General features: G+C 46.0%; 1 protein-coding gene across 1 annotated transcript; it reads right to left on the minus strand.

The window, feature by feature from the left end:
* Window positions 1-18,373: 18,373 nt before the first annotated feature.
* LOC120916525 (galactoside alpha-(1,2)-fucosyltransferase 2-like) lies at window positions 18,374-101,481 on the minus strand. Its single transcript, XM_040327544.1, has 3 exons — window positions 101,303-101,481; window positions 36,758-36,941; window positions 18,374-20,626 (listed from the first exon to the last, which is right to left on the minus strand). Exons 2-3 carry the CDS (start codon window positions 36,785-36,787, stop codon window positions 19,556-19,558), a joined length of 1,101 nt encoding a protein of 366 aa, XP_040183478.1. The 5' UTR covers window positions 36,788-36,941; window positions 101,303-101,481; the 3' UTR covers window positions 18,374-19,555.
* Between the last annotated feature and the right edge of the window lie 42,698 nt (window positions 101,482-144,179).

Raw genomic sequence — 144,179 nt, forward strand, 5'->3', positions numbered from 1 at the left:
GAGTGACACCCCCCCCCCATTCACACACCAGTCACACTGAAGCAGCACTCCTCACCGTGTGCTGGCAGAACTCAAATTAACTCATCACCTGAGCAAAGTAAAAAATAAAAAAGCTCATTACCTGAGCAAATAAAGAAAACATAAAAAGCTCATTACCTGAGCAAATAAAGAAAACATAAAAAGCTCATCACCTGAGCAAATAAAAAAATCATAAAGCTCATCACCTGAGCAAAAAAAAAAAAAGGCTTTTATTTAGCCTTCCTTTGGCTGCGCCTGGTGGCAGCTGATTGGCTCCTCAGCTGCCTGGGCGGAGCCTGGGGTGGTGGGGGGGTGTTTGATCGGCAGGAGGCTCATCAGCAGGTGGCCCACTCCTGCCAGGTGACGGCTGCCTTGGCGGAGCCTGGGGTGGGGGGGGTGGCAGATCGGGAGGTGGCACATCTGCAGGTGGCCCCACTCCTGCCAGGTGACGGCTGCCTGGCCTCCAAGGCAGCGGCTATCCTGCTGAGGAAGAGGTTTGTCTGGGCCTGCATCCTCAATTGTCTAGTGAGGTTGGCCCTCTCAGTCCGCTGCCTCCGTCTCCCCTCCTCCTGTATGGCAGCATGTACCGCAGTGGTATTTGCCTTTACTGCCTCACAAAGGCAATCCACCTTACAAGGTTGGCCGTGGTGGCCTGCAGGTCTACCATTCAGGTGGCTACTGCCGAGCTGTTACAGCTGACCGCTTCTACAGCCTCCCTCAGATGTCCAGCATCCTCTGAAATCTTACGCAGATCCCCAGCAATATCCCCCATATGCCGGGTCTGCAAGGTTTGATCCTGGGCGATCTGCTCCTGGACATCGCCCACTACACCCCTGGTCTTCTTGGTCGCCTTCCTGGGGCCAGAAGAGGCGACTGAGCGGGTGTATGGGGAGGTCATGGTGGTGGTTGCCCTGCTGGTGGGTAAGGGAGGGGGGCTTCCTATCATGGGGGTGGAGGTGGTAGAGGGCCCAACCATGAACATGGTCTCCTCAATAATCAGCCCGATCTGGCTCAGGTCCACGACTCATCCAACACCACCTCGATTGGCATGGTGTGGACAGTCCCCTCCTGCACAGTATCTTGGGGGTCTTCATAACGCTCCTCGGAAGAGGTGGTGGGACGGCCAACAACCCCAGATGGGCCCGCCCCTTCCTGCACATCTGTGGATGACATAAAGCAGTCACATGTTGGAGGACCCACACACTTGTCACATGTTCCCTTCCCCAAGCCACAAATGCTACACACCAGATAGGAAATATAAAACACACTTACCTGTCATCAAGCCCTCTTGCCGGGAATCAAACCCCTCCATCCCCTCCACCTGCTCCCTGTGCAGACACCAGGCGATCCTCTCCTCCTCCGGGGTCAGCTCCACATTACAGGGTGGTCCACCCCCAGTGCCAGTCCGGTGCTTGTTTATCTTTGCGAGCTTCTCCCGCACCCGAAGCCGCATGACATTGATCTTCTTCAAAATATCCTTAGCAAGGCTGGGGACATTGCCAAGGGCATTGACCCTAGTGGCAATAGTGTTAAGGATCTCCTGCTTCGTGGCACGCGTCGTATTCCTGCTTTCAGAGCCATGGAGGGACTCATGAAACTCCTCCATCCTTGTGATGATAATAGCCCTCTCCTGGGCAGTAAAAATGTTCTTCCTAAGGGTGACAGGAGCAGCCACTGGAGCAGCCGCTGGAGTAGCCACGGGAGCAGCCACGAGAGCAGACATCCTAAATCCAAATTTAGAAGCCAGGGGCAAAATTACCAAGCTCAGGGGGGGAAAACAGGATGTAATTTTGCATCGGTCGGATGCATGTCTGGCCGTACTTATACGCTCGAGGCAAGCCAATAGGCCGGCCTACAACAGGAAGTTCGGCTGACCTAGATGCGCGCATGCGCACAAGAAAGCGCTCCGGCTAAAACATCACTGCGCATGCTCTGTTGAAGTTAGGCCGGGCGTAAGCCACTGCACCACGCTCACACAATCATTTGCATAAGTTCACACCCACTTCCACTTCCACTGGCTTAAGCCTCCAACTTTAGGTTCGGCCGGCGCACATTGGTGCGCAAATGCTTTGTGAATCATCAACTGAATCATCACTGGGAGGCTACGCCAGTGACGTCACCACGCTCGGGAGGAGGGCTCCTGCATGCCGGCCGGCATTTACATTTTAACACACGCTGTTTTATCTTTACTCGCTGTAAGTACATTACTTTTTTTTTTTTTTTTTCTTACCACCTCAGCTTTTACCAAATTCTAGAGACCGGCTCATGGTTTGATGCGTCTTACGTCTCATTTTGTGGTTTGCATCATGTGTGGTATATTTACTATGCTCCTTATGTTTTTTTTTTTTCTTTTTTTTTTTCTTTTTTCCCTTTTTTTTTTAAAAAAAAATATAGGCCAACACTATAATAATGGCGGGAATGGATTATTACAATAGCTTGCCATTGTGGCTCTATATTATTTAACGCCCCCCCCCCCCCCCTCTTGGCTCCCAGGAATCTCCTAACTTTTCCTTCGCAAACTAAAACAGTCTTTAACGTTCATTGATCATGAATAGTATGTGACTCGCTCTAGGGAAAGACCCTAGCCTGGGAAGTGTTATAATTTCCATGTTGCCGACACATGGCTTGTTAGTGGCATGCCCTAACTCTTTCTGCATAACTCCATGTTTTTTTATACTCCCTCCATTTTTCCCATTTTTCCCTATGTCCGCCGCTCGTCTCTAGGTGACTATCCTTTAACTCTTCCAGCCTGTACGTTTCCTCCACTTCGTCTATCCAATTCCAAACGTGTGGACTTTCCGTCTCCTGCCACTTTTTGGGTATAAGTTTCTTAGCGGCGTTTAGAAGATGAGGAATTAAAGACTGCTTATATATTTTTTTCCCCTCTTGGCTACAATGAAAGAGCACGACCCAGGGGTCTTTCTTTAAATCTTTGCCCGTAATAACTTTAATTTGACTCAAAATTATGTCCCAGTAAGTTTGTATTTTTGGGCATAACCACCAAAGGTGGGCCATCGTGCCTCTTTCAGAGCAGCCCCGCCAACACTCTGCGGTCTGATCTGCTTTATATTTATTTGCTTTGTCTGGTGTAATATACCACCCTGAGATACACTTATAATTTGTTTCGGCGGTTCGTACGTCAATTGCGGATGAATGGGTAAGATGCATAATCCTCTTGTAACTGTTTGTCCCTCTTGTGGTTCCTAACTCTCTTTCCCATTTACCTATAAAGGGTGCTTCGCTCCGTGAACCTATCTTTACCAATAATCCATATAATTTAGTGATAGTGCCCTTTGTATTCTTAGATTTACAAATCTTCTCGAGTGGAGTTAGCTCCGCCTCCGTCCGTAATGGACGGGGGAGGTGCCTCACAAAGTGATGCAACTGGGAGTAATGCCACCTATCCAAGTTCCAAAAATCCGTTTTGGATCTCAAATCTTCATAGGTCATTATCTCTCCCTCTTTAATAATATCCCCTAAATATACCGTGTCTACCTTAATCCAATTCCCTCCAATTTTATTTTCCCCTGGTGCAAAATAAGGATTTTCTTTAAGGTTCATTAATGGGGAATTAAATTTACCCTCTATTTGTGTCAGAGTCTTGTCCCACATTCTTAAAGTGTCCCGTGTTAAATCATGTGTTTTGTGGTCTAGTGCTCTGTGTTGTGCGGGAATCCAAATAATATTATTCAAATATTTACTAGTTAGTGCTTTCTCAATTTGCACCCACCTTTTGTCCTTCCTATCCCGTGCCCATTCTACCGCACGTGTTAAAACCGCCGCCTTATAGTAACTTTTAATATCCGGAACTGCCAGACCGCCGAGTGGCTTACCCTGTTTTAGGATAGAGAGGGATATTCTATGCTTCTTATTTTTCCAGACATAGTTTAGTAACAAGGAATTAAGAATTCTCAAAAATTGCTGAGGGAGTGCTATGGGGAGTAATAAAAATTTATAAAGAATTTTTGGGACTACAACCATCTTCAGCATATTAATGCGTCCGATCCATGAAATGGGTTTATTGACCGTTCTTTTTAATTCGCTCTTGATCTCATTTAGTAAGGGAATATAATTTATTTTATACATCTTCTGGGTTGTATTGGCCAGTTTGACTCCTAGATACTTTAATTCTTTGGTCCAGGGGAACACACAGATCTCCTTGACCCGACCCACCTCCTTTTTGTTTAAATTAATATTCAGAATTTCAGATTTAGTTTCGTTAATTTTAAAATTAGAAATAGCACCATATTGTTGCAACACTTTGGAGAGCTTTGGGATAGATTTGGCCGGATTGGTTAGATAAAACAAAATATCATCGGCGAAAGCCGATAATTTATGTTCCTCCCCTTCTACTCTGACTCCATTAATGTCGGGGTCGTTACGAATAGTAGACAACAGAGGCTCTAAAGAAAGAATAAAAAGAAGGGGGGACAGGGGGCATCCCTGCCTTGTCCCATTTTTCATCTCGAAGGGGTCCGATAGTGTCCCATTAATTTTTATTTTTGCTGAAGGGTGATGGTAGAGTGTTTTAATCCAGCGGGACATCCTTTTTCCTATTCCCATGGCATTGAGAGTCTCCATCATGAGCCCCCAGTCTACCCTGTCAAAAGCTTTTTCAGCATCAACTGACAGGAATAGACCTGGGGGCCCATTCTGCCTTATGGTCTGAAGCAGGAGGATAGCCCTGAGACTGTTATCTTTGCCCTCTCTGTTGGGCACAAATCCTACCTGGTCGGGGTGAATCAAAACGTGCATAGCCCCTTTTAATCGCCCCGCCAGAATCTTGGCAAAGAGCTTAGTGTCTGTATTTAACAAAGAGATAGGTCTGTACGCCGAACAGAGAGAGCTATCTTTCCCTTCCTTTAAAATTATTGCGACCATAGCCGTAGTAGCATCCCTGCTGATTTCAAATTCAGACCCTAGCCCGTTGAAGTATTTGCACATCTTTGGGATCAAAATGTTGCTAAATCTCTTATAGTACTGGGGGGAAAACCCATCTGGCCCCGGGCTTTTACCCCCCGTGGTGGAATTTAGAGCTTCTTTTATTTCTTCTTCAGTTATGGGGCGGTCCATATTTAAACTTTCCATCTCCTCTAAACTAGGAAGTCCTGCCCTGTCTAGAAATTCTCGGATCTTCCCCTCCCTTTCCCCTGCCTGCCACCCTGGATTTTTTAGTGTATAAAGTTCCTCGTAATAATTTTTAAAAGTATCCGCTATTTCTCTATTTGCGTAAACCATGTTCCCGTCTTTCCTTTTTATTTTTTCGATATAGTTTCTAGCTTTCTTTTTTTGAGCCATTTTAGCTAGTTGCTTGCTTGGTTTGTTACCCCATACGTATCTCTCTTTAGAGATACAGTTAAGTTTATTTCTCGCTTCCTGTTCCATGGTCTCCTTGAGGGCGTCTCTCTTTATTGTTAAGTTAAGGTATGTTTCTTTTAATCCCTGCGCTTTATGTTCGCGTTCTAAGGTCTCTATCTCTTTAGTCAGGGTGTTTGCTTTACTTTTCAACTCTTTTTTTTTTTTTACGCCCTCCGCAATTAGAATTCCTCTGATGTAGGCTTTGTGTGTCTCCCAAAGGGTTGCGCTGGTTATCCCTTCTGTATCGTTGATGAGGAAGAATTGTTTTAATTCCTCCTCCACCCTGCTTGCCCCTCCTTCATCGCGTATCAGGCTATCATCCAGGCGCCACACCGGCCTCTGTCTCTTTTGTGTGGACAATTTAATTTTCATAGAGATTGGAGCGTGATCTGACACCGTCATAATTCCTATGTCCGTTTCCGTTATAGAGTCCAGAAGCCTGTGGTCCGCCAAGATGTAGTCGATTCTGGAGTACGTTCCGTGGGGGGGGGAGTAAAACGTGTAGTCATGTTCCTTAGGATGAAGAATCCGCCAGGCATCGACTAATTGGTGGTCATGAATCTTTTGTTTAATTCTTTGTAGAAGCCCATTTTTTGTCTCCCTCCCACGGAACGTACTATCCTCTTTCGGATCCAGGACGAAATTTAAGTCCCCCATCAGGATCGTATAACCCTCGGCGAAGTCTTTTAACTTTCCCAGAATTTTCCCTAAATATTGGGTTTGATGAACATTTGGGGCGTAGATATTTGCTAAGGTATAGACCATGTTGTCAATCCTTACCCTAAGGAATATAAATCTCCCTTCTGGGTCTGTCTTCCTTGCCTCTAGGGTAAATCCAAACCCCCTTGAGAACCCAATTGCCACGCCCCTAGCGCGTTTCGAGATAGAATCCCCGTAAAACCAAGTGGGATATGCGGGTGAAAAAAGCTTAATGTTCGCCTCTATGGTTAAGTGGGATTCCTGAATAAACACGACATCCGCTTTAAGTTGTTCAATCTCTGCGAGGACCTTGAGTCTTTTAACGGCTGAATTCAAACCCTTAACATTGTAAGATAGAAATTTTACTTCAGTCATTATTCTATGGCTGGATCATTTCTTAATGAACTGTCCATGAGATTCCTTGGGAGCCAAGTTCCCTTTTCCCTTCCCCATCCCCCACCCCCCACCCTCCTCTCCCCCTCTCCCTCCCCCCCTGCCCAGGCCAATACCTCGCCTCTGAACCGTAGGGATCCTTGGTACCCCCTACCCATCGGCTCTTATGGCTGAGGTGGAGCTCCTCTACGCCCCTCCCACCCTCTTTTCTCCCGAAATTCCGGGGACTTGATCTTTAGTGGGTGGGGTAACAGATCTGCCCTCCCCCCTCCTCCCTCCGCTCATCCCCCCCCCTCACCCCTTCCCCCCAATACCGGATAGTATCCCCCGGGACCAATCCCCCAGGACCACCCTGGGGGTCAAGCATCTTTCCACTAGCTATTCCTCCCATCCGGGCAAGTCCACCACAGGCATATCGAATTTGCGGCAAAATCCCACCAGGTCCTCTGGAAATATTAATTTTGCTGACACCCCTTCCTTATGGCCTATCAAGCAGGCCGGGAATCCCCACTGGTAATTAATATTAAGTGAGCGCATCTGTTCCAATAAGGGTTTTTGGTGTCTTCTTCTGGCCAGGGTCTCCCAGGCCAGGTCCGAGAAGATCTGAATCTCAGTCCCAGCATAGGATAGCGGCGGTTTTTTTCTCAGTTTTCGCCAAATCTCCTCTTTATGTTCAAAATGTCTGAACCTAGCAATAATATCCCTATGCCAATTGCCTCCTCCCTCTCTGGTCTTTCCCACCCTATGGACCCGTTCTAATTTGAGGGGACCCTCAGAGGCTTTATCGAGGAGGGGGAGGAGTAGGTCATTGAGAATTTTTCTCAAGTCTTCGCCCTTCTCCTCCTTAATAGAACGTATTCTTAAGTTCTGCCTTCTGTTACGGTTCTCTTGATCTTCTATTCGATATTGCAGCCACCTCTGGTTTTGTTTCAACGACAGATGTTGTTTTTTTATTTCAATAAGGTCAAGGTCCTGCTTTTCAATCCTTTTCTCGACTTCCTCTACTCGTTCTAACACGTGATGTAAGTCCGTTCTTAATGTGCGGATTTCCTCTCTTATTACATTCTCCAACCTCTTTAACATGGCCTCCATTTCTCCCATAGTGGGAACGTGAGACTCCCGGCTGATGTCATGCATTTGACTGGCTGCTTGTTCTGATTCAATTGAAATGTCAGCAATTGGGGTGGCCACCTCCCCCGCTCCCTTTTTCATTGTCCCTGTTTTTTCCATCTTTTTTATCTGACCTGGGCTCTTGGTACTCCCGTCCGGAGTCATATAATGTCTGATCGTACTTGTGGAGGAAGTCTCTTTAGGGATTTTCGGGGCCGCCCCCCTAGTTGACCTGTTCATATTATATTTTTTTGTCTGTCTGATGCGTTTCCCCAGTTTGATGCAAAAAAAAAAAAAAAAAGAAGCACAGGAAGGATGTTTTGACCCGGCAATTCCGGACGACCTTAAAAGTTGAATATTTCTTTAATTTCCCACATACATTTGGGTAAACTCATAAGGGAGGGGTTGCATACGTTTTACATCAAAGGTGATACTACCCCCGTTTGAACCAGCCTTCTTTAGGGATCGTCTTCAATAGGGATCCAGCAATCTTTCCGCAACAACGCAACAACGGGCCGAGTAGGGGGGCTGTATCTCCTCCTCCCCCTTATATGCCACTTATTTCCTTCTTTTTCTTACCTCTTCTCTCCTCTCTTATAGCACCCCTCCTTTCTCCTTCTGTGATAACCAGAAACCACAAAATCAATTGGGCTGTTACGCCCTGTGCCCTGTTATTTACCTCTGCTCTTAGGTTTCTAAATGTCCCTCGGGCTTTCCAGCGCGTCAGTCCAACATTCCGGGCCTGGCCCGATGGGGGGGTAAAAAAAAAAAATTTCTCTGATTTTGTCTCTAGTATGCCGATCAAGTCCCCCGGTAATTTCGCAGAGGTCTGCGGAGGTAAGTGAGGTATCTCCTGGGTGACTAGTACTTGCCAGCTAACACCTAAGTGGCGGTTCCTACAGGTGCGTGTGGTATGCAAACCTATAGGGCATACATTCTTATGCTCCTCAAGTATAGGAAATTTTTCTTTTCCTTAATCGTATTCTTTTATTTTTGGTAGACAGCCAAGCTTAATCATAAGCATAGTGCATATTTAGTGAATTTAATGTATGCCTCTGATGTTTGCCTACTGTATCCAGTACAAAGCCCCCAGCCCTGATTACCCCACATGTTTTTTTATTTTTTTTTAATATATATAGTTTTTAGCAGAGGTAGGTACGGTGACACCAGGGTGTCTGATATTTAACCGCTAAGTAACCACATTGAAGTCCACGTCTAACAGGGCTATATATATTTTTTAACCGAGGTAGGTACGGTGACACCAGGGTGTCTGGTATTTAACCACTATGTGACCACGTTAAAGTCCACGTCAAACAGGGCTGACATTTTTAAACCATCAGCGTTTAAACTCTTAGGGAATATATTGAGAAAAGGTATATATAAAAAAAAAAAAACAAGTTTGCAAGTCACTTATATGACGTTTGAAGTGTAACACATAAGGTAAATAGCTAGGTTCCACTTTCTCACCCTGTCTCCGCTGCTTGGGCTAGGTCCAGATCCACATGCTGCCTTCCTAAGGTCATATACCAAAGACAAAAGGGTTAATATTACCTCGTTCGCTGGTCTTCTTGCAAAGGAAACTTTGTTTTTACCCTTTCCTTTATTCCTCCTCGTGACAGGGTTTCCAGGGATCTGATCCGAGCAGGAGGGGGGGGGGGGCGGGCGGCCAACCAACGTGCCCCAGCTGGAAGCCTCTCAGCTGTTCCCTCCTGGTGAGCTTCCCCTGCTGCGGGGGGGGGGACGGTGGGGGGGGCGGAGGATGAAAAAAAAGATTTCCGGAGAGCGGAGGAGGTCGGCGTGGGCTGCGGGGTGAACGGACTACCCGCTCGGTGACCACCTTCCCTGCGAGGCATCCGCCGTCGCTGGAACACCGCCGGGTCGAGGTCCCTCCATCCCTCGCAGCCTCTCCTGGGTCAGACCCGTGGCGCTTGCAGCTCCTCCCTCCGACGTGCGTGCTTCACGTGCACCACGCCATCAGTACATTACTTTTTAATAAAATCTGTTACCCAGCGGTATTACGCTATATGCGTCCTTTCTTTTATATTATTCCCTGCATTGGAGCGATCGATTCAGATACGGTCGTGACGCTGGTGATTTTGTCCTGTGACTTCTGGGGAACCTAAAGGCCGTGGCTGGGCTATAGCCAACTGCTCTGGTTACTTGCCATCTGGTAAGAGGCTCATTATTCTCGGTGGAGGGACCTCACGATTTGTTTACATGTCACCGGGTGATTGAAAGATCCATTATTTCTACATTAGCAACTTTTTAAGGAATCATTTTCTTTGAATATCACAACAGTAGCTTTTGCCTATGAGTATAAAGACTCTGCTTGGACTTTCTGCTAATTTCCATTCCTTAAAGGAGAGGTTTATCACTTACATTGGCTTGGCGCGGCTTTTTGTTTGTTTAGGCCCAGTATCCTGGCTGGGGCCTACGCTTAGGAGGTGATCCTGTGCTGTCTGTCCTGCGGATAGAAGCCACTCAATGAAGGAAGCCAGGGGAAGACCTGTCCCAGGAAGGACCAAGCAGAAGACTGGTACTTTGGGAGAGGCCTGGTAACTTCTTGAAGGATGCCCTGCTAATCTACAATACCTTACAGCCTGCCGGATTGGCTTAAAGGCCCTTTGGCAGTAAGGAAAGAAATTCTGGACTATAAATCTTGTTGCAGAGGATTCCTGAATATTAATTTTGTGTACTTAGACAGTCTGTGGCAGAGACTGTTCATGTGCTGTCTGTGCATCATTCTGGCTGCTAGGTCATGTGAGAGGGGTCTATCCGTGTGAGCAATACCCACTCAGGACTGAGTGGCAAGGTTTGGAACTCTGAGAACTATTGTGCATTCTGTACTGCGTACCTGAACCTTCCCCCTCTCTCTCTATACTCTCTACTTCCTTAACAAGTTTATGCAGCGAAAATAAAGCCTACAGTTGAAGGTTTTACATCTTGTGTGAACTTTCCAATTACTACAGACATCTCTACCTAGACAATGAACATAGAGGTAACGTGCAAACCCAAAATTTAAAACATCAGCTCCTAGGGGGGTAGTGCTACATATATTTATAGCGTGCTTGCATCCAGCCGCCACGCCTCTGATGAGGCGGGACATGACCATGCAACGTAAGCACGCCAAATGCTGCTGCCATCTTTAATAAGTGTTTGATCTGCTTGTTTGAATTTTATCTCTTGTGAGTGCAATATTTGAAATAAATTAGTGATTACAGTTTTAGACAGTTTAGTTTTAGACATACTGTACTATTGTTTGTGTAATTTGCATCCCTCAAGGTTATCACAGCTTCCATTGCACACACTGCTGGGAATTACCTGTCTTAGGACCATGAGGAATTTCCATGTGAAGGAGCTATAGTGACGGATCACTCAGTCATCACAAGTTATGAGCTGCTGATTTTTCTAGCCTTATCGCTACACATGCTGTTGTAGACCTCTCTATACTTTGAGGGTCAACATATTCTGGTAAGCAGTTTTGCCCCCTACCTCACAGTTATGACCAGTGCATTTATTTCTTCATCTCACGACAGTTGGTGTGGGGAATCTTTTGCCATCCTCAGTTTTTGGACTTTTTAAGAAAATTTTAAGGACTCTGCTATTTAATTGGCGTTGCACCTCTTGGGTTTTGAACTATGTAACTGTAGTGCTGCCTATTTTGAAGGTTGCTGGTTTAATCAGTACCCCACTGGTTGTCCTAAACCTGCAAGTCCTCTGACACTCTGGGTTCATGCAATTTTCCTTTGATAATAACAATGAAATAGGTACACCAGAATTCATTAAACCAATTGACTTGTTTAGTAAAATGGAAACAATTAGAAAATCAAAGAGGGGGGGCGTGACCGGATGCAGGTGTGTGGAGGTGTGTGGAGAGAGGTGTGCAGCGTGAGGCGGGTATGTGAGATGCGGTGAGATGTGAGAAGCCTCCCTTGCCCTCCCTACCCCAAGCAGCTGAATATGCCGTTTAATCCCCTGCTTGTGCTGTCCGCATGAACCCTTCTGCCTAACGTTGTAGCTGAGGGAGAAAGGCTGGTCGATCGTACCTGTGGCGGGAGGCGTGCTGGACGGGGGTGCCCCCGTATCTCTCCTTGAAGCCCCGGAGATTGTCCTGGAGTTCCCCCTGGAGGTCCGTGGAGGTCCGTTTGCAGACCCGAGGCGAGAGCTTGCGATTGGAGGACGGCAGTCAGCTGTCAGGAACACGTGTCCGGCCCAGCGAATCACTGCGCACTCAAGCCGGGGAGCCGGCGGTGGCGACCACTGAAGGTTACCGAGGGTCTCTCGGTGCTCTCACTATAGACCCCCCATCGCCTCTCTCGCCTTGGCGTGAGTAGAGAGAGCGGATACGGGTGAAGTCAGGGAGGGGTGATTGAGACCCTGTAATACAGGGAGTAGAGGAGCGGAGCAAACAACATTAAGGAATAAATCAAGGAGGACGGCTCTTACAACACTGCGATTCGCTCAACAGCGGCGAACCCGGGATAAGACAACAAGGAAGAGTCAGAGTGAGTAACCACCATAGCATTTGTGCATGGGACTGTTTAAAAGCAATCAGAAAATTGATTAACTTAAAAAAACGCATCATGCTATGCACTTTACTTTCTTTTCCTCACTTTGACTGTAATTTGTCGTGACCCCTAAGATCTCCATATTTATTTATTTTTTTATAAGTTTTCTGCATTTAATCACTCTATTACCAATAACATGCAAACATCCAGTAATAGTCTGCAACCTACATGAGATGAGAGACTTGATGCCAATTACCTGCTTTCAACTATTATGAACTCTTTTTCCTCTCTTTTTTGCTTATTCCCTTTCTGGTCCAAAGAGTGAAAAAAATCTGTAAAGAATCTATTATACCCAAGGCTAAAGAGTGGCTTTGTCTATAGTCGGTTGCATATAGCTGATGTGTAAGGCTTAGCCTTGTCACAAGCTAGCTAGCTGAAGGATTGTTAAAATCGCAATTTTTTCTTTTTTTTATATATATAATATGTTCACCATGTCTAAAAATGCGCCCCAGTCAGAGGGGGGCCCTGTTACAAGATCAGCAAAGGACAAAGAGAACGGCAGCCAGGTAGCCGCAGCTAAATTAGATCGCTTTTTCCATCCCCCCAAGTCCACAACCCATTCCCCTGCTAAAGGGGGGTCATCATCCACTGCAGTGGAACCCAAGGGTTCGTCAGGCTTGTCAGTGGATAGGCGGAGTTTGGGGTCAGCGGCAGCTTCTAAACCATCCAATCCAGCTAACTTAACAGGGCCTAAAACCCAAACTAGTAAGGGACTTGGGGGGGAGAATAACGAGACTGTCGCTACGTCGGCTGCTCTGGCTACACCTGGATCCCCTGTAAAAACCGGCCTTGAGCCAATTCAGGAACCTACATTGAAAGACGTCCTAAGCGCTGTTAATGACTGTAAAACACTAATGGCTGATTTTGACAACCAATTAAGAAGCTTGAAAGACGAACTTGTCATAATACACCAGGATATGAGTAGTACTCTGGGAAGGGTGGTGACCTTGGAAGAGCGAACAAGTGCCCTTGAAGACACTTTGTACCCGATCGAGCAAAAAGTACGAGAGTTACAGGAAAAAAACAACCTCCAATCAGCTAAATTAGATGAAATGGAAAATAGGCTTCGAAGGAGCAATATTCGTGTGATCGGCCTTCCAGAACGGTGCGAAGGCGCCGACACCATAAAATTTATGGAGGGGTGGCTTAAAGAGATTTTTGACAACACTACTTTCTCACCTTTTTTTCATTGAAAGAGCGCATAGGGTCCCCTCAAAACCCCCGCAGCCAGGCGGATGCCCTAGATCCTTACTCTTTAAATTTTTTAATTATGCTGATAAAGTCACCCTGCTCCAAAAAGCCAGGGAGAAGGGGGATATTAGCTATAATGGCTCCAGAGTATCGTTTTACCCGGACTTCTTCCCAGAGCTACAAAAACATAGATCCGAATTTGTGCCAATCAAACACACTCTGCAGCAGCATAAAGTTGTGTATGCTTTGTTATACCCAGCCCGTTTATGGGTAACAGCATTGGGCAAGACTTTTTTCTTCAATACACCAGGAGAAGCGACAAAATGGTTGGAAGACACCCGTAAGGATCTATAGGACTCATCCATAAGACTGTCCATAAGACTGCCGGTTTCCCTTTTTTCTTTTTTCTTTTTTTTCTCCCTTCTTTTTTTTTTTTTTTTCACTCACTCCTTTTCTTTTTCCACTAGTTTGGACATAGCTATGACACAAGCGTCGCTGGTTGAAGGTTTAGCAATTTGGCATAGGAGACTTTTTCTCCTTTGCCTCTCCTCCCTCTCTTTTCTTTTTCCTTGGGTTTTTTTTTTCTTCTCTTTTTTTATTAGGATAAGGAAGGGAGGGATTTTGGGCTTTGAGCCATTATTTTTCACTTAGCAATTAATCACAATGATGTATCCTGTATTAGAGTTGGGGGTTTAATGGTCCGATAGCCCTTCGGGAGCTCTTTGGGCCCTTTTGGGTCACTATTTTTTGTGTATATGGTATACGCTCTGAAATATTTTTTCCCCCTTTTTTGGGGGGGGGGTATTCACCTGTGTTTTTCACGCTACTAATTGTTATGGACTATTAATTGTTATTGATTGTCCCCTTTTGGGGCTTGGAGACATCACTTCTTTTTGCACATTTCAAGATTTCAAGATTTAACACTTTTTAGAAACGGATATGTTGGATATATGAGCATAAGTTTTTCTAGGTTTTACTTTGGGAAAGTGGAGCTTTAAATTTTGCTAAAGGGGAGGCGAGGGAAGACCTTCACTGGGGTAAGAGTGGTAGGAGAGTGGTAGGATGGCAGTTTTGATGAGATTGGGTAAGAGTGGTAAGGTCACAGGAGAGGCCCCCAAGGGGAGCCCCAATGGGCAAGGGGGGACAGGGAGGGAGGGGGTGGATCTAGTGGGGGGAGGGAGGGGGGAGGGGGGGCGAAGGGTAATTTCTGGGAGGGAGATATTTCAGGTACCTTGCATACGTTAAATACTACTAGCAATGGGAGAGGATTTGGTCCGTACAAGCAGTCGTGTGGGAGGGAGAAGTGCTACTTCATGTTTCTGTTTATGTTTGCATATTTCTTACTGTATATCGATTATGGCTTGGAGAATTAGGTCATGGAATATAAGAGGGCTGGGGGATTCTACCAAGAGAGCACTGGTCTTGGCATCTATGGAGGAGAGGGGACCAGGGATACTCTGTCTACAGGAGACACATTTAACCAGAGATAGTATGACCCAACTGGGTATACGTAAGTTTCCGTATCGCTATCACTCGGTACATTCCTCATACTCAAGGGGGGTCAGTATATTGGTGAGTAAGGGGCTGTTGTTCTCCTGCGAACAGAGCTGGATAGATGAACAGGGACGATATATCTTTTTGGCCTGTACAATAGAGAATAAGTCCTACATATTAGCCAATATATATGTCCCCCCCCCTTTAACTTTACTATATAACAGAAATTAGTGGAGTTTATGTTGGATAAACCAGATATCCCCCTGATAGCAGTAGGGGATTATAATGAAGTCCCGGACAGAGTGCACGATAGATTCCCCCCAAAACTCGACCTAAAGACCGAACGAGGGAGTCGGTTGGCTCAGTTTATGGAGGAGGCAGGGCTAAAAGATATCTGGCATATCCATCACCCACAGACCTGTCAGTATTCCTGTCTCTCTAGCTCTTCTGCCACCCTGTCCAGAATCGACTTGGCTATGGGTAATGAAATACTATTGAACAGGGTGAAGGAAATAGAGTATGGCCCGAGAGGGGTCTCAGACCACTCACCATTAGAACTAGTAATCAGGAGAAATGAACGACCAACCCCGCGGGAGTGGAAAATCAGCCTATATTGGCTGGAATTAATCAGGAAATAACAAGAACTATCGGACGGTCTGAGGGAGTATGCTCAAATTAATATAGGTATGGCAGAGGCTGATGTGGTCTGGGACTCCTTGAAGGCATATCTAAGGGGGTTGTTAATACAAAAGGTGGCAAGACTACAACGGGAATCTAGAAAATGGGCAGAAGAGATCAGGAACGAAGTGATGTTAGCTGAGCAGCGTTACATAGAAGACCCCTCCCTAAGTAGACAAGGTGAATGGCTTGAAAAACCACAGGTTTACAAAATGGCAATTAGGAGGAAGGCTGAGAACCGCCAAATTTTCCAAAAACAACTTCAATTTGGTGAACGGGAGAAGGTGGGGCGTGTGCTGTCGCTTTTGGTGCGGACTAACACCCCTTCTTCTAATATCGAGGGGCATCAGGGGTCCCACAGGCGACATTGTAACCGAAGGAAGGGAGATAAGACATGTGTTTCACGATTTTTTACAAATCCCTGTATAAATCCAGAGGCGAGAATGAATATATGGAAGCTTTTTTCCAGGGAATCTCATTTCCAAATTTGCTAGATAGGGAAAAAAAAAACTGGAGTCCCCGATCACGTTGGAGGAACTGCAACGTGCTGTGACAGAGATGGCTAACCAAAGATCACCAGGGCCCGATGGGCTCCCATCAGAAATTTTTAAGCAATATGGGGATATATTGTTACCAGAGCTACTACACACCTTGAACTTCGCCTTCTCCAAAGGACATCTCCCTCCCTCCATGATGGAGGCAACAATTATCATTATTCACAAAGAGGGAAAAGATCAACTAGACCCCTCTTCCTATCGGCCAATTTCACTGCTTTGCACGGACGTAAAAATCCTCGCAAAAGTTCTTGCAACTCGCCTAAAAGGGTGTATTGAGACCCTTATTCACCCTGACCAGTCAGGATTTATCCCAAATAGGGCAACAAGCCTGAATATAAGAAGTGTTTTTTTAAACATACAAGTTCCTACTGATAATGAGGGCCCCATGGCATTGCTGGCATTGGACGCTGCAAAGGCATTCGACAGCCTGGAGTGGACTTACTTATGGAGGGTATTAGAAGGTTTTGGGTTTGGCCTGTCCTTTATTAGGTGGGTCAAGCTCCTATACAACAAACCACGCGCCAAAATCAAGATCAATGGCGTAGCTTCAGACCTATTCGAACTGGAGAGGGGAACGAGACAAGGGTGCCCTCTATCCCCACTCCTATTTGCACTGGCCATGGAACCCTTAGCTATCAAAACCAGGCTTAAGGAAGACATCCAGGGATTCAAAAGGGGCCTAGATGAAGATAGGAGAGCGCTGTTTGCGGACGATATCCTTTTCTTTATAGGTGATGTTAACAATTCATTGGCCCCAGTGATCCAAATGGTTAGGGATTTCGGTAGGTTCTCAGGACTGATCGTTAACTGGGATAAGTCAGCTCTGCTTCCAATAGACACATTACGAGACCGGACGCTAACCGATATGCCCCAGTTAAAAATCCTAACTACATTTAAATATTTGATGAAGTCACGTGACGTAATGCGTAAGGTTAGACATGACCGGAAGTGACGCGATACCCTGACCGTCCACCGGAAGTCCCACTGTTTTGGCGTTTTTATTTGTTTCTTGATGTAAGCACAACTTTTACTTTTATTAAACCTTTAAAGTGCTTACATACTTCACAATGAGAGCCTTTTATTTCCATTTTTGCTCCCGGTAATATTTGTAGCCGTCCTGGTGGGCTGACTTCACTGCGCTTGGACCCCTACTATCATTGCACACAGAGAACGTTCCTGGACTCTATCCCAGCACTTGGAGGATTTCGTGGACACGGATTTCCCATTGATTGGATTCCATCCCAGTAGTTGGAGGATTTCGTTGACACGCATTACCCAGTGACTGGAGGTAAGCGCTCTGTGAGCTCAAGCTTAGTGAAGACTCATCCAGATTCTCTACATTGATGTCTAAAGGGCAGAAGTCTTTTTCACCACTCACACAGCAGATTGATTCATTCAAATTTTGATTTATAGTTTTTTGGACTTTATTCAGATATTTGTTACATCAGTTGCACTAGTTTGAGGGTTTTTCACAATTATTGTTCACAGCCTTGAAATTGTTAAGGTGTTTAATAGATTGTCACCAGTCCTTTGGATTGTCTTGATATTCACTTTTAGATTTTCAGTTTGCGCTCATTGGTACCCGCTGATTGTTATGTACATAGGCAGAACGGTGGTCTGCCTATATAAACAAGGCAGATTGCCGTTCTGTCAGTATGGAAGACATTGATCCTGTATTCCTTCAAAGCAGGTACATGGATCTATGCCTTCCCTTAGTAAAAGAGACCTCCCCCACAGTAAGAAAACACTTGTTAGGCACACATTTAACCCCATGATTGCCCTAGGTGTTATCCCCTTCCCAGCCAGTGTCATTAGTACAGTGACAGTGCATATTTTTAGCACTGATCACTTTATTAGTGTCACTGGTTCCCACAAAGTGTCACTTAGTGTCCGATTTGTCCGCCGCATAATAGTGGTGCAGCTATGAGTCACTAATTGCTGCCATTACTAGTATAAAAAAAATGTCAATGGATTTCATTTAAAAAATCTGGTCACCTTAGCTTAGGTGTTGCAGCCTCTGGAACCTTTCAAAAATGTGTGTATATGTAATGAAAGATCATGTGACACTTATATTGGACACAGATGGACATAATTTCACTAATTATGTGACTTATGAAGGTAATTGGTTGCACCAGAGCTTTTTATGGGCTTCATAACAAAGGGGGTGAATACATGCGCACATGCCAATTATCCGATTTTCATTTCCGAAAAATAGTTTTATTTATATATTTTTCTAATTTTACTTCACCAACTTAGACTATTGTGTTTGGATCCATCACATATAATTGAAATAAAAAAACACATTGAACTAAAGGCTGTAATGTAACAAAATAGGTAAAAAGCCAAAGGGGGTGAATACTTTTGCAAGGCAAGGCACTGTAGGTTTATTTACCCTGCCCTTTTTCTGTCCATATATAGGAAAAGGGCAGCTTCCCTTTCCCTAGAGGCCTAGGAATCATATCCTGTTTTGGGGCCTAACATGTGCTGGAGTGGTTCTAAAGCTGTCCTGCCTAGTCTGGAGGAAGCTATGCTTAAGAGCAGACCCGGGGGAAGGCCCCTTGCTGGAGAGAGCCATGAAGAAAGTTGGTCTTTTAGAAGGGCCTGGTGACTCACTTGGAGGATTCACTGAAATTTGGGAATTTGCTTACAGTGTTGCCAAGTCAGCTTAAAGTTTCTGACACTGGGAAGCTGGACATTGATCTGGATCTAGAGAGTCTGTAAGTTATTTGCTACGGTATCTGGGACCCCTAACCCAAAGGCTGTCTCAGTCCCCACTTCCATTTTACCTATGGAATTAGCCCTGGGGGGGGGGGGAAATGCTAGACTGCCACTGTCATCTGGAGGTGCTGTCCTGCCTTTGGGTTGTCAAGGGGTGCTACAGCATTGAAAGTGTTAACCACCCATCTACACTGACCGTCAGGGCAGTGAAATGGTTAACCTCCATGCTATTGTTGATCACTTACCCATCACAAGCTTCCACGCTGCTCTCTTTCTCCCCCCCCGGGCCAGGACTTTACTTGTACAGTGGTCGCTGTATAGCTATAGCCCACTATATGCTGACGTGGCAGAAGTTGCTCCAGGCTCTGGAATGATACTGACAATATTTTTGGGATCCACCCAACTGCCTGATTGACAGCTGGCTCTACATTTCAATGCGAGGCTGAGCGCTGGAGCCAGCTGCACCCGCCACCTCTTTAGCCCAGCGCTGCAGTGAACGCTGGAGGAGCAAAGCAGAGCAATGACTGACTGTCACTAACCTCTGCTTCATGCAGACTGAGAGCTAAGTGAGCAGTCATGCGATCGCTCAGATCTCAGGCTTAGAGCCAACATGGGACAGCTGCAGCATCACACTGATGCTGCAGCATAGAGGTGAGTATGTACTGTAGGATCTTTACTTTTTATAACCCCAAACTTCTTTAAATGTAATGTTTAGATTATTGCAGTTTGTGACAGGTTTACTTTAATACTACTTCTTCTTTCAGTGAGATATCAATTATATTTTAAAATTGGAGTAAGATCAGCAGGAATCCCTATCCATTCAGGAAGATAAACAGTCTCATATTTTAAACCTGTGCCATGACGGGAATCAAGAAAAGTATAATTTGCAAGATAGATGGTTTCACCTCCGGTCAAATAGGCAGCGTATAAGCCAAATGTACCTATGGTCATAATTGTGTGGTTGCAGTGGACCAAGAGAGCAAAATCACGGCCAGGCGATCCCTCGTTGCCATCCCCAAGAAAGTAAACATCTCCCAAGGAATTATTAATATTCGATTTGCACCAATCTATCCCATTGCTGGTAACCACAAACAACGGGTTTTTATATTTTTTTCTAAAATACTCCATTGCCTTTTGCAAGTAGTCTTTGTCAGCTAGTACACCTTTCTTATTATTCCGCATAATATCAACGTAGTCCCCTCTACGGACATGTATGCCAATGAAGGTAGTATTAGTTTTGTTCCCCCGTATATCAGCAAGATAGGCATTGCTTTCTTCTCTAATAAAGTCATGGAAAGTAAATTCCTTAAGAATTTCATCTTTGATATGATGATAGAAGGTCCATGAAAACGGATAGCCAGAAAGTTTAACAAATTCTCCAGGGATGTATTTAAATTCTTCAGCCATCCAGTTTTTGTATATTCCGAGGTTCTTCCATGGTATGCGGTTTGCAACTTCCTCATTAATAACTGGCAGCTTTATCTTAAATATCTTAGACAGTGCTGAATGCATGCTGGGTAAAATATAAGCTTGATGTCCATGACGTTTTGCAAATGCATACAGCGTTGCATATTGCCCTATGAGGTTTCCCAAACGCCCTGAAGGTTCCACAGTCCACATACCAGTGCGTTCAAAGGCACAGTCATTGATGGATGGCGTCCTATTTTTCAAATTTTTTGTATCAAGGAATTGGTTTGTGCTTGCACATGTGCAAAATGTTGTACTTCTTTCAACATTGTACCAGAAGCTAATAATTGTAATTATTATTAATTTAAAAAAAAAGATCATCTTCCAAATGTTTATGTTTCTCATGTTCGCCCAACTTTTTTTCCATGGGGGTTTCTTTAAAAACAATAAAAAATAATATTATTTTAGACAGTAATCTTTAGTTTTTCATCTATATTCATTTTTATGATGTACTGAAATGCTTAAAATGTAAATCTTTTTTTTTTAATCAAGTAAACAAAATTCTGTATGCAAAGCAACTTCCACAAGGGTGCATGCTTGGTCAGTGATGTCACAAGTGGGTGGGGGTCACTTGCTGACATCATCGGTTGACTCCACCCCTTAACTATTTAAGAAATGTCAGCCAGCGGAGCAGGCAGTCACGGGAGCATTTAACAAGGCTGGAGGTTTGTTTTTCTCTATTTTTGGGTCCAGCGGTGCAGCGGGCATGATTGATGATCTACACCAGGGGACATTTATTTTTTAATAAAGGACTTGTCAAAAACTTGTGTTGTGCCTCTATTATCTTTTTACACTTTTTTGGTGAATGGGTAGGCCACACAGATTCACATGGGGGGGGGGGCCCGAATCTTCCAGATTCCGATAAAACCCCCTGCCCTTGTCCACATCAACATGGAGACAAGGTGCTTTGGGGCAGCCAAAGCACCCCTCTATGTTGAGGGCATGTGGCCTGGTATGGTTCGGGGGGGGGGGGGGGTGCTCTCTCGCCTCCCCATTTCCTGCATACTCGAGTAAGGGTCTGTTATGGATTTTGGCTGTTTTTTTTTTCAGAATTTTCTATTGCCGGCATTCTTTTGTTTACATTTCAGCTCTAGGCAGGGAAGCCCGCTGACAGCTGATGAGTCATCAGTTGTTAAGGAGTGGGCTGGGAAGCAGGCACTGCATCCTTAACAACCAGCATTACTTTTAATAAACCGATTACCTTAAGGTGTTTTTACACTATTGGAGGCTCTGTCTCAATTTCTATCCCCGCATGTGTCTTTATTAATCTGGATGGAGATTGGCATGTAAAAGGGGCTCTTCAATAACATCTAATAAGGTGATATTTGCCAGACACCAGAGCGACTGGCAACAGCACCTGGTGAGCTTTATTCTTAAAGGGTCACTAAAGGAATTTTTTTTTTTAGCTAAATAGCTTCCTTTACCTTACTGCAGTCCTGGTTTCATGTCCTCATTGTTCGTTTTTGCTTTGATGTTGCTGTAAATCCTCTCTGTTCTGGACACTTCCTGGTTGTCTGTTTCCTGATCACCACAGTACTGGGAGATTTTTCACGGTGGTGACTAATCAAGGAGGTGTGATTACTGTGTGTAAAACGAAACTGGATTGGTGCTGAGGAGTTTTAGACAAAGTATCACTGCTCTCTATTGGATGACTGCCCTCTAGTGGCTCTCTGTACATCAGAGAACCAGCAAACAACAGCAAACACGAAACTAAACTGCAGGCACATTATATGATTGTTTTTGATCTATTTTTAATCATTTTTAAAAGGAATCAGTTAACTATTATGTCTCTATACCATGTAAACATTCATTTCAGCTAAAAAAATGTTTTCCTTTAGTGACCCTTTAAGGGAGTGGAATTGGCACACATCACTTTGAAAGATTTTGATGGATCAATGAGATTTTTTTTCATCACTTTAAAGCAGATGGTCCGCCAAATTTTTTGTTTTGAAAAGTCAGCAGCTACAAATACTGCAGCTACTGGCCCAGATTCAAGAAGCACTTGCGCCCGCGCAACCATAGTTGCGCGGCGCAAGTGCTTACTTGCTCCGGTGTAACGAGTGCTCCTGATTCAGGAACCTCGTTACACCGAATGCAGCCTAGGATGTGACAAACATAAGCCTCCTTATGCCTTCACATCCCAGGCTGCATTCTTGCGTTGGCCGCTAGGGGGCGCGGCCTTTGTGATCGGCGTGTAGTATGCAAATTGCATACTACCACCGATTCACAAGAGTTGCGCGGGCCCTGCGTACGCAAGGTACGGAGTTTCCGTACGGCGCCTTTAGCATAAGGTTGCTCCTGCTAATAGCAGGCGCAGCCAATGCTAAAGTATAGCTGCGCCTCCCGCTCGCGACGTTTAAATTTCACGTCGTTTACGTAAGTGAACCGTGAATGGCGCTGGACGCCATTCACGTTCACTTACAAGCAAATGACGTCCTTGCGACGTCATTTGCCGCAATGCACGTCGGGAAAGTTTCCCGACGGAGCATGCGCTGTTCGCTCGGCGCGGGAGCGCGCCTAATTTAAATGATTCCCGCCCCCGGCGGGATCATTTACATTAGGCAGCCTTGCGCCCGGCTGCTTAGCATATTGCCCGCGCAATTTACGGAGCAACTGCTCCGTGAATCGCGGGCAAAGCGCAATATTTGCGTGGGCGCAGAGAAAAAAATTTGCTCTTTGCCCACGCAAATATTGCGCGATTCTACTTGAATCTGGGCCACTGACTTTAAAAATAAGGACACTTATCTGTCCGGCGCGCCCGCAATGTCGGCACCCAAGGTCGACCCATCCCTCGGCCCTCGAATGCTGCCGTCGCCATCTTCGGTAAGGGAATCAGGAAGTGAAGCCTTGCGGCTTCACTTCCTGGTTCCCTACAGCGCATGCGTGACTGGATATGCCACATGGACACTTTTCATTATGTATGGGTGTTTTATGTTAATCATTTCACAATGTTAATATTGAGGAGTTTTATAGATTAATTTAGTGCGCTACTGTGGAATTATTTCTCTCTCTCTCTCTCTCTTTTTTACATTAATAAACTAAAATCACATGAACAAGTCCAAAAAGCATAACAAGTTGAGGCCAGAGTGTCCTGTCTCCATGGTAACCTATTTGCCAAGATGTATCCTCATCTCCCACCTCCCCCATGTGATTTTCTCTTTGCAGACGTGGTGGGCGGGACATGAGTGTGCGATGATGACGCTTCCTTTAGGGATGGTGGGTCACCTGATCGCACGTTCATCTCGTCACGTGATGTGCCGATTGCGCTGCCCCCTGTGACGGGGGCTGTGTATGAAGGCATATCTGCCTGAGATTACTGCCATTGTTCTCTCTGCTGTCTGTATGATGCAGAACCGGGGTGCGGGACCTAATTATGTGGTGTAATGTTTCCTATAGGGACGGAGGGTTATGTGACTGCACTTCCTTCTCGTCATGTGACGTGTTCACTGCGCCACCCCCTGTGAGGGGGCTGTGGAGGACGGCACAGTTTTAGCCTGTGATCACCGCCATTTTACTTAACGTGATGGCGATGGGGGGCGGGTTAGGCATAAGGAAGGTGAGTGCTGGCCAATGATAGGATTCGTCACATTATGGACATGACCTGTTATGTCATTAGCAGCACCTGTGTTGGGGAGTCTCTGGCATTGAGTGGGCTGGACGTTTGTTTGATTGAACCAGGCATTGAGTTTATAAATTGAATATTAACACACCAGCAGGGCTGGACTGGCCTACCGGGATACCGGGAAATATACCGGTAGGCCGCCTGCACTCAGTACCCTGTGGCCGCTATTGGCTCGGAGCTTGTCCGTTGCCTGTCAGTCAGTAAAACAAAGAGCAGCGGTGGCGGCCGCAATGCCTACTCTGATCTGGCGCCGCCCACTGAACTGCCTCCTCTCCTGCTTCCCTCAGTGATATCTCAGTGGAGCAGGTGAACGCCGTGCTGCTGCTTGATTTCTCCTCCTTCCATCTCTCCCGTGCGGCACCAGCTCCGCCCACTGCATGAAGAAGAGCCACGAGTGAGAGCAGCAGGACTGCAGGAGAATAGGAGAAGTGAACGGCCATGGAGATTCTACAATTTGTATAATCTCTCTCAGACTCTCATCATTGCAAGGTGCATCTCTCTCTCTCTCTCAAAGCAAACTAATTATTTTGTTTGCCGATAAATGGTCTGCAGAGGATTTTAATCTCTTTCTCTTTCCCACCATTGAAGCCCCCCTCTCTCTCTCTCCCCCCACCATTGCAGCCCCCCTCTCTCTCTCTCTCCCCCCACCATTGCAGCCCCCCTCTCTTTTCTCTTTCTTCCCAACCATTGCAGCCCCCTCTCTCTCTCTCTCTCTCCCCCACCATTGCAACCCCCCCCTCTCTCTCTCTCTCCCCCCCACCATTGCAGCCCCCTCTCTCTCTCTCACCCCCCACCATTGCAGCCTTCTCTCTTTCTCTCTCCCCCCACCATTGCAGCCCCCCCTCTCTCTCCCCCCACCATTTCAGCCCCCCCTCTCTCTCTCTCCCTCCCACCATTGCAGCCCCCTCTCTCTCCCCCCACCATTGCAGCCCCCCTCTCTCCCCCCACCATTGCAGCTCCCCTCTCTCTCTCTCCCCCACCATTGCAGCCCACCCTCTCATCCCCACCATTGCAGCCACACGTTTTCTCACTCCCACCATTGCAGCCCCCCTCTCTCTCTCCCCCCCCCCACCATTGCAGCTCCCCTCTCTCCCTTCCACCATTGCAGCCCCCTCTCTCTCTCCCCCCACCATTGCAGCCCCCCTCTCTCCCCCACCATTGCAGCCCCCCTCTCTCCCCCACCATTGCAGCCCTCCCTCTCTCTCCCCCATCATTGCAGCCCCCCTCTCTCTCCCCCACCGTTGCAGCCCCTCTCTCTCTCCCCCACCATTGCAGCCCCCCTCTCTCTCCCCCACCATTGCAGCCCCTCTCTCTCTCTCTCTCTCTCTCCCACCATTGCAGCCCCCTCTCTCTCTCCCCCCACCATTGCAGCCCCCTCTCTCTCCCACCATTGCAGGCCCCCTCTCTCACACCATTGCAGGCCCCCTCTCTCCCACCATTGCAGCCCCTCTCTCTCACCATTGCAGCCCCCTCTCTCCCACCATTGCAGACCCCTTTCTCTCTCCCACCATTGCAGCCCCCCTCTCTCTCCCACCATTGCAGCCCCCTCTCTCTCTCCCACTATTGCAGCCCCCTCTCTCCCTCCCACCATTGCAGCCCTCTCTCTCTCCCACCATTGCAGCCCCCCTCTCTCTCTCTCCCACCATTTCAGCCCCCTCTCTCTCCCACCATTGCAGGCCCCCTCTCTCCCACCATTGCAGCCCTTCTCTCTCTCCCTCCCACCATTGCAGCCCATCTCTCTTTCCCTCCCACCATTGCAGCCCCCCTCTCTCTCCCATCACTGCAGCCCCCCTCTCTCTCACTATTGCAGCCCCTTTCTCTCACCATTACCCATCAGCCCTCTCTCTCCCTCTCTCTTACTATTTCAGCCCCTCTCTCTCTCCCACCATTGCAGCCCCCCTCTCTCTCTCGCCCACCAATGCAGCCCCCCCTCTCTCTCCCACCATTAAAGCCCCATCTCTCTCACACACTATGGCAGCACTTCTCTCTCTCTCACCATTGCAGCCTCTCTCTCTCTCTCTCTCTCTCTCTCTCTCTCTCTTGCAGATCCTCTCTCTCACTATTGCAGCCCCCTCTCTCTCTCTCTCTCTACTGCAGGTCCTGTCTCTCACTATTGCAGCCGAGGTCTCTCTCACACACACTATTGCAGCCCCTTTCTCTATGTCTCACTACTGCAGCCCGTCTCTCTCTCACCACTGCAGCCCCTCTATCTCTCATCATTGCAGCCCCTCTCTCTCTCTCTCTCTCTCTCTATTGCAGCTCCTCTCTCTCACTATTGCATCCCCTCTCTCTCTCCCACCATTGCAGCCCCCCTCTCTCTCTCTATTGCAGCTCCTCTCCCTCTCCAACCATTGCAGTCCCTCTCTCTTTCTATTGCAGCTCCTCTCTCTCTCTCTCTCTCTCTCTCTCTCTCTCTCTCTCTCTCTCTCACACTATTGCAGCCCCTTTCTCTCTGTCTCACCACTGCAGCCCCACTCTCTCACCACTGCAGCCCGATATATCTCCTCATTGCAGCCCCTTTCTCCCTCTCTCACCATTGCAGCCCCTCTCTCTCTATTGCAGCCCCCTCTCTCTCTCTCTCTATTGCAGCTCCTCTCTCCCTCCAACCATTGCAGTCCCTCTCTCTTTCTATTGCAGCTCCTCTCTCTCACTATTGCAGCCCCTCTCTCTCTCACTATTGCAGCCCCTTTCTCTCTGTCTCACCACTGCAGCCCCACTCTCTCTCACCACTGCAGCCCCAATATATCTCATCATTTCAGCCCCTTTCTCTCTCTCTCACCATTGTAGCCCCTCTCTCTCTATTGCAGCTCCTATCTCTCACTATTGCAGCCTCTCTCTCTCTCTTTCTCTCTCTCACTATTGCAGCCCCTTTCTCTCTGCCTCACCACTGCAGCCCCACTCTCTCACCACTGCAGCCCCTCTATCTCTCTTCATTGCAGACCCTCTCTCTCTATTGCAGCCCCCCATCTCTCTCTCTCTCTCTCTCTCTCTCTCTCACTATTACAGCCTCTCTCTCTCTCTCTCTCTCTCTCTCTCTCTCTCACACTCACTATTGCAGCCCCTTTCTCTGTCTCACCACTGCAGCCCCCTCTCTCTCTCACCACTGCAGCCCCTTTCTCTTCACCATTATAGCCCCTCTCTCTGACTATTGCAGCCCCTCTCTCCCTCCAACCATTGCAGCCCCTCTCTCTCTCTCTCTATTGCATCTCATCTCTCTCACTATTGCAGCCCCTCTCTCTGTCTCACTATTGCAGCCCCTTTCTCTCTGTCTCGTCACTGCAGCCCCTCTCTCTCACCACTGCAGCCCCTCTCTCTCACCACTGCAGCCGCTCTATCTCTCATCATTGCAGCCCCTTTCTCTCTCTCTCTCTCTCACCATTGCAGCCCCTCTCTCTCTATTGCAGCTCCTCTCTCTCACAATTGCAGCCCCTCTCCCTCTCTCTATTGCAGCTCCTCTCTCTCTCTCTATTGCAGCCCCTCTCTCCCTCCAACCATTGCAGCCCCTCTCTCTCTCTCTCTCTCTCTCTCTCTCTCTATTGCAGCTCCTCTCTCTCACTATTGCAGCCCCTCTCTCTGTCTCACTATTGCAGCCCCTTTCTCTCTGTCTCACCACTGCAGCCCCTCTCTCTCACCACTGCAGCCCCTCTCTCTCACCACTGCAGCCCCTCTATCTCTCATCATTGCAGCCCCTTTCTCTCTCTCTCTCACCATTGCAGCCCCTCTCTCTCTATTGCAGCTCCTCTCTCTCACTATTGCAGCCCCTCTCCCTCTCTCTATTGCAGCTCCTCTCTCTCTATTGCACCCCCTAACTCCCGCCAACCCTTGCAGGCCCCCTCTCTCCCACCATTGCAGCCCCTCTCTCTCACCATTGCAGCCCCCTCTCTCCCACCATTGCAGACCCCTTTCTCTCTCCCACCATTGCAGCCCCCCTCTCTCTCCCACCATTGCAGCCCCCTCTCTCTCTCCCACTATTGCAGCCCCCTCTCTCCCTCCCACCATTGCAGCCCCCTCTCACTCTCCCACCATTGCAGCCCTCTCTCTTTCCCACCATTGCAGCCCCCCTCTCTCTCTCTCCCACCATTTCAGCCCCCTCTCTCTCCCACCATTGCAGGCCCCCTCTCTCCCACCATTGCAGCCCTTCTCTCTCTCCCTCCCACCATTGCAGCCCATCTCTCTTTCCCTCCCACCATTGCAGCCCCCCTCTCTCTCCCATCACTGCAGCCCCCCTCTCTCTCACTATTGCAGCCCCTTTCTCTCACCATTACAGCCCTCTCTCTCCCTCTCTCTTACTATTTCAGCCCCTCTCTCTCTCCCACCATTGCAGCCCCCCTCTCTCTCTCGCCCACCAATGCAGCCCGCCCTCTCTCTCCCACCATTAAAGCCCCATCTCTCTCACACACTATGGCAGCACTTCTCTCTCTCTCACCATTGCAGCCTCTCTCTCTCTCTCTCTCTCTCTCTCTCTATTGCAGCTCCTCTCTCTCACTATTGCAGCCCCTCTCTCTGTCTCACTATTGCAGCCCCTTTCTCTCTGTCTCACCACTGCAGCCCCTCTCTCTCACCACTGCAGCCCCTCTCTCTCACCACTGCAGCCCCTCTATCTCTCATCATTGCAGCCCCTTTCTCTCTCTCTCTCACCATTGCAGCCCCTCTCTCTCTATTGCAGCTCCTCTCTCTCACTATTGCAGCCCCTCTCCCTCTCTCTATTGCAGCTCCTCTCTCTCTATTGCACCCCCTAACTCCCGCCAACCCTTGCAGGCCCCCTCTCTCCCACCATTGCAGCCCCTCTCTCTCACCATTGCAGCCCCCTCTCTCCCACCATTGCAGACCCCTTTCTCTCTCCCACCATTGCAGCCCCCCTCTCTCTCCCACCATTGCAGCCCCCTCTCTCTCTCCCACTATTGCAGCCCCCTCTCTCCCTCCCACCATTGCAGCCCCCTCTCACTCTCCCACCATTGCAGCCCTCTCTCTTTCCCACCATTGCAGCCCCCCTCTCTCTCTCTCTCACCATTGCAGCCTCTCTCTCTCTCTCTCTCTCTCTCTCTCTCTCTCTCTCTCTCTTGCAGATCCTCTCTCTCACTATTGCAGCCCCCTCTCTCTCTCTCTACTGCAGCTCCTGTCTCTCACTATTGCAGCCGAGGTCTCTCTCACACACACTATTGCAGCCCCTTTCTCTATGTCTCACTACTGCAGCCCGTCTCTCTCTCACCACTGCAGCCCCTCTATCTCTCATCATTGCAGCCCCTCTCTCTCTCTCTCTCTCTATTGCAGCTCCTCTCTCTCACTATTGCATCCCCTCTCTCTCTCCCACCATTGCAGCCCCCCTCTCTCTCTCTATTAAAGCTCCTCTCCCTCTCCAACCATTGCAGTCCCTCTCTCTTTCTATTGCAGCTCCTCTCTCTCTCTCTCTCTCTCTCTCTCTCTCTCTCACACTATTGCAGCCCCTTTCTCTCTGTCTCACCACTGCAGCCCCACTCTCTCACCACTGCAGCCCGATATATCTCCTCATTGCAGCCCCTTTCTCCCTCTCTCACCATTGCAGCCCTTCTCTCTCTATTGCAGCCCCCCTCTCTCTCTCTCTCTCTATTGCAGCTCCTCTCTCCCTCCAACCATTGCAGTCCCTCTCTCTTTCTATTGCAGCTCCTCTCTCTCACTATTGCAGCCCCTCTCTCTCTCACTATTGCAGCCCCTTTCTCTCTGTCTCACCACTGCAGCCCCACTCTCTCTCACCACTGCAGCCCCAATATATCTCATCATTGCAGCCCCTTTCTCTCTCTCTCACCATTGTAGCCCCTCTCTCTCTATTGTGCTCCTCTCTCTCACTATTGCAGCCTCTCTCTCTCCCACCATTGCAGCCCCTCTCTCTCTCTCTCTCTCTCTCTCTATCTCTCTCTCTCATGCAGCTCCTCTCTCTCTATTGCAGCCCCTCTCTCCCTCCAACCATTGCAGCCCCTCTCTCTCTCTCTATTGCAGCTCCTCTCTCTCTCACTATTGCAGCCTCTCTCTCTCTCTTTCTCTCTCTCACTATTGCAGCCCCTTTCTCTCTGCCTCACCACTGCAGCCCCTCTCTCTCACCACTGCAGCCCCTCTATCTCTCTTCATTGCAGACCCTCTCTCTCTATTGCAGCCCCCCATCTCTCTCTCTCTCTCTCTCTCTCTCACTATTGTAGCCTCTCTCTCTCTCTCTCTCTCTCTCACTCACTATTGCAGCCCCTTTCTCTGTCTCACCACTGCAGCCCCCTCTCTCTCTCACCACTGCAGCCCCTTTCTCTTCACCATTATAGCCCCTCTCTCTGACTATTGCAGCCCCTCTCTCCCTCCAACCATTGCAGCCCCTCTCTCTCTCTCTCTATTGCATCTCATCTCTCTCACTATTGCAGCCCCTCTCTCTGTCTCACTATTGCAGCCCCTTTCTCTCTGTCTCGTCACTGCAGCCCCTCTCTCTCACCACTGCAGCCGCTCTATCTCTCATCATTGCAGCCCCTTTCTCTCTCTCTCTCTCTCTCTCTCTCTCTCACCATTGCAGCCCCTCTCTCTCTATTGCAGCTCCTCTCTCTCACAATTGCAGCCCCTCTCCCTCTCTCTATTGCAGCTCCTCTCTCTCTCTATTGCAGACCCCCTCTCCCTCCAACCATTGCAGCCCCTCTCTCTCTCTCTCTATTGCAGCTCCTCTCTCTCACTATTGCAGCCCCTCTCTCTGTCTCACTATTGCAGCCCCTTTCTCTCTGTCTCACCACTGCAGCCCCTCTATCTCTCATCATTGCAGCCCCTTTCTCTCTCTCTCTCACCATTGCAGCCCCTATCTCTCTATTGCAGCTCCTCTCTCTCACTATTGCAGCCCCTCTCCCTCTCTCTATTGCAGCTCCTCTCTCTCTCTATTGCAGCCCCTCTCTCCCGCCAACCATTGCAGCCCCTCTCTCTCTCTATTGCAGCTCCTCTCTCTCACCATTGCAGCCCTCTCTCTCTCCCACCATTGCAGCCCCCCTCTCTCTCCCACCATTTCAGCCCCCTCTCTCTCCCACCATTGCAGGCCCCCTCTCCCCAACCATTGTAGCCCTTCTCTCTCTCCCTCCCACCATTGCAGCCCATCTCTCTTTCCCTCCCACCATTGCAGCCCCCCTCTCTCTCCCATCACTGCAGCCCCCCTCTCTCTCACTATTGCAGCCCCTTTCTCTCACCATTACAGCCCTCTCTCTCCCTCTCTCTTACTATTTCAGCTCCCCTCTCTCCCACCATTACAGCCCCTCTCTCTCTCCCATCATTGCAGCCCCCCTCTCTCTCTCGCCCACCAATGCAGCCCCCCTCTCTCGCCCACCAATGCAGCCCCCCCTCTCTCTCCCACCATTAAAGCCCCCTCTCTCTCACACACTATGGCAGCACTTCTCTCTCTCTCACCATTGCAGCCCCTCTCTCTCTCTCTCTCTCTCTCTCTCTCTCTCTCTATTGCAGATCCTCTCTCTCACTATTGCAGCCCCCCTCTCTCTCTCTACTGCAGCTCCTGTCTCTCACTATTGCAGCCGAGGTCTCTCTCACACACACTATTGCAGCCCCTTTCTCTATGTCTCACCACTGCAGCCCCTCTATCTCTCATCATTGCAGCCCCCCCCTCTCTCTCTCTATTGCAGCTCCTCTCTCTCACTATTGCAGCCCCTCTCTCTGTCTCACTATTGCAGCCCCTTTCTCTCTGTCTCACCACTGCAGCCCCTCTCTCTCACCACTGCAGCCCCTCTATCTCTCATCATTGCAGCCCCCCTCTCTCTCTCTCTATTGCAGCTCTTCTCTCTCACTATTGCATCCCCTCTCTCTCCCACCATTGCAGCCCCTCTCTCTCTCTCTCTCTCTCTCTATTGCAGCTCCTCTCCAACCATTGCAGTCCCTCTCTCTTTCTATTGCAGCCTCTCTCTCTCTCTCTCTCTCTCACTATTGCAGCCCCTTTCTCTCTGTCTCACCACTGCAGCCCCACTGTCTCACCACTGCAGCCCCGATATATCTCCTGATTGCAGCCCCTTTCCCCCTCTCTCACCATTGCAGCCCATCTCTCTCTATTGCAGCCCCCCTCTCTCTCTCTCTCTATTGCAGCTCCTCTCTTCCTCCAACCACTGCAGTCCCTCTCTCTTTCTATTGCAGCCCCTCTCTCTCTCACTATTGCAGCCCCTTTCTCTCTGTCTCACCACTGCAGCCCCACTCTCTCACCACTGCAGCCCCAATATATCTCATCATTGCAGCCCCTTTCTCTCTCTCACCATTGTAGCCCCTCTCTCTCTATTGCAGCTCCTTTCTCTCTCACTATTGCAGCCCCTCTCTCTCCCACCATTGCAGTCCCTCTCTCTCTCTCTCTCTCTCTCTCTCTCTCTCTCTCTCTCTCTCTCATGCAGCTCCTCTCTCTCTATTGCAGCCCCTCTCTCCCTCCAACCATTGCAGCCCCTCTCTCTCTCTCTCTATTGCAGCTCCTCTCTCTCTCACTATTGCAGCCTCTCTCTCTCTCTCTCTCTCTTTATCTCTTTCTCTCTCTCTCTCTCTCTCTCTCTCTCTCTCTCTCTCTCTCTCACTATTGCAGCCCCTTTCTCTCTCTCACCACTGCAGCCCCTCTCTCTCACCACTGCAGCCCCTCTCTCTCACCACTGCAGCCCCTCTATCTCTCTTCATTGCAGACCCTCTCTCTCTATTGCAGCCCCTCTCTCTCTCTCTCTCTCTCTCACTATTGCAGCCTCTCTCTCTCTCTCTCTCTCTCTCTCTCACTATTGCAGCCTCTTTCTCTGTCTCACCACTGCAGCCCCTCTCACTCACCACTGCAGCCCCTTTCTCTCTCACCATTATAGCCCCTCTCTCTGACTATTGCAGCCCCTCTCTCCCTCCAACCATTGCAGCCCCTCTCTCTCTCTCTCTATTGCATCTCATCTCTCTCACTATTGCAGACCCTCTCTCTGTCTCACTATTGCAGCCCCTTTCTCTCTGTCTCACCACTGCAGCCCCTCTCTCTCACCACTGCAGCCCCTCTCTCTCACCACTGCAGCCCCTCTATCTCTCATCATTGCAGCCCCTCTCTCTCTCTCTCTCACCATTGCAGCCCCTCTCTCTCTATTGCAGCTCCTCTCTCTCACTATTGCAGCCCCTCTCCCTCTCTCTATTGCAGCTCCTCTCTCTCTCTATTGCAGCCCCTCTCTCCCTCCAACCATTGCAGCCCCTCTCTCTCTATTGCAGCTCCTCTCTCTCACTATTGCAGCCCCTTTCCCTCTCTCTCACCACTGCAGCCACTCTCTCTCACCACTGCAGCCCCTCTCTCTCACCACTGCAGCCCCTCTATCTCTCATCATTGCAGCCCCTCTCTCTCTCTCTCCCTCTCTCTCACTATTGCAGCCCCTTTCTCTCTGTCTCACCACTGCAGCCCCTTTCTCTCACCATTATAGCCCCTCTCTCTCACCATTGCAGCCCCTCTCTCTCTCGCCATTGTAGCCCCCCTCTCTCTCTCTCTCGCTCTCGCCATTGTAGCCCCTCTTTCTCACCATTGCAGCCCTCTTTCTCACCATTGCAGCCCCTCTATCATGGATTTCTTTCTTTTAAAAAAAAAGTTAACTTATGTATTATAATAAAATAATATTCTGTATCGTATTTTCCGGCGTATAAGACGACTTTTTCGATGCAAAAAAATGCATCCAAAGTCGGGGGTCGTCTTATACGCCGGTGACAGTCTCCGTGCTGCGAGCGTCCATGATTTAAAAGCCGCTCCTTCTTCTCAGCATGTCCTGTGATAGGCGGAACACAAATCTTCCCAGCAGCGCCTCTGTTCTGTGTTCCTCCTATCACAGATGCCTTCTCATCCTCGAACGAGAGGACGTCCGTGATAGGCGGAACACAGAACAGAGGCGCTGCTGGAAAAATTGTGTTCCGCCTATCACAGGACACGCTGAGAAGAAGGTGCGGCTTTCAAATCATGGACGCTCGCAGCACGGAGACTGTCACCGGCCTGGAAACAAATCAGCAAAACATGAGTGATGGCACTGTTGGCACAGTGGGGGAAAGTGATGGCACAGTGGGGGCAAGTGATGGCACAGTGGGGGCATGTAATGTAATGGCACAGTGGGGGCATGTAATGAAATGGCACAGTGAGGCATGTAATGTAATGGCACAGTGAGATTTGAAAAAATCCTGTTTCTGTCAGCGGTTCTGGCTACCCCTCAGCTTCCAGAAAGACTAGTAGGAAGGGGGTAGTCTTATATGGCGAGTATATCCCAAAACCAACATTTTTCCTGGAAAATTAGGGGGTCATCTTATACGCCGGCAAATACGGTAAATAATAATAAAATGTGAATGTATTTATTATAATAATAAATAAAAACATTTTTCAGGTAAAAAAAATGTGCATTTATATATATCTTTTTGCCTGTTCTCTCTGCATTCATCTCTTGTATCATGTTTGCAGTCTCTGACCATCTCTTGTATGATGTCTGCAGTCTCTGACCATCTCTTTTATCATGTGGAAAGGAGACTATAGGAAAACCAGAGCCACCAAGCTGGAGCCGACTGACTGATCCCTGCAAGGTGCACCTAAAAGGAGGTCAGTGACAGCGCCGCAAGGCCAGCCTAAGGGGGGGGTCACTGATGTAAGGGGGAGTTAATACAATAATGTAAAGGGACACTGATATAAAGGTTTCCCCCTTATATCAGTAACCCCCCCCTTACCTTAGGCTGCTTTCACATTGAGGCGTTGGGGGTGTCGGCGGTAAAGCGATGCAATTTTTAGCAGGGCTTTACTAACTTTTTTGCAGTGCTTTTCGGGGGGCAGTGGGGCACTTTAAACCCCCGCTAGTGGCCGAAAATTTTTAAAACTATGGGGCTGGTATGACATTTTTTCCAGGGCTGGTTTTTATTCCCAGTCCGGCCCTGCACACCAGCCCCTTATTATATTCGCTGAGGAAGTCCTTTACCCCGGACGATACGTGTGCGGGGGGCTTTTGTGATGTCAGGACAGCCACCCACCTGGTTCTTTTATGTGTGTGTATTTTACATTACTTCAATTTGTGAACTGGGACACAGTGCCGTGCCTGTGAGTAGTTCATCCTTTTAATAAATTAATATTGTTTATGCAAATGGAGAGCACTATGTATTTTCTTTGCATCTTTACATGATCCAATTTATACATATGAGTGAGTTTGGAGGCCATTAATTGAGTGAGGAGTCTGAGTGAAGGACCATATGTTAAGACATTATCTCTCATCTTTACAATCATCCTAGACAAGGGACTGCGTGAATGACCTTCTGTTTGCTCAGAGGTCCATTCGTTCAGGTGAGCGGTTTGTACCTCTGGTGAAGGAGACACTTATATGGAGGCACAGTAATTGTTTCAAGCACCCTGTTCACTGCCTAAGGAGTTCTCCTCTTCTGTTGCCTTTCACTATCAACACCCTCTAGCCTCAACTTGTTATGCTTTTTGGACTTGTTCATGTGATTTTAGTTTATAAATTTTTCTAGCGCTGCACTGCATTTTATATGTGTTTGATCTAAGGACTTTTTATATTGACCTCCAGTGTTCAGCTGCTTCTGTTAGGATTTGGTTTTGAGCTGTCTGATTTTTTCTACTCTTTTTTACATTGACATTTGCATATTCCTCACACAGAATTCGAATTGGTTGATCATTTTTCAACCAATCTAAATTCAAATAGTTTAAAATAAAATGGAATTTCTTTGAAAATGTATAAACTAAACAAATGTTTCCATTTTGCACATGTCTAACAAACATAGATCTACACTCTGACAATTTTTATATATACCGTATTTTCCGGCGTATAAGACGACTGGGCGTATAAGACGACCCCCTAATTTTCCAGGAAAAATTTTGATTTTGGGAAATACTCGCCATATAAGACTACCCCCTTCTTACTGTCTTTCTGGAAGCTGAGGGGGAGCCAGAACCACTGACAGAAACAGGCTTTTTCAAATCTCACTGTGCCATTACATTACTCACTGTGCCATTACATTACTCACTGTGCCATTACATTACATGCCCAGACTGTGCCACTGTGCCATTACATGCCCCCACATTGCCATTGTGCCATTACATGCCCCCACATTGCCACTGTGCCATTACATGCCCCCACATTGCCACTGTGCCATCACATGCCCCCACATTGCCATTGTGCCATTACATGCCCCCACATTGCCATCACTTGCCCCTCACATTGCCATTGTGCCATTACATGCCCCCACATTGCCATCACTTGCCCCCACTGTGGCTGAACTTGTTGCCCCCCCCCCCCCAGTGCAATAACACTCACTTTTTTTCCCCAGCGCTGACAGTCTAACATGCTGCGATCGCAAGCGTGAATGATTTCAAAGCCGCGCCTTCACTGCAGAGTGTTCTGTGATAGGAGGAACAAAAATCTTCCCAGCAGCATCTCTGTTATGTTTTACGCCTATCACGGATGTCTTCTCATCTCGTCCGAGGATGAGAAGGCATCTGTGATAGGAGGAACAAAGAACAGAGGCGCTGCTGGGAAGATTTTTGTTCCTCCTATCACAGAACACTCTGCAGTGAAGGCGCGGCTTTGAAATCATTCACGCTCGCGATCGCAGCATGTTAGACTGTCAGCGCTGGGGGAAAAAAGTGAGTACTGAGACTGTACCCGGCGTATAAGACGACCCCCGACTTTGGATGCATGTTTTTGCATCCAGAAAGTCGTCTTATACGCCGGAAAATACGGTATATATATATATATATATATATACACACAGTATATGCAGAATCAATGAACCATTGTGGAATGAGCTGCGGAAAGTACATCAAATCTTCACAGACCAAGCAAAGTACAAGTCTTTCCTAGAAGTGGGGCACACACTGCAAAAGTTACCTGCTTGTTTATGTCTAAAGCAAAAGCAATTTTACTTACATGATCCCTTTCTCCGCTGGCAAACAGCATTTATTTTTCACAGGCAGTAGACTCTTTCTTGCCGTCCTCAAGTTTAGTGCAGGGCTATGGTTTCTTCACCGGTCTTGATGAAATCAGAAGAATCCAACTGCCGGATTGCAGGGAAGAAGAGGCTGCAGGGAGCAGCCTAGCTACATGGAGGAGCCTGCATGAGCAGAAAATTAGGGTTATAAAACTGCTTTACTCGATCCCGAAGACATAAATGAGCAGTTAATCCTTGCAGCGTGGGAACAGACACATTAATTAACAGCTTTAATTAGAAGTTATGCCAGTAACTTAATAAAACGCCAGCATGTGCAGGATTGTAAAAGGTATACCTTTTAAATGATGGAAAGCCTGTGAGCTACAAGAGAAAAAATATGTTGTTGCAGAACAATTCAGCTGCCTGTACAACAAATGACTCTTGCAATCCTTAAAGGCACAGAGGATTTTCACCCTCAGGCAAAATCTGCACAGCATGCCTGGCTTAGATGTGTAAGACAATATCCTGCAAGCCAGCTGGAGAAAGGGGCTGCCCTAAGAACAGTGATTAGTCCAAAGGCAAGTGGGAGGGAGTTCTGAATGAGTGAGTTGTTGTAAAAAGTGCTTGGTTGCAATTCAGAGGTCTCTATTGTCGTCGATGCAAGGTTGAGTGAAGAGCTCAGCTGGGGAAAGGCCTACAGTTTGTGTTTGGGCCTAGCCATGTGGTCAAGGCCGAGGCCTTTCTCGAGTTAACCAGTGAGGGTCGCAAATAGGAGTGTTAAGTATCTTTCTTTATTATCACCAGTATTGTTTATTAGGCTATAGTTTATTGTGGCAATATGATATTCAAAAAGGGAGGAATATAGCCTCTGTTAAACTAGCTGTAAAGTTAGGTACATGTGCCAGCATCCCATTAAGTTTGTAGAAAGTGAGACCAATTGAATACAAACTAAAGGCTGCTTGAGGCCAATTAGCATAAATACTCATAGGTCAAAAGAGTGTTGGTTGGGACTTTCGAGGCACTGATAGGAAACCATGGATAGGTATAAAACAATTTTTATTTACATACAAAAGTATAAATATAAAACATTAGGGACAAGACCCACAGATCAGAACGGGGAACTCCTTGGCAGTATCCAACCAAAAACTGTCCAAAGGTAGATCAGCAAATCCTAGCTTGAAACCACGATTTTGTCTCAGTTCAGTTAGTTCCTCCTGCTCCTGTAAAGTCATGTCCTTTCCACCAACTGATGCTGAGCTATAAGGGTCTCTAACCCAGTCAAGGCATTCATTGGAGACTGAAGAGAAATAAAATGAAAACTTCTCCTCGAGAGTTTTTAAATGTTTAACTATTATCTCACACAGTGCAGCAGTGTGAACACCTTGCCATTGCTTGGTGAGTGTGAACATTTCAAGATTGCCCCTTTCCACGTGTTGATGCCAGAGTTGCACCTTTGAACGTAATCCATTTATTTCATCTGTACTTGTAAGCAGGTTTTCATTTTGGCCTTGCATTCGTGTGTTCAGTTCATTCAGAAGATGAAAAATATCTGCCAGGTATGTCAGCCTTGCACACCACTCATCACTTGCAAGCAGCTTTGCGTAATCTGACCTCTCATTTGTCAGAAACACTTTAAGTTCCTCCCGCAGCTCATACACACGAACCAAGACCTTGCCACGCGACAATCACCGGACCTCCGTATGAAACAGCAAGGTTTTATGCTTCGCTCCCATCTCCTCACTTAAAGCTGCAAATATGCGACTTTTCACGGGTGGTGACTTTACAAAGTTTACAATGCGCACAACATCATCCAACACAGGAACTAGGTCTGCTGGTAAAGTCTTGGCTAAGAGGGCCTCACGGTGTAAAAAACAATGCGTAACAATCACATCTGGATTTCTTGCCTTCACTCTGCTTACAAAGCCTTTGGTGCGCCCGACCATGGCTGCAGCGCCATCGGTGCAGACACTTGTGCAGTTTTCCCACTTAAGTCCTCCTTGTTCAAGGTATTCTGATGTCACCCGAAAAAATTCTTCTCCTGTTGTTTTTTCTGGCAATGCCTTGCAAAAAAAGAAGTTTTCTCTAATTGCATCACCATCCACAAAACGCACATTGGCCAAGAGTTGAGCATGTCCACTGATATCAGTAGACTCGTCAAGTTGCAATGCAAATTTCTCACTGATACGGATCTTTTCCAAAACCACACTTTCGATGTCTGAAGACATTTCATTAATACGTCTGGAAATTGTGTTGTCTGAGAGAGGGACTTTGGCTATTTCCTTAGCTGCTTCAGGTCCGAGCATCTCCTCTACAATAGCTTTGCAGGCGGGAAGTATTAATGTCTCCGCCACAGTGTGCGATTTTTTTTGACTTGGCTATAAGTTCAGCAACTTGATAGCTAGCTTTAAGAGCTCTTTCATTTACCTTTGTGTTTTTTCTCATGAAAGTTGCCTCTTTCTCCGTGTTTTCACGCAGGCGAACAAAATAGTCCGCATTCTTGTTTTGAAGCGAAGGGTGTTTCGTTTGGAGATGGCGTTTAAGTTTACTTGGGACCATAGCACTGTTAGATAGCTTTTCATCACACACCACGCACAGTGGAGTTGGTTTCTTTGCATCTCCGGTGAAAGTAAATCCAAATGAAATATAGCTTTCGCTATATTGCCTTGTGCCAGAGAATTTGCTTGAGCTAACCATCTTTGCTTTCTTTTGATCCCCACTCATACTTGGGCTCTCATCTGACTCCGAATTTTGTTCAGAGTTCAGTTCTTTCCTTTTCAAAAACTTGTCCATCACTGCAGTATATGCTCCTGTCTCACTGTCACTCAGTACTTACTGCGCTTGGTGGCGTGCTCCCAGAGATGTGCAGACACAGAGTGAGGTTCATGCAGGACGCTTATCTCGGAGGAGTAACCAGAAGGGAGGGATGTATTCAGCACTATATTGGGGGGAATAGGATCCAGTGTAGAGTGGCTCAAGATTTTGTCAACCAGGGTGAGGGGTTGGTAGAGAGTGTGAGATGGTATAGGACAGACATGTCATTGGCTCTGGTGTGCACACAGCGGCAAGCAGAGTTATCGACCACCATCAAGCTAATTGTACAGTCTCTCTATGAGGGGAAGTGGCCTGATGAGTTAGCATCACCGCTCAGTAAGACTTTGCAAAACACGTCGCTTACACTAATCCAAAGTGGTAGTCGAATGCCTGGATGGGCTGTACTGGTTTGGATTGTGAAAGGTGGTGCTGTATGATCCATGTACAGAAGTGCAGACTCGGTCTGTATATTTCGTGGCGTCAATGGGCTTACTGACTGGGCATTCTATCTTGTTGCATCTGTGGCCAAGTGACCCACATGTGGTCAGAGGGTACGGAAGCTGGGGGCAGGTTTATATTTCCCTCTGTCGAAAGCATGACCATGATGTCCTCTGCATACCAGGTCAATACACGATACTCTGTGTTCTGGATGGAGAGATCATTGTTGGGTAGGAAGCACCTGGGTATTATTTAAGACGTAGACAAGTTTTTCCTTGTCCGAAAGGATACCGATGTGACGTCAGTTATGAAACAAGGGTATTTCTTGAACCTAACAGTAGGTAGAGGGATACAGTAGGTGAAGGATACACCCTGGGCATGGTCACTGGAATCCAGTCACAGGGATAGAATTGTGTGTTTTTTTTTGTCATTGTTTGAGATTTATATGTGTTGTTATGCCGCGTACACACCATCACTTTATGTGATGAAAAAAAAACGACATTTTTAAAAACGTCACTTTAAATGACCGTGTGTGGGGGAAAACGTCGTTTTATGTCTTGTGAAAAACGACAAAAAAAAATTGAAGCACGCTTCAATTTTATGTGTCGTTTTTCAAAACGTCGTTTTTTACTTCACAGAAATTGACCGTGTGTAGCAAAAAACGACGTTTAAAACAACGTTTTTACACCCACGCATGCCCAGAAGCTAGTTATGAAGCGAGCTTCAATGGAAAAACGTGAACGTAACCTCGCTTTGCCAGAGCATTGTGAAAAAACGATGGTGTGTAGGCAACATCGTTTTTGAAAATTGAAGTTTCAAAAACTTTGTTTTTTACTTCACAGAGCGGACGCCCGGCGTATCATGAACGGCGCAAGCGCCGTGACGCGGACGTATGGTCAGCACCCCTATGCGCATGCTCACAACTACGCCGGCGCAACTTCCTTAGATACGTCGGCCCACCGGCTTACGCCGAGCGCATAAATACGCCCAGCCATACGCCCGTCCAGCGCAAAAGTACACCAGCTTTCTTGTCTTCCCCCTGGAGCACAGTACTTTTGCGGAGACATGTCTGATGCTGAGATTGACAGGGACAGGAGAAAAAAAAATTCTCTGCAGATGAGAGGGTTATCCTCACCTCAGCCATCTCTAAGTTTGATGTGTACCTCCATGGCGCACAGAGTGCCAGGACCAGCAGGGCCAGGAAGCAAGAGATCCTGGAGAAGATCACCCTGGAGGTCAATGCCCTTGGGCATGAAACCAGGACCTCTGAGGACATTGGCAAGAAAATTAACGACATGCGTCGGCGTGTCCGGGATAAACTGGCCAGCATCAGAATGCACCTCAGGGGCATGGAGGGCGGACCAGCTTCTGCTGTGAAGTTGACACCGGAGGAGGAGGTCATTGCCATGTGCCTAGAGCAGGAGCAGGTGGAGGGCCTGGAGGGTTTTGACTCCAGTGATCAGGACTTGAGGACAGGTAAGTGTGTTTTATCCCCCATCCGGTTTGTAGCATGTGAGGGGGTGGAAAGGAATATGTGACAAGTGTGTGGGTCCACCAACATGTGAATGCTTTGTGTCATCCACAGATGTGCTGGAGGGAGGTGGGCCGTTGTCTGCAGGTGTCTGACCCATGCCGTCCCCGGAACATCTGCCTCAGCCTGACCCCCTTGGAAGCCATGATCCATCGGTGGAGGGGAGTGCCCACACCTCTGCTCTAGAGGTAGTTAAGTAGGAGACGGTGGATCTCCATCTAGAGCAATGCCTCTACTTTGATGAGGCTTCCATTTTCCCCGGACCCTTAGAGACCTCCACCCCATCCAGGGGAACCCCATTCAGGGCTACCCCATCCAGGGCTACCCCCTCCAGGACTTTTCCATCCAGACGGACTCAACCAGCTACTTCCCCTAGGAAGGCTCTGGCCAAGACTAGGGGTGTAGCCGGTTCCCTCCAAGAAGGGCTTGCGAGGGAGCAGGCAAGGCAGACGCGCCAGATGGCTGATATTGCCGACTACCTGCATAGAGTGGCTGACAGCCTGGCCTCTTTTGCTGGGTCCTCAGACATGCAGCAGTGCCTCAGCCAGCAGGCTGCCCATACCCAGGCCATAACGGACTGCCTGCATGACATCAATGCCAACTGTGCAGCCATGGCCACAAGTCACTGTGACCAAAGTCAGACCCTGGATGCCATGCATCAGCATATGTCAGCAGGGGCTCCCTCATCATCTGGGGACATGCAGGCCACCCAGGACCGTCCCACTGCGGCAATTGTGGAGCTGCAGGCCACATCATCTTGGATCCTGGCAGAGGTAAAGAGCCTGGGGGAGGCTGTGCAGGCCAACACTGCTGCCATCCAGGCAGAGGGTCGGCAGAACAGGCGCCTCCAGCGGCAGACCAATGCCCGCCAGCTGCGGATACTAACACTGTTCTCACCCGCATTGCCGTTGGAGGGCATGCAGGCTACATCTGCCATCAGAGCCAGGAGTGACAGACCAGGGGATGAACCTCCTCCTGATGCCCCACCCCCCCCACCCGAGTCTCCCCCCAGACACTTGAGGAGCCGTACCCGTGGCACCAGGCCTGGCCCACAAGAGGGCAAATGACTGTTCTCTGTTTTTTTTTTGCTCAGAGTATGAGCTTTATTTTTTGTTTTTGTTGGACGTGCACAGAAGTATGTGCCGTCCTCCTGTAAGGGCATGGTCCCTATTTTATTTTTATTTTTTGTCACTGCACACGGTGAGGAGTGCAGAAGTGGTGCCTGGACACCCGTTTGCAGGGGCAGGGTTTGCCCGGTGCTGCTACAGTGTGACTGGTGTGTGAGTGTGTGTATGTGTGTGTGAGACATTCCTGCCAGCAAGGCCTGTCACCTTGGATCGTCAGGGAGAGGTTATCCCCACGACCGTGTGAATGTGGTATGAATGGACAGCAACATCATTGGGGCCTTGGCGTGGCGTTGCTGCTCCCAAGTCCTGCACGGTGGACTTGGGCTAAACCAATGTGAGGAGGATGTGGTGTGTGTGACCTAGGGACCACAGTGGTGTGCATGCGTGCATTGTCCATGTGCCATGATGAATGTGTGTGTTTAACCTGCAAAGATGCGTTCCATGAGGCAACTTCTGACTGCTGTTCCTTCAGCAGATGGGGTAGCCTCAGACAGGGGGGGACTGTCTGGTTCGGGGGTCAGGTCATCACATATGTCAATCTCCAGGCCCTTTCTCATGGCGTAGTTGTGCAGCATGCAACATGCACCGATGATCTGGCACACAAAGTTTGGGGAATACAACAGGGTCCCCCCGGACTTATCCAGGCATCGGAAACGGGACTTCAGGATGCCAAATGTGCGCTCCACCACTGCACGGGTGCGTATGTGTGCAGCATTGTATCTTCTCTCTCCTCTGGTTTGGGGATTCCGGTATGGAGTCAGGAGATGGGGCCCAAGTGCATATGCCGAGTCACCTGGAAGGGAAAAGACAGGAGGATGTTAGTCGTGCATGTGCCCCTCGTGATGTCTGCATCATGGGGTCGGACAGTCATGCCTGACACCCATGTCACTCACCAAACAGCCAGCTGTCCCTGTACACGTTCTGTTCGAATTCCGTGTTGCTTTGACAGGATATGTAGCTGTCGTGGCTGGCCCTTGGAGTGTTTGGCACGGACGTGCCATATGAGGCATTGGGCATCGGCTATCACCTGTATGTTGATGGAATGCCACTGCTTACGATTGCGGTATATGTGCTCTGTGGCACGAGGGGGCCGTAGTGCCACATGTGTGCAATCAATGGCCCCGACGGTGCGTGGGAATCCGGCAATACTGTAGAAATCCTGCATTGCCTTCTGCCGCAGGTGCTCATGGGTGGGTTTGATGATGTGGTGGGACATGCGTGTGAGGATTGCGGGGACAACCTGGTGCACGCATCTGCTCATGGTGGATTGTGACATACCAGACACGACTCCACTTGTACGTTGGAAAGATCCACTGGCAAGGAAATGGAGTGTTGCCAGTACCTTGACTAGTGGCTGCACTGCATGTGAGCATTCTGTCTGGCTGGTGATTTCATCATGCAGGGCTGTGGCTAATTCCAGGATGGCATCAGGGCTGAATCTGAAGATGCGGTACACCTCCGATTCCCCCATGCCAAAGACATTCATGCGCGCTCGGTATATCCTCTCCCGTGCCCTCCTCCGTGCCTGTGGACATAGTAGTGCTATGACCATGGCTGCCCCTGGCATGTTGGCATACAGATGTGTTGTCCTGCAAGTGTGGTTGCTCAGCTCGTCCGTAACGGTGATGCTGCAGCTGCTCTCTAGCTGACCTGTGCACGTCTGGTGCTGAGTTACACCTCCTTTATGGGGAATAACTTTAGGCCGGACGTACAACTTACGCGCACCGCGCGTAGCCTGCGCATGTACGTTCGTGAATCGCCGTATCTCCCTCATTTGCATATTTTAATACAAAATCAATGGGAGCGCCACATGCGTCCAGCGTAAATATGCGCCCACGCTACGCCGGCTTAGACAAGTTACGTCGGTGGGATGAAGCCTGTTTTTAGGCGTATCTTAGTTTGTGGGTCAGGCGCATAGATACGACGGCGCATATTTGCACTTACGCGGCGTATCTGGAGATACGTTGGCGCAAGTGCTTTGTGAATCCGGGCCATAGTTATTATTAATTATTGCATGACTGATTTTACATATGTGTAGCGCCCTGCTCCTGTTGGGTAGGCGCAATTTGTAAATTTAAGTCATCTGAGCTGTAGTTTAGCTCAGAATGATTATGTCAAATTATTGGTTTCTGTTCCAGTTCAGCTGTGTTGCACATTTTCCACTTGACTGTAGGTGTCGCTGCCACCACGGGTCAAGGTTGGAAATGCAACGGGCTGGGTGTATTGAGTTTTCTTTTTCTCAGAAGCAGCCCAGTGGGCGTGGTCTCCACTGCTGTGCATTCTGGGAGAGGGTACTTAAGGGACAGACACTGTTCTTGCGGGGTCTTCCGATCCTGACCTGATGGCCCTCCTGGCCTCAGGGATGTGTTAGCAGTTCTGTGGCCTCGGGGCCTGCTGGCCCGAGGCTCCGTTACTGAGAGTATGCCCAGGAGTTTCTGGGGGCCTCCTGGTCCAGGGGTGGTCCTGCAAGAAGAAGCCGAACAATTCGTCACTCAATTGGAGGACGCATCCGGGCCAATCTACCTCACAGTGCTGCTGGCTGGCTGAGAGATCCTGGTACTGTGTAGCTGTGTCTTTGGAACTTTGCAAAGTGTGTGGGGTTACACGGTCCTGTGGCAGAGGACTGTGCAACGACTTCACCGCACTTATCAAGTCTGTGGCAGAGACTTTTGAACGAGCTTCGCATCGGCTGCTAGGTCAGTGAGAGAGACCTATCCGGTTGTTGCTGAATCCAGTGTGGAAAAGTTTTGTCCTCTGGATCCAAGAACATACCCGTGATCCGCACAGCAGGGTACCTGAATCTCCCCTACCCCTCCATCCTTCTGTCCTGAGTTTGTTTAATAAAACCTTTGAAGAAAAGAGACTAAGGGGCTGATTTACTATTATCACTGCGCTGCGCTGGTTCATGGCTTAATTAGTACTCCGGGTGAAGCCTTAATTAGGCGCATGAACCAGCGTAGCAGCCGGCGCATTGCAAGTAATATGTAAAGCCGCCACCAAACTCCTTATAGAAGTCTATGGGAGAAATCAAAAGTGTTAATTTTAAATGTTAATATGCAAGTTTTGTCCTAAAAAGTGTTTGGGGACCTGAGTCCTGCCCCAGGGGACATGTATCAATGCTTTTTTTTTTGTTAAACGGACGTTTTTTTCGGGAGCAGTGAATTTAATAATGCTAAAAGTGAAATATACCTTTAAATTTCGTACCTAGGGGGGGGTGTAAAGTCAGCATGTGAAATAGCGCATTTTTCCTGTACTTAGAACTGTCCCTGCACAAAATGACATTCTGAAAGAAAAAAAGGCATTTAAAATTCACTCGCGGCAATAATGAATTGTCGGCTCCAGGCAATTCTGAGAGGATTCATTCATAAAAAAAAAAAATGCGTGGGGATTCCCCCCAAATTCAATTACCAGGCCCTTTAGGTCTGGTATGGATATTAAGGGGAACCCCGCCGTAAAAAAAAAAAAAAAAATGACGCGGGGGGTCCCCCCAAATATCCATTCCAGACCCTTCAGGTTTGGTATGGATTTTAGGGGGAACTCCACCCCAAATTTTAAAAAAAATGGCGTGGAGTTCCCCCAAAAATCCACACCAGACCCCTTATCCGAGCATGTTAACATGGCCGGCCGCAGAAAAGAGGGGGGGACAGAGTGCGGCCCCCCCCTCTCCTGAACCATACCAGGCCACATGCCCTCAACATGGGGAGGATGTCCCCATGTTGATGGGGACAAGGGCCTCATCCCCACAACCCTTGCCCGGTGGTTGTGGGGGTCTGTGGGCGGGGGGCTTATCGAAATCTGGAAGACCCCTTTAACAAAGGGGACCCCCAGATCCCGCCCCCCCCCCCATGTGAAATGGTAATGGGGTACATTGTACCTCTACCATTTCACCAAAAAAAAGTGTCAAAAATGTTAAAAATGACAGTAGCCTGTTTTTGACAATTCTTTTATTAATATCTTATTTCCGTGCTTCTTCTTCTTCTTTTCAACTTTCATTCGGGTTTCTTCCTCCATCTTCCTCTGCTTCTTTCTTGGGACTTCTCGTCCGCATCTTGCGCGGCGTCTTCTTCCATCTTCTTCTCCTTCCGTCGGCCTTCTCGTCCCCCATCTTCTTCTTCCTCTGCTTTTTTCGTTGGTCTTCTCGTCAGTGTTGTTCATCTTCCTTTAAAAAAGTAATTAGTTACAATTACAAGTTTCTTGTTCGAAAAAGTAATTGAGTTAGTGGCTCAGTTACTTTATTGGCAAAGTAACTAGTTACTCGGCAAAGTAACTGAGATTTTTTTTTTTTACTTTGCCTAATTGTAAAGCTTAAAAGACTCCAATTATATGTCTATAAATATATAACAGGCTTATAGACAGATAATTGGAGTCCTTTAAGCTTTACAATTACAAGCAAGATCAGCAGCAGTCACAGTGTCAGCTCAGCCAGTAGCACAAAGGCCTTGTGTGGCAAAATATGAACTTTGTGCTACTGGCTGAGCTGACAGTGACTGCTGCGTGCTGATATTGCTTGTAATTGTAAAGCTTAAAGGACTCCAATTATCTGTCTATAAGCCTGTTATATATTTATAGACAGATAATTGGAGTTTTTTAAGCTTTACAAGCAAGCAACAATATCAGAACAGCAGCCAGTCGGTCAGCTCAGCCAGCCCAGTAGCACAAAGTTCATTCACCAATCACCACCACCAGACCAGGCAGGCCTTAGACTAGGCCGCTCTCCCCCCCAGTTCCAATGGGCTCCTCACCTGGCTGCGCAGGGGGCAGGGGCCACAGTCGGTCGGTGCTGCTGTCTGCTGGCTTGCAGGGGCAGGGCCACAGTCGGTGTTGGTGAGGTGAGTGTGACTGATGGCATTGGCTGCTGACTTTCTGGCCTCGGGCCGGACCGGTGGTGGTGAAGCGGAGCCTCCGCGGGGGACGGGGGAGATGTCGGCGGCTCCCGACACAGTGACACTGACACCGTCTGTCAGTCACACGACACGAGTCACGCCTGCAGGCGGCCACGGGCGGGAGACTCCAGGGGCGCGTGCATGCGCCGCGCCAGCGCCACCCACCAAGGAGTCAGTCCGACACTCACATGACCCGCCCGCGACCAATCAAGTGAAGAACATGATGTGCAGTGCTGCATCATGTGATGTGACCCACCCAATCACAATGCAATCACAGGCCACTGGCCAGCTCCATCCCGCCGGCCCTGAGAAGTTAGAACAGACATGACCCCGGACTGCCCCCACCCGCGCGCTCAATGTAACTCGGTAACGCCGCCAATGTAATGCGTTGCCGATGGGGTAAAAGTAATCAGGTAGATTACTAGTTACCCCTTGGAGGCCAATCGTTACGAAACGGCGTTTATTTAAACGCCATTACTTACAACACTGCTTCTCGTCCGCATCTTGCCCGGCGTCTTCTCCCATCTTCTTCTCCTTCCGTCAACCTTCTTGTCCGTATCTTCTTTTTCTTCCCCGGACGCTGCGATTGAAATTGAATTCCCTGCCGTGTGCCGCTCCTGGGACCCCGCCCCCTCTGACACCACAGGTAAGCTCATTAGAAAGTCATGTGCGTCAGAGCGGGGCGGGGTCACATGAGCGGCACACGGCGGGGAATTCAATTTAAAGCGCAGCATCCGGAGAAGAAGAAGCCGTGCAAGATGCGGACGAGCTTACATTTGAATTTCCCGCTGTGTGACGCTCTGTGACCCCGCCCCCCTCTGACGCACATATACCACACGCGGACTTTCTTATGAGTTTACCTGTGGCATCAGAGGGGGCGGGGTCCCAGGAGCGGCACACGGCGGGGACTTCAATTTCAAGCGCAGCGTCCAGAAGAACAAGAAGATGCGGGACGAGAAGGCCGACGGAAGGAGAAGAAGATGGAAGAAGACGTCGGTCAAGATGCGGACGAGAAGCCCCAAGCAAGAAGCAGAGAAAGATGGAGGAAGAAACCCGAATGAAAGAAGAAAAGAAGAAGCGCGGAAAAAAGATATTAATAAAGGAATTGTCAAAAACTGACTACTGTAATTTTTTACATTTTTGTCACTTTTTTAGGTGAAATGGTAGAGGTACAATGTACCCCATTACCATTTCACATATGGGGGGGGGCGGGATCTGGGGGTCCCCTTTGTTAAAGGGGTCTTCCAGATTTCGATAAGCCCCCCGCCCGCAGACCCCCACAACCACCGGGCAAGGGTTGTGGGGATGAGGCCCTTGTCCCCATCAACATGGGGACATCTTCCCCATGTTGAGGGCATGTGGCCTGGTACGGTTCAGGAGAGGGGGGCCGCACTCTGTCCCCCCCTCTTTTCTGCAGCCAGCCAGGTTAACGTGCTTGGATAAGCGTCTGGTGTGGATTTTTGGGGGGACTCCACGCCATTTTTTTTATTTGGGGTGGAGTTCCCCTTAAAATCCATACCAGACCTGAAGGGCCTGGTATGGATATTTAGGGGGAACCCCACTTCATTTTTTTTTTTTTGGACGGTGGGGTTCCCCTTAATATCCATACCAGACCTGAAGGGCCTGGTAATTGAATTTGGGGAGACCCCCACGTTTTTTTTTTTTTTTAGTTTTAATGAGCAATGACTGTATTCTTTATAGCCATGAGTACTTTTAAATTACTTTTTTTTACTTCAGAAATTACATCTTGTACAGGGACAGTTCTAAGCACGGAAAACATGCACTACTTCACAGGCATGTTATACCCCCCCTCCCCCCTGTATGAAATTTAAAGGAATATTTCACTTTTATTATTTCACTTTAACCACTTCCATACCGCGCATATTCTGGCACTTCTCTCCTTCATGTAAAAATTATATTTTGTTCCTGGGAAATTACTCGGGACCCCCACACATTATATATATTTTTTTAGCAGACACCCTAGGGAATAAAGTGGCGGTCATTTTTTATTTTATTTCCAACGGTATTTGCGCAATAACTTTTCTAGCGCCTTTTTTTTTGGGCCCAAAAAAAACGGTTTCATGAATTAAAAAATAACAAAGCAGTAAAGTTAGCCCAATTTTTAGGGATAATGTGAAAGATGATGTTACACAGAGTAAATAGATACCTAACTTGTCACGCTTTAATATTGCACACACTCATGGAATGGCGCCAAACTTCAGGACTTAAAAATCTCCATAGGCGATGCTTGATTTTTTATTTACAGGTTACCAGTTCAGCGTTAAAGAGGAGGTCTAGGGCTAGAATTATTGCTCTCGCTCTAACGCACGCGTCAATACCTCATGTGTGGTTTGAACGGTGTTTACATATGTGGGCGGGACTTACATGCTTGTTCATTTCTGAGTGCAAGCTACTAGGGACAGGGGCGTTTACATTTTTTTTTTGGGATCACTTTTATTCCTATTACAAGGAATGTAAACATCCCTTGTAATAGGACTAGTGTGTGACAGGTCCTCTCTATGGAGAGAGGCGGGGTCAATAAGACCCCACATCTATCCTCCAGGCTGGAAAGCATGAGATCGGAAAAAAAACCACTGATCTCATCCTTTCAGCCGCGATCATGTTTGTTCAGCACAGTGGTGTAGTGGATAGTAATTTGACCTAGCAGCAAAAAGGGTCGCTGGTTCGAATCCCGCCCGTGATACCATCTGCCTGGAGTTTGCTTTCCTCCCACAATATAAAAACATGCTGTAAATCGGATCCTGTCTAAATAAGCCCTAATATGCAGTAGTATATTTAGGTTTTGTAATGCCCTAGGCCTCACTACATTTCTGCACCTCCTAATAGAAAAATGACCCACCCTTCCTGTCAAGGCCACACCCTGTTTTTAAGACACGCCCACACACACACTAGTTCTGGGGGGAGGGGGGGCACTGGATTCCCTTAATTTGCATAGTTTTTCTCTCACTTCCTGGCTATGGGGCAGGAAGTGAAGGCAAATCTCCCCAATTGGACAGGGATGGTACAAAATAAACTGACAGGGGCTATAACCCTCCCTCCAAAATGAAACAAAAAAAGTGTTGATTATAGTTCTACTTTAAGCACACATTTCTGATAATTTTATTGAGAGGACTAAGAAAATATAACCATGCCAATAGGCCAGGATACAGCGTTGCTAATATGTATGAATGTGTGTGTTAGGGCCCCCCACAAACACCACCCAATGTTAAATAAAAAAATCTTAATTTGCAAATAAGTATCATCTGCTAATTTTTTGGGATGTCTGCACCCCTGATAGGGTGAAGACACCTCACAAATGTTGTCACTTTCTACTTCAAATTCATTCACTTCCTGTCACATAGCCAAACAGGAAGTTAGGGTAAAACCTTACTAATATCTTTTCTCGGGACACAGAGATCAATCTAAATAGTTTACCATTATGTAAATTGCACTCTAGCATTTTGCTGTGTACACCCCAAATTATTAAGGATCTTGGACTTTGGGGTCCATTTACTAAAGGCAAATCCACTTTGCACTACAAGTGGACAAGCAAGGAAGAAAACAAAACAAACAAAAAAAAAACTTTGCTTCTCTACAGGATTGGATGTTAAAACCATCAGTGCTTCCCCTCTGATTTTCAGCGATTTTCACTACTGCAGAGTGGCTTTGCCTTTCCTAAACCCCAAACTAACTAATCATTTGGGGTGTACAAAGCAGTGCTGGAGTGCAATTTGCTTAATGGGGACACTAGTTAGATTGACCTGTGTTCCCAAGAAAAGACATTGGTAGGGTTTTAACCTCACTTCCTGTTCGGCTGTGTGACAGGAAGTGAAGCCAATTTTAAGAAAAGGGACACAAAGCCCAACCCAAAAAGCACAAGCAGGGGTTCTAACACTCACTTGGCTTCCCTCAAACACCCACAATTTGACTAGGATTGCCTTGCGCTAGATTTAAGCACAGTGCTGTAAATCAGCACTTCAAGCCTGTCCGCCAATACTCCGCCCCCCCCCCCCCCCAACAGGCCATGTTTGCAGGTTTTTCTTCATCTTGCACATGTGCTTTAAAAGACAGTCTGGACAGCAATTCTTGATCAGACAAAATCCACAAAACATGTTCTGTCGGGGGTACTTGAGGACCACTGCATTAAAAAGGAACAAATACTTACCTCTCTGTCTTTTTCATTTACTGTTAAAAAAACATGGCAGCAAACATTTCATGCATACACACCAGGAAAGAAGCTTACAGACAAAAATCACACCTGATTGTTTAGGCCAAAACTATTTCAGCTGCAGCTGTCAAAATCTGTAGCATGAAAAAGTAACAAAAAACAAACAAGCTTCAAAATTTTAAAGTAATTTTATTGGTCAACAAAACAAGGAAAGCAAAAAAAACATAAAAACACAAACAAACATAAATATAAAAACTAAAAATATACATTTGAGACAGTAAACAGCATATGGTTTATGCTTTGGAAATAACAGGATAGACCCACAGACAGGATTGAAACATTAGTCAAAACATCTTGAGAAAAATTTAGCAAAATAATGCACCATAAACAAATAAATCAAAGTGAACATCATTAACCTCTTTACCACCGGGCTTGTTTTTCAGATTCGGTGTTTACGAGACTAAGCCCAGGTTCACACTGGGTACGATTTGGTACGATTTGAGATGCGATTTCACATGTCAAATCGCATCTCAAATCGGCGGCATTTGCCGGCAATTGTCGGCAATGGCACTGTCCTAATTGGTGCGACGCCGCATCTGCGGCGCTGCACCGATTTCAAAAAGTAGTTCCTGTACTACTTTTTTGCGATTTCGGGCCGCGATTTACATTGAACAATGCACAGATGTCTCTTAAATCGCGGCCAAAATCACGGCAAAATCGCAGCCGCGAAATCACGGTAAAATCGCGATTTTACCGCGATTTTGATTTCGCAGCAGTGTGAACCTAGCCTAACAGTTTTTTTTGCTAGAAAATTACTTAAAACCCCCAAACATTATATATTTTTTTTCTAACACCCTAGAGAATAAAATGGCAGTCATTGCAATACTTTTTGTCACACCGTATTTGTGCAGCGGTCTTACAAGCGCACTTTTTTGGGAAAAAAAATCACTTTTTTTAATTAAAAAATAAGACAACAATAAATTTTGCCCAATTTTTTTATATATTGTGAAAGATAATGTTACGCCGAGTAAAATGATACCCAACATGTCACGCTTAAAAATTGCGCCCGCTCGTGACATGACGTCAAACTTTTACCCTTAAAAATCTCGAAAGGCGACGATTTGAGCTGCTGGATGAGATGAAGTGCTACTGGTCGTTTGGGGAAGCAAAGCTGCAGTTGTCCTATCACAGGGATGGTGAGTGACCGAATGAGCTGGGAAGCACCACATGAACCTTCCCATTGCTGTCCTGCCTTATATCCTAAGACTGAGAATACACAGGAACCTCAGTAGACAAGGTGCCACATTTATGAGATGTATTCCATCCAGCAGAGTTCTGTTACAGAAGGATTGTTATTAGTGAGAAGACCATGTATGAGATCAGAGACTGTGTATTGTTAATGGAACCCAAGGTATCCTGTGTTCCCTTCACCCTCCTTCCCACTCTTCATGCATGTTCATTATTAAAACATCTAAAACATATTGAAAGTGACTGGCGCCCTCAATTAATCCACTGCCACCCGGAAAAAGGACTTTCACCCTGAGAAGGAATATGCCTGGGACATTTATCACCAAGTAAGTGTGTCTGGGACACTTGCATGTACCTATTGGGCATCAGTAGAGCCAAATGTGCCAGGACTGGTTACTGATCGCGTTACACAGTAATTGCTCTCCTATTGGGAAGTAACCCAAGAAGCTCTCCCTCCCTCTCTTGCTTATACTTACCCAGGGTACCTATTTTCTAGCAGGGGCAGGGCTGGTACTTAACCCAATCCCAAACAAAATCTCACTATCCAACTATGGGGACACCTATTGTCCAACCAGGGGAACTACAACAGACTGTGTCTTACTTTACAGAATGTTTGTATTGTTCAGAGCAAGATGTGCTATGCATATATCTGAGTCTGCAACTGCTGATGTGACAATATATTTTTGCCTGACACTCTTACTAGAGTCATGACAGCATGCATATGTACTGTATGCAAAATGTTAGTTATCAGTAAAGGCACAGCACATGACCAGCTATAAGGCTCCATGCACACTGAAGCTAAAAAAAATTATCAAAAAACGCCAGTAGCATTGCAGGGAGCCTCTCAACGTTTTTTAGCGTTTTTGCAATAGCTTTAATCAGCGTTTTTCAGTGTAGCTTTTTTTTTTAATGGATAAAAAAAAGATAAACACTGGTGCTGGTGCGTTTTTAGCGTTTTTTCCCACCAAAAAAAATGCACTTTGAACGCAAATTTCAGGCGTTCAGAAAAAAGTCAATAAGCTCCAAAGCTTGTTAACACTAAAATAACTCCCAGGTGTGAATGGGCACATAGGCTAACATAGAGTTCATGTAAAAGGGTGCAGAAAGAATGGCCTATAATTGCACTTCCGGCGCCAAAGAGACTAAGTGCCTCAACCCGAGTGTGTTAGAGGTGGAGAGAAAATAGCTGTGAGTTTTAAAAGCTATGCCAGTGGTGTCAGATGGCATAAACCTTGTGAGCAGCTGTTTTTAAAAAATGGTAAACCATTTCCAAGTATAAAACTAGTAGAATCAATAAAACGTGAACCGGTGTTCAAACTGATAAAAACAGCGCTAATATGTGGATAATCTTCCAAATAAATAAATAAAAAAGTGAAACCTGAATGATACTGATGATGTGGAAGGTGATCTATAGCTGGTATAAGTGCACCTGGCACCAGATAATGCACCAATAGTGTGGATAAGTCCCAAGAAACAGCTGGGATGTGTGCTTACCACAAAACAAAAATCGCTCTGGATTTTGTTTTCAAACCTTCAGATCAAACTGGTACTGCATGGGTTAATACTCAAGCGGGGTCATATGTGAAGACAAGAAAACAATAGCATAATCATGGTACAGTACTGTCTACACAACAGCCCATTAGCCAAGCTGGATGACAAGCCCCTAGTGTGTGCCCGTACAGAAATTATGAATGATAAAAACCAAAAACGAGTTCACCGCCTCTCACTGGTGTCCTCCCGTCCACAGGGGCCGCGCTAGTGCTGCGGATGCGATGGTATACTGTGTCCTGGATGCGATTGGAAGTCAGTGGAGCGCAGTGGAACGCACATAGACTTCCTGTGTAGCGCTGTGTAGCCACGCCCTGACGCGTTTCGTCACTTCCGACTTCAACTGAGGGCGTGGCTACGTGGCGCCGTCAATATCCCTTTATACCCATGTAGCTGTCGGCTATTGGATGAATAATCGCTGCCCGCTGGATCTAATTGGTGCTGCTTAATCCGGATGTCAGGCAGGACATCAGCCGAGCTAATAGTGGGTTTAAAAGAGTATATCTCGAGGAAATCTAAAATTATAAACTTTAATGCGGTCAATCGTACCTGACCATAAAGGGGCAAAAAAACCCAATAAAATCATTGTAAAAAAACGCACTACTCGCTATTCATATTTTAATGAAATGATATAGGAAAATAGCGCTGTATGGGGAATAAGCTAGGTACCAAAGTATACTTTAAGCCGACAGACTCCAACAGCTACTTGCCCATCCAAAGTGGTCACCATCCAATGTGGTTGAGAAACATCCCAAAGGGACAACTGATGCGCGTCAGACGCAATTGTAGCAATGACACTGATTTTAATTCACAGGCCCTCATACTTAAAGGAAAGTTCTTGGAAAAAGGATACAGGAACAGAGACCTGGACAAAGTCATTGAAGAAATAGGATGTTTACCCCGGGATGCCTACCTCACCACAAGACAACCACAAAACAAGAAGAATATACAAGAATGGAGTTTCATCTCGGGATTCCATAGTCAATATAAAGAAGTTGAATTGATCTTTAAAAATCACTGGCACATTCTATTTCTCGACAAAACATTAAATACAGTATTACCAAGAAAACCTGGTTTCATATACAGGAAGGCTGTAAGTTTTGGAGATAAAGTAGTAAAAAAGATCCTGGATCCTCCAAAAAAAAAACCAACTTTTTGGGATAAAGACGTTTTTTTTCCCTGCAAAAAATGCCTCCCATGCAAAGAAGCAGACAGACCAAGAAATCATATTGACACATTTACCTCCACGTCTAACAATATCCAGTTCCAAATAAAATCTTTCATCACATGTAATACTACCTATGTAGTCTATGTGCTTGAATGTCCTTGTCACTTGATGTATATCGGACGGACCAAAAGAAAGCTAAAAATCCGAATAGCAGAACATATTGCCAATATCAAATTAGGATATAAAGATCATAATGTTTCACTCCATTTCAAGTTACACCATAACCAGAACCCTGCCAGCCTGAAATTTTGGGCCATTGACCACCTTGAACCACCCTGGAGGGGCTGTAATCAAGTTAGGGAGCTATCCAAACGTGAGACCGAATGGATATATTCGGCAGGGACTCCAAAAGGGTTAAACATAGAATTGGATATAAACTGCTTCATTAGTGATCACTGATACTGGCTCCATTCATGCTCTAATTATGACATTCTCCTCTACATGCGGCGTGGTCTACAGTATGTATGACCACCCAAGCCTCCTGTCTCTCTTTTATATCCACTTTCCCTCCCCCTTGCACACAGTTTTATGTAAAAGATATATATTGACTTTTTATCCTTTCTTTTATATATATTTTTTATGCAAGGAATTTTATACATATTTTTATATGTATTTTAATATATTTATATTTCTCGAGTGGATTTTTTAAATATACTGATGTCCCACTATCTCCTCACCATATTATATATTATGTATTATATATTTATACCTATATCTATTTTATATATTTATATTTATATTTATATTTACACATATACCCCCCCCCCCCCTCTAAGTATTCATTTATTGAATTATATATGTATACATGTCTCTACATGCTTGAACACATGTGTATGATCCATACACGCCTGATATGGTTAACCGCTAATTAACCGTGTCATTAAGCAATTTTTGATATATACATACATATACACTGGAAACGGCCCTCTCTGAATATCCATGTTTGAAGATTAAAAAATAGTCGCTCTCTCTATAGATCTAACTAATCTGGGAACACTAATTCAGCATGGTACATGTAGAAGTAAGCATTTTCCAGCCCTTGATGCACTTCCCCGTGTTGTTTAACGTTGCTATGGCATTGACCTGATGACCTATGACCTTTTGCGCCATAACTTACAGCGCTGTCCACCTGAAATTATGAGACATCGATGACCTCTTATGGTCAATAGGACATACTTATAGCATATGTGACCCACATGAGACACATGGGGTGCCTCTGACAAAAAAACACACAAAAAATATTGCTATTAGGTCATATGCTCTCTATTAATACCATTCCCGGGATGTATGTTTAAAATTGGGCTGTCAGACACGCCCACGCTCATAGTGATTGGACATCCCCAGTCTCATGTTCTTTTCCATTATAAAGAAATAACAATCATCTACATCCCCTTTTTTCCCCAAGTATACATTTAAACAACACAGCAACCTTACTTAGTAATTATATTACATTTCTTAGTATTTGCTCAGTGTCAGTTTGCTGACACTTTTTTTAAAAAACAAACCCATACAGCGCTACTTTCCTATATCATTTCATTAAAATATGAATAGCGAGTAGTGCGTTTTTTTACAATGATTTTATTGGTTTCTTTTCCCCCTTTATGGTCAGGTACGATTGACCGCATTAAAGTTTATCATTTTAGATTTCCTCGAGATATACTCTTTTAAACCCACTATTAGCTCGGCTGATGTCCTGCCTGACATCCGGATTAAGCAGCACCAATTAGATCCAGCGGGCAGCGATTATTCATCCAATAGCCGACAGCTACATGGGTATAAAGGGATATTGACGGCACCACGTAGCCATGCCCTCAGTTGAAGTCGGAAGTGACGAAACGCATCAGGGCGTGGCTACACAGCGCTACACAGGAAGTCTATGTGCGTTCCACTGCGCTCCACTGACTTCCAATCGCATCCAGGACACAGTATACCATCGCATCCGCAGCACTAGCGCGGCCCCTGTGGACGGGAGGACACCAGTGAGAGGCGGTGAACTCGTTTTTGGTTTTTATCATTCATAATTTCTGTACGGGCACACACTAGGGGCTTGTCATCCAGCTTGGCTAATGGGCTGTTGTGTAGACAGTACTGTACCATGATTATGCTATTGTTTTCTTGTCTTCACATATGACCCCGCTTGAGTATTAACCCATGCAGTACCAGTTTGATCTGAAGGTTTGAAAACAAAATCCAGAGCGATTTTTGTTTTGTGGTAAGCACACATCCCAGCTGTTTCTTGGGACTTATCCACACTATTGGTGCATTATCTGGTGCCAGGTGCACTTATACCAGCTATAGATCACCTTCCACATCATCAGTATAATTCAGGTTTCACTTTTTTATTTATTTATTTGGAAGATTATCCACATATTAGCGCTGTTTTTATCAGTTTGAACACCGGTTCACATTTTATTGATTCTACTAGTTTTAGGGAGAGATACTAGTCAGTGGCTGGGTAGGCACTGGCTAGTATCAGAGCCAGATACACACAGGTTACATACGCCACGATCGTTAGAGCGAGAACAATAATTCTAGTACTAGACCTCCTCTAACTCTAAACATGTAACCTAAAAAAAAAATAAAGCATTGCTTAGGATACCAAAAAAAATTGTGGGCGGTATTAACCCTTTATCGGCCGCTAGCGGGGTTTAATACCGCTCCGCTAGTGGCCGAATCCCGGGGCCAATCCGACAGTATAGCGCCGCTATTTTTAGCGGCGCTATAACGCCACTGCGTCTCCCGCCCCAGTGTGAAAGGGGCCTAAAGGTAAGCTATACTATGGAAACAGCTTGTGCTGAACCTTTATTTTAGCATGTACTTGGTGCAAGCTGCTACATAATGATTTGGTTTATTATTACCTTGTTTTGGAAAAAGTACGGTCTTCGAAAAGCTAGTTAAATTCTCAAATATCACGTTGTTCATAAAACAATAGTCCATTTTTCTGTGGATTTTCCTGACTTGTAGGGGAGTTTACTCTCAATGGTACACATGTGTTAACATTTAGATACTGTCAGGCCCTAAACAAATTCCAATACACATTTCAAATTTCCCTATATTTTAGTCCTTTACAAATGCATCGAGTAAATAAAAGTGCTTGTTGATCTGCTGGGTACCTGGTGACCGCCAAGCTTCATGTAATTGTGACCCGCATTGTCAGCTGTAAGAATATTAAAGCGGAGCTCCACCCTAAAGTGGAACTCCCGCTGATCGGAAACCTTCCCCCCCTCCGGTGTCACATTTGACACCTTTCAGGGGGATAGGGGTGCAGATACCTGTCTAAAGACAGGTATTTGCACCTACTTCCGGCCACACAGTCTCGGGCAGACTGCAGGCATGACGTCACCCGCAGGGCCGGATTAACAAGGGGGCTGATGGAGCTGCAGCTCCAGGCCCCTTTCTCAAGATAGGCCCATTTGCCAAAAAAAAAAAAAAAATTCAGAAAAAAAAGATCGACTTTGGGGGGTTGTAGCTCGACAACCAGAGGTCACAGAAACCCCACATTTGGGGGATAGGCAGGTGAAGACCTACCCCACAACTGGTCAAAATATAGGACAGCTATCGTTTATGGTTCCGGAGATACGGGCCTGCTTGCACAGCCTGTCAGAAGCTACATTCAGAGCGGCCAATATAAATACAAGCTGACACACTGCAGCAGACCGATAGGATCACAGGGCTTATAATAATTTGTATTTTACTCAAGGTAATTAACCCCTTGCCACCCAGGCCAATTCTGACACTTCTCTACTACATGTAAAAATCATCATTTGTTTTTTGCTAGAAAATTACTCTACGGTGGTCTTTGCACTTTTTATGTTGCACGGTATAGAGCTGCACAATTCTGGCTAGAATGAGAATTGCAATTCTTTTGCTTAGAAGATAGATCGTGATTCTGTCACAATTCTTGCGGCGTAACATCATCTTTCACATTAAAACAAAAAAACAAACAAAAAAAAATGGGCTAACTTCACTGTTTTGTTTTTATGGTTTTTATTATTAATTGAAGTGGGCAAATGCAGTGTGACATAAAATATTGCAGCAATAGCCATTGTATTCCCTAGAGTCTCTGCTAAAATATATATAATGTTTGGCGGTTCCAAGTAATTTTCTAGCAAATAATATTGCTTTTTAATTTAAAAAAACAAGTGTTGGACTTTAAGTGGTTAAATTTAGTTACAATGTTAGTTAGTTACAATGTTTCATTTTGTTTACAAACTTCGCAGACTGCCCAGATTTTTTCTTTACACACAGAAGTTTATCCCTTTGATCTAAGAAGGAAGCATTAGTTACAATGTTTCCTTTTAAAAACTTGGCAGACTCCCCAGATATTTTCTTTTGATAGCTGAAAGTCTCTCCACTTGTTATATGAAAGAATCAGCAAACTCTGCATTGGAGATCGTCAGGGGGGTTGAATCGAGATCACAATTTTTTTAAACAATTAATTGTGCAGCTCTAGCACGGTATTTGCGCAGCAATTTTTCAAACATGTTTTTTTTTTTAAAAACTTTTTTTTTATTCATTAAAAAAAACACTAGTTAGTTAAGTTAGCACAAATTTTTTTGGTATCCTAAGCAATGCTTTATTTTTTTTTTAGGTTACATGTTTAGAGTTAGAGGAGGTCTAGTACTAGAATTATTGTTCTCGCTCTAACGATCGTGGCGTATGTAACCTGTGTGTATCTGGCTCTGATACTAGCCAGTGCCTACCCAGCCACTGACTAGTATCTCTCCCCAGCCTGTCCCCACACACCCTCTCACCTGCTGACCTGTGGATGGGGGAATCACTCCTGTTCTGCCAGTGCGTACAATGATCAGTGTTGCTAACTATAGCTGGCAGCACTGATTGTTTTGGGAAAAACCTAACAGGCTGGTTGTACTCAAGTCGATTAATAGATTGACTTGTGTAAAACCAGCTAGCCCATACATAGATTGACTATGGCTGGTCTCTGCATAATTGGCGTAATTTCAATCCATGTATGACCCGCTTAACCACTACGCAGTCCCTAAATATCCTTCCACTCCTGTACATAGTGCTCACTGTCATACTCTCCACACTCCTCTCCTGTATATAGTGCCCACTGTCATACTCTCCACACTTCTCTCCTATACATAGTGCCCACTGTCATACCCTACACACTCCTCTCCTGTACATAGTGCCCACTGTCATACCCTCCCCACACCTCTCCTATACAGAGCGCCCACTGTCATACCCTTCACACTCCTCTCCTGTACATAGTGCCTGCTGTCATACACTTCTCTCCTGTACATAGTGCCCACTGTCGCACCCTCCACACTCCTCTCCTGTGCATAATGCTCACTGTCATACCCTCCACACTCCTCTCCTATACATAGTGCCCACTGTCATACCCTCCACACTCCTCTCCTATACATAGTGACCACTATCATACCGTCTACATTCCTCTCCTGTACATACTGCCCACTGTCATACCCTCCACACTCCTCTCCTGTACATACTGCCCCATCATACCCTCCACACTTCTCTCTGGTACATACTACCCTCTGTCATACCCCCACACTCTTCCTGTACATACTACCCATTGTCATACCCTTCACACTCCTCTCCTGTACATAGTGCCTTTTGCCGTACCCTTTGCACTCCTCTACTGTACATAGTGCCCGCTGTTAGACCCTCCACATTCCTCTCCCTCACCTGCACATACTTCCCACTTATATACCGTCCATACTCCTCCCCTATGTCGCTTACCCACAAAAACAGTTCTTTAAAATTATACTGAATACCCTCAATGTTACCAGCTCTAGAATAGACACACTTTTGTAAGTTCTACTAAAGGAAATCTCAGTTCTCATATTTGTTGTGCCCCATTATTAGTACTCATTTAATTTTGTGATTACTACTGTGATGTATAGAGGAACATCGGGGATCTCAGCTACTCTAAATATAGCACTTATATAAAAAAGCGTCCCTGAAAATATTTTTTAAATGTTGGCAACTGTGCACTTAGGCACTGCCCAAGGACCACTGGGTCAGTAGGGGGCCCCATGAGAGGCTCCTGGGATCCTGTGATAATAAAGTGGTAGTAAACTTTCCTGACATTACTACTTTTTAGAGGCCCTGGGGTAGGTTATGCCACAACGTACAAGTATGCACAGCATATTAGCACATTAGTGTACACTTAAATTTTCAGACTTTCAGACTGAGCCCTCCAGTGCTGCGCTGTGATGAATCAGGCGGGGCCCGGGTGCTTACATCTTCACCCGGCCTTCTGGGTTCTGTGCCATTGGTCACTTGCCTTGGCCGGGCTGCGTGCATGTAATTCCCACGCATTTATTTATTATTTATAAAAGGCCCCACGAAAATCCTCAGCACCAGGCCCATGATGTTCTTAATCTGTCCCTGACCCCCCCCCCCCCATTGTGTTCTGGGAACACTCGGCTCCCAGTACACAGCGGGAGCCAATCGGGAGGCGTAGCGCGACTCGCGCATGGGCCGTAGGGAACTGGGCAGTGAAGCCGCAGCTCTTCACTTCCTGGTTCCCTCACAGAGGATGGCGGGGGGGCAGCAGAGTGACGAGCGATCGCTTGTCCTCTGCTGCGGACGGTGCTGGACTCCAGGACAGGTAAGTGTCCTAATATTAAAAGTAAGCAGCTGCAGTATTTGTAGCTGCTGACTTTTAATATTTTTTTTTCAGCGGACATCCGCTTTAATGAAAGCTGTACAAACACAATGAAACCATTAATAACAGCTAAAGAAAGATCTAGATATTGAAATAATTTGTCTCTTTAATGGACCAAAAGGTAAGGACACACAATAAAGGCAATTGTTTAAGGAGCAATCACGTGTGATTAAGGAGTAACCATGTGTATTAAATACTGAAACAATGGTGTCGTTATATGCTTTACATTTGCCAGGGTACAACACCTGCTTCTGACATAGAGCAGTTGGCAAACTGGTAAAGAATGTGCACAGTTTCTCATTCAAGATCCTGGAAAACTTATCCATGGGGTTGATTTGATCATTCGCTAGGATAATGCCATCATGTGCCTTTGAATTTGATTTGATTTGATTTAGTTTGTAGTTAAAGCAGAACTTAAGACCCCTTTCACACTGAGGAGTTTTTCAGGCAGTACAGCGCTAAAAATAGCGCTGCTATACAGCCTAAAAAACTCCTGCCCAGCAACCTCATTGTGAAAGCCGGAGGGGATGCGCTGGCAGGAGAGAATTTTTTTTTCCTGCAAGCAGCATCTTTGGAGCGGTGAGAGGAGCGGTATGTATACCGCTCCTTCCCATTTAAAACAATAGGAAACCACGGTATTAACCCTTTATCGGCCGCTAGCGGGAGTTAATACCACACCGCTAGCGGCCGAATCCCACGGCAATTCCGACGGTATAGCGCCGCTATTTTTAGCGGCGCTATACCACCACCATGCCTCCTCCAGTGTGAAAGGGGCCTTACTCTTTAAATCAACATTGACATTGTTAATCCTAATGCTACTAGCCTTAGTAAAAAGATAGGAAGGTATATTATATTTACTTGTTTTAAGATTTTTAATGTAAATATTTCTTCAGTTTCTGCCTTGTTGCTGGCCTAGGCCAAAATGACTGTATATTGCAATCACTAAGAAACACATCTAAACGTTTTTGGAATATGCATACATGTCAAAAGATGGGACTTTAAAGCTGCTTATAAACTCAGGAATGAGCCAAAACAAAATCCCATGTCCCCAGGATTCCTATTGTCCCCCGTGTTTCCTAGTGTCCCTGTCTTTCTGAAAAGATTCTTTGTGACCCAAAGGGGTTGATTTACTAAAACTTGAGAGTATGAAATCTGATGCAGCTCTGCATAGAAACCAATCAGCTTCCAGGTGTTTTTTGTCAATGCCTAATTGAACAAGCTGAAGTTAGAAGCTGATTGGCTATCATGCAAAACTGCCTCAGATTTTTCACTCTCCAGTTTTAGTAAATCAACCCCATCGTAGTTTGTTCCATTAAAAAAGATAAAAACAATCCAGAAATAAAACATTTATGACATAATTTTGTATCGTCTTATTTGTTTTACTAGGCACCTTCAGCATGCCAACTTTACATCCAGGGCATCCAGTACGGTGTTCTTGCAGGGGGAAAGAGACTTTGCTGCTGTAGCAACCAAACTGTATTTGTTAGTGGCCTATCCTCCTTTTTGGGGATTTTTTGGTAGCATTGGGTTCCCCATCCTTCAGGGTTAAATTTTGGGTGGCCTCGATGTGAAGTGCCCCCTTTTAGGTGTACCCACTGCTATGGGGAATTGTGTATCTGGGATGATATCCTCTGCCTTTCTGCAGGCTTGGTGACTAAAACTGGATGGCATGCTTAAAATGTGGCCTTGTGAATATTGTAAAGTGGTAGAATTAGTGTTTTATCTCTTGCGCAAATCCCCTTTTAATGCAAGCCAATAGTCTGCTGGCCTTGCTTGCTGAAGCTTGGCATAGCATGCTATTGCTGAATCTGTAATCTACAAGATCCCCCAGATCCTTTCCCACACTCATTTTCCCCAGAGGTTATCTTCATACAAAGTAACATGCATTCATATTTTTGAAAGTGACACTTTGAAGGTGTTAACCCCCAAGCTATTGTTGATTGATTAGGCAGGCCATACACAGTGCGAAGGAAAGAAAAAAAAATTCTCACAATTCCCCCATCAACACAGACAGTGCTGACAGATGTACCCCTCCTGCTGAGCTATTGTCTCCTCCATGCAGAGGTGGGGTGGCAGAGAACATAGTGATTATCGCTAGCAGCTATAGCAGCCACTAGAGATAATCGCAAGAGAATCCAGCAGGCTGGTTGTACCATGTATGGCCAGCTTTGTATGGCCGTGTTTTGCCAGCCTTACCCATCATACGCTCCTACAGCACTCTCTCTCTTCCCCCAGGCTGGGACTTTACTTGAACCTTGGGCAGAGGTAACTCTTCCAACAGTACGGTCTCTATTAGTCCTGAGTGCTAGAACACAGAAAGCGTTCCAGTTCTGACTCCCCCCCCCCCCCCCGCTGCCACACAGAAATCTGACTGGTGCCCAATAACCTGTGGGTCACACGCAGAGGGCTGGTGGACCACAGGTCTGTAGGCTGTGTGTCAAGCACCAGGGCTTTAAAGCTTATGAGATTAAAGTGACTGGGTTTAGATCTACTTCAGACTTGGCCTGTCCAATCAAATCTCACACCTCCCTATTGCTTCTTGAATGTTGGGCAGCCTTGTTGACCAATAAGCTCAAGAAGGTAGGATCGGTCAGGGTCAAACTCAACTGTTAGGGCCCTTTCACACAGACGTGTCCGGGCTCTGCTTTGCTCAGTGGGGATCGCTCCGTCAATCCCCGCTGAGCAGGCAGACGACAGGTCGGTCTCTCCCTTATGGTGGATTGGATGAAGACGGACCGTAGAGTCAGTTTTTATCCGATCCGCCAGACAGATGGAAAATAGGGTTTCCATCCGTCACACTTTAGTGGATCAGAGCAGGTCGGATGTCAGCGGGCATGTCACAGCTGACATCCGTGGCTCCATAGATAGAACTGCACGGAGCGTCTGTTCAGGTCCGCCTAAAAAACTGACAGCCGGGCCTGAACGGTCCGCCCTTGTGAAAGGGGCCTTACAGTAAGAGCAAGAATAACATTTGAGCTGTGAAAATGTGGAATAGACTCTCTCAAGAGCTGGTTCTGTCCAGCTTAGTAGATTGCTTTAAAAATGGCCTGGATTTTTTCCAAAAAGTATATAATATAACTGAATATAAACTGGATCATGTAGGTATAGGATTGTGTATATATGATTGTATAATTTTATTGGTTGAACTAGATGGACTTTTTTTCAACCAGACTATCTATGTAACTTCATTTGATCATATCTTGAGATCTCCTGATTTTTTTGACATTTGGCTTTCACTAGGTACCAGGGCCAGCCCTATCATGGGACCCGGTGGTACCATGGGTACCGAGTGGCACTTTCAGGGGGGGCGGCAAACCGACACCCACCAGCCAGCTTGTTCTGGCCGCTCCGCTGCCTGTGAGGAGCCCAGCACTGCTGCTGTTAGTGGTGACAAGAGCGGGTGGGCAGAACACTCACTGCCCGGGGGGGAGGGGGAAGCAGTCAACGAGAGAGCGGGCAGGAGAGCAGAGAGAAGACATCACCTCTTCCTGCCCGCCCTGCATCACTGCTGTTCCGCCCTCATGGTGCAACTTCAGGCAGCAGAGAGATTACATCATCTCTCTTCTGCCTGCCTTCACTCTGGGACACAGCAAGTGACAACCCACAATGTGTGGCAGGTGACGTTGTGGCAAGTGACAATCTGCAAAGTGTGGCAGGTGACGTGGCAAGTGACCATACGCAACATGTAGCAGGTGACGTTGTGGCAAGAGAAAACCCGCAACGTGTGGCAAGTTACAATCTGCAACGTGTGGCAAGTGACAACCCGCAACGTGTGGCAGGTGACGTTTTGGCAAGAGACAATCCGCCTGACCACCGGTGATCCTACTCCCTCTCAGCAACTAACTCAACAGGCAGCCGCTCCACTATAGAGTCCCTCCGCTACAGCCAGCTCTGCCTCTGAGCCTCTGCCTTTCTGCCCAGTGCTGCCTGTGCCCATACGTCGCATAGATCATGGAGGCCGCTCTCTCTCCTGTGTTTTTCCTATTGCGGCAGCCAGCGCAAGATTTACAGTACCCTGTCGCCGAGAACCAGATTGATGAGATCACGCTGAAAGTACAATAACGGCGGCAGGTACTGTATGTCCCTTAGGTGGGACCTGGGCCCCCATACCCATTTTAAGGCCAATTACTAGAAGATAAGCCAGCCAAGTGGGGTCTAGCAAAATAAACAAGTCATTTCCCATAGACTGCAATGGTATTTATGGTATAACTTTTGCCCATGTTAGGCTCTTTGTTTGCCCACCCGGACCAGGGGGTGTTTGTCCCATCTCTAATTTTGTAGCATGCTGGATGATGTGATTAATTTTGAACAGGGCTTTGCCTCTGCATTTCTGGTGATCTGAGCATGCCCAGGGACTTAGATTTTTTTATGTTGCTTTTTGTGTGTGAACAGCACTTGGATGTTTCTGAGCATGCTCATAGAGCGTGTTTTTTGGGTTAGTAATTTAAGGACATCCTTAACAGGTGTACCCACTTTAAAGTTCAGTCTCTACATTGGGTGAACTTGTGTTTTGTGTGTTTCATGGGCTGTGCATGTGTTTTCAATTGCCTCATTAGCACACAAGCCTATGTTATATAAAGCTTGCATAGATCAGTTGTTACCTGCCCTGAAAAGAAGAGGCCAGATTGTGTGTGAGACCAGCTGGCAAGATTATATTTGTGTGTCCTTATCGAATGTCTGCAAAACAGATATGTTTTTGATCAAGGGTTTTTTGACTGGTTTGTTTATTTATTTTGGGTGGGGGCTATCTTCGCCTGAAATATTTGTGAGGTTGTCAATGTATGTTTTTAGGGTGTTCACTTTGATGTATTTGTCTGTGCTGCATTATTTTGCTAAATATTTCTCAAGATGTTGTGACTAATTAATGTTTCAATCCTTAATAGATGTCTGGGTCTATGTATCCTGTTATATTTCCAAAGCATAAACCATATTCTGTTTACTGTCTCAAATGAACCTATGTTTTATTTTTTATATTTATTTATTTTTGTTTGTTTTTTTGTTTGTTTTTGCTTTCCTTGTTTTGTTGACCAATAAAATTACTTTCAAATTTTGAAGTTTGTTTTTTTGTTACTTTTTCATGCTACAGATTTTGACAGCTGCAGCTGAAATAGGCTGAATGGCCTAACAAAACAGGTGTGATTTTTGTCTTGAAACGCCTTTCCTGGTGCCTTCATGCATGGATTGTTTGCTGCCATGTATAATCACCAGGAAAGGAAAAATACAGACCAGTAAGTATTAATTTTTTTCCTTTTTACTGCAGTGGTTCTCAAGTACCCCCGACAGGACATGTTTTGTGGATTTATCTTATCAAGAATTGCTGTCCAGACTGTCTTTTAAAGCACATGTGGAAAACCTGCAAACATGGCCTGTTTGGGGGGGGGGGGTATTGGCGGACAGGCTTGAAGTACTGATTTACAGCACTGTGCTTAAATCTAGCGCAAGGCAATCCTATTCTAATTGTGGGTGTTTGAGGGAAGCCAAGTGAGTGTTAGAGCCCCTGCTTGTGTTTTTTGGGTTGGGCTTTGTGTCCCTTTTCTTCAAATTGGCTTCACTTCCTGTCACACAGCTGAACAGGAAGTGAGGTTAAAACCCTACCAATGTCTTTTCTTGGGGACACACAGGTCAATCTAACTAGTGTCCCCATTAAGAAAATTGCACTTCTGTGTACACCCCAAATGATTAGTTAGTTTTGGGTTTAGTAAAGGCAAAGCCACTCTGCAGTACAAGCGTAATCGCTGAAAATCTGAGGGGAAGCACTGATGATTTTAACATCCATGTAGAAGCAAAGTTTTTTTTTTTGTTCTTTTCTTCCTTGCTTGTCCACTTGTAGTGCAAAGTGTATTTGCCTTTAGTAAATGGACCCCAAAGTCCAAGATCCCTAATAAATTGGGGTGTACACAGCAAAATGCTAGAGTGCAATTTACATAATGGGAAACTTTTTAGATTGATCTGTGTGTCCCCAAGAAAAGACATTTGTAAAGTTTTACCCTCACTTCCTGTTTGGCTATGTGACAGGAAGTGAATGAATTTGAAGTAGAAAGTGACAAAGTTTGTAAGGTGTCTTCACCCTATCAGATGATACGTATTTGCAAATTAAGAAAATTGTTTATTTAACATTGGGTGGTGTTTGTGTGGGTCCCTAACACACATTAATACATATTAGCAACGCTGTATCCTGGCCTATTGGCATGGTTATATTTTCTTAGTCCTCTCAATAAAATTATCAGAAATTTGTGCTTAAAGTAGAACTATAATGAAAACATTTTTTTTTTCATTTTGGATAGAGTGAGGGAGGGACGGTTATAGCCCCTGTCAGTTTATTTTGTACCATCCCTGTCCAATTGCAGAGATTTTCCTTCACTTCCTGCCCCATAGCCAAACAGGAAGTGAGAGAAAAACTATGCAAATTAAGGGAATCCAGTGCCCCCCCCCCCCCCCCCAGAACTAGTGTGTATCCCCCCTGAAAATTTCTGGGCGGGTCATAAAAAAACAGGGTGTGGCCTTGACAGGAAGGGGTGGGTGATTTTTCTATTAGGAGGAGCAGAAGTTTAGTCAGGCCTAGGGCAGCACAAAGAGAAAGGAAAGAAAGGCGCACCAGCCTCGTATATTACCGTTTGACAGTTTAATAAATAAATGAGAAAACATAAAACTACTCACAAACGAGATAGTGTAAAAAGCTTGTCAACAACGGTATGGTAATGAATACCCCTCGAGCCACAATCCCGGATGGGGGGAATAAGGTGTGTCACTGCCGGCTGACGCGTTTCAAGGCTACAGAGGCCTCTTCATCAGAGCTCAGCAGTCAGGGCAGCACAAAACCTAAATATACTACTGCATATTAGGGCTTATTTAGACAGGATCCGATTTACAGCATATTTTTAGATTGTGGGAGGAAACCCACGCAGGCACAGGGAGAACAGGCAGATGGTGTCACAGGCGGGATTCGAACCAGCGACCCTTTTTGCTGCTAGGTGAAAGTGCTATCCACTACCCCGCCTCTCTCCAAAAAGAGGACCTGTTACACACTATTCCTATTACAAGGGATGTTTACGTTCCTTGTAATAGGAATAAAAGTGATCAAAAAAATTCCGTAAAAGAAAGTGCAAAACTAAAAAAAAATCTGCAAAAAAAAATAAACGGCCCTGTCTCTATTAGCTCGCACTCAGAAGCAAACGCGCATGTAAGTCCCGCCCACATATGTAAACGCCGTTCAAACCACACATGTGAGGTATTGACGCATGCATTAGAGCGAGAGCAATAATTCTAGCCCTAGACCTCCTCTGTAACTCTAAACTGGTAAAAATTCAAGCGTCGCCTATGGACATTTTTAAGTCCCGAAGTTTGGCGCCATTCCATGAGTGTGTGCAATATTAAAGCGTGACAAGTTAGGTATCTATTTACTCGGTGTAACATCGTCTTTCACATTATCCCTAAAAATTGGGCTAACTTTACTGCTTTGTTATTTTTTAGTTCATGAAACTGTTTTTTTTTTGGCCAAAAAAAAACGTTTGAAAAATTATTGCGCAAATACCGTTGGAAATAAAAAAATTTAATGACCGCCACTTTATTCCCTAGGGTGTCTGCTAAAATATATATATATAATGTTTGGGGGTCCTGAGTAATTTTCCAGGAACAAAATATAATTTTTACATGAAGGAGAGAAGTGCCAGAATAGGCGCGGTATGGAAGTGGTTAAAGTAAAACAATAAAAGTGAAATATTCCTTTAAATTTCATACAGGGGAGAGGGGGGGTATAGTATGCCTGTGAAGTAGTGCATGTTTCCCGTGCTTAGAACTGTCCCTGTACAAGATGTAATTTCTGAAGAAAAAAAAAAAGGTAATATAAAAGAACTCATGGCTATAAAGAATACAGTCATTGCTCATAAAAAAAAAAGCGTGGGGTCCCCCCAAATTCAATTACCAGGCCCTTCAGGTCTGGTATGGATATTAAGGGGAACCCTGCCGTCAAATAACAAAAAAAATGACGTGGGGTTCCCCCCAAATATCCATACCAGGCCCTTCAGGTCTGGTATGGATTTTAAGGGGAACTCCACCCCAAATTTAAAAAAAAAATTGGCGTGGAGTCCCCCCAAAAATCCACACCAGACCCCTTATCTGAGCACGCAACCTGGCCAGCTGCAGAAAAGAGGGGGGACGAGAGAGCGGCCTCCCCCCTCCTGAACCGTACCAGGCCACATGCCCTCAACATGGGGAGGGTGCTTTGGGGTCCCCCCAAAGCACCTTGTCTCCATGTTCATGGGGACAAGGGCCTCATCCCCCACAACCCTGGCCGGTTGTGGGGGTCTGCGGGCAGGGGGCTTATCGGAATCTGGAAGACCCCTTTAAAAAAAGGGGACCCCCAGATCCTGGCCCCCCCGTGTGAAATGGTAATGGGGTACCTCTACCATTTCACCAAAAAAAAGTGTCAAAAATGTAAAAAAAAGACAATAGCCGGTTTTTGACAATTCCTTTATTAATGTCTTCTTTCCGCGCTTCTTCTTCTTCCATCTTCTTTTTTTCTGCTTTCATTCGGGTTTCTTCCTCCATCTTCTTCTTCCTCCGCTTCTTTCTTGGTTCTTCTCGTCCGCATCTTGCACCGGCTTCTTCCTCCATCTTCTTCTCCTTCCTTCCGTCTTCTCATCCTCATCTTGCACGGCTTCTTCTTCCCTGAATGAACCGCTTCCAATTGAAGTTCCCGCCGTGTGACGCTCCCGTTCTTCAGACAGTACTTTTATCACTGAGGACGTAGCGTCATCCGGTGACCCCGCCCCCTCTGACGCCACGGGGAAAGCCATAAGAAAGTCCCCGTGTGGTACATGTGCATCAGAGGAGGGCGGGGTCACAGGAGCGTCACGCGGCGGGAACTTCAATTGGAAGCGGATCGTCCGGAGATGAAGAAGTCGTGCAAGATGCGGACGATCCGCTTGCAATTGAAGTTCCCGCTGTGTGACGCTCCTGTGACCCCACGCACATGTACCACACAGGGACTTTCTTATGACTTTCCCCGTGGCGTCAGAGGGGGCGGGGTCACAGGAGCGTCACACGGCGGGAACTTCAATTGGAAGCGGATCGTCCGGAAAAGAAGAAGCCGTGCAAGATGCGGACGAGAAGACCGAAGGAAGGAGAAGAAGAATGAGGCAAGAAGCCGGTGCAAAATGTGGACGAGAAGACCCAAGAAAGAAGCAGAGGAAGAAGATGGAGGAAGAAACCCGAATGAAAGCAGAAAAGAAGAAGAAGAAGAAGAAGCGCGGAAAGACGACATTAATAAAGGCATTGTCAAAAACCGGCTATTGTGTTTTTTAAAATTTTTGACACTTTTTTTGGTGAAATGGTAGAGGTACAATGTACCCCATTACCATTTCACACAGGGGGGGGGGCGGGATCTGGGGATCCCCTTTGTTAAAGGGGTCTTCCAAATTCCGATAAGTCCCCCGCCCGCAGACCCCCACAACCACTGGCCAGGGTTGTGGGGATGAGGCCCTTGCCCCCATCAACATTGGGACAAGGTGCTTTGGGGGGACCCCAAAGCACCCTCCCCATGTTGAGGGCATGTGGCCTGGTACAGTTCAGGAGAGGGGGGCGCTCTCTCATCCCCCCCTCTTTTCTGCGTCCGGCCAGGTTACGTGCTCGGATAAGGTGTCTGGTGTGGATTTTGGGGGGAACTCCACGCCATTTTTTTTTATTTGGGGTGGAGTTCCCCTTAAAATCCATACCAGACCTGAAGGGCCTGGTATGGATATTTGGGGGGAACCCCACGTCATTTATTTATTTTGACGGCGGGGTTCACCTTAATATCCATACCAGACCTGAAGTAATGGAATTTGGGGGGACCCCACGCTTTTATGAATGAATTTGCTGTGAATTGCCGGGAGCTGACAATTCATTATAGCCGCGAGTGATTTTTTAAATTACTTTTTTTCCTTCAGAATGTCATTTTGAGCAGGGACAGTTCTAAGTACGGGAAACATGCGCTATTTCACATGCTTACATTACACCCCCCCCCCCAGGTACGAAATTTAAAGGAATATTTCACTTTTATTGTTGCACTTTAAGCATTATTAAATTCACTGCTCCCGAAAAAACTGCAGTTTTAAAAAATAAAAAAAGCATTGATACATGTCTCCTGGGGCAGGACTCAGGTCCCCAAACACTTTTTAGGACAAACACTTGCATATTAACCTTTAGAATGAACACTTTTGATTTCTCCCAAGGGAGTTCGGCAGCGGCTTTACATATTAATTGCATTGCGCCCTGTGCTGCGCTGGTTCATGTGCCTAATTAAGGATTCATCCGGCGTGCCAATTAAGCCATGAACCAGCGCAGCGCATTGTTTTTAGTAAATCAGCCCCATTGTCTTGTGGCAGAGCTGCACAGGGAGCTTCCTTTCATACTGGCTGCCACTGACTGCAGGGACAATTTTCCATGTGTACTTTGCAGCCATTATGTGAACCGTTTTGAACAAAGGGACCAAGTGCCAAATGTCCATATATGCTTTATTCTTGATGGTAAAATCACCACCAGTGAAAGGAACTAGCGCATTTCAGGTCCAGAAGGCTCAAACTTTGCTGTTAAAGTTCCAATATGAACTGTGGTATCACCTCCCGGTCAAATATCTCAAGAGGGGAACAGGAGCAGGTGTGCCGAGCTCAAGGGCTGTGCGGTGACATTGCCAACGCTTTGCCCCTGGTCCCTTTTTTCAAGCAAATTCCTCAAGTTGGGCGTTTCCCACTTCTGTGGTACCATCCTCTTATTAATTTGAGAAGAACCCCCACCAACCTACATTTGAAGAAAGCCAAGCTTCAAGTCAAGTGGCTCTATTTTATTTTTATTTTTTTTCATTTTATTTTATTTGTTATGTCACTTCTGAGCTAGAGTGAACCAATGGGAACATTTTCTTAGGTTTATTACCAGATGACAATCAACCACCTCAGCGTCTTGAGGCGATTCACTTCGCATTTGTAGCGCTATACAAATTAAGCCCTGTACACACGATCGGTTTGTCTGATGAAAACGGACCGATGGTTTGTTTTCCATCTGTGAAAAAAAATAGAACTTGTTTTAAAATGTTCCTATGGATAAAAAACTGATAGAAAAAAACAATCGTCTGTGTGGAACTCCATCGGAGAAAAATCCATGCATCCTCAGAATCAAGTCGACGCATGCTCAGAAGCATTGAACTTAATTTTTCTCAGCACGTCTTAGTGTTTTACGTCACCGCGTTGGATTTTTGACTGATGGTGTGTAGGCAAGACTGATGAAAGTCAGCTTCATCAGATATCCGACGAAAAAATCCATCGGATAAGATTCCATCAGATATCCGATCGTGTGTACAGGGCATTACTCACTCACTCACTCACCACAGAAGAGGAGATCTCTGCAATATTGGAAGTATCTGTGTGATGAGGTAGGAGCTCTGAATGGCCAGGTGAGGGAGCATTAAAGTCAGATGTAACTTTAAAATATTGTCTTTTTGTGGTGTAGGAGCTCGGAATGGCCAGGTGAGGGAGCATTAAAGTCAGATGTAACTTTAAAATATTCTTTTTTTGAGGTGTAGGAGCTCTGAACCTTATGGAGATCTGTTATATTGTAATGGGTGGTATGCAGTCCTAGAGCAGGGGTGCCCAACCAGTGGCCCACAAAGCCTTCTGATGTGGCCCGCGACCTCTTGCTTGGATGGCGGGTTGGCAAGCCTAGATTGCAGGTTGCGACCCACCATGCCAGAGGATCAGTGTTGTGAATGAAGCCAGCAGTAGAGGAAGCAAGCAGATGGGGAGCAGAGCCGAATAAGCCAATGCTTCCTGTATAGCATGGGCTCCTGTCATAGGCAGAGTGATACTAAATCCACTCTGCCTGGGACAGCAATAGCCAGTTATACTTGAATAGAAGACTGTTATTAAAGATACGTTTATTACTAAAATCACAGTGTATATATGGGCATATCTGTTCTACAGTGGTTACTAGGCTGCTTTCAAACTGATCTGCAGGTATAGCGCAGTTCACCTGCAGGTTACCTGTACTGAGCCATAGACTTTTGGTTTTACCTGCAGGTTTGGTACACTTTCAGAAAGTGCACTACACCTGCAGGATATAATAGAATTCTATGGCAAAGTGTAGCTTACACACAGGAAAGCCACAGGTGCACTGTGCTGCACCCACAGTGTGGGTAGACTGCAGGCCATTTATTTAATAGCAGCCTTAGGTCCCTTTCACACGATTGGTCTATCCTAATCGGCCCCTCTATGGAGCAGTAGATGTAAACAGACGTGTCCTTTTATACCCACCTACCTCCAATCCGATCTGCTAAAAAAACAGAAGTGGATATGTTCCCTTTCATCTGATCCGATCAGAGGGCCCATAGTGTAGAGTGGGCCGTGTCTGTGTCTGTTTTGCATATGCAGAGTGGACACAGACCTGTCATCCGCCCACTCTGTTCATTGTGGCCCATGACTAGTTACCAAGTCGCTTAAACGGCCCTCGCTCTTCAAAAGGTTGGGCACCCGTGTTTGAGAGAATGCTCACCAGCAACCGTGGCACCACATGTCAAACTCTGTAGCCATAGTTAAAAAATGCTGCAGCTGCAAAGCCTACCAGGCTGTAATGTCACAATTCCAGGGGACAGCAAACCTGTTTTTACAGCCCCCCGGCTTCCAGTGGGAAAAGGGCCCTAGTTAGCTTAGCTCTAAAGATGGGAAGATAGTTACATAGTTAGGTTGAAAAAAGACACAAGTCCATCAAGTTCAACCATAAGAAATATAATAATAATATCGTACATTCACATATACCCAATTCTATACCCACAGTTGATCCAGAGGAAGGCAAAAAACCCCAGCAAAGCATGATCCAATTTGCTACAGCAGGGGGAAAAAATCCTTCCTGATCCCCCATGAGGCAATCGGATATTCCCCGGATCAACTTTACCTATAAATGTCAGTACCCAGCTATATTATGTACATTTAGGAAAGTATCCAGGCCTTTCTTAAAGCACTTTACTGAACTGGCCAGAACCACCTTTGCAGGGAGTCTATTCCACATGTTCACAGCTCTTACTGTGAAGAAACCTTTCCGTATTTGGAGGTGAAATCTCTTTTCCTCTAGATGTAAAGAGTGCCCCCTTGTCCTCAGTGTTGACCGTAAAGTGAATAACTCAACACCAAGTTCACTATATGGACCCCTTATATATTTTTACATGTTGATTATATCTCCCCTTAATCTCCTCTTCTCAAGAGTGAATACATTCAGTTCCTCTAATCTTTCCTCATAGCTGAGTTCCTCCATGCCTCTTATCAGTTTGGTTGCCCTTCTCTGCACTTTCTCCAGTTCTCCGATATCCTTCTTGAGAACTGGAGCCCAAAACTGAACTGCATATTCCAGATGAGGTCTTACTAATGATTTGTACAGGGGCAAAATTATATCTCTGTCTCTGGAGTCCATACCTCTCTTAATACAAGAAAGGACTTTGCTCGCTTTGGAAACTGCAGCTTGGCATTGCACGCCATTATTGAGCTTATGATCAACTAAAACCCCCAGATCCTTCTCCACTACAGATCCCCCCAGTTGTACTCACCCTAGCATGTATGACGCATGCATATTCTTAGCCCCCAAGTGCATAACTTTACATTTATCAACATTAAACCTCATCTGACACTTAGTCGTCCAATTAGACAGAGCATTGAGGTCAGCTTGTAAATTGGAGACATCCTGTAAGGACGTTATTCCACTGCATAGCTTGGTGTCATCTGCAAAGACAGAAATGTTACTTTTGATCTCAGACCCAATATCATTTATAAATATATTAAAAAGTAAGGGTCCCAGCACTGAACCTTGGGGTACACCACTGATAACCTTAGACCATTCAGAGTAAGAATCATTAACCACTTAAGCCCCGGACCTTTAGGCAGCTAAATGCCCAGGCCAGGTTTTGCGATTCGGCACTGCGTCGTTTTAACTGACAATTGCGCTGTTGTGCGACGTGGCTCCCAAACAAAATTGACGTCCTTTTTTTCCCACAAATAGAGCTTTCGTTTGGTGGTATTTGATCACCTCTGCGGTTTTTATTTTTTGCGCTATAAACAAAAATAGAGCGACAATTTTGAAAAAAAATCAATATTTTTTACTTTTTGCTATAATAAATATCCCCCAAAAACATATATACAATTTTTTTTTCCTCAGTTTAGGCCGATACGTATTCTTCTACCTATTAAAAAAAAAAAAATAAAAAAAAAACGCAATAAGAACTCAATAAGCGATTATCTATTGGTTTGCGCAAAATTTATAGCGTTTACAAAATAGGGGATAGTTTTATTGCATTTTTATTATTATTTTTTTTTTACTACTAATGGCGGCGATCAGCGATTTTTTTTAATGACTGCGACATTATGGCGGACACTTCGGACAATTTTGACACATTTTTGGGACCATTGTCATTTTCACAGCAAAAAATGCATTTAAGTTGCATTGTTTATTGTGAAAATTACAGTTGCAGTTTGGGAGTTAACCACAGGGGGCGCTGAAGGAGTTATGCTTCACCTAGTGTGTGTTTACAACTGTAGGGGGGTGTGGCTGTAGGTCTGACGTCATCGATCGAGTCTCCCTATAAAAGGGATGACGCGATCGATGCAGCCGCCACAGTGAAGCACGGGTAAGCCGTGTTTACATACGGCTCTTCCCGTTCTTCAGCTCCGGGGAGCGATCGCGAGGGGGCGGCTAGAAACGAATAGCAGCGCCCTTATCCCGGATCGCTCCCTGAGGCTTACCGACCACCGCATGTACCGGGGGGGTCCCGATCGGACCCCCAACCTGCGGAAAGGCAGCGACGTGCGGGCACGTCGTTCTGCCTGTCCGTGTCATTTTGCCGACGTATATGTACATGCGGCGGTCATTAAGCAATTAACCACGACTCTCTGAATTCTGTCTTTTAGACAGTTTTCTATCCATTTACAAACAGATTTTTCCAATCCTGTAGACTTTACCTTACACATGAGCTGTGTGTGGGGAACTGTATCGAATGCTTTTGCAAAATATGTCTATAGTTACTTGGTAAAGACTTTGTTCCCTTTTTAAATATGGGCACTACATTGGCCCTGCCCCAATCCAGTGGTACTATTCCTGTCATTAATGAGTCCCTAAAAATTAGATACAGTGGCTTTGAAATGACAGAGCTCAATTCTTTTAGGATCCGTGGGTGGATGCCATCTGGTCCATGTGCTTTATCCACCTTTATTCTGTCTAAATATTTCTGGACCATATCACTTTTGAGCAATTGTGTATCATTTGGGGCTTTGTAACTGCCACCCCCATTATGGACATGAGCTCCCCCATGCTCCTTTCTATACACAGAGCTGAAGAAAGTATTTAATAAATTAGCCTTCTCTTTGTCCCCAGTCACCCAATCTAGATTATTTTGTAAAGGGCCTACATGCTGTAGTAGTGTGGTACCCCAGGGGTGTGGTGACCCAGGGTTTTCAATTGGACTGGTTGAGGGGCTCCAGGGAGCTTGCAGTTTACAGAGGAAACTGGCATTCAAGTTTCCTCAATGGTTAATAAAATCCCCAGTCCTGGGTTCAGGCTTTAGAGCTGATCAGCACACTGATTGTGCAGGTGTGTGTGGGCCTGATAGGAGACTCAGGACCAGCATTCTGGGCTCCACCCTCCCCAGGAGTCCAGGCTTGCAAGGGAGAACTCGGAGAGTGCAGGTGTGCACTGTGAAGTGGCTAGAGAAGCTGGAGAGTGCAGGCTGCACTGTGAAACCCCAGAGACCTGAGTCTAAGGTTGCTGACAGGAGTCAGGAGAGCTCCATGCTGGAGCCTGAGCAGTTGTGCTTCTGCTGACAAGAGCCAGATGGCTTGGTATTTTCTTTGGCACATATAAGCCAGGAGGCTGAAGGTACCGTTCTGTGTGGACAGTGAAAACCCCCTGCGTGGGAAACCTATGTTTGGATTTTGTTTATTTTTGCCTTTTCAATAAAAGTGGGCCAACAAGCCCTTAAACATAGTTCTGGACTGGCGTGAATTGCTTAAAATCGCATATCCCACTTGAGCTAAACACCCCCAATATTACAAGTGGTGGATTCAGCGGGCACAAGACGGTGGCATCCGGGTCCTTGCTCCACAGTGAGTTCACGTCAGGAACTGTTGGCTGTGTGTGGAAGTGCAGCCAGGCAAAAGGCATTGCAGGTTATGTACCTGTGAAAGGAGAATCTTGGCAGAACTGGAGATCTCTGCAAAAGTAAGTTCACCTGTTATATGAACTGTGTTTGTGTGCTTGAGACAGCACAATCTGTGTGCAGCTGAGGAGAGCTTGCATGAAGTGAAAAGCAACTTGCTTTAAAGTGACAGTGCTTCATTTTTTTGCTGGACGGTGCAAAAGTTTGGTGGAGTGACTGCAAAGATGATGCAAGGGTTTGAGCCTGCTGGAGAGCATTGCAGACTGTTTTTTGCTAAACTAACTTCAGTTAAAGGGGAAGTGCATGTGGTTGCCCCTGGTAACGCTAGTACAAGCAGGCCAGCTGTTAATGTGCAAAGTCCTAAGTTTGAAAGCGGCTGCAGTTGGGGAAGCCCTGCTAAGGCTATGAAGCAAGAGCGCTGTTTGCGGTGCAGTGAGTGGGGGCATGTTGTCTCCAAGTGCCCTTTGTCTCAGTCGCCAAGACAAGGTGACATCGCCCGACAAAGACCTGCGACAATGTTTGGAAAACCTGATTTGAGTGCCAGGAGTGTCCAAAAGGTGGATCAGAAGTTTGAGAGGTATGTGGTTGCCCGTAGCAACGGTGGTGATATCAAGTCTGCAAACCACGTGAGAAACGTATTGCCGACAGAGGAGCGTAGTAAATTGAAAGCAACAATGCGTCAAGGATCGCAAAGTCGCTGCGTTTGGGAGAGTCAGCAAAGTACAGCTGGAAGAGCGCCGTCTCCCTTAGCAACGAGAGATCAAATGGTAACCGGAAGGAGGAGCTACAGTGGAGATGTGGAGAGGCGTCCCACTAAAGATGTGTGCAAAAATGTACCATGCCTGGAATGTGGTCGGCTGGGGCATGGCATTTTTTCTTGTCCCAGATTATGGAACATGGCTGGAGACATGGCTACTGGGCACAAGTCTTTGTCTGCAAGCCCAGATCCTTGTGCAAGTGTGTTTGCAATCACCTCTGGCAACAGTAAGGAAGTACCTGCAGGGGGTGCTAAGGAGTCAGCAGTGGCTGCTGCAGTTTCATCCAAGGGAGAGTTGGCCAGTGTAAGTGCGATAAAGGACAGACAACGTACTCAAATGAACATGACAACCCCTGTTTCAGTGATTGGTAAGACTGTTGCTGGTAAATGCATAGAAAATGACTATGGGAATGTGCACACTGCAGTTGAAATGACCCCAAATGGGAGATCCGCTGTCTGTGTGGAAAAGGACTTGCCTCGCTGCAGTGCCCTGTTCAGTGGGGAGGCAAGTGGTAAAGTTGAATATGACAATGTGATAGGTAAAACTGATAATATTGTATTGGCTAAAGTTGATGGCCCAGCTGCTAATGGGCTAGTGCAGCTCACTAGAGATAACAATGTTGCTATGAATGCAGTTAAAGATGTGTTATCTCCCCTAGCAACTGTAATGAATGCCACAGAGGTGTCCCTAGAAACCCCCAGGGAGCTCTGCGTTTTGGAGCCGGAGGTTGCCTGGGACAGCGATGGTGCCGCTCTGAGGGATAAGACGGTACCTGAACATGGTGATGACAAAATGTTAAATGCTAAAACTGATATGTTTGAAAACACTCATGATGGATGTGTCTTAATGCTGTCTGGCAATGACAGGTGTGAAGGTGTTCATGTGTTTAATGAAGCGCCACCAGAGCAAGGTGGTGAGAGTGTGGTATTGCAGCCTGCTCTGGTTAAAAATGTATTACCACAGTCTGGTTTAAACAAAAGTGACGTCTGCAAGGTGTCTGTTGCTGTGCCACTCTGTCCCTCTGGTAGCGCAGAGATAACAGATTGGGACAGATGGACAAAAAGCCTGTTGGCTTTGTTGGAAAAGGCCTCTGTTGGTAAAAGTGGAGCAGACATGATTTCTGCAGTGCCAGATGAAGGACCTGCAGAGCAACTTGTATGCAGTGGCATCTTAAGAGCATTATAGGCCCCCGGGCAATACAGTGCACTGGGGCCCTGTCTACACAATCGTGCATGAGAATTTACTGTCAAAAATCATGAATATTACGGGCAGAACCACGTTTTTTTTACTGGCACTGCAAAAAAAGTACCTACAATTACAGTTTTACAAATTTCTTCATTGCCATGAAGGTTAGGTTACTATAACCCAGCCTGCTCAGAGTTTCCTCTTACATCAGAGTCTGCAGGAGTCCCCCAGAGTCTACAGTTCTGACCCGCTGCTCTCCACCATTTTTTACTGGGGTCGCTGGGCAGCCGATGGGGGGCCCCCCAGGCAAGTGGGGCCCCCGGGCAACTGCCCAGCGTGCCCAATGGAAAAGACAGCCCTGCTTGTATGCAATGGTGCATTTGCTGCTGCAGATGATGTTGCTCACAAGATGGAAGCGCAAAGTAATGGCGAACGCACAGAAGAGGTCATGTCTGTGATCCACAAAGGTTCTAATGATGTGGTAATGGATGGTGCCGTGCCAAATGAGCTGATGTTGCTGGAAGTGCCAGAGGGAACAGCAATAAGTGAATTGATTGTAGTCAAAGATCCAAATGTTGTGTTATGTGATGTTCAGCGGTCGGGACAGTTGCTGGCAGAGGATCTCATGCCAGTGGAGTTTGCGTGTACTGAAGCTGCCGTGGACAACCACTCCGCTGGGTGCAGTTCCTCTCCAGACACTGCCCTGCGGAACATGGGTGAAATTAAATATGACAAATGCATTGATGTTTCTGACCATGATGAAAAATGCAGCATGTTGGCGATTTTTGATGGTATGGTTGCCATGGGTGACATCAAAAATAATGGTAGACATGATGGTCTTGGTCAATTTGATCTGGTTGTAGAAAACCCTGAAAATTGTAGCGAGACAGGGAATGATGGGTTTGACACAGAGGTAAAAGGTAAAGCAGAAGTAGGCCCCCTAGAGGTTCAGGAGGGTAATTCTGGGGAAGGTTTCCTGAGGTTTGAGGAACTTCTAGGATCTGAGAAGGATCCTGGTAAACAATGGTTGGAGGGAAATGGCCCAAAGCGCAGCAAGGTGTCACATGACTTAGAAACCTCAGAGTGGCGAGACAGTCAGGATGTCCTTCAGAGGGAGACTAGGACGAGGCCGCAGTCATATGAGGATGTTGGTGATGAAACTGACAGAATGAAGCATGCAGTGTACATGGGGAAACAAGTGATGCTAAATTTGGACAGTGTTCCAGGGGAGCATCCGACTGTGGTGGCTACCTCCAGTGAGGTGGATGCCCCTTTAAAGGTCTCGGACCCCCAAGCTGCAGTGAATGAGCCCCTCCATGTCTCTAATAAGGTTAAGGTCCCCAAAAATGTTTGGCATATTGATGTGGAGTGTGTAGAAATTACAGATATGCTAGTGGATTTGCTTGAACTGGTGAAAGCACAGTCCTTGTATACCTGGGTGCCTCCATTACAGTCGGCGGTGGTGGTACTGTGTGGTACCAATGGATGGAGCCAGGTAGTGCAACCTGTGCCAGTTAAAATTAGTCACCAGTGGAACTGGTTAGTACGGTGCTTTCTGATAGTGTGGCAGGTGATCTCCCGGTTTCCTGTGAGGGTGCTTCCGCATACAGTTCAGTACGGAAGGCACTCTGGGGGGCTGCTGGAGATGTCAGAGGTCTCTCCGCCTGATGTGGTGATGGACATATCTGCTAGTGCGGTCCGAGGTGCGGCTGAGCAGTGTTTAGTAAATGGCGCGGATACTGCCTCACCTGTTAAACCTCCTAAGAAGGAAGGGCCAGATATGGACGCAGCAAAAGCAGATATTTTGTCTCTCACCTATAAAGAGGTACAAGATGGGGTACCCGGAGACACTCTCAAATATAGAGTGGAGAGGAACAAACATTGTGACATGGAAAAGTGTGAGCTGGCAAAAATTGGTACGGCTAGGAATGGGTCATGCGTTGTTCAATGTCAGTTGTTAGGACAACTGCCCACAGAGATTTGGACAACAGGTGAAGTGAAGCCTTGTGAAGGTCCCATAGGGGATAGCTGCTCACCTGTGTGTTGTCCCTCCTTGGGCCTGGCCCTAACAAACCCTGAGCAAGAAATGACTGACACTATTGGTAATTGGAGAAAAGGTGGTTCCTCATCAGGCGTAGTGTCTGGAGCAGGTTCCTTACAGAAGCCAGAAACTGAGTTTAAAGGAAGTAGCAGGAAAGGCAGGGGGCCACCAGAAAAGAAATGTGAGTTCAGGAACCCCAAGGACAGAAGGAGTAGGATGGGGATACAGAATGGTAGGATCCCGTTCCGATCCAGGGTAGGGTGTGCCTGGAAACGCACCCGGAAAAAGAGTTGGGCCTACGCGGCTGACAGCCGGCACAGAGGTGTCCCAACCCTGATGAGGTATGCTGGTGTTCCGCCCTCTGGGTCGAAACAAGGGGGGGAGATATGTAGTAGTGTGGTACCCCAGGGGTGTGGTGACCCAGGGTTTTCAATTGGACTGGTTGAGGGGCTCCAGGGAGCTTGCAGTTTACAGAGGAAACTGGCATTCAAGTTTCCTCAATGGTTAATAAAATCCCCAGTCCTGGGTTCAGGCTTTAGAGCTGATCAGCACACTGATTGTGCAGGTGTGTGTGGGCCTGATAGGAGACTCAGGACCAGCATTCTGGGCTCCACCCTCCCCAGGAGTCCAGGCTTGCAAGGGAGAACTCGGAGAGTGCAGGTGTGCACTGTGAAGTGCCTAGAGAAGCTGGAGAGTGCAGGCTGCACTGTGAAACCCCAGAGACCTGAGTCTAAGGTTGCTGACAGGAGTCAGGAGAGCTCCATGCTGGAGCCTGAGCAGTTGTGCTTCTGCTGACAAGAGCCAGATGGCTTGGTATTTTCTTTGGCACATATAAGCCAGGAGGCTGAAGGTACCGTTCTGTGTGGACAGTGAAAACCCCCTGCGTGGGAAACCTATGTTTGGATTTTGTTTATTTTTGCCTTTTCAATAAAAGTGGGCCAACAAGCCCTTAAACATAGTTCTGGACTGGCGTGAATCGCTTAAAATCGCATATCCCACTTGAGCTAAACACCCCCAATATTACAATGCTCAGACTTGACCTTTTTACTATTAATATACAGTGCCTTGCGAAAGTATTCGGCCGCCTTGAACTTTGCGACCTTTTACCACCTTTCAGGCTTCAAACATAAAGATATAAAACTGTAATTTTTTTTTGAAGAATCAACAAGTGGGACACAGTCATGAAGTGGAACGAAATTTATTGGATATTTCAAACTTTTTTAACAAATAAAAAACTAGGGCGTGCAAAATTATTCAGCCCCTTTACTTTCAGTGCAGCAAACTCTCTCCGGAAGTTCAGTGAGGATCTCTGAATGATCCAATGTTGACCTAAATGACTAATGATGATAAATAGAATCCACCTGTGTGTAATCAAGTCTCTGTATAAATGCACCTGCACTGTGATAGTCTGAGAGGTCAGTTTAAAGCACAGAGAGCATCATGAAGAACAAGGAACACACCAGGCAGGTCCGAGATACTGTTATGGAGAAGTTTAAAAGCCGGATTTGGATACAAAAAGATTTCCCAAGCTTTAAACATCCCAAGGAGCACTGTGTGCAAGCGATAATATTGAAATGGAAGGAGTATCAGACCACTGCAAATCTACGAAGACCTGGCCGTCCCTCTAAACTTTCAGCTCATACAAGAAGACTGATCAGAGATGCAGCCAAGAGGCCCATGATCACTCTGGATGAACTGCAGAGATCTACAGCTGAGGTGGGAGACTCTGTCCATAGGACAACAATCAGTCGTAAACTGCACAAATCTGGCCTTTATGGAAGAGTGGCAAGAAGAAAGCCATTTCTTTATCGTACATCACGGGACACAGAGCGGCATATTCATTACTATGTGGGTTATATGAAGTACCTTCAGGTGATGGACACTGGCAAGCTCAAACAGGAAGTCCCCTCCCTATATAACCCCCTCCCATAGGAGGAGTACCTCAGTTTTTACGCCAGTGTCTTAGGTGTTGGTCATGGATTAGCTTTTGCCTCCACATCCTTGGGATCAAGGCAGGCTAACCGGATCTGTCCAAAGGCCTCAGTGCTAAAGTGGACAGTATCCGGACCCCAAAGCCATGGGGTTTTGCCCATAACGCTTCTCTTTTTAGAGAGCTGGACCCTGGGCCCAGGACTTAGAACTTGTACCTAAAGCTCCTGTTTGCCACGGTGCTATAGGGGCCCAGGACAGTGGCTCCTTCATAGGAACCCAGGGCCTGAAGGTCTAGACGCCACCCACGGAGATGGGGGAAGATTGGACCTCTTGCTGTGCAAAAGTCCTGCGGCATGGAGCAGGTAAGTGAGGGGGAGCTTGCGGAACTTGGTTTGCAGCAGGTTCCCTGGGGGGGGGGGTCGGGGGGGACATGCCTGAGTATGCTCTGCATTGGCAAGTGAGTCACTATGTCTATGACAGAGACAGGATGATTCTATATCTTTTCCCCCATTCATGTGACCTCCATGTTATGTATTGCAGATAGGCAGTGGCTGCTGGCGCTAGATGTGGGAAACTGTGACCTAAAAGGGGGGCTGTTTCCCATGCTAAGGAGGAGGTCTGTGACCTACCTGAGGGCTTACCTGGCTGGGTGCTGCGCAGCTCCGTTCTCCTCCATGTGCGATGGCCCCCCCCCCCCCGCCGACAGGCGCGCGCGTGCCCGATTTATAGACGCTATTCGCGCCATTGGCTGGAGGGGGGGCGGGTCCTGTGGGCAGCGAATGACAATAAAGGAAGGGGCAGCCCTTCCACAACCTGCCAGGCTCAGTATTGTTCTGAGCTTAGGAGGAGGAGGACGCAGAGCAGAGCGCGCTGAGCACCCGGTGGCGGAAGGAAAAATTGCAGTCTTTTAAATAGACTGTCAAACCTACAGATAGGTTTTCTTTTCTTTCTTTTCAGCAGATGGCTATTGGCAATACTTAAAAGGAGACAGAGTATTTTTTTTTCCTATTCATAAGTTAAAAAAAAAAAAAAAGGAAAAAGGAAGGAACATTCTGATCTCGCTTCTCGGTTTGGGCGTTAGTTGCTACCGTTCCCAAACTGGCAGACCCCCTTAAGCTACATCAGTGGCTGGGTGATAGCAGGTATACCTCGGTATTGTACCATGGCTTCTGGGTCAGAGGGTACAAAAGGTGGGGATTCCCCCGCAAATTCCGAGGGCTCGGATACGGCTATGCCGCTGCTTTCCCCACAGAATGCACCAGGGCACGCCTTGGTGGGACCTTTTGGGGGATCTGGTGCTGGGGCTGGTTCAGTCAGTCCAACCCCGGGTTTGTTAAGATGACAGCTAAGGCTATATCGGGTAGAAAGCGGACTAGGTCTCCGTCACCCGAGCAGGAACCCTCAGACACAGAGATCCTTTCCCTAGGGGAATTGGATAAACTTGACATTTTGGACCAGGGTGGTTCAGAGATCAAGGATCCGGATACTGAGGAGCCTGGTTCAGCCTCCCAAGGGGAGAGTTTGTGGGTGCAAGCCTTAACGGACATGGTCCATGGGGCATTTAAGTTACCCGTACCAGAACCTCAAGTATCGGCGGTTTCAGCTTTAGGCTCATTAAGGGCGCCTCAAAGCAACGCAATTTTTCCGGTCCATTCTCTACTAGAGGATGTTATATATCAGGATTGGGCCAAACCAGAAAAATTCTCCAAGAGGTGGGCGCCCCGGCTGTGGACGCAGCCATCTCCTGTGTGAACAAATCTTTAACGTGTCCTGTAGAGAACTTACAGGTGTTTAAGGATCCGGTTGATAAACGCTTGGAGACTCTACTTAAGGCCTCCTTTACTTCGGCAGGGGCGGTAGTACAGCCCGCTGTGGCTGCGATTGGAGTTGCCCAAGCATTATCAGATCAGACTAAGCAAATGCTTAAACTTATACCTGCCCAGCAGGCAGAGGAATTTTCGGATGTGCCCAGGGCTATACGCTTTACAGTGGATGCTATCAAGGATTCTATCCAGCAAGCGTCACGTTTATCGTTATTTCTAATCCATATGAGAAGACTCTTATGGTTGAAGAACTGGGAGGCTGAGCCCCCGTGCAAAAAACTTCTGGTAGGGTTCCCCTTCCATGGAGGACGACTCTTCGGAGAAGATCTGGATAAATACATTCAGACCATATCAAGCGGCAAAAGTACTCTTTTACCAGTCAAGAAGAAGTTCCGGGGGCCTGCGTTTAAACGACAGCCCTCCCCTGGGCAGGGGCCCTCTAATACCAAGCAGTATCGACGGCCTCCTGCAAGATCAAACTTTAACAATAGGCCGCAGGGACAGGCCGCTGGGGGCAAGAAGCAGTGGTATCGCAAGCCAGCGAAGCCAGCCCCCAAGTCGGCCTTATGAAGGGGCGCCCCCACCCACGATGGTGGGGTGCAGACTGCGTCTCTTTGCAGAGGTTTGGGAGGCCAACATTCCCGACAGATGGGTACGGTCTTCCGTGGCCACAGGCTACAAGCTAGAATTTCTAAGATTTCCTCCTCCTCATTATCAGGAGTCAAGGGTACCAAGCGATCCTGTGAAAGGAGCCGCATTAATGGCGGCATTGAGTCATCTACTATGCCAGGGAGTGATAGTAGAAGTACCAGTCCGGGAACAGGGACTAGGTTTCTACTCCAATCTGTTTATCATCCCAAAGCCCAACGGCGATGTCAGGCCAATTTTGGACTTAAAGGGAGTAAATGCGTACCTAAGGGTCCGCTCATTCCGGATGGAATCTATTCGGTCAGCAGCCGCCGTGCTCCTGAAAGACGACTTCATGGCATCCATAGACATAAAGGATGCTTAGCTTCATGTGCCAATTTTTCAGCCACATCAAGTATTTCTACGCTTTTCGGTGGCTCAGCGTCATTTCCAATTTGTGGCGCTCCCCTTCGGGTTGGCTACGGCCCCCCGGGTATTTACGAAGGTCCTAGCCCCAATCCTAGCCAATCTAAGGACCCAAGGGGTCACGGTCCTAGCTTACCTGGACGACCTCCTGGTCATAGATCACTCGTATCCTTGCCTGGAACGAGCAGTGGCCCTCACGGTTTAGTACCTCGAGAGGTTCGGCTGGGTCCTAAACCGAGAAAAATCAGCATTCCAGCCCACAAGGCAGTTGGAATATCTCGGCATGAGGTTAGACACAGAACAACAGAAGGTGTTCCTACCTCTGATAAAGGTCAAAGCCATCAAGGAATTAATACAGCTGGTTCTAAGCAAAAGAAAACCAACTGTTCGCCTATGTATGCGGTTACTAGGCAAATTGGTAGCCACGTTTGAGGCGGTACCGTACGCTCAGAGCCACACTCGCATCCTGCAGGCAGCCATCCTGTCAGCATGGAGCAGGAGGCCACAGGCCTTGGAAATTCCTTTGCCGCTCTCACCAAGAGTCCGGCAAAGTCTATCTTGGTGGTTAAACCCTCAGAATCTACTGAAGGGAAAATCTTTCAGTCCTGTGACCTGGAAGATAGTAACCACAGACGCCAGCCTGATGGGCTGGGGAGCAATTTTGGATGGTTGCACTCGCCAGGGTACTTGGGCAATGGCGGAGAAGCAGTTGCCCATCAACATCTTGGAGCTCAGAGCTGCTCGACTAGCCCTCAGGGCTTGGATGTCCAAATTGCAGGGGTTCCCGGTGAGAATACAATCGGAAAAATGCCACGGCCGTGGCATATATAAATCACCAAGGGGGAACCAAGAGTCAAGCCGCTCAGAAGGAGGTGAGCTTGATTCTCCTGTGGGCAGAGGCTCATGTGCCCTGCATATCAGCTATATTCATTCCCGGAGTGGACAACCTACAGGTGGACTTCCTAAGTCGCCAGACTCTGTTGCCGGGGGAGTGGTCTCTGCATCCACAGGTCTTTCAGACACTCTGCCAGAGATGGGGAGTGCCGGAGGTGGATGTCATGGCATCGAGATTCAACAAGAAGCTAGACAGGTTCATGTCCCGCACAAGGGATCCTATGGCCTGCGGAACCGATGCGTTAGTTTGCCCTTGGCATCAGTTCAAACTTCTTTATGCATTTCCCCCGCTCCAGTTACTACCCCGCCTGCTGCGCAGGATCAGGGTGGAGCACAAACCAGTTATCCTGGTAGCTCCAGCATGGCCCAGAAGGGCATGGTACTCACTAATCCTGAAGATGGCAGTGGGCGACCCTTGGACTCTTCCTCTACGGCCAGACGTGCTGTCGCAAGGCCCGATCCTCCACCCTGCCTTACGGCATCTAAATTTGACGGCCTGGAAGCTGAATCCCTGATTCTCAGGGGTAGAGGTCTGTCTCAGAAAGTAATCTCTACCCTGATCAGAGCCAGAAAGCCGGTCTCCAGGGTAATTTATTACAGGGTCTGGAAGGCCTATGTAGGCTGGTGTGAGTCCAAGAAATGGCTTTCCCGCAAGTTTACCATTGATAGAGTATTAAGTTTTCTCCAGCTAGGAGTGGATAAAGGACTGGCATTAAGCACAATCAAGGGACAGATTTCAGCTTTGTCAGTGTGGTTTCAGAGGCCGCTGGCCACCCACTCGCTGGTTAAGACCTTCATTCAGGGGGTCTTACGTATTAATCCTCCAGTTAAGTCTCCACTCTGTCCGTGGGACTTAAATCTTGTTCTGTCAACTCTGCAGAAACAACCTTTTGAGCTGTTGGCTGAAATTCCTTTGGTGTTACTAACAAGGAAGTTGGTATTTCTGGTCGCCATAGTGTCCGCCAGAAGAGTATCAGAATTGGCAGCCTTATCTTGTAAGGAGCCATATCTTATTCTGCACAAGGACAAGGTGGTTCTCCGCCCTCATCCTTCCTTCCTACCGAAGGTTATATCCAGTTTTCATCTAAACCAGGATTTGGTACTACCATCCTTCTTTCCAAAGCCTACTTCCAGAAAGGAAGGGTTGCTACATACCTTGGATATTGTCAGGGCCATGAAGGCCTATCTTAAAGCTACAGAGAACATTCGGAAAACAGATGTGTTATTCATTTTACCGGATGGGCCCAAGAAGGGGCAGGCAGCTGCAAAATCCACCATCTCTAGGTGGATTAAACAGTTAATCACTCAGGCCTACGGCTTGAAGGGGTTGCCTCCTCCGTTATCATTAAAGGCTCATTCTACCAGGGCCATGGGCGCCTCCTGGGCAGCACATCATCAGATCTCTATGGCTCAAGTATGCAAGGCGGCAACCTGGTCTTCAGTCCACACGTTTACAAAATTTTACCAGTTGGACGTAAGAAGGAATACAGATACAGCCTTTGGGCAGGCAGTGCTGCAGGCTGCAGTTTGAGACCCTCGGAGTCCGGGGGCTCCCTTTTGAGTTAAATTTAAAGAATTTATTTTTTCTCAACTAAGTTGGATTTATTATTATTTGAGTATACCTCTAAATTAAATCCTTTTGTCTTGGAAAGATGTCTCCCTCCCCTCATTGTAAGCATTGCTTTGGGACATCCCACATAGTAATGAATATACCGCTCTGTGTCCCGTGATGTACGATAAAGAAAAAGAGATTTTTTTCTTGGAGTACATCACGGGACACAGAGCTCCCACCCCTCTTATGGGGACCATTTTGGGAGGCATACTGCTTGCTACAAAACTGAGGTACTCCTCCTATGGGAGGGGGTTATATAGGGAGGGGACTTCCTGTTTGAGATTGCCAGTGTCCATCACCTGAAGGTACTCCATATTACATAGTAATGAATATGCCGCTCTGTGTCCCGTGATGTACTCCAAGAAAAAGATTTTACAGGTAAGCTGTATTAAAAATCTCTTTTTCTTAAAGATATCCATAAAAAGTGTCGTTTAAAGTTTGCCACAAGCCACCTGGGAAACACACCAACATGTGGAAGAAGGTGCTCTGGCTTTTTGGCAACAATGCAAAACGTTATGTTTGGCGTAAAAGCAACACAGCTCATCACCCTGAACACACCATCCCCACTGTAAAACATGGTGGTGGCAGCATCATGGTTTGGGCCTGCTTTTCTTCAGCAGGGACAGGGAAGATGGTTAAAATTGATGGGAAGATGGATGGAGCCAAATACAGGACCATTCTGAAAAAAATACTTAAGGAGTCTGCAAAAGACCTGAGACTGGGACGGAGATTTGTCTTCCAACAAGACAATGATCCAAAACATAAAGCAAAATCTACAATGGAATGGTTCACAAATAAACATATCCAGGACACATATAAGCCAGCCTCTCGGACCACACCAGTGTCAGAGACGGAGGGCGACCTTTTCATCAACTTGCTGCATATAGGGTAAGGACATTAGTGTCTTTTTCCCGCCATTGTTCCAATTTATCGTGTTTTTCTATTGTTCTCAGTTTTTCTTACTAATACAACAATCACTGCCATTTATCATTAATGTTCTCTCTTGTATTATCTTAGCCTACCATACAAAACTTATACTATTCTATATTATTTAAGCATTAATTTTCCCATTTTTGATCCCTTGATTTACTCTCCATCCACATGACTATACTCTGATGCATTTTACAATTTTAATTATAGATCATAATGCATTTTACAATTTTAATTATAGATGATAATGAGACATTTGTTCTATGCACCCTATTATTAGGTAGCTTATTTAAGTTGATTAGTCATATCTGTGGACACATCTTCAATATTATATTTCATTATTTCTTTCTTTTTTAAATACTTATATGTATCTTGTACATAGTCATTTTGATACCCCTAATTCAGTTGAAACAAAAGATTTCAATACCCACTCCATCAAAAATAGAATTACCTGTCAAACACCAGGGGTCATATATTTGGCTCAGTGTAGGTGTGGCAGTTTCTATATCGGGAAAACCAAATGCCAGTTTTTCAAACGCATTTGAAGTCACATCAAACCTATTTTGAAAAGCAGGATGGAAATGGCCATTAGCAGACATATAGGCACTTACAACCATTTTAATCCCAATATGATCAAATTCATGGCCTTGGAGCACGTTCCGCTGTACAGGTCATTCTCAAAAAATTAGCATATTGTGATAAAGTTCATTATTTTCTGTAATGTACTGATAAACATTAGACTTTCATATATTTTAGATTCATTACACACAACTGAAGTAGTTCAAGCCTTTTTATTGTTTTAATATTGATGATTTTGGCATACAGCTCATGAAAACCCCAAATTCCTATCTCCAAAAATTAGCATATTTCATCCGACCAATAAAAGAAAAGTGTTTTTAATAAAAAAAAAGTCAACCTTCAAATAATTATGTTCAGTTATGCACTCAATACTTGGTCGGGAATCCTTCTGCAGAAATGACTGCTTCAATGCGGCGTGGCATGGAGGCAATCAGCCTGTGGCACTGCTGAGGTGTTATGGAGGCCCAGGATGCTTCGGTAGCGGCCTTAAGCTCATCCAGAGTGTTGGGTCTTGCGTCTCTCAACTTTCTCTTCCCAATATCCCACAGATTCTCTATGGGGTTCAGGTCAGGAGAGTTGGCAGGCCAATTGAGCACAGTAATACCATGGTCAGTAAACCATTTACCAGTGGTTTTGGCACTGTGAGCAGGTGCCAGGTCGTGCTGAAAAATTAAATCTTCATCTCCATAAAGCTTTTCAGCAGATGGAAGCATGAAGTGCTCCAAAATCTCCTGATAGCTAGCTGCATTCACCCTGCCCTTGATAAAACACAGTGGACCAACACCAGCAGCTGACATGGCACCCCAGACCATCACTGACTGTGGGTACTTGACACTGGACTTCAGGCATTTTGGCATTTCCCTCTCCCCAGTCTTACTCCAGTCTCTGGCACCTTGATTACCGAATGACATGCAAAATTTGCTTTCATCCGAAAAAAGTACTTTGGACTACTGAGCAACAGTCCAGTGTTGCTTCTCTGTAGCCCAGGTCAGGCGCTTCTGCCGCTGTTTCTGGTTCAAAAGTGGCTTGACCTGGGGAATGCGGCACCTGTAGCCCATTTCCTGCACACGCCTGTACACGGTGGCTCTGGATGTTTCTACTCCAGACTCAGTTCACTGCTTCCGCAGGTCCCCCAAGGTCTGGAATCAGTCCTTCTCCACAATATTCCTCAGGGTCCGGTCACCTCTTCTCGTTGTGCAGCATTTTCTGCCACACTTTTTCCTTCCCACAGACTTCCCACTGAGGTGCCTTGATACAGCACTCTGGGAACAGCCTATTCATTCAGAAATTTCTTTCTGTGTCTTACCCTCTTGCTTGAGGGTGTCAATGATGGCCTTCTGGACAGCAGTCAGGTCGGCAGTCTTACCCATGATTGCGGTTTGGAGTAATGAACCAGGCTGGGAGTTTTTAAAAGCCTCAGGAATCTTTTGCAGGTGTTTAGAGTTAATTAGTTGATTCAGATGATTAGGTTAAGAGCTCGTTTAGAGAACCTTTTCATGATATGCTAATTTTTTGAGATAGGAATTTTGGGTTTTCATGAGCTGTATGCCAAAATCATCAATATTAAAACAATAAAAAGGCTTGAACTACTTCAGTTGTGTGTAATGAATCTAAAATATATGAAAGTCTAATGTTTATCAGTACATTACAGAAAATAATTAACTTTATCACAATATGCTAATTTTTTGAGAATGACCTGTATGTGAGAGGGGGTAGTGTAGACAAAACACTGCTCCAGCTTGAAGCCCGATGGATCTATGCTTTTAGGGCCACTGAGTTTCCAGGCTTTAACGAAAATCTGAGTTTCTATGATGATTCTCCATTGTGATTCCTTCTACCATCCCCCCATTTCGGGGTGCCATTACTGGCAACGGGCCTTTCCCCTCCCATTTTTTCTTCCCTCCCCATTTTTTTCCTTTTCCCCTCTCTCCCCCCTTTCCCCTTCCCTTGTTTTTTAATTCCCCTCTATATCATGTTACCTGCTTGTCTTGTCTATTTTATTAGATTTGTTCTGTTTATTATTTTTATTTTTTTTGTTTATTTTTTAGTCTTGTTTTCTTAATATGTTTATAATACATAGTGATAAGAGTCGGTTCACACTAGGGCGACACGACTTCCAGCGCGACTTTCAGAGGCGACTCCGACATGACTTGAACATGAACCACAGGGCGATCTGGGGCGATTTACAACACAATTTGAAGTCGTCTCCAGGACAGGAGACGTTCCAGTGGCCAATAAAACAACAATCAGCTCTGGTAGAGTGAGGGGGAGGGAGGGGGGCAGGAGAGGTTTGCCTGAGAAATGTATGTTATCTTCCTGGAAAGTCGCTTCAGTTAAGACAGTGATCCGACTTCTGAGGCGACTTCCATTGAAATCAATGGGTACAAATCGCCTATAAGTCGGATTGAAGTAGTACAGGAACCTTTTCTGAAGTCGGATCGCCTTGAGTCGTGTGTATTAACACCGCTCCCATTCACTTCCATTGTTTTTCTCTACAGCGCGACTTGGGACGACTTGAGGTGACATGAAGTCGGATCGCAAGTCGCCCCAGTGTGAACCGGCTCGAACTGTTTTGTTTTCTATTTTTGTAATATTTGTTAAAGGGGTTGTAAAGGAATTTTTTTTTTTTCATAATAAGCATCCTTTACCTGCAGACATTCCTCTTTTCACTTCCTCATTGTTCGTTTTTGCTCAGAAGTTGCTCTATTTCTTCTCTCTTCTGTTCACTTCCTGCTTGTCTGATTTTACTGACCACCGTGATGGCAGGCTTTACTGCGGTGGTCAGTAACGTGCTCACCCCCTCCTGAGAACTACATCTGTGTGTCAGGATGCTCTCTACATGTTAGAGACTTCAAGGAGGTGTGAATTACTGGGCGTGCCGCAATTCATACTGGGAAATGTAGTTCTTACATGAACAAACTATGCAAACCAGGAAGTGAATGAGAGAACAGAAACTAGAATGCCGGAGGTGATATAGATGAAGGAATTTAATAGGTATTTACTCGTTTTTTAACAGAATCATTACACTATTCTGTCTGTCTACCTTGCAGACATTAATTTTAGGCAAAAAAATGTTTTCCTTTAGTGACCCTTTAATATAACATAAAAACAAACAAAAAGCTGCGCCAAGCTAATAAAAATGATAAAACCTCTCCTTAGAACGGAGATTAGCAGAAAGTCCAAAAAAAAGTCCTTATGCACATAGGCAGAAGCTACTGATGTAATATTCAAAGACAATAATTCCATGGAAAGTGGCTATTGCTGAAATAATGGATCTTTCAATTACCCGGTGACATGTATACAAATCGTGAGATCCCTCCACCGAGAGTAATGAGCCTCTTACCAGATGGCAAGTAACCAGAGCAGTTGGCTATAGCCCAGCCACGGCCTTTGGGTTCCCCAGGGATCACAGGACAACAACCAACAGCGTCACGACCGTTATTGATTCAATCGCTCCAATGCAGGGATTATATAAAAGAAAGGACGCATATAGCGTAATACCGCTGGGTAACAAGTTTTATTAAAAAGTAATGTACTTACAGCAAGTAGGGATAAAAACAGCGTGTGTTTAAAATGTAAATGCCTCAATTGACACCCCCATTGAGAACGTCCCCTTGTGACGAAACGCGTTTGGGAGGCTACGCCAGTGACGTCACCACGCTCGGGAGGAGGGCTCCTGCATGCCGGCCGGCATTTACATTTTAAACACACGCTGTTTTTATCCCTACTTGCTGTAAGTACATTACTTTTTAATAAAACTTGTTACCCAGCGGTATTACGCTATATGCGTCCTTTCTTTTATATAATCCCTGCATTGGAGCGATTGAATCAATAACGGTCGTGACGCTGTTGGTTGTTGTCCTGTGATCCCTGGGGAACCCAAAGGCCGTGGCTGGGCTATAGCCAACTGCTCTGGTTACTTGCCATCTGGTAAGAGGCTCATTACTCTCGGTGGAGGGATCTCACGATTTGTATACATGTCACCGGGTGATTGAAAGATCCATTATTTCAGCAATAGCCACTTTCCATGGAATTATTGTCTTTGAATATTACATCAGTAGCTTCTGCCTATGTGCATAAGGACTTTTTTTTGGACTTTCTGCTAATCTCCGTTCTAAGGAGAGGTTTTATCATTTTTATTAGCTTGGCGCAGCTTTTTGTTTGTTTTTATGTTTATTGTGTACTTCGCACGATAGCTGCTGCCTTGAGAACATTGTGTTGCAGCGCAGTTTTCTTGTGTTTTTTTGTACAGTGACCCTTTAATATTTGTTTTTTTTTAGGGTACATGCATCTATTCGCTACATTTGCTCTCCATTATTTATGACATTGACTAATGGTCGCCAGTGCCACATATTTTACACTTCCCTCCTCTCTCTACCCAGTTGCTGCAGTCTCTAATGGAAGGGGCCCTCCATTGACTATGGCGTTCAGTTGGCTCTTCCTCTCTGCATCTACGCCGATGCTTACACCCCCCCACGTGATGCCGCAGGGCACCTTGGTCTATGTAGTATAGAAAGACTGGCCGCACTCTCGTGCATGTGCTCTGGTGCCTTCACGTCCGCATCGCATCGGTGAAGTCAGACGCCGACTCAATGGAGGATACATATAAGCCGGCCTCTCGGACCACACCAGTGTCAGAGACGGAGGGCGACCTTTTCATCAACGTGCTGCATATAGGGTAAGGATATTAGTGTCTTTCTCCCGCCATTGTTCCAATTTATCTTGTTTTTCTCTTTTTCTCAGTTTTTCTTACTAATACAACATTCACTGCCATTTATCATTAATGTTCTCCCTTGTATTATCTTAGCCTACCATACAAAACTTATACTATTCTATATTATTTAAGCATTCATTTAAATAAACATTAATTTTCCCATATTTGATCCCTTGATTTACTCTCCATCCACGTGACCAGGGGTCGACAAATCCCTGTCGCCAGGTCGCCATGGCGACTAGAAATAGTGTCCTGGCGACTTGGCTTGGAAGGTGGGCGCCATCTGGTGGTGAGCCGTTGGTATTACAAGTTATTACCACCAGATGTGAGCTGGCGCCATCTGGCGGTGGCCGTTGGTATTACAAGTTAAGCATTACAAGTTAAACAGCAATTCTAATGTCATTTTTCACTATTTTCACTGCCATCTTCTTCCCTCTAATTAGAACCCCCAAACATTATATATATATATTTTTTATCCTAACACCCTAGAGAATAAAATGGTGATCGTTGCAATACTTTCTGTCACGCCGTATTTGCGCAGCGGTCTTACAAGCGCACTTTTTGGGGAAAAAATTACACTTTTTTTAACTAAAAAATAAGACAACAGTAAAGTTATCCCCATTTTTTTTTATAATATAAAAGATAATGTTACGCCGAGTAAATTCATACCCAACATGTCACGCTTCAAAATTGCGTCCGCTCGTGGAATGCCGACAAACTTTTACCCTTTAAAATCTTCATAGGCGACATTTAAAAACATTCCACAGGTTGCATGTTTTGAGTTACAGAGGAGGTCTAGGGCTAGATTTATTGCTCTTGCTCTACCAATTGCGGCGATACCTCACATGTGTGGTTTGAACACCGTTTACATATGCGGGCGCTGCTCACGTGTGTGTTCGCTTCTGCGCGCAAGCTCGTCGGGACGGGGTGCGTTTTCTGGCTCCTAACTTTTTTAGCTGGCTCCTAGATTCCAAGCAAATTTGTCAAACCCTGCACATGACTATACTCTGATGCATTTTACAATTTTGTAAATATATGTAAATATGTCAATCTTCTTTTCATATTTTTTTATTTTTTATTTTTATAGTGACATTTCTATTCCATATCACCAATCCTTCACCCCAGGCGCCCTCCATCCTATGCTTTAAATATATTGGGGCAGATCCACATAGAATTACATCCGCGCAGCATATCAGAGATACGCTACGCCGCCGTACCTTACCTGGCTTTAGTTCGAATCCTCAACGATTTGGCGCCGTAAGTTACGGCGGCGTAGGGTATTTCTGGTGGCAGAATTCAAATCGGCGATTAGGGGGCGTGATTCATATAAATGAAGCGCGTCCCCGCACCGAATGAACTGCGCATGCGTCGTCCCGAAATTTCCCGCCGTGCATTGCGCTAAATGACGTCGCTAGGATGTCATTTTTTTAACTTGGACGTGAGTTACGTCCATCCCTATTCACGGACGACTTGCGCAAAAAATAAAAAAAATTCAAATTTCGACGCGGGAACGACGGCCATACTTAACATGGCAAGTCTATCTATACGCCGCAAAATACCAGCTTTAACTATACGCCGGAAAAAGCCGACTACAGACGACGTTAGAAAATGCGAAGGCCACGCGTACGTTCGTGGATCGACGGAAATAGCTAATTTGCATACCCGACGTGGAAAACAACGCAAACTCCACCCAGCGGGCACCGAAGTATTGCATCTAAGATCCGAAGGCGTACGAAGCCGTACGCCTGCCGGATCTTACCCAGATGTCGTCGTATCTTGGTTTGAGGATTCAAACTAAAGATACGACGCTGGGATATTTGAAAGTACGCCGGCGTATCAGTGTCTGTATGACAGCCTAATTGCAATCCAATTTGTATGCAATTTTTGCCACTACCACAAATAAAATACATTTGTACTGTCATAGTTACTGTAATTGTGAACATATATGTTATGCATATAAAAATATGCATATACTGTATATAAAAATCATACTGTACATTTGATTAAAATATGTTGATCCTTTGCAGGATACAAATTGAACACAATGAAAATATTGTTAAACAAGGATGATGGTAAGGAATGCACTTAGAGATTTTAATATTTGGGCTTATATTTTGCCAGTAATTGGGATAAGATACAGTATATACTCTTGAATAATAACATTCACAAAAAGTCAATGATCAAAAATGTGTAACCCTGGCGGACAGTTACCTCATTACCCTGATTATCAGTGCAGTCCCAACAGTGCCCACCAGTGTTGTCTATCAGTGCTGCCAATCAGTGCCCACCAGTGCTGCCAATCAGTGCTCATCAGTGTCACCTATTAGTGCTCTCTTTCAGTGCCCATCAGTGCTGCCTATCAGTGCCCAGAAAAATAAAGTAAAGTAAAGTGTATATAATTATATAAATGTTGTTTGAAGTGTGGGGACCCCACTCCAAATTTAAATCACATGTTATTTGAATGTAGAAGGATTAGGAGGCTGTGGATAGGGTTCACAAAAACGAAAAATGGGGATACAATTCCCTATTAATACCACTATATGACACAAATTATTTTGCACCAGGGAAAGTAAGCTTGTCTGGGAGTTGGATAAAGAAAACTGACGTAAAATTAAGGGATATACTGAAAGATGGCAAAATCTATAATTACCAGGAACTTGGGGAACACAAAGAAATGTTTGAGCTGAATTGGCTGAGATACCAACAGTTGAAACATTTTGTGGACTCCCTTCCTCGTCCGATCAGGCTAGAGGGAAATTTGCTCCCACTAGAGCGTATGTGCCTGGCCTCGAGCGGACGAGGCGGGATCTCACGGATTTATAAAATATTGTCGGGACTAAAAAATAAGGGGCTACCTCCGTATATTAAAAAATGGGATGAAGAGTTGGCAACAGGGGACACTGAGAGAGATTTTGGGAAAATACTGAAGATGACGCACATCACTTCAACTAACTGCGGGTTGATAGAAATGAATTTTAAATGTTTATCAAGATGGTATATCACCCCAGATATTGCACATCGATTCCAAGGGGAGACTTCCGGATTCTGTTGGAGGGGTTGTACGGAACCCGGAACCATGTCACACCTTTGGTGGACGTGCCCCAAAATCAACAGATATTGGCATAAAGTGGTATCATTAATCAAGGAAATTACTGGAATTAAAATAGCAGTTGACCCGTGGGTGTGTTTGTTCCATGGGACAAACATGAATAGTAAACAGTATATGAGAACCTTGCTCCCCCATATCCTGAATGCAGCAAAGAGCCTGATCCCTAAACAGTGGAAAGATCCCGAGAGCCCAACAATGAAGAATTGTCTTGATAAAATAAATGATATTTATTACATTGAACAGCTTAAGTTTATGGGGGAGGAAGGTGAAAGGGGATTCAAACTTAAATGGCAGGACTGGGTTGACTATAAGTCATCACAGAGTTATCTAGTCCGGATGGTATAGGACAGAAAGTGTAGTGAAGTAAAAGTTGATAAACTAAGAGACTGAGGTTCGGAGAGAAAGGGGTGGGTCTGGGTACGGGGGGGGGGGGGGGGGGGGGGGGTTAGTCGACTTGGGTAGGGGCACTTTGGTTTTATGATGTAATTTTTTTTTTTGTACTTTGCCATACTGTGGCCACGCTGGCTTAATATAAGCACATAATGACATAGCAAACAAAGCAAAACAAAAAAGGCAAAAAAAAAAAAAAAGACATTTCCCACCATGATGCGAACCAGGATGGAGACAGCGTATGAACGCAAAATTGATTAGGTCTCCGGTAAGTGTTCTCTGAGTCGGAATAAAAAAAAAAAAAAAAAAGGAGGCTGTGGAGTAGAACTGCAGCTTGAGTAAGCAGTTTATTCAAGATACTGTACGTATTTAACATTTGAGATGATTGTGTTCCTACTCTGTTTAAAGCAAAGAGACACCATTTATTAATTATGATAATATTGACTACATTAAAACATTCCTTAAAAGATGGACTGAGGGAAGGTTCCATTGAATAGGTAAAGATTTCCAGATTTTTGATAGTGACATTTTACGGGGCTTTGGGTGGTAAGACTTGGAAATGAAAGAGCTATTCTAAAGGAAAATGGGCAAAATACTGAGATCAATTTGCAGTGTCTCAATTATTTGAATAGCATACTGTGTAATTCTTGATTTTATGTAATTCTCTGTATTTAAAGTGGTTGTAAACCTTACAGACCACTTTCACCTACAGGTAAGCCTAGATTAAGGCTTACACGGTTTAGGAGATATTTGCAATGTCCCCAAACGATGCAGTCTTCTGCGCATGCGCCGCCTTGAAAGGGCATGCTGTGCCATTTCAAGCTGGGGTCAATCCGTGACTGGCAGCTCCCGCGACTCTGGCCAGTCACAGGGCCCGAGTTTGTGGCCCCCGGAAGGAAGAAGGGTGATAAAAGGACTTCGCTGCCAGCCTGAAAGACAGGGACATTGCAAGCTTCTCCTGCAGGTAAGTGTCACATAATGGGTTACTATGCGATGCAAAGTAGCCCATTATGCTTTACCTTTGCAGGGGAACTAAGAGGAAGTAAAACCCATCAGGGTTTACTTCCTCTTTAATGTTTATATACTATATAATATATATTTATATTTATTTAAAACAATATGAGCCCACCACACAGATTACAATCTAATGATAAATGTTTCATCCATTATATATGTAACATGTATTCAAACATTGATTCATTGTAAATTAATTCCAATTCGTTTGTAATGTGTGTGACAAGTTTAAAGCAGCAGGTTTTTAACCAGACAGGTACCAGTGGCTCTCAAGCAATTGTCTGGGGATACAAAAGGACAAAATAATACTGAATAATTATATTATTAATAATTGTAATAAATATATTATTTTTTTTACAAAAAGTCAACCAAGTAATGTGTAACATTGACCAAAAAAAAGGAACATTTCTAAATGCATATAAATCCACAGTTATCATTCAAACAGTATTTGCCTACATTTAGATGCAGCCAATTTAGCTGCATTCAGAGAAAATAGTGTTTGCATGATCCAATTAAATGCATGTGAATAATGCTAAATCTACTTTAAAGCAGGAACATCTAAATGCAGGAAAAAATATCTGGGAAGGCATAAAAAGTTGTTCCTACTTCCCAAATAACTTTTGCTGTGTTAAGAAAAGCTAAATGCAGATGTTCCAGTGTGAATATAGCCTAAGAGTGGGGGATAGAGAGTAGTACATAAGCAAATGTACTCACCTACAATACCAGGATGCCACTTCATGTCTCTTCAACTATACAACCTGTTTTTTTACTCCAGTCAGCCAGAATAGCGAGAACACATCTGTTCAATAATTATCTACTAGTATAAGGTAGAGGGGTATGTGAATAAATCAGTGACAGGTAAGCTGAACCTTGAGAGATCGTGTCATTTCGGGGTGTGGCAACTTGTATTCCTGCCTCTCTCCATGATCCCAATCACAGAATCAAGAACAAATAGTTCTTTGTTTGTGTGCTGGCAGGTTTTTCATGTATACTTTTGGTTTAGCGCAGTTTTTTCCTCTTTTTTCCAGTGTTTGGGATTATCCATCATCTTGTTAATTACAGATGAGATGTGATTGAATTCAAGATAATATAAATGACGCAGCACAGAAAACCTAAAGTCTTAACCACTTCAGCCCCCGAAGAATTTACCTCCTTCCTGACTAAAGCACTTTTTGCGATTCCGCACTGCGCCGCTTTAACTGACAATTGCGCGGCCGTGCAACATTGCACCCAAACAAAATTGTCATTTATACAGCGATCAGTGCTATAAAAATGCATTGATTACTGTGTAAATGACACTGACAGGGAAGGGGTTAAACACTAGGGGGCGATGAAAGGGTTAAGTGTGTCCTAGGGAGTGATTCTAACTGTGGGGGGGGTGGGCTACCTAGAACATGACAGAGATCACTGCTCCTGATGACAGGGAGCAGTAGATCTCGGTCATGTTGCTAGTCAGAACGGTGAAATGCCTTGTTTACATAGGCATCTCACCATTCTGCCTCTCCATGAAGCGATCACGGGCAAGTCCGCAGGACCCGCAGGCATGCTCACGGAAGAAGGGGGCGGGCGGGCACACGCACGCCCCACCCGCACGTCGGAAAATTCAAAGTGACGTACAGGTACGTTGCTTTGCGCAGCCGTGCCATTCTGCCATCATGTATCGGCGTTAGCCGGTTGGCAAGTGGTTAAAAGGCACTTAGGAAATCGTCCTCATTACAGGGCTAAGATTGTGTAATTTGGAGGGTGGTCAGATGGGTAGGTAGAAGCTTATCCTGGTTAGGATTGGGGATGAGCTCAAGGGTGTTTCGACCCTATCCTGAACCCACCTGAGCAATCCTGCCAGGAAGCTATAACCTCTACTGGGTCAATCATCTGAGGCCAGGGAATTTCCCACCTCAATACGGATGAACCGAACACCGGTTTGCACCGGTTTGCACCAGAACCTGCGAACAGACCAAAAGTTTGTGTGAACTTTAGAACCCTGTTAAAGTCTATGGGACTCGAACGTTTGAAATCTAAAGTGCTAATTTTAAAGGCTAATATGCAAGTTTTTTTCCTAAAAAGTGTTTTTGGGACCTGGGTCCAGGCCCAGGGGACATGTATCAATGCAAAAAAAAGTTTTAAAAACTGCTGTTTTTTCGGAAGCAGTGATTTTAATAATGCCTAAAGTGAAACAATAAAAGTGAAATATTCCTTTAATTTCGTACCTAGGGTGTGTGTATAGTATGCCTGTGAAATAGCGCTTGTTTCCCGTGCTTAGAACTGTCCCTGCACAAAGTGTCACTTCTGAAGGAAAAAAAGTAATTTAATTTAATGAATTTAATGAATTGTCGGCTGCCGGCAAATCAGAGAAAAGTCATTCATAAAAAATAAAAAAAGCGTGGGCGTCCCCCCAAATTCAATTACCAGGCCCTTCGGGTCTGGTATGGATATTAAAGGGTCACTAAAGGAAAAAACATTTTTTGCTGAAATTAGAGACATAAAAGTTAACTGATTCCTTTTAAAAATGATTAAAAATTGAATTTAATCTATCATATAATGTGCCTCTAGTTTCACTTCGGTTTTAAATGTACATACATGAAGTTCCGGGTGAGAGGTGAGTCGGGAAGACTCACAGAACAAAAACAAACAAATCCAGGGCAGTGTTTTATTTTTAAAATGAATCTGATTGGTTCTGAGGAGTTTTAGACACACAGTAATGACAGCTTAGACCACCGTGAAAATCTCCCAGTACGATGGTTATAAGGAAACAGGCAACCAGGAAGTGTGGAGATCACAGCAGAATTACAGCTACTTCAAAGCAAAAACGAACAATGAGGACATGAAACCAGTACTGCAGTAAGGTAAAGGAAGCTATTTAGCTAAAAAAAAATCCTTTAGTGACCCTTTAAGGGGAACCCTGCGTCAAATTTAAAAAAAAATTACGTAGGGTTCCCCCCAAATATCCATTCCAGACCCTTCAGGTCTGGTGTGGATTTAAAAAAAAAAAAAAATGGCGTGGAGTTATTCCAAAAATCCACACCAGACGCCTTATCCGAGCACGCAACCTGGCAGGCCACAGGAAAAGAGGGGGACTAGAGAGCGCCCCCCCTCCTGAACCATACCAGGCCACATGCCCTCAACATTGGGAGGATGCTTTAGGGGTATGTGACCCCTAAAAGCACCATGTCTACATGTTGATGGGGACAAGGGCCTTATCCCCACTGGGGGTTGTGGGGGTCTGTGGGCAGGGGGCTTATCGGAATCTGAAAGACCCCTTTAACAAAGGGGACCCCCAGATCCTGCCCCCCCCCCTATGTGAATTGGTAATGGGGTACATTGTACCTCTACCATTTAACTAAGTAAGTGTAAAGAATTGTAAAAGAAAAACACACACACCGTGAAGAACGTCCTTTATTAAAAAAAAAATCCAGCGGTGGTAATCCACTCTCGTTCTCCGCTCCAACGCTGTTGGTATTCTGCGATGGGTGATCTCCTCTCTGCCGGGGTCCAGCAATGAGAAGATCTCTTCATCCAGGTCTGGGATCCAGCGCATGCATCGCCTGTCTTCACCGGAGACAGCTCGGCGAATGACGCGGCTTCAGTCAGTGACAGCTCTTATGTAGGTGAGGGCGGGGCCACCTGTCACGCGACCCCTCTGACACGAGGGAGAGCCCAGGCTTCCCCAGTGACTTGACGGGTGCGTCAGAGGGGGGCGGGGTCCCGTGACGGGTGGCCCCGCCCTCACCTACATAAGAGCTGTCACTGGCTGAAGCCGTGTCATTCATCGGGCTGTCTCCGGTGAAGACAGGCGATGCGTGCGCTGGATCCTGGACCTGGATGAAGAGATCTTCTGATCGCTGGACCCCGGCAGAGAGTTGATCACCCATCGCAGGATACCGAGAGTGGATTACCACCGCTGGATTTATTTTTTATTTTTTAATAAAGGACTTTCTAAATGGTGTGTATTTTTTTCCTTTACACTTCCTTAGTGAAATGGTAGAGGTACAATGTACCCCATTAACAATTCCCATAAGGGGGGGCAGGATTTGGGGGTCACCTTTGTTAAAGGGGTCTTACAGATTCCAATAAGCCCCCCGCCCACAGACCCCCACAACCCCCAGTGGGGATGAGGCCCTTGTCCCCATCAACATGTAGACATGGTGCTTTTAGGGGTCACATACCCCTAAAGCATCCTCCCAATGTTGACGACATGATTTTAAATGACTTTTTTTTCCTTCAGAAATGACACTTTGTACAGGGACAGTTCTAAGCACGGGAAACAAGCACTACTTCACAGGCATACTATACACCCCACCCCCCCCCCCCCCCAGGTACGAAATTTAAAGGAATATTTCACTTTTATTGTTTCACTTAACCCCCGGAACATATTGCTGGTCAAAGACCAGAGCACTTTTTGCGATTTGGCACTGTGTCGCTTTAACTGACAATTGTGCGGTCGTGATTGCGCGGTCGTGCGACGTGGCTCCCAAACAAACTTGGTGTCCTTTTTTTTCCCACAAATAGAGCTTTCTTTTGGTGGTATTTAATCACCTCTGCGGTTTTTCATTTTTGCGCTATAAAAGAAAAAAGACCAAAAATTTGGTAAAAAAAATGAATTTTTCTCGTTTTAAAATTTTGAAAATTCGTAATTTTTCTTCATAAATTTTGGCCAAAATTTATACTTCTACATATCTTTAGTAAAAAAAAGTACAAATTGGTATTTTTATTTGGTCTTTGTGATAGTTAGAGTCCACAATCTATTGTGCCGATATCTGAAAATTAATCATACCTGAAGTACTCACGGCCTATCTAATTTCTTGAGACCCTAACATGCCAGAAAGGTACAAATACCCCCCAAATGATCCCTTGTTGGAAAGAAGACATTCCAAGGTATTTAGAAAAAAGTTTTTTGAAGTTGTCATTTTTTTCCCACAACTCTTTGCAAATTCTTTGTTATTTCTCACACACAGCATATGCATACCACAAATTACACCCCAAAACACATTCTGCTAATACTCCCGAGTATGGCGATACCACATGTGAGACTTTTACACAGCGTGGCCACATACAGAGGCCCAACATGCAGGGAGCACCATTAGGCGTTCAGGAGCACCCAGGCCAATTCTGACATTTCTCTCGTACATTTAAAAATCATCATTTATTTGCTAGAAAATTACATAGAACCCCAAAACATTATATATGCTTTTTTAGCAAAGACCCTAGAGAATACAATGGCGGTCATTACATTTTTATCTTGCACGGTATTTGCGCAGCAATTTTTCGAAAGCGGTTTTAAAAAAAAAATCAGTTTTGTGCTTAACCACTTACCCCCCGGACCATATTGCTGCCCAAAGACCAGAGTACTTTTTGCGATTCGGGACTGCGTCGCTTTAACAGACAATTGCGCGGTCGTGCGACGTGGCTCCCAAACAAAATTGGCGTCCTTTTTTTCCCACAAATAGAGCTTTCTTTTGGTGGTATTTGATCACCTCTGCGGTTTTTAGTTTTTGCGCTATAAACAAAAATAGAGCGACAACTTTGAAAAAAATGAATATTTTTTACATTTTGCTATAATAAATATCCCCCAAAAATATATAAAAAAAACATTTTTTTTCCTCAGTTTAGGCCAATACGTTTTCTTCTACATATTTTTCGTAAAAAAAAATCGCAATAGGCGTTTATTGATTGGTTTGCGCAAAAGTTATAGCGTTTACAAAATAGGGGGTATTTTTATGTCATTTTTATTATATTTTTTTTACTAGTAAAGGCGGCGATCAGCGATTTTTTTTTTCCGGTACTGCGACATTATGGCGGACACTTCGGACACTTTTGACAAATTTTTGGGACCATTGGCATTTTTATAGCGATCAGTGCTATAAAAATGCATTGGATTACTATAAAAATGCCACTGGCAGTGAAGGGGTTAACACTAGGGGGCGGGGAAGGGGTTAAGTATGCCTGGGTGTGTTCTTACTGTGGGGGGGGGGGGTGTGGCCTCACTAGGGGAAACACTGATCCTCGGTTCATACATTGTATGAACCGAAGATCAGCATTTCCCCTGCTGACAGGACCGGGAGCTGTGTGTTTACACACACAGCTCCCGGTCCCCGCTCTGTACCGAGCGATCGCGTGTGCCCGGCGGCGATCGCGCCCGCCGGGCACACGCACGGGAGTCGGGGGCGCGGGGGGCGCGCGCGCGCCCCTAGTGGCGGCTGGGAGAGAGGACGTCATATTACGTGCTCTCGCCCAGCAGAGCCACCTTGTGGACGTATAATGACGGTGCGCCGTCGGCAAGTGGTTAAAAAAAAAAACAGTAAAGTTAGCCCAATGTTTTTGCATAATATGAAAGATGAAGTTACGCCGAGTAAATAGATACCCAACATGTCACCCTTCAAAATTGCACACGCTCGTGGAATGGTGCCAAACTTTGCTACTTAAAAATCCCCATAGGCGACGCTTTAAATATTTTTATCGGTTACATGTTTTGAGTTACGGAGGTGGTCTAGGGCCAAAATTATTGCTCTCACTCTAACGTTGGCAGAGAGACCTCACATATGTAGCTTGAACACCGTTTTCATATGTCGGCGGGAATTGCGTATGTGTTCGCTTCTGCATGCGAGCACACGGGGAAAGGGGCGCTTTAAAAAAAATAAAAACTGTATTGTTCATTTGACTTAATTTATTTTAGTTTGACACACTTTTCCCCAAAAATACATTTTTTGTTCACTTTTATTCCTATTATAAGGAATGTAAACATCCCTTGTAATAGGAATATAGCACGACAGGTCCTCTTTACAGTGAGATGTGAGGTCAATAAGACCCCACATCTCACCTCTAGGCTGGGAAACCTGAATAAATAAAAAAGAAAAAAATTATCCTGCTTTGATCGTAGCGGTGAGTTGGTAGAAGCACAAGGTATTGCAGAGTATTGCGGTGTATTGCACAGGGTATTGCAGAGTATTGCACAGGGATGACTGAGCATGGTGGGATGGATGGCTGGATCTGTGACTGCAATTGTCACAGATCCAGCCCACAGCACTGCTGCTGCCATCCGATCCCTCCCCCTCTCCTCTCACACTGTACCGATCGGTACAGAGAGGGGAGGGAGGAACTAGCGTCATCACATTTTGACGGAGCCATCACGTAGGAAACGGCCGATATCAGCAGCAATTTACCATGATCCGTGATGCGCCGGGTCTTCTAGACCCGGCGGTCACGGATCATTCCGGTAGTGTGCCACAGAGGGTGCGCGGGAGCAAGATTCTGGGAGGATGTCCATAAACGTCCTCCCAGAATAACTCGACCTCGCTGTATTTTGTCTATAGCGCGGTCGTCAAGTGGTTAAATTCACTGCTCCCGAAAAAAAACTTTTTTTAGGACAATAACTTGCATATTAGCCTTTAAAATTGCACTTTAAGGGCCAGATCCACAAAAACCTGACGTAACTTAAAAAATCCCATTTAAGTTACACTGCCTTAAAGTTTCTACCTAAGTGCCTGATCCACAAAGCACTTATCTAGAAATTTCAGGCTGTGTAACTAAAATTCCGCCGGCGCAAGGCGTTCCTATTCAAATGGGGCGAGTCGGCCGGCCGTACTGCGCATGCGCGAAGTTACGTTACGCCGAGTTTTGAGGATCGCGACGGCTTAAAAAAATTGCGTCGGGAAAAAAAAAAAATGACAGCGGCATGCATTCCTGAGGGAGAACTCCATGCCAATTTTCAAAGAAAAAACCGGCATGGGTTCCCCCCCCAGGAGCATACCAGGCCCTTAGGTCTGGCATGGGTTGTAAGGAGACCCCCCCACGCCGAAAAATTGACGTAGGGGGTCCCCCTACAATCCATACCAGACCCGTATCCAAAGCACGCTACCCGGCCGGCCAGGAAAGGAGTGGGGACGAGCGAGCGCCCCCCCCTCCTGAGCCGTGCCAGGCCGCATGCCCTCAACATGGGGGGGGTTGGGTGCTCTGGGGCAGGGGGGCGCACTGCGGGCCCCCCCACCCCAGAGCATCCTGTCCCCATGTTGATGAGGACAGGACCTCTTCCCGACAACCCTTGCCATTGGTTGTCGGGGTCTGCGGGCGGAGGCTTATCGGAATCTGGGAGTCCCCTTTAATAAGGGGGCCCCCAGATACCGGCCCCCCACCCTAAGTGAATGGATATGGGGTACATCGTACCCCTATCCATTCACCTGTAGGCAAAAAGTAAAAGTTAATAAACACACAACACAAGGCTTTTTAAAATATTTTATTATTCTGCTCCGGATGCCCCCCCTGTCTTCGTTATTAGCTCAATTAGCAGGGGGGGGCTTCTTCTTCCGCTCTCCGGGGGTCTTCCACTCTCCGGGGGTCTTCCGCTCTCCGGGGGTCTTCTCCGCTCTCCGGGGGGGGCTTCTCCGGACTCCGGGGGGCTTCTTCCATCTTCTCCCCTCTTCCGCTGTTGACTCGGCGAACCCCGGTTCTTCTGCAGCTCTCCGGTGCCTTCTTCTTCAGCGCTGGCTGCCTGCTATGTTTGTGTGTTAGCTCGATTTCAAACAGGCAGCCAGCGCGGTCTTCTGTGACGTCAGGGTCTTGTCTTCTGTTCTTCCGATGTTGCCTCGTCGCCTGTTGTCGCTGTAATGATGGAAGCGCGCCTTGCATCCCATTTATATAGGCATCACCGTCCCATCATGCTCCGGTAGGTACCCACGTGGTGGGTGCACGTGGGTAGGCACCCACCACGTGGGTACCTGCCGGAGCATGATGGGACGGTGATGCCTATATAAATGGGATGCAAGGCGCGCTTCCATCATTACAGCGACAACAGGCGACGAGGCAACATCGGAAGAAAGGAAGAGAAGACCCTGACGCCACAGAAGACCGCGCTGGCTGCCTGTTTGAAATCGAGCTAACACACAAACATAGCAGGCAGCCAGCGCTGAAGAAGAAGGCACCGGAGAGCTGCAGAAGAACCGGGGTTCGCCGAGTCAAGAGCGGAAGAGGGGACAAGATGGAAGAAGCCCCCCGGAGTCCGGAGAAGCCCCCCCGGAGAGCGGAGAAGCCCCCCCGGAGAGCGGAGAAGACCCCCGGAGAGCGGAAGACCCCCGGAGAGCGGAAGACCCCCGGAGAGTGGAAGACCCCCGGAGAGCGGAAGAAGAAGCCCCCCCTGTTAATTGAGCTAATAACGAAGACAGGGGGGGCATCCGGAGCAGAATAATAAAATATTTTAAAAAGCCTTGTGTTGTGTGTTTATTAACTTTTACCTTTTGCCTACAGGTGAATGGATAGGGGTACGATGTACCCCATATCCATTCACTTAGGGTGGGGGGCCGGTATCTGGGGGCCCCCTTATTAAAGGGGACTCCCAGATTCCGATAAGCCTCCGCCCGCAGACCCCGACAACCAATGGCAAGGGTTGTCGGGAAGAGGTCCTGTCCTCATCAACATGGGGACAGGATGCTCTGGGGTGGGGGGGCCCGTAGTGCGCCCCCCTGCCCCAGAGCACCCAACCCCCCCATGTTGAGGGCATGCGGCCTGGCACGGCTCAGGAGGGGGGGGCCGCTCGCTCGTCCCCACTCCCTTCCTGACCGGCCGGGTAGCGTGCTTTGGATACGGGTCTGGTATGGATTGTAGGGGGACCCCCTACGTCGATTTTTCGGCGTAGGGGGGTCCCCTTACAACCCATACCAGACCTAAGGGCCTGGTATGCTCCTGGGGGGGAACCCATGCCGGTTTTGTTTTTACAAATTGCCGTGGAGTTCTCCCTCGGGAAAGCATACCAAATGCCGTCGCTGGAATGGGCTTTTACAAGGTGTGACTAGTTTACACTTTGTAGAACCAGCCCTAATTTTACACTTGCAAAATAACACTTACGGTGCAAAAAGGAAGCTGGAAAGCTTTGTGGATCGCCTTAAGTGCTAATTTGCATACTAGCAACGGCATTTCGACTCGAAATGCCCCCAGCGGCGGATGCGGTACTGCATCCTAAGATTCGGCAGTGTAATTCAATTACACATGCCTGATCTTCTGCCTAACTTTGGAAAAAGCCTTTTGAGGATCGTTTCCAAAGTTACACACAGACTGAACAGCAGTTAAGTCGGAGTATCTCTTTTGTGGATCTGGCCCGAAATTTCTCCCATAGACTTTTAGAGGGTGCTCCGCAGTTTTTCGAATTTGCCGCAAACACCTCAAATTGTTTGCTGTTCGCCGGACAGGCGAACAGGCAATGTTTGAGTCGAACATGAGTTCGACTCGAACTCAAAGCTCATCCCTACACCTCAGATACAAGAGGCATTTATGTGCAGGTGCTGGGTGAGAAATGCCTTGGTCAGTACAGTGACAACTTCCTGTGGAGCTTACTTAGATGGGTGCAGACTAGGATCCAAACATTCCAGAGCTGATGACTATTCAGGATTAAGGCTGGATTCACACTTATGCATTTTGAGTGCTTTTTGCATTTTGCAGATTTGCAGTACAGGATGTGTTCCATAGGAAACCATGTTAAATGGACTGTAGTGCAAATCTGCAAAATGCAAAAAGCACTAAAACTGCATAGGTGTGAATCCAGCCTAAGGTATGATCTTCATGTTCGGGTCCAGGTTTACCAAGATTCCAACCCAAACTCAAGCTGTTTGGTGAACTAAATGGATGGATGTGGCCAGTTGTAATAATGTGACCTGACACGACCTAATCATGGCAGTGACAAACCTCCATTCCTGCTCAATAATTACCTACTAGTATAAGGTAGAGGAGTGTGTGAATAAATCTGTGACAGGTAAGCTGAACCTTGAGAGATCGTGTCCTTTCAGGGTGTGGCAACCTGTATTCCTGCCTCTCTCCATGATCCCAATCACAGAATCAAGAACAAAGTGTTTGGGAATATACATCATCTTATTAATTACAGATGAGATGTGATTAAATTCAATATAATATAAATGGTGCAACACAGAAAACCTAAAGGCGTAACCACTTCAGCCCCGGAAGAATTTACCTCCTTCCTGACCAAAGCACTTTCTGCGATTCCGCACTGCGTTACTTTTTTTTTTAATCCAATTTATTTTTATTTATTTTCTTATTTCATACATAAATATGCCTATTCGGCATCCATTGCATTTCAATTGGGTACAGAAACAAAGTAATAAAGTGATTCAGCGCTGGAAAATAAATAAAACTAAACTAAATTGCAAGCCAGCACTGCAGATATAATCCAAAAAATATCTCAAAGTGAATAAATAAATAAATAGTGCAGCGCAAGTACATAAATCTAAAAATACAAATTATAACACAATTGATCAAAATTAATACATAGAGTCCATAAAGTGCAAAGTGATAAAGGTGCTCCAAAAAATACAGTGGTGATATATATAGTGCAGAAATCTTCATCAGATCTGTGACCCATAGGACAGGATAATCCTCCACCAAGGCTAATGGATGGCCTCTCACCTCAGCGATTCTGTGGCTAGGTCAAAAAGCAAATATCATATCCTCCACACAGTAAATGGCAAGCAGCTTTCCTGGGCTCAACTCCAAAAACGTCCACCAGATGGAACCAGCAAGCAATAAGCAAATTAACACTCTCCCATAGATCAATCAATGGACCGAGAAAAAGTAAAAGACACACTCTAAGTGTTCTCTGCTTAAAAGGTTTAATAATCAAAACAAAAGTTAAAAACCACTCACATTATCATGCACTCTAAACCGAGTGCAGAGATGACAGCTTGTACCGCAGCTCAAAGGCCCGGATCGATGCATACAGCGTGTGAAGGTCTCTGTGAGGCAAACGCGGGTGACGTCGTCGTAGCTCCTCCCCCTCGTACGCGTTACGTCCCAATGTGGGCGGGACTTCATCAGCGTGGGGCGGGGATCAACGCAGACGTCCCGCAGCACTATATATACGATACAGTTGCCATAGCAGCACCAAAGGAGCCAATTAACTAGCGCCATCTTGTGTTTGCAAAGCAACACGCCAGGCAAAGGGTAAAGTAAAATTAAACAATATAGTTAAAAATGATAGCCTATGAATAGCTCCATCTAGTGTTCAAACACCAGACTGAGGATACTTAAATCCTAAGGGACAATATTCAATCGGGCAATCAGGTTAAGACCAACCAAATTTTAAAAAATATATACAAAAATACAGACGTCATCCGCATCTACCTCACCTAAGACCAAAAATTACATCACATATTCACAATATATAACTGCATCAACATTTATGATATAAAAGCAGTTAAAGCTAAATAAGCATTTAAATATAAAATTTAATAAAAATTGTAGAATATGTAATAAAAAAATATAATAGCATCCAAATAAAATTCGGATATCCATAATATAACACAATCCCCAAAATACTTCTCAACGATTAGATATAAAGCAGTTGAGATCGAACTCAACGTTCAATCCCAACGGCACAGAAACCTTCATCTCGTATATCCAGAACGATTCTCGTTTACTCAATTGCCGAATATAATGACCTCCTCTCCAATGTCTGGTGACTTTCTCTATACCCCAGAATTTAAGGCATTTGGGGTCCCTCTGATGATGGTCTCTAAAGTGTTTGGATACGCTGTGGGTCTTAATGCCACGCTTAATGTTGCTCACATGCTCACCCACTCTCACGTGCAATTCACGTGAGGTGCGCCCTATGTACTGTAACCCGCAGTCGCACTCGAGCATATAAACTACGCCCTCTGTTGCGCAGGTGATCAACTGCTTTATCGGATACTCTACATGGGTTACATTGGAAACAAAAGATTTGCGTTTTTTGATATTCCGTTTTGCATGTTTGCATGTGGCACACCTACCACAGGCATAGAACCCTGACAGGAAATTAAAAAGCCTAGGACGAGGAATGACAGGTGGATCAGTAACTCCAGGTGCCAATCTATCTCTAAGTGAAGGTGCCTTTTTATAAATAAATTGTGGGCGCTCTGGAAGGGCAGGACCAAGAATTACATCTCCCTTTAGTATCGGCCAATATTTGGCAACAATTTTTTCGAATGCTTTATGTTGAACATTAAAATCCAATAGTATCTTGAAACTAGTTTTTCCTACATCATCTTTGGGAGGATTGTCCTGTATCATCAGATTTCTATCTGTTGTCTTAACTTTTTCTATTTCTTGCTCTATCAAGGGCTTAGAATATCCCTTTGCAACAAATCTAGTGGCCAGCTCACGGGACTGCACAAGGAAATCAGATTCCCTGGTGCAGTTTCTCCGCAGTCTCACAAATTGGCCACGGGGTATGTTGCACAACCACAATCTGTGGTGACAGCTATTTAGTGGAATATATCCATTCCTGTCCACCGACTTAAAGTGGTTCTTAGTCACCAATCTAGATTCAGACTTGGATATCTCCAAGTCAAGAAAGGTCACCTGTTCCGTAGAAACGGTCCAGGTCAGGACTATACCCAATTGATTAGCATTCAACCTTGTCATGAAGGCATTTAAAGATGGCATATCGCCTTCCCAGATAAGCACCAAATCATCTATATACCTTCGATAGCAACAGAGCTGGGGCGGCATGTCATGGAAGATCGCATCTTGCTCCCAGTGGGCCATAAATATATTGGCCACACTGGGAGCAAAACGGGCCCCCATTGCTACTCCGCAGCGCTGAAGAAAAAACTGTTTATCAAACCAAAAATAGTTTTTAAGTAAACAAATCTGTTTTCAATCCCCAACACACTGATACTAAACACTTGGATGTGTTTTGGAATTTGGTGTGTAAAGATCTACAAGAAACCCATTTAAAAATGACGTCCAAGATGAGTTTAAAATCAAAAGATTTCCCTAATTGGTATCATAGTTATTCCCCGAATAATAAATCAAAAGGTACTGCAATTGGGTTTGATAGAAATACACAATTTATCCCAGAAGCTATAGAAATGGACCCGGAGGGGAGATATCTATTCATAAAAGGCTCTATGCTTAATTTGAAATATACATTGGCAAATGTGTACTGCCCTAATGTTAGATCGGCAGTATTTTTGAAAAAAATCCTGAATAAACTAGAAGGGTTTAGAGAAGGTAATCTGATCCTTGCAGGGGATTTTAATTTTGTCTTTGATCCCTTTTTGGATACCCAACCGGTGTCAATGAGATCGGAGGGAAAATACCTTAGGTCAATTAAACAAAAACTCCATCAAATGCAACTAGTAGAAGCCTGGAGAATTTTGCATCCAAGGGATAAAGACTTTACATACTTCTCGCCGGTACATAGATCATACTCAAGAATTGACCATATCATTCTAGATCATCGGCTATTAGAAGGTTTGAGAAGTGTAGATATAAAATCTATAACACTTTCAGATCATGCCCCAGTGGTGATGGCTCTAGATGTTGGGGAGGTCCCGCTGGAGCAGAAAATCTGGAAAATAGACGAATCACTTTTAAATAACATCAAGATAGCCGATGATCTGGAAAGGGATATGTGTCTATTTTTTCAGGAAAATGATATAGAAAACGTCGCCCCCTCGACGCTTTGGGAAACACATAAGGTATTCATGAGAGGGAGGTTGATCGCGGAAAAAATTAAAAGAAAGAAAATTAGGCAGGCAAAGAAGCAAAAGTTATTAGAGGAAATTGGGAGTCTAGAACAGTTACATAAAAGGTTGCAGGTAGAAGAGGTGTATAAAATATTGAGTAAGAAGAGAGAGGACCTATGTAATCTATTAGAACTGGAAACAAAATGGGTATTCAATAAAATGAATAATAATTTCTATGCATTGGGAAACAAACCAGGTAGATTCTTGGCAAGGACTATAAAACCACGAAATTCACAAAACTTTGTTTTAAAAATCAAGGATAAAAAGGGAGAACTGAGACACTCCACGAAGGAAATAACTAAAATATTTCAGGAGTACTATCAAGATTTATATAAGGTCAATCAAGAACAGGGCATAATAGAAACCCAGAATAAGAGTATGAAGATTAAACAATATTTAGAAAAGGTGAAGATCCCGGGTCTATCGGAGGAAGTAATTAGTAGTTTAGAGGGCGAAATTACGAAAGAAGAAATAAGCCAGACAATAAAGAGCATTAAGATGGGGAAAAGTCCTGGCCCAGATGGGTACACTTCGGCCTATTATAAAAGATTTGGGGTGATCCTGGGGCCCTTCTTCCAAAAGTATATGAATTCCATTGGGGAGGGTATGAGAATAAGGGAGGAGGCCCTAGGGGCTCACATAACCCTGATCGGAAAGGATGATAAGGACCCCTCATTATGTGCAAGTTATAGGCCCATATCCCTGATCAATGTGGATATAAAAATCTACTCAAAAATTCTGGCGGAGAGAATAAGACCTTTTTTGCCCGAACTGATTGAGAACGACCAGGCGGGATTTGTTGGGGGAGGGAGACGAGGGACAATATTCTGAGAGCCCTGTTCTTGATACAAAAGGCCAAAAAGAGTAAAAAATCAACATTGTTTCTGTCATTAGATGCCGAAAAGGCGTTTGACAGGGTGGACTGGGAATTTTTGCTAGCCACCCTGTCACATGTCGGTCTAGGCCCAAATATGCTCAGGTGGATAGGGGCACTATATTCCAGCCCCTCGGCTCAGTTGAGGGTTAATGGTAACCTGTCGGAGAGATTCCCACTTTACAACGGGACCCGACAGGGATGCCCGCTTTCCCCCCTTTTATTTGTCCTAACATTGGAGCCGTTAATGGAGACAATAAGAAGGAATCAGGAAATTGAGGGGATAGATGTGGGGGGGAAGGAGCATAAGATCTCTGCTTTCGCGGATGACATGCTGTTGTATGTATCCAACCCGAGGGAAACACTTCCTAAGATAATAGCCGAATATGAGAGATATGGGGAGATCTCAAACTTAAAAATCAACCAAGAAAAAACAGAAATTCTGAATATTCTGGTAGGTCATGGCGAACGTAGAGATTTGGAGGCCTTATATCCATTTAGGTGGAAGCAAAGGGGAATGAGATATCTCGGGGTTTTTCTATCTACCACTGAAAGGTTTATATATGAGGATAATTACATACTTCTATTAAACAAAATAAGATCAGAGTTAAAAGGTTACAGTATAAGTAGAGTATCCTGGTTAGGAAGGGTAAATACAATAAAGATGATGATATTACCCAAAGCTTTGTATATTTTCCAAACCCTTCCGATAGGAGTCCCAGAAGCTTTTTTTAGGATGCTGGGAAGGATAATAGGGGGATTCATTTGGGGGGCAGGAGAGCCTGTATAGCAGTGGAAACCCTGAATAGACCTAGACAGGAAGGAGGACTTCTACTGCCGAACTTTAAACGGTATTATGAGGCCTCGGTCCTGAGGAGGATGACAGATTGGTTCCTGAGTGAGGGAAGGGAGAAAAAGAAATGGGTAGAAGTAGAAGAAAATTTAAGTACCAATAAATTAGGTGGTAGAATATGGGTTCCGAAAAAGTATAGGGGACTGCCCCAAGATGCCCCAACAATCACAAAGGAAACATATAAAATCTATGATAGAATATGTAAAAGGGAAGAATGGTTATATAATAGTCCTTTGATGCCCCTTACAGGTACTGATTATTTTAAACCAGGTAGAGAAGGAGGTTTATATCAGAGATGGGGAACGTCGGAAGTATTAAAACTTGGGGACTTGATGAAGGGTGAAGGTTTGTGTTCCCTAATAGAATTACTAGAAAGATATGGAGTACTTCCAGGAGACACCTGGAGATATAGGCAAATTAAACACTTTATAAATACTCTGCCGAAACCAATACGAGCCCCAAATGATTTAAACCAGTGGGAAAAATGCGCCCTTCGGGGAGGAATAGGAAAGCAGGGACTCTCTAATATTTATAAGATTTTGACACCTAACGGCAAGCTGGAGGCACTAAGGGCAGTTGAAAACTGGGAGGTAGAATTGAATCAAACAATCTGTATAAAAAAAAAAAAGGAAGATACTTGAATATGTCCACTCCACGTCTATGGACGCTAAGGTTAAGGAAATGAATTATAAGCTTCTCTGTAAGTGGTATTTTGTTCCAACAAAAATGCATAAGATAGATAAAGGGATGTCACCCCTGTGTTGGAGGGAGTGCGGGATGGAGGGATCTCATGCCCACATATAGTGGCAATGCCCTCTGATTCAGGAGTATTGGAGGGAGGTGTTGGCACAGATAAAGGAGATCAGTGGATACGAGGTGAAACAAGACCCATGGGAATGCCTATTTCATAATTCAGAAATGACCAGGAGTAAATATAGAGGGTCTATGGTTCTGCATCTATTAAATGGAGCTAAGATTCTTATCCCTAGGAATTGGAAGAAAAAAGAGGCGCCTACCATAGAGGAATGGTTCCGTGAAGTGGACAGAATTAGAAGGATGGAGGAGATGTGGGCGTTCCATGGAGGCTCTAGGAGGGGACAGGAGGAGGTGTGGGAGGGATGGAGGAAGTTTAGGGAGGGGGGGCGGGTGGGCAGGGGGGGTATAGATGAGGTAGATCCCTCCTGATGGCCCTCTCTCTCCCCCATGTATCTCCTCCCCCCCCCTCCCCTTTTTTTTTTTGGTGGTGGTGGGTAAGGGGTAGGAGGGCTGAGCACACGAATGTATATAAAGGGAAGGCCTGATAGCTCCCTCTGGTAGTTGGTGGTGGAGGTTTTTAAAAAAAAAAATTCTCTTTTCTTTTCTTTTCTTTTTTTACATTATCACACAAGGGTAGGGGCAGGTTAAGCCCCCTGAGAAATGGGTAGGTTGGCACATATATATAAATGAAGGGGAGGGAGGAGAATAGCTTCCCTCTATCACTTGGGAAGATACATTTTAATTCAAATAAGTGGCGCACTAGGTGAGTCACAGTTTAAAAAGGGGAGGGGTTAAAAGAATTTATATATTTTTTATTTTTTTATTTTTTTGTTTTTTGTTTTTTTTTAGGGTGGTAGGTAAGGGGTAGGAGGGTTAAGCACACAAATGTATATAAAGGGAAGGCTTGATAGCTTCCTTTGGTAGGTGGTATTGAAGGTTTTTTATATATATTTTTTTTCTCTCTTTTATTATTACACAGGGGTAGGGGCAGGTTAAGCCCCCTGAGAAATGGGAAGGTTGGCACATATATATAAAAGAAGGGGAGGGAGGAGAATTGTTCCCTCTATCACTTAGGAAGATACATTTTAATTCAAATAAGCGGCGCACTAGGTGAGTCACAGTTTAAAATGGGGATTAAAAGAATTTATTTATTTATTTTTATTTTTTTTAGTAGACATCACTTAGAAACTTAACTTCTAATTTAATTAAGTTAAGCACGGGGTGTCCCTGATGAAGGGGATGATTTCTTTTAGTTATAGTTAAAAACGGGGAGGGCTTCTTTTTTTTTTTTTCTTCCTCTTTCTTTCTTCTCTCTCTCTTCTCTTTTTATTTTTTTATCTCTCTCCGTCCTCTCTTTTCTCCTCTGTCTACTCTCCTGTTCTTTCTAGGGGGACTTGCATCAGGGATTCTGTCGTGTCAGACTGTGTATCTCCCAGGGAGGTTGCCCTTGTGTATCTGGGTGCAGCGGGAGATGGGGATAGGGAAGGGTCTAGGGAGCGAAAGAAGGGGCACTATATCCTGACCAAAAATAAAGGGACTGTAAGGAGACCATGTATGTGTTGTGATATGTTTGTTAGTATATATTGTGTAAGAATGTTATGTCAATGATAGTTGTTTGTCAATGAAAATTATATAATAAAAATTTTAAATGGAAAAAAAATTAGTAATGGCGGTGATCAGCAATTTTTATCATGGCTGTGACATTATGGCGGACACATCAGACACTTTTGACACTATTTTGGGATCATTGTCATTTATACAGCGATCAGTGCTATAAAAATGCACTGATTACTGTGTAAATGACACTGACAGGGAAGGGGTTAAACACTAGGGTGCAATGAAAGGGTTATGTGCAGTGGCGGCTGGTGCTCAACATTTTTGGGGGGGCGCAAACGGAAAAAAAAATTGCAGCCACTGTGCCAGCAATTGTCACCACTGTGCCATGCCATCAAACGCAGCCACTGTGCCATCAATTGTCACCACTGTGCCATGCCATCAAACTCAGCCACTGTGCCATCAATTATCACCACTGTGCCATGCCATCAAATGCAGTCACTATGCCATCAATTCGCACCACTGTGCCATGCCATCAAACGCAGCCACTGTGCCATGCCATCAAACGCAGTCACTGTGCCATGCCATCAAACGCAGTCACTGTGCCATGCCAAACACAGCCACTGTGCCATCAATTGTCACCACTGTGCCATGCCATCAAATGCAGCTACTGTGCCCCTCAATTTTCACCACTGTGCCATGCCATGAAACGCAGCCACTGTGCCCCTCAATTGTCGCCACTGTGCCCTTTAATTGTCACCACTTTGCCCATCGTTGCCACTGTGCATGTCACTGTGCCCTTTAATTGTTGCCACTGTGTCCATTGTCACCACTGTGCCCATTGATGCCACTGTGCACGTCACTGTGCCCTTTTAATTGTTGCCACTGTTCCCATTGTCACCACTGAACCCATTGTTGCCACTGTGCATGTCACTGTGCCCTTTAATTGTTGCCACTGTGCCCATTGTTGCCACTGTGCATGTCACTGTGCCCTTTAATTGTTGCCACTGTTCCCATTGTCGCCTCTGTGCCCATTGTCGCTGCTGTGCCCTGTAAAATGCACTTAACCTTCTGCTTCCATGTCCCTCGATGTCTTCTCCCGCCCTCGATGCCGCTTCAGCCAATCCGGTTACCTAGAACCAGAATAGGCGGATCTGATTGGCTGAGACGGCCGTCAGTCTTATCCAAGGAATGCACCCCCCGTGCGTTCCGAGGATAGACATCCGGGAGACAAGGGCTGTACTCGGAAAGCCTATCAGAGCCGCTGGCTCTGATAGACACTTCCGCTCAGCCAACCAGCTGCCGTTATTCAGGTAACCAGCGCCCAATGTCCGGCTATCTGAATAGACCAGCGGCAGCTGGCAGCAATAGCATACATTCATGCAATGCAATACATGAATGTATGTTATTTGCAAGAGGGCGTGGCGCTGCAGCGCCCTCTATAGACGGCCGCCATCACTGCAGTTAGTAAAAAGTTAAAACAACATTTTAAGCAAAATAAAAATTCTTAAAGGGCCCGTTTTTTTTTGTGACTAAAGGAGGGGGGGTGGGCAGCGCTCAGGCGCCCCCTATGGACGGGCCGCCACTGGTTATGTGTGTCCTAGGGAGTGATTATAACTGGGGGGGGGTGGGCTACCTAGAACATGACAGAGATCACTGCTCCCGATGACAGGGAGCAGTTGATCTCCATCATGTTGCTAGGCAGAACAGGGAAATGCCATGTTTACATATGCATCTCACTGTTCTGCCTCTCCATGAGATGATCCTGGGCAAGTCCGCGGGACCCGCAGGAATGCTCACGCGCGCCTACTTGTTCGGAAATGTAAAGTGTCGTACAGATACGTTTCTTTGCACAGCCATGTCATTCTGCCGACATTAATCGGTGTTAGCCAGTTGGCAAGTGGTTAGAAGGCACTTAGGAAATCATCCTCATTACAGAGCTAAGATTGTGTAATTTGGAGGGTGGTCAGATGGTTAAGTAAATGCCAGGAAGCTATCACCTGTACTGGCTCAATCATCTGAGGCCAGGGAATTTCCCACCTCAGATACAAGAGGCATAAACGTGCAGGTGCTGGGTGGGAAATGCCTTGGCCAAGTACAGTGACAACTTCCTGGGGAGCTTACTTAGGTGGGTGCAGACTAGGATCCAAACATTCCTGAGCTGATGACTATTCAGGATTAAGGTATGATCTTCAGGTTCGGGTCCAGGTTTACCAAGATTTCAAACCAAACTCAAGCTGTTTGCTGAACAGGTGAACTAAATGGATGGATGTGGCCAGTTGTAATAATGTGACCTGACACAACCTAATCATGGCAGTGACTAGTGATGGACGAACATCTGACGGGGCGGTTCGCAAACTCCAACCGCAAACTTTCTCAAATGTTTGCGAACCGCAAGTTTGCGGTGGGCCCCATTGACTTTAATGGCAGGCGAACATTAAAAACCTGCAGGTCATATTTGCAGCCACAAAATACTTATTAGCTGTGCACAAATAGTCCCACAACATGGACACTGACCTACCAGAAGTATTAAGTAAAAAACCGGATACAGAAGTAAGTGCCGGCCAGTACAGACCCCAAAAATTAGCCCACAGGCGTTCACCTGACAGCAAACAACTTTGTATTCTGTGGCTGGTGATACATTAGGCATTCACCGAATACAGAAGTGCCACCCATTACAGGCCCCAAAAATTAGCCCACAGGCGTTCACCTGACAGCAAACAACTTTGTATTCTGTGGCTGGTGGTACATTAGTCATTCACCAGATACAGAAGTAAGTGCCGGCCAGTACAGGCCCCAAAAATTAGCCCACAGGCGTTCACCTGACAGCAAACAACTTTGTATTCTGTGGCAAGTGGTACATTAGGCATTTTTGGGCTGTATTTACCTAAGACAGGGACCATGAATTGTTATGGGTGGTGGTGGATATTTGTGGCCTGTCATGAGGAATTTGAATCAAACATGGTCTACTGCTCACATGTGTTGAATTCCTCTGAGATCCATGCCTCATTCATTTTTAGAAATGTGAGGTAGTCAACACTGTTGTGAGCTAGGCGAGTGCACTTATCGGTCACGACCCCCCCTGCTGTGCTGAACGTCCTTTCGGACAGGACACTGGACGAGGGGCAAGCCAACAGTTCCATTGCAAATTGTGCAAGCTCTGGTCAGAGGTCAAGCCTGCCCACCCAGTAGTCCAGGGGTTCATCACTTCTCAGTGCGTCCACATCGGCCGTTAACCCGATGTAGTCGGACACCTGTCGGTCTAGGCGTTCCCTGATGCTGGATCCGTAGGACAGCTGTCGATTAGTCGGCTTAAAGAATGATCTCATATCATTAGTGACCAACACATCTTCAAACCGCCCTCTTCTTGCAGGCGCTGTTGGATTGGTACCCGCAACTGTTTTTCTGTGAGTGGAAATTCCTCTGCCAGCGCACGCAAAAACAGAATGCAGCATTTCTCAAAGCAAGGCCTGGAAGTGCTGCATTCTGATAGGCCTCTGTGATGGTGGTAACATTTCCGCCATGTTTTGTTTGTACCGGGGGTCGAAGTACGTTGACACCCAGTACTGGTCCTTGCCCTTTATGCTTTTTATACAGGGGTCCCTCTTAAAACACTGGAGCATGAAGGCCCCCATTTGCACTAAACTGGAAGCGGTGTAGTGGCCTGGCTCCTGCTCATCATCCAGGATAATGTCATCCTCGTTCTCCTCCCCCCATCCACGGACAACACCAGGGATCCCAGAAAGGTTTAAAGCATGCTCTTCTTGCTCCTCCTCATCGGCCCCGGCACTATCCTCCTCTGACTCCTCTTCAGACTCCCGTTGTTGACTTGTCTCAGGTGGAATAGCCCCACCTGGGAATTCATCCAGCATTGCGACTTCCTCATCTTCCTGCTCCTGCTCCTCGACGGCTTGATCAATGACACAACGTAATGCACGCTCCAGAAAGAAGGCGTAAAGTACAATGTCACTGATGGAGCACAGGCTGTGACTGACCAGTTTGTTTATCTCATCAATTGGGTGCAGAAGTCTGCATGAGTCGCGCATGAGAAGCCACTGGTTGAGTTCCATTGCATCGGGCAGTCACAAATAAGATGTCTGACGGGCAGGTTGTGTCGCCGCTGAATGTCAGCAAGGTGAGCCATGGCCGTGTAAGATCTTCTGAAATGGCCCAAGATTTTCGTGACCTGCTGCAAGACGTCCTGGACCCCAGGGTATTTGGCAACGAATAGCTGCACGACCAAGTTCAGGACGTGTGCCATGCATGGCACGTGTGTACTTTTGTTCTGTTTCAGCGCGCTCAGCAGATTGTCGCACACCACTTTACCAACTGTCAACTTGAGCAGTGTTAGCCACTAATCTGCCTATGAACGCAAAGCTTAAAGGAGTGCAGCATGGCAACGTCTCACCTGGCATGTCGAATAGGTTCTGGGGATCTTGGGCGGCGCAGCAGAAGAGACGGTAGCATCGGAAAAGGAGGAGTCAGCCGAGGAGGAGATGGAGGATGGAGTAGGAGGAGGAGGAGAAGAAGAGGCAGGCCTGCATGCAATCCGTGGCGGTAAAACCAAATCGACATGGGTGCCACGGGTTACATGCTTGACGGCCGTCATAAGGTTCACCCAGTGGGCAGTAAAAGTTATATACCTTCCCTGCCCGTGTTTGATAGACCATGTGTCTGTGGTCAGATGCATCTTGGCACCGACACTGTGTGCCGGAGATACATTCACTTGCCGCTGAACATGGCCATATAGCTCTGGAATGCCCTTCTGTGAGAAATATTTCCTTCCTGGGACCTTCCATTGTGGTGCTCCAATGACCACAAATTTTCGAAAGGCCTCCGGAGTCCACCAGTTTATATGGCAGTAGTTGGCGGGCTATCAGTTCCGACAACCCAGCGGTCAACCGTTGGGCAAGAGGGTTATCTGGCGTCATCGGTTTTTTTACGATTGAACATTTGGACCACGGAAGTCTGCCTTTTTGCAGAAAAACGTGAGGAAGGCATGATGGAAGGTGGAGTGGAGGACAATTGTGAGCATAGAGGGGAAGGAGAAGAGGCTGGGCGGTGAGAGCCTGGAGTGTGGCTTTGTGAGTTCTGATGGCGTTGCTCCCACTGGGGAGGCCAGGTGTCACAACTTATGTGTTGACTGCAAAGGCTGCAGATGGCAACACTATTGTCTGCAGCGGACACGTTAAAAAAAGCCCACATCTGGCCTACATCTGGCTTCCTGGGAGCGCCAGATGTGACCGTACATGGTTGGTGGCTCGCTCCTGATACATTAGAAGTCTGGTTTGTCCCTCCTGTGCAAAGTTCGGCCTGCTTCTCCTCCCTATCTGCTGGTCCATCTCTCCCTCTGAACTCCCCTCCTCTTCCTCTCTTGTGGGCACCCACGTGACGTCTGTAGACACGTCATCATCAACATCACCTTCCCCATCACTAACATTAGAGATCTCGGAGTAGGCAGCAACAGCGGGGACCAACCTCCTTGGGCTGATCTGGGTACTGTCGTCAATGTGCCGGCTGTTGCTACCTCCTCTTCCTGATCCAATGCCAAGAATGGCTGCGCATCGGAAATGTCTTCTGATGGATCGGAAAATAATTCCTGTGACTCAAGTGAAGGGTATATGATGGTGGTGGTGTTGGCCGTGAGCCGCTCAACCAAGTCTGGTGCTTCTTTTGACATAATCGAACGCACCTTGTGCCACTTCCCACTTTGGCTCTGGCCTGGTTCTCCTGCCCTACCCCTACCACCCCTGCGGAAGGGCCTGTCTCTTATTCTGCCTGTCATTTTTTAAATGACCCTGTGACAAAAGTCTCTAGAGAAACGCAGTATATGTGGAAGAAGGTATATAACACCCCGCTTCAATCTGTCGTTTTGGGGGGCCACTGGTTTATCGCACCATATTGTCAATGTGTGTAGCAGAGGTAACGCAGCGAAAGAGGCACCAATTCTGCAGTACCCAAATACACTATTGTCATGGATCTTGAGATATTAGAGTGTTTCTACTTGACATCTGTTACACAGGAGAGGGACATTCAATGCAAGGCTTTTGAAATGCTAAGTGGAACCAGCTTGTGAAATACCTTTTATTGTGTTCTGCAGGTTAAGAGCGGGTGTCGGAGCCAGTCCGTCTGGCTATAATTGGGGATTGAAGGTTAATTGAATCTATTATGTATGTTTGAAGATGTATGTGTTTACGCTAAGGGACTTTGTATTGTTCTAAAGGTTAGAAGCCTGTCAGCTGTATTGAATTAGCATTCTATTGTCTAAAGCAATGTAACCTCTCAGAGGTAGTAATTAAGTAGACCGGGTTATTGTGTACATTGATTACCCCCTGGGGCTTCTGTCTCAATACACAAGTCTTTCTATCCAAGCTATTGGACCAATCCCTGTTGACAATTTCAAGTCCTCATTTGCATGGTCAAGGAGGACTTGAGTGAAGACTGCATACTTTACAATTGACCAATAGTAAAGCGGTTGTTGAGAGTGGGATGTTCCAAAATTCTGTATAAAAGTGTGCTGTGTACTTGAAAATAAAGAGTCCTGTTTGAACTTACATACAGCCTGCCTGGTGTTTGTTCTTAATGGGTCCGAATGGCACATAGCTGTAATTCGGATCCCGGAACCTTGGATGACTGGACCATCAGACGTTGCAATCTGCAAGCTGACTCACTGGTAGCAGAGGAGTGTCGGGAGAGCAGGACCTGGGCGAGCAAGGATCTCGTCACAACTATTATTAAAGTATATTTTTATTTAACACCCCGCTTCAATCTGTCGTTTTAGGGGGCCACTGGTTTATCACTGTAAATGGTGCCTGTCGCCTAAACGGATCCACTACCTATATCCACGCTGCCTTTCCTATAAGAGTTGATGGGGACACCCTAAGATATTTTTCACCAGCAGACCCTGCACTACAGAATCTCAAGGCTGCTACCTGCTTACTGGAAAACACTCATCCCTGCAAACGGATAAGTACAATTACTGCTCTAGAATTACTCAGTTCACATATACTCTTTACAAAGTTCTGTATTCGTATCTGGTATTATTAATAGTATTATTAATAGTATCCTGTTGCTTGGGATTACTTAGTGTGTCTTCAGCTGACAGCTCTGCAATATCTTAAACGGACATACTCTCAAACCATCTAAGCTATACTTGCCTCCCTCACGCAAATGCTAGTTGCATACAGTATTCTCATATGCTACGTGCTTGACATTTGTTTTAACCACTATCCGACCAACCGCCGCAGTTTTATGGCGGCAGGTCGGCTGCGCGAAACAATGTAATATTACGTAATTTTGCATTTCAGCCATTAGGGGCGCGCGCCCCCTTCTCGCCCCTGGTGCCAACGCACGTGCCCAACGGACACGATCACCGCCGGGCACCCGCGATCGCTCGTTACAGAGCGAGAATGGGAGCTGGGGGAGAAATTACTGATCGTCTGTTCATACAATGTATGAACAGCGATCTGTCATTTCCCCCTAGTCAGTCCCGCCCCCTTCAGTTAGAACACACCTAGGGAACATAATTAACCCCTTCCTCGCCCCCTAGTGTTAACCCCTTCTCTGCCAGTGATATTTTTTACAGTGATCAATGCATTTTTATAGCACTTTCTATATAAATGCCAATGGTCCCAAAAATGTGTCCAAAGTGTCCGCCATAAGGTCACAGTACTGATAAAAATCGCTGATCGCCGCCATTACTAGTTAAAAAAAAAAATATTATTAGAAATGCCATAAAACGATCCCCTATTTTGTAGACGCTATAACTTTTGCGCAAACCAATCAATAAATGCTTATTTCGAAAAAGTGGCCCAGTCATTGACCAGCAAAATGGTCCGGGGCTGAAGTGATATATGGGCTTGCACCCTAAAATATTGAACATCTAATATTTTTATGCTAAGGGTTGAAGGTATGCTATACCTGCTCCCTTAGTAGCCCAATGCATTCCCTTATGTAAGTGATATGATGTAGAGAACCCCCAAACTCCTTTTCTCTGATTTGAGTGATGCCTGGGGTCCGGTACTGATAATCAACTGCATAGAGAAGTGCATTGGAATCTTTAATGCAGTTGTGCCTCATTCACATTTATCGTAACCTTTAAGACTAGGGATTGGAGGTATGTATATGTATACCTGCACCTTTTCACGCATTCTATACATGAGAGAAATGATGTAGTGAACCCCCAAACTCCTTTTTCTCTGACTGGAGTGACGCCTGGGGTCCAGTACTGAAATTTGTACATAACAGAGACCTGCGTTGAAATCCTTCCCTAACTGCAGTTGTGGTTCACTCCCGTTCACCGTAGTTTGTGACAGAATAATAGAACCTTATCATGAACCCAGCGGAACTTGCTAACCATGTTGTCACCCTTACCCAAAAGGTAGACGCTCTTGCTCAAACTGTACAAACCCTGCAAGTGGAGAATCAAACTCTGTAAGATTTAGTTGCTCAGAATCCAAATGTGCCTCGTTTTCCAAGGTCAATCCACCGGTACCTTTTACTGGTGATCGAAAGACCTACAGAGAATTCATTAATGCATGTAAATTAATGTTTGAATTACACCCTTGCACCTTCCCCAATGATAGGATTAAGGTGCTTACCCTTATATCCTATTTAAGTGGAGAACCTCGTGCTTGGGCAAATACCCATCTAGAAAAAGAGGATTCATTCTTGAATTCTTGTTCACAATTTTTGGCAACTATGTCCTTGCTCTATGATGACTTCAAAAAGCAAATCAGTGCTGAATATGGTATTAGGAATCTCAAACAAGGTAGACGACCAGTTGAGGACTTCATTGCGGAATTTCAGAGGTGGGCTCTTGAGACTGAGTGGAATGATGTTACACTCTGTAACCAATTTTGCCTTGGCTTTCCGAACCACTCAAGGATCAGTTGGCTAAAGCAGATCTCCCTCAGTCTCTTAGGCCCCGTACACACGACCGAACATGTCTGCTGAAACTGGTCCGACGGACCAGTTTCAGCAGACATGTTCGGTCATGTGTACGGCCGACCGGACAATTGTCCGGCGGATCGGACAGTTTCCAGCGGACAAATGTTTCTTAGCATGCTAAGAAACATGTCCGCTGGAACCATGTCCGTCGGACATGTTCGGTCGTCTGTACAGACTCACCGGACATGTCCGATCGGCCGCCATCCCTCGTATGTGTCGAAGTGATTCGACGCATGCGTGGAAGCATTGACCTTCCAGCGTCGCGCATGTCGCTGCGTCATCGTCGCGGCGAGGGCGCAGACACGTCACCGCGCTGTCTGTCCGCGCGGATTTCGGTTTGATGGTGTGTACAACCATCAGACCGAAATCTCCCAGCGGACATGTCCGATGAAAACGGTCCGGCGGACCGTTTTCATCGGACTGTCCGCTGGTGTGTACGAGGCCTTAATGACATCATACAACGTTCTATCACTATAGATTGTAGGTTAAGAGAGAGGAGCTGAACGTCAATCAACTTCCACAGCACCAAACTGAGTTTGACCTCTTGATGAAAAAATGGACATTGGGACTGTGCGTGCTCCACTTACCTCATCCGAGAGGGCCCGTCGACGCTCATTGAATCTTTGCCTTTTTTGTGCCTCATCGGACCATACAATTTCCTCCTGTCCTCCTGTAAAAAAGAAAAAGGACAAACGTAAGCCAATTCACCTTTGCAAATTGACACGTTTTGTTTCCAAGCACACGCCTTACATTTTTCTACTTCTTATTTTACAGTGGGACCATGTTAGAATTCCTGTTAAAGCTATGTTGGATATAGGTGCTTGTGGTAACTTCATTGATTCAGGCCTTGTCTCTTCAGAAAAAAATCCACACTTGAAGAAATCTTCTCCCCTTTCTGTGAGTTTTATTGATGGAACAACTTCTGCATCAGGGCCTATCTTATATCAAACTCAACCTTTGACAACTTGTGGAGATAATCACAGTGAATTTTTGTCCTATGATGTTATTCCATCTCCTCTCTTCCCTGTTGTATTCGGTCTACCATGGCTTAAGCTGCATATGCCTACTCTTCTCTGAGACCAAGGAACTGTAGTGCTGCATTCTCCTTACTGTAAAAAGACTTGTTACCAATTTGCTCCACTGCTTCATCTTGCTCCGCAGGAGATACCATCTCAGTACCATGAATTTACTGATGTGTTCCATGCTGGAACGCATACGGCAACCGCGCATTGACGTCATCGGCCCACGCCATCCGCGTTCCAGCGTGGAACGTGGAAGTGAGCCGTATGATTACCGCTGTTTCCACATGCACATGTTTGCTGCCTATAAATGCTTTCAGTCCATTTCAAACAACGTTCTATCATTGTCGGCCGTAGCCGGACCACGCTACAGACAAATTACAGGCACTTTCCCCTTAACCTGGACTTCACGGCAGGCCGGATCTATGCCATCCCTAAACGGATCCACTACCTATATCCACGCTGCCTTTCCTATAAGAGTTGATGGGGACACCCTAAGATATTTTTCACCAGCAGACCCTGCACTACAGAATCCCAAGGCTGCTACCTGCTTACTGGAAAACACTCATCCCTGCAAACGGATAAGTACAATTACTGCTCTAGAATTACTCAGTTCACATATACTCTTTACAAAGTGCTGTATTTGTATCTGGTATTATTAATAGTATCCTGTTGCTTGGGATTACTTAGTGTGTCTTCAGCTGACAGCTCTGCAATATCTTAAAAGAACATATACTCTCAAACCATCTAAGCTATACTTGCCTCTCTCACGCAAATGCTAGTTGCATACAGTATTCTCATATGCTACGTGCTTGACATTTGTTGTTAATGATATACGGGCTTGTGCCCTAAAATATTGAACTTGTTCGCTCTAACCTTTTAATGCTAAGGGTTGAAGGTATGCTATACCTGCTCCCTTAGTAGCCCAATGCATTCCCTTATGTAAGTGATATGATGTAGAGAACCCCCAAACTCCTTTTCTCTGATTGGAGTGACGCCTGGGGTCCGGTACTGATAATCACCTGCATAGAGAAGTGCATTGGAATCTTTAATGCAGTTGTGCCTGATTCACGTTTATCGTAACCTTTAAGGATAGGGGTTGAAGGTATGTTGTAATACCTATACCTTTAGTAGCTCAACGCATTCTATATGTGAGAGAGATGATGCAGTGAACCCCCAAACTTCTTTTTTTCTGACTGGAGTGACGCCTGGGGTCCAGTACTAAAATTTAACATAACATGGAGACCTGCGTTGAAATCCTTCCCTAACCGCAGTTGTGGTTCACTTCCGTTCACCGTAGTTTGTGACAATTGCACCAGTTATAAAACTTTTTTTCAGGAAATGTTGTCAATGTGTGTAGCAGAGGTAATGCAGCAAAAGAGGCAAAAATTCTGCAGTACCCAAATACACTATTATGAAAGTATATTTTTATATAATACCCTGCTTCAATCTGTCGTTTTGGGGGGCCACTGGTTTATCTCACCAGTTATAAAACTTTTTTCAGGAAATTTTGTCACTGTTGTAGCAGAGGTAACGCAGCGAAAGAGGCAAATATTCTGCAGTACCCAAATACACCACCAGTCACAATGCTACAGAATACAAATCCACTATAATATGCTTTCTATATTAGAAAGTATATTAAGTGTATTACACCCCTGTATACTGCACACCAAACAATAGTACACCTATACCAGTCCTTAAAAGGACTTTTGTGGACCTGTTAGGTAACGATTTGTGTCACTACAGTCTGTCCCTGCTCCGCACACAGCAACCTCTCCCTACACTGACAAAAGGCAGAATACTTTCCTAAATGTACATAAAATAACTGAGTACTAAGATTTGTAGGTAAAGTTGATCCAGGGTAAATCCAATTGCCTCTCGGGGGGATCAGGAAGGAATTGTTTCCCCTGCTGTAGCAAATTGGATCTCATGCTCTGCTGGGGTTTTTTGCCTTCCTCTGGATCAACTGTGGGTATGAAGTTGGGTTTATGGGATTGTACTGTGTTTTTTATTTTGTTCGTTTTTTGTTTGTTTATTTTTTGTGGTTGAACTGGATGGACTTGTGTCTTTTTTCAACCTGACTAACTATGTAACTATGTATGTATCACACCAGTTATAAAAACTTTTTTTACAGTATCGTTTGTCACTGTGTGTAGCAAGAGGTAAAGCAGCAAAACCGAAAAAAAATCTGCAGTACCCAAATACACCAGTCACAATGCTGCACAGTGCACAATACAAATCCACTATAATATGTGTAATGGTATGGCCCGTGGGACCCAGAGGCTCTTGAAGGATACGGGGTACTCCTGTGTCAGCTTCACCAATGACTCTTGCATCTAGGGTCATCCTATGTCCACTAGGGGCATAGGATGACTGAGAACTGATATCATGGATTACATGAGATGGGACAGTAATGATAATTCATGTATTGCAGGATATCTTGAAATATTACAAGTTGTTCATTCTGAACCCAACAGGTCAATAATAGTGTGAGTCATTCAATGTGGGGACACATACTGTTAAGATGCTAATTGATGTTAATCACCTTCAGTTTCCTGGCTGTAGTGATACAAGCTTGCTGTGATTGCATTATATTGTCTATTGTGTTAATTAAGCCTGGCTCCTAAGATATTTCATGGTGCTATGCTAACTAACCCTATATTGTGTGAAAGTTCTATTGATGCTAATATGTGTTGTGAGTTAACACAATCTAAAAAGGTCAGATGTCTGACTTATGTTTACCAAAGGAATGTGTATTGAATAGAAGGTGAAAAGAGCCGGGGTCATGAAGTCTGCCTTGTCAACTATAGTAATTAACTTATGTAGACCTGGCACCAGAAGTCTGTCTTAAGATGTGGATTGAAGGGGACTCGTTAGCACCCATTGTGTGATGTTGTGGGTGGAGTGTGTCATTGTCCCTTTGATTACTGCAGCATGCTTTTTACTGTATATAAGAAACCTAAGTTTACCATTAAAGTGTCATTCGTTTGGAACCAGAGAACAGAGCTGTGTGTCTCGTTTTCTGGGGGAATTTTTATAGATCGTGTCTGCTGGATTGTGGAGTGTCGATAAGCTGTCTTGGGTTGATGGAATGGAATATCGTAATGGCGTTAACCCCTGACCGGTACAATATGCTTTCTATGTTAGAAAGTATATTATAAGTGTATTGCACCCCTATATACTGCACGCCAAACAATAGTACACCTATACCAGGCCTCAAAAGGACTTTTGTGGACCTGTTAGGTAACGATTTGTCACTACAGTCTGTCCCTGCTCCGCACATAGCAACCTCTCCCTACACTGACAAAAAGTATATTATAAGTGTATTACACCCCCTATATACTGCACACCAAACAATAGTACACCTATACTTAAAAGGGCTTTTGTGGACCTGTTAGCTAACGATTTGTGTCACTAGTAATACAGCCTGTCCCTGCTCATATCACGGGCAGACTAGTACTTACCGATGCCGAGAGCGGTTCACCCTTGCAACTAAGCGCACTTCGACCCCTGGAGGTGAGACAGTGGAGGAAAGGCACAAAGAGGCACAGGCTACCCAGCAGGTTCAACTAGACTTGTATCAAGGTCTTTCAAGTGGTCGAGCAGCTGGAGCAGCTGTGTCAAACTGACAGGTGCGTGGCTTGCTGGAAAAACTTAATCAGAGAGTCCAAAACCAGGCTGAGGGTCAAGCACGGGCTGGCAAGGTAGTCCAAACACAGCTGGATGTACTGTGTAGGGAACATACAAGGCAAGTCCAGGTCACAGGCAAAAGGTCAAGGCAAGGAGATAAGAGGCAAAGTCCAGGTCACAGGATGAGGGTCAAACATAGGAGACAAGCGGAGTCCGTAATACAAGCCGAGGTCAAGTCCAGGGGAAGATCAGCAAAGTCAGAGGCAATCCGGGTTCACAGCAGGTAATCAAACACAGGAACAAGTCACAGGAAGCTGAAGACAAACCAGCAATCCCTCTGAGCACTTCCTGAGCTTTTATAGAAGTCATGTGGAAGTCATGTGGTGCGTGAGTGTTTCACTGTCAACTTTGCTGCCATCTAGCGTTCAAATGGAAGTAGAACATGACTCTTCACAATGTGTTTCTCTGACAGTGCCCCCCCCCCCCCAGGGGGCGGCCTCTGGACGCCCACACTGGACATAAACTCTGGGTGGTCTCGTTGGAATGCCTGGATCAAACGTGGGGCATGCAAGTTCCGGGAGGGTTCCCAGGAATTGTCCTCAGGGGGATACCCTTTCCAACTGACCAAATACTGGTGTTGTCTACCCCTCTTCCTGCAACTCAAAATCTTCTTTACCTCGAACATCGTTCTCTCCGTCCACCAGGACAGGTGAAGGCGGAGGTTCTTCTCTGTCAGGAAAGGAGCTAGAAACAACAGATTTGAGTAGCGATGCATGGAACACAGGGTGTATTCTATAGGACCTGGTTAAAACTAGTTCAAAGGCCACAGGATTGATCATTCTCTTGATTTTGAAGGGGCCTATGAATTTTGGGCCCAGTTTCCGTGAGGGAAGAGGTAGTCTGAGGTTAGTGGTTGATAACCACACTTCTTGGCCCACCTTGAAGGCTGGATTCTCCTTTCTACCCTTGTCGTAGAACCTTTTGTAGTCCTCCTGTGCCTTTTGCATGGCTTCCTGGATCTTTTGAAAGTTCTGCTGAATGAAGGTTACCCGGTCCTGTACGGCAGGGACAGACAGCTCAGGGAAGGAGTTTGGAAGAAAGGAAGGGAGGAAGCCAAAATTCGCCCAAAAAGGTATTTGATTGGTGGCTGAATGGATCGAGTTATTGTACGCAAACTCAGCGTAAGGTAGGAGAGTGGACCAGTCATCTTGGGAGCCAGAACAGAAACAGCGGAGATACTGCTCCAAGGTTTGGTTTGTTCTCTCCATCTGCCCGTTGGTCTGGGGATGGTAGGCAGAGGAGAGACAGATTTTTATTTCCAAAGATTTGCAGAGTTCTCTCCAAAACTTTGAGGTAAACTAAACGCCTCTATTAGAGGTGATGCTCACAGGTACACCATGAAGCCTTATTACTTCCTTGAAGAAAATGTTAGCTGTGTCTGCAGCGGAAGGGGTACCCACCATGGGTAGGAAATGCGCCATCTTGGAGAGACGATCAATGACAACTAAGATGGTGGTGAATAGGGATGAGCCGAACACCAGAAACTTCGAACGGACCGAACGTTCGTGCTAACATTTAGAACCCCATTGACGTCTATGGGACTCGAACGTTCGAATTCAAAAGTGCTCATTTTAAAGCCTAATATGCAAGTTATTGTCGTAAAACGTCTTTGAGAACCCGGGTCTTGCCCCAGGGAACATGTATCAATGGAAAAAAAAGTTTTAAAAACGGTCGTTTTTTTCAGGACTCCTGAAAAAACGACCGTTTTTAAAACATTTTTTTAGGGCTGTTACTAATCTAAATTTTTCTGTTCAATTAATCGTTTTTTTTTAATCGATTAATCGACTAATTTCGATTAATTATAAAGCACATACAGATCCAACTACTTTTAGCTGATCTCCTTGCAGGCTGGTTTCCAGTGCAGCTACCAACCACTGGAAAATGGATAGCAGTATACAAAAAACACACAAAGGCAGTGCTCGATGGGAATAGCATTAAAACTTTTATAGTCTTCAAGTAGGTAACAAAATAAATATTGCACTGGAGATAAAATCAATGTAGCTACATAACCTGTAAAAATAGTGCGAGTAATACCAAACGGTACCAAAAGCAGTCATAAAAACATGTAGCGAAGTATGATACTGGTATACAAATGTGTACAACGATACCACTGCTGAATCCAGATGAGGAGGGGTTAACATCAGTCCGTCGGCATGTAGATGTCCCATGAAGGGAACTATCACAACTCCCAGTGGATGGTTGTAGAATCCCAGGTTGACAGAGGGAAGTGATAGAGTGAAGTGTAACAGCCCTTGCGTGTGGCAGATAGTAAGGTCCCGCCGGCATGCAGATATGAAGGCACAGCAAAGGAGCCCTTCAGATGGACATGGCAAGCCCCGCTGGTGTCCGTGATGTTACTGGATCTCCGACGGAACTCCCTGAAGGCCCAGAAGCCAGCGGAGAGGCGAGTACCAATTTAAAAGAATGTTAATCGATCTAAAAGATTTTGATCGATCAAAAAAATTAAAGATTAATAGATTAATTAAAAGTTAATTTGCACAGCCCTACATTTTTCATTTTTTTTAATTTTATTTAAGCATCATTAAAATCACTGCTCCTGCATCAGGAGCAGTGATTTTAATGATGCTTAAATAATAAAAAATTCCTTTAAATATTGTACCTGCTGGGTGTCTATAGTGTGCCTGTGATAACGTCTTTAAATAGCACAATCACCTGCCTGCCAGTAAATTAGGAAGAACCGATCTAGCTAAACTATACAGTGTATAAATATATGTACACCTGGGATGTATATATATCCTCTACACCAGGGGTGTCAAACTGGCGGCCCTCCAGCTGTTGCAAAACTACAAGTCCCATGAGGCATTGCAAGGCTAACAGTTACAAGCATAACTCCCACAGGCAGAGGCATGATGGGACTTGTAGTTTCGGAACAGCTGGAGGGCCGCCAGTTTGACACCCCTGCTCTACACACTAACATTAACTGACTAGCCTACCTGCCTGCCTGCTCTATCTACCTGCAAAAAATGACGCTCTCTCTGTTCTCTGTTAACTGCGGCAACACACTACACAAGGCCGCCCTGCAGGCGGCCTTTCATAGTGTGGGGTGTGTACTAAACCCCCTGAGCCATAATTGGCCAAAGCCACCGTGGCTTTGGCCAATTATGGCTCTCCGTTTTTTGCGCGCTGTGTTTGGCCAAGCATGCGGGTCATAGTGCATGCTTGGCCAATCATCAGCCAGCGATGCCGCAGTGAATTATGCTCTGTGAAACGTAACTCGAATTTGGCGCGAACGACCCGTTTTGTTCGTATTTCGACGAACGATCGAACATACAATGTTCGAGTCGAACACGAGTTTGACTCGAATACGAAGCTCATCCCTAGTGGTGAACCCCTCCGAGGGAGGCAGGTCCACTATGAAGTCCATGGAGACTTCTGCCCATGGCCGTTCTGGAATGGATAAGGGTTTTAGTAGACCCCAGGATTTAGAATTAGATCCTTTTCTGCGCTGGCATGGAACACAGGAAGCAACATATTCTTTACAATCCTTTCTCCAACCTGGCCACCAAACAGAACAGGAGAGTAGTTCCATAGTCTTTTGAATCCCGAAGTGACCTGCCAACTTGTGGTCATGAAAGGTTCTCAACGCCAGGGGTCTTACCTCTGGCGGGACGAAGATTTTCCCCTGGGCCCAGAGTAGGTCATCATGTTTCTCCAAGGAAGGTACTTCCAAACTGGAACAGTGACTGGATGCCGCTTTGATGCTGGGTAATAGGTTTGTTTGAGTGATTTAAAGAACATTTTGTGGAGACAGAATAGTACTCGGTTCGGCTGACTGAGGGGTTTCAAGGAACAATCGAGAGAGTGCATCTGCCTTTCCATTCTTTAAACCTGGTCTGTAAAATATGTGAAAGTTGAATCTAGAAAAAAAAAAGAGCCCATTGGGCCTGTCTGGGTCTCAGGCGTTTGGCTGTTCTGAGGTATTCTAGATTCTTATGATCAGTGAAGATCACAACAGGATGGGCAGCACCTTCCAGTAGATACCTCCACTCCTCCAGGGTGAATTTGATGGCCAACAACTCCCTGTCACCAACATCATAGTTCTTCTCTGGTGAACTAAACTTTCGGGATGCGAAGGCTACAGGGTGCAGAAGAGCCTTGGGGCCCTGTCGTTGAGAGGATAGACCCAGTGGCCATTTCGGATGCATCCACTTCCAGTACAAAGGGCAGAGCTGGGTCTGGATGCCGTAATATTGGTGCAGAAGTGAATAGAGATTTTAGTGTGATGAAAGCCTCCTGGGCTTCTGGGGACCACTGGAAGCGATTATGCTGGCGTGTCAATTGAGTGATGGGAGCCACAATGGATGAGAAGCCTGCGATAAACCTCTGATAGAAGTTTGTGAATCCAATGAATCGCTGTACCCCCTTTTTGTCCATAGGAGCCGGCCACTCCTGGATTGCCTTGATTTTCTGAGGGTCCATTGTGATCCTGTCAGTAGAGATAATGAATCCTAAGAACTGTACAACTGTCCTTTCAAACTCACACTTCTCTGCTTTGCGGTATAGTTTGTGTCTCCTGAGGATTGCCAAGACCTTTTTGACATGTGTTTGGTGAAGCTCGATGGTGGCAGAGAAGATGAGGATGTCGTCAAGGTAGACCACTAGAAAGTCATCTAGGTATTCACGGAAAATATCATTCACAAGGTGTTGAAAGGTAGCCGGGGGGGTTGCAGAGTCCGAATGGCATTACCAGGTACTCGTAATGCCCAAACCTGGACCTGAAAGCGGTCTTCCATTCGTCGCCGGCCCGAATCCGGATGAGATTGTAGGCCCCACGGAGATCCAATTTGGAAAAGATTTGGGTGGCTCGTAAGCGTTGGAATAATTCTGGGAGTAATGGAAGTTGGTACTGTTTTTTTATAGTTACTTTATTTAGTTCCCTGTAGTCAATGCAGGGCCTCAGGGAACCATCTTTTTTTTCCCACAAAGAAAATACCTGCTCTGGCTAGTGAGGAGGAAGGATGGATGAAACCTTTTTCCAGGTTTTCATCTATATATATTTTGAGAGCGTGTAGCTCATTTTCAGATAGCGGGAAGATCCTGCCAAAAGGGATTTCAGAGCCGGGCAAGAGGTCAATGGGGCAATCATATGGCCTGTGAGGTGGTAGACGGTCAGCCCCTTGTTTGTCGAACACGTCCTTAAACTCGAGATATACTGGAGGTACATGCTGGAGGTTGTCAGATGCAGGTGTCACAGCCAGGCAAGAGGCTGGAGCTGTAGGCAGACAGTTCTGGGAGCAATATTGGGAGGAGAAGGTGACCTCCTTATTCCAGTTTATTTGGGGTTTGTGTGCTTGCAACCAGGGAAGGCCCAGGATGATGGGGAACATAGGAGAGGGAATTACATTGAAGCATAGGAACTCATGGTGACCGGAGTCCGTGGTGGTGAGGATGGGTCTAGTTTCCTGGGTGATAAGTCCAGAGCGAGGAAGAGACCCATCGGCCAGGTGTACCTGGAGGCTTCGGTTCTTGGTCAAAAGGGGAATATGCAGGTCGTTAGCCAGTGAGGAGTCCAGAAAGCAGCTACACGCTCCTGAGTCAACTATAGCCGGTAGGCGGGTTTCCTTTCCTGCTAGCTGCAGGGAGACAAAGAGAGTAACGCAAGTCTGGGAAATTCCTGAAATTTGATAGTTCATGACAAATTGAGGATAGAACTTACTAGGTCTCACTGGGCAGGTGCGAAGGAAGTGGCTCGAACCGCCACAGTAAAAGCAAAGATTGGCTTGTCGCCTACGCAGTCTCTCTTCTGGAGTAAGAGGGGCACGGACAAGTCCCAATTGCATTGGCTCAAGCTCCAGAATGGAGGTAACTGGAGGAGTCAGGAAGGGTGGGTGGATGGATGGATGGGAGTCGGCTTGGGGAGCATCCAACTCGGTTGGGGAGTCTGGAAGCGTTCTGCACGCCGCTCACGCATGCGTCGATCCAGTTTGGTGGCTGCTTGGATCAAGTTCTCTAGGGTAGTAGGGGTCTCAATTCTGGCCAGCTCATCCTTAAGAGCTTCTGACAACCCCTGGCAGAATTGGTACTTGAGAGCGGCCTCGTTCCAGCCGACCACTTCCGTAACTCAGCCGTGTAGTCCTCAACCGACCTCCAACCCTGACACAGGTTATGCAGGGTGGCCTCAGCTGTGGCCATGCGCTGTGGATCATCATACAGCTGTGCCATACTCTCAAAGAAAGTGTCGACTGTGTTCAGTATAGGACTCCTCTGTTCCATCAAACTGTGGGCCCAGGCTTGTGGTTCATCAGCCAGGAGGGAGATGATGAACCCTACTTTGACTACATCCGAGGAAAAAGTCCTGGGCTGGAGAGCAAGATAAAGAGAGCAGGCATTTTTGAAGGCCCTGTATTTTTTGCGGTCGGCAGCAAATCGCTCTGGGCTCAGGAGAGGCCATTATCACTGTGGGACCTGAAGCGTTTTGAGAAGGAGGAGCCCCGCTGCTGGGTGCCTAAGGTGCGGCTGCTGGCGCGGAAGGTCCAGAAAGTTGCTGGAGATGATTGTCTATTTGGGTGTAGCCTTCCTGCAATTTCTTAACTGCATCTGTGAGTGCAGAGACTTGTTGGCACAGGATTTCGAGAGGGGAACGCGCTCTGTCGGCCTCAGACATGGCTGGTTTGTACTATCACGGGCAGACTAGTACTTACCGAGGCCGAGAGCGGTTCACCCTTGCGACTAAGCACACTTCGACCCCTGGAGGTGAGACAGAGGAGGAAAGGCACAAAGAGGCACAGGCTACCCAGCAGGTTCAAGTAGACTTGCATCAAGGTCTTTCAAGTGGTCAAGCAGCTGTGTCAAACTGGCAGGTGCATGGCTTGCTTAATCAGAGAGTCCAAAACCAGGCTGAGGGTCAAGCACGGGCTGGCAAGATAGTCCAAACACAGCCGGAGGTACTGTGTAGGGAACATACAAGCCAAGTCCAAGTCACAGGCAAAAGGTCAAGGCAAGGAGATAAGAGGCAAAATCCAGGTCACAGGCCGAGGGTCAAACACAGGAGACAAGCGGAGTCCGTAACACAAGCCAAGGTCAAGTCCAGGAGAAGATCAGCAGAGTCAGAGGCAATCCGGGTCACAGCAGGTAATCAAACACAGTTTCACTATCAACTTTTCTGCCATCTAGCGTTCAAATGGAAGTAGAACATGACTTTTCACAATGTGTTTCTCTGACAGCTCCACATAGCACAGCAACCTCTCACTACACTGACAAACAGCAGAATGTAAAATGGCCACCAGATCAGGTCTATTTATAAGGTAGGGGGTATGTCCATGTGCTGAAATGTCTCAATTGGCTGTCCTGTACCACCTGATGGATGTGTCATGGGTCAAAGTTCTTAATGTAAAATGGCGGACCGCCGCAAATATCGCCAGATGTCCGCCTGTTCGTCGAACCGCAAACGAGCAAAGTTCGGCGTGAAACGACTGCCAGGCGAACCACCAGGCCATCTATAGCAGTGGCAAACCTCCATCCCTTGTCATGAACGTACTTACCGAAACCGAGATGCTGAGGGCGGCCCACCTTTGCGACCTGGCGTTGGGACAGAGGGGGAAGGCGCAAGGAGGCACCGGTACCGGCAGTGAAGCTGAAGATTGGATATGTTTAGACAGTGGCTTGAGCTGATGGTGGTTCACTGGAGACAACAGTAGATCATTTAACAGTCCAGTTACACAGAGCACGTAGTCAGGGACAAGGACAGGAGGCAGGTCCGGGGTGCAAGCCGAAGGTCAAGGGTTAGAGAAGGCAGAGGAACCAAAGGTACAGGCCAGAGGTCAGGGGCAGGAGACAGCAGCAATCCAGGGACGTAAGCCAGAGGTCAGGTTCAGGAGAGAGAGCAGAGTCGTGAGGAAATCCGGGTCAAACAAGGCAGGTACAGCAACAGGAAGCATAACAGGAGCTGATGACAAACCAGCAACCTATCAAGGGACAGGAGCTGGTTTAAATAGGCCGGTCAGGCCTCTGATTGGTTCTGGGGAGACAGCGTGCGTGCACGTGGCGCGCCGCCGGACCGCGCATGCGCGATTCGCGCACAGGCATGCGCCGTAGCGCTGTTCTACCGCACATGTGTGCTATTCCGGCTAGGTTGGCTCCCTGACATCCCTAATATATGTTTAAACAAAAAAGGAAGAGGAAAGAATGGGACTTTATATGAGGCATTTCACTGAATAAATATCTATTTTATATTGATCATTAAATTGTTTATTAATTCCAAAACAAGTTAAAAAAATTCAATCTTTGGTAAAAGACATGATATACTGTTAATAACAGTTCAGTTGTATACACATACAATTATTATACAAAGTAAAATACAACATGATTTTCAGTACAATTTCATAGATCATTCTTCCATTAATAATAAACATAAGCAATTGCTCTAAAGCCCTGTATACACGATCGGATATCTGATGGAATCTAATCCGATGGATTTTTTCGTCGGATATCCGATGAAGCTGACTTTCATCAGTCTTGCCTATACACCATCGGTCAAAAATCCGACCGTGTCCAATGCGGTGACGTAAAACACTACGACGTGCTGAGAAAAATTAAGTTCAGTGCTTCCTAGTATGCATCGACTTGATTCTGAGCATGCCTGGATTTTTGACAGATGGACTTCCACACAGACGATGTTTTTTTTTCTATTGTTTTTTTATCCATAGGAAAAATTTTCAAACATGTTCTATTTTTTTTTCACCGATGGAAAACAAACCGATGGGGCCCACACACGATCGGTTTGTCCGATGAAAACGGTCCATCGGTCTGTTTTCATCAGACAAACCAATCGTGTGTACAGGGCTTTAGTGAGCCAAACTTGTCTGGGTATCAGTTCAAAGTGTATTCGACACATGTTTCATGGCTCACACCACTCATAAGGAGTAAAATGCTCTGAAATTAAATCAATGACATATCTATAAATGTAGGATACCCTAAGAACCATCTCTCAAAAAAAGGTGCATCTGTAATTTACAAAAGTAGTCCAATAGTGATGCCCAACATATATCCAAGGGAAGATGGGGGACAGGGATGAGGATCTCCCCAAGGGCTGAGGTGAGGAATCCCATCCAAACCAGTGACAGCAGCCAGGTGAAGACCAGGCGACCAAAGCACATCCATGTAAATCTTGTGTGTGCTTGACAACCCACACGGCTCTGCAAGGATATGTAAATGAGACCATGTGAGATTAATGAACTGTTGATAAGGTGAACCTATACCAGTGACTAAATGGAGGTGATATATGGGGGTTATTTACAAAAGGCAAATCCATTTTGCACTATGAGTGCAAACTACAAGTGCAAAGTGCACTTGAAATTGCACTAAAAGTGCATTGGAAGTGCAGTCACTGTAAATCTGAGGGGTAGATCTGAAATGAGGGGAAGCTCTGCTGATTTTATCATCTAATCATGCACAAGCTAAAATGCTGTTTTTTTTTTCTTGTATGTCCCCCCTCGGATCTACAGCGACTGCACTTCCAAGTGCACTTTCAGTGCAATCTCAAGTGCACATTGCACTTGTAGTGCAAAGTTGATTTGCCTTTAGTAAATAACCAACTAGGTGGCTGATTGCTGCAGTTAACTAAAGTGTGCTACCTAAAAGGACTGCTACCAAAAAAAGATGTGTGTGTATGTACCCACTGTACAGAACGCAGTGGCTGGCTCCTGGAAGGACGTTATATTTCCCCTCTGTTTGGACTGTGGTTCCTTTTAAGGGAACAGAAAGAGTTAACGCACCTGTCTAAGGAAGTGGCTTAAAGCAAGACAGGAAGTTGTAGGTGGGTGTGGAGGAGTATAGTGGAGACTGTGCATGATGAATGGTGGACAAGGAAAAGCTGTGAAAGCACTTGGCAGTGTCCTGCCTGGAAGCCTGCTACTTGAGAACTTACCTGCAAGGACTGTTTAACTGCGATAGCAGTTCTGAGCTCTACAAGTCGGTGAAACTGATTATTTATTTAGTTTTTGCTGCTGTGAAGACATTTACCGTAAGTTTAATACACATCAGTTTTGATTTAAAAGCCTGTGTCCTGCAAACTTTACACTGGTGCTCGAATGCTGGCAGGACAGAATAACAGGCATAAGAAGAGAAAAAAACGTTTTTTTTCTTTTGCATTAGACTTTATATTGAACTGACATTTAAAGGGACAGTACATTGGATTTATGTCCTGGGTTAAAGCTGCACAAACATTGAAAGCTGAAGCAATGGAGGAGCTAATTAAACAGCTGACCCTGGCGAACATGCAAGCACAGACTCACCATGAGGAAGCTAATCAACACCCCAAAGAGGCGCTTTGTTGGTGGCCCAGCAAGCAGCCCAGCAAGGGGTTATGGAGGCTCAGTTGACTGCCTAAAAGGAAGCGGTGCAGCAGCTGTCTCAGGTTCAGGAGCTGTCTCAGGTTCAGGAGCAAGCGGCTGTTGCCCCTGGCAACCAGGTGACTGTGAGGGAAAGCCATTTTCTGCAGAATTGTCCCTGAGCGATGATGTAGAGGCATTTCTTGCTATGTTTGAGAGGACGGCGGAGAGAGAAGGGTGGCCTCAGGACCAGTGGGTTGGCCTCATTTCTCCTTTTCTCACCGGAGATCCTCAAAAAGCCTACTTCGACCTGCCACCAGATGATGCTAAAGACTATCAAAAGCTAAAGGCAGAAATTCTGGCTCGTCTGGGGGTGACCACGGCCGTTCGGGCCCTACGAGTACACCAATGGAAATATCGTCCAGATCGGCCACCCCAGTCTCAAATGCATGACCTGGTGCAACTAGTAAAAAAATGGCTGCAGCTGGAGGTGTTGTCTGGCCCCCAAATCGTGGAGTGGCTCATGCTGGACCGATACCTGAGGTCCCTGCCAGATGACCTTCAACCATGGGTCAGCCATGGAGACCCCAAAACAGCAAACCTCCTTGTCGAGGTGGTGGAATGATATACAGTGGTGGAGGACCTGCTCGGACCTAACAAGCGCATAGGGCCCAGTCTGCCACAGCCTGTTCGACCAACTGCTGCCCTTCGAAAGGATGTTCCAAGGAGCCCTGGAACAAGCACCCCAGAAGGCCAGGAGTCACTCCTCAGCATTCTGTTCCTGTTTGGAGAGGAGGGGATGTACAATGTTGGCGATGTCATTCCTGGGGTCATACCCGGGCACGCTGCCCACTGCAAGAGGAGCCCATGGAATGCGGGGTTCATCAGAGGGGGTCTTTTTATGCCCATAAAGTATGCACCACACATCTCGACCTGGGTGAGGAAAAGTTTGAGTGTGAAGTCCAAGTGAACCACCTCCCTGCCCAGGCTTTGTTGGAGTCTGGAAGCATGGTAACCCTGGTTCATCCTAGAGTAATTGGGAAGATCGGTTCGGTAAGCAAAACTTTACAGGTGGTGTGCATTCACGGGGACACTAGAGAATA

The sequence above is a fragment of the Rana temporaria genome, chromosome 10 (assembly GCF_905171775.1).
Source record: "Rana temporaria chromosome 10, aRanTem1.1, whole genome shotgun sequence".
Lineage (NCBI taxonomy): Eukaryota > Metazoa > Chordata > Amphibia > Anura > Ranidae > Rana > Rana temporaria.

Excerpts from the sequence above, each read along its gene's own strand:
- LOC120916525 (XM_040327544.1), bottom strand. The coding sequence starts at position 36,787 with ATGCTGTTTGCCAGCGGAGAAAGGGATCAT. Across the intron at positions 20,627-36,757 it reads CCAGCGGAGAAAGGGATCAT|AAACCCCCATGGAAAAAAAG; the intron begins GTAAGTAAAATT and ends TTGTTTTTAAAG.